This window comes from Festucalex cinctus, chromosome 20 (assembly GCF_051991245.1).
Source record: "Festucalex cinctus isolate MCC-2025b chromosome 20, RoL_Fcin_1.0, whole genome shotgun sequence".
Lineage (NCBI taxonomy): Eukaryota > Metazoa > Chordata > Actinopteri > Syngnathiformes > Syngnathidae > Festucalex > Festucalex cinctus.
This window is the reverse complement of record NC_135430.1, coordinates 14,995,266-15,130,321: the sequence shown is the minus strand read 5'-3', so window position 1 is coordinate 15,130,321 and position 135,056 is coordinate 14,995,266. Positions and strand designations below refer to the sequence as shown.

The 135,056-nt window shown below is 37.4% G+C and overlaps 2 protein-coding genes and 1 non-coding gene across 7 annotated transcripts; 1 reads left to right on the top strand and 2 right to left on the bottom strand.

Moving 5' to 3' along the window:
* Positions 1-25,622: 25,622 nt before the first annotated feature.
* On the bottom strand, positions 25,623-105,057 carry mmp16a (matrix metallopeptidase 16a (membrane-inserted)). 3 transcript variants are annotated; one of them, XM_077508736.1, is made up of 12 exons: positions 104,950-105,057; positions 93,952-94,044; positions 61,035-61,183; positions 60,564-60,578; positions 59,799-59,921; positions 54,248-54,552; positions 44,110-44,271; positions 39,636-39,853; positions 34,760-34,898; positions 31,983-32,133; positions 31,264-31,379; positions 25,623-26,468 (listed from the first exon to the last, which is right to left on the bottom strand). In XM_077508736.1, the coding sequence occupies exons 3-12, from the start codon at positions 61,136-61,138 to the stop codon at positions 26,134-26,136; spliced, it is 1,668 nt and encodes a 555-aa protein (XP_077364862.1). In that variant the 5' UTR covers positions 61,139-61,183; positions 93,952-94,044; positions 104,950-105,057; the 3' UTR covers positions 25,623-26,133. The 3 variants fall into 3 exon arrangements, with proteins under 3 accessions (XP_077364862.1, XP_077364860.1, XP_077364861.1); XM_077508734.1 differs by lacking the exons at positions 93,952-94,044; positions 104,950-105,057 and adding an exon at positions 73,155-73,722; XM_077508735.1 differs by lacking the exons at positions 60,564-60,578; positions 93,952-94,044; positions 104,950-105,057 and adding an exon at positions 73,155-73,722.
* Positions 105,058-115,443: 10,386 nt separating this feature from the next.
* On the bottom strand, positions 115,444-134,034 carry pomp (proteasome maturation protein). Of its 3 annotated transcripts, none has more exons than XM_077508737.1 (8): positions 134,017-134,034; positions 123,059-123,084; positions 122,779-122,878; positions 118,242-118,339; positions 118,105-118,165; positions 117,844-117,945; positions 117,632-117,753; positions 115,444-115,528 (listed from the first exon to the last, which is right to left on the bottom strand). In XM_077508737.1, exons 1-8 carry the CDS (start codon positions 134,017-134,019, stop codon positions 115,459-115,461), a joined length of 582 nt encoding a protein of 193 aa, XP_077364863.1. In that variant the 5' UTR covers positions 134,020-134,034; the 3' UTR covers positions 115,444-115,458. The 3 variants fall into 3 exon arrangements, with proteins under 3 accessions (XP_077364863.1, XP_077364865.1, XP_077364864.1); XM_077508738.1 differs by lacking the exon at positions 115,444-115,528 and adding an exon at positions 117,397-117,582 and having other exon boundaries at positions 117,660-117,753; XM_077508739.1 differs by lacking the exons at positions 122,779-122,878; positions 123,059-123,084; positions 134,017-134,034 and adding an exon at positions 118,624-118,716.
* On the top strand, positions 118,913-118,984 carry trnac-gca (transfer RNA cysteine (anticodon GCA)). The gene has a single exon. It is a non-coding gene; the product is annotated as a tRNA-Cys (tRNA).
* Positions 134,035-135,056: the final 1,022 nt, after the last annotated feature.

Here is a 135,056-nt window from a genome sequence, read left to right as displayed (position 1 = left end):
TTTTGTCAGGAAAAAAAGGCCTTACTATACAGCTGGTCCGTTTTTTTGTCAGAAAAAAAAGCCTTACTATACATGGTCGTTTTTTTTGTCGAAAAAAAAGCCTTACTATACATGGTCGTTTTTTTGTCGAAAAAAAAAGCCTTACTATACATGGTCGTTTTTTTTGTCGAAAAAAAAAGCCTTACTATACATGGTCGTTTTTTTGTCGAAAAAAAAAGCCCTTACTATACATGGTCGTTTTTTTTGTCGAAAAAAAAGCCTTACTATACATGGTCGTTTTTTTTGTCGGAAAAAAAAGCCTTACTATACATGGTCGTTTTTTTGTCGAAAAAAAAAGCCTTACTATACATGGTCGTTTTTTTTGTCGAAAAAAAAGCCTTACTATACATGGTCGTTTTTTTGTCGGAAAAAAAAAGCCTTACTATACATGGTCGTTTTTTTGTCGAAAAAAAAGCCTTACTATACATGGTCGTTTTTTTGTCGGAAAAAAAAGCCTTACTATACATGGTCGTTTTTTTGTCGAAAAAAAAAGCCTTACTATACATGGTCGTTTTTTTGTCGGAAAAAAAAAGCCTTACTATACATGGTCGTTTTTTTTGTCGAAAAAAAAAGCTTACTATACATGGTCGTTTTTTTGTCGGAAAAAAAGCCGTACTATACATGGTCGTTTTTTTGTCGGAAAAAAAAGCCTTACTATACATGGTCGTTTTTTTGTCGGAAAAAAAAGCCTTACTATACATGGTCGTTTTTTTGTCGGAAAAAAAGCCTTACTATACATGGTCGTTTTTTTGTCGGAAAAAAAAAGCCTTACTATACATGGTCGTTTTTTTTGTCGGAAAAAAAAGCCTTACTATACATGGTCGTTTTTTTGTCGGAAAAAAAAGCCTTACTATACATGGTCGTTTTTTTTGTCGGAAAAAAAAGCCTTACTATACATGGTCGTTTTTTGTCGGAAAAAAAAGCCTTACTATACATGGTCGTTTTTTTGTCAGAAAAAAAGCCTTACTATACATGGTCGTTTTTTTGTCGAAAAAAAAAGCCTTACTATACATGGTCGTTTTTTTGTCGGAAAAAAAAGCCTTACTATACATGGTCGTTTTTTTGTCGAAAAAAAAGCCTTACTATACATGGTCGTTTTTTTGTCGAAAAAAAAAGCCTTACTATACATGGTCGTTTTTTTGTCGGAAAAAAAAGCCCTTACTATACATGGTCGTTTTTTTGTCGAAAAAAAAGCCTTACTATACATGGTCGTTTTTTTTGTCGAAAAAAAAAGCCTTACTATACATGGTCGTTTTTTTGTCGGAAAAAAAAGCCTTACTATACATGGTCGTTTTTTTGTCGAAAAAAAAAGCCTTACTATACATGGTCGTTTTTTGTCGGAAAAAAAAAGCCTTACTATACATGGTCGTTTTTTTGTCGGAAAAAAAAGCCTTACTATACATGGTCGTTTTTTGTCGGAAAAAAAAGCCTTACTATACATGGTCGTTTTTTTGTCGGAAAAAAAAGCCTTACTATACATGGTCGTTTTTTTGTCGGAAAAAAAAGCCTTACTATACATGGTCGTTTTTTTGTCGGAAAAAAAAGCCTTACTATACATGGTCGTTTTTTTGTCGGAAAAAAAAGCCTTACTATACATGGTCGTTTTTTTGTCGGAAAAAAAAGCCTTACTATACATGGTCGTTTTTTTGTCGGAAAAAAAAGCCTTACTATACATGGTCGTTTTTTTGTCGGAAAAAAAAAGCCTTACTATACATGGTCGTTTTTTTTGTCGAAAAAAAAGCCTTACTATACATGGTCGTTTTTTTTGTCGGAAAAAAAAAGCCTTACTATACATGGTCGTTTTTTTGTCGGAAAAAAAAGCCTTACTATACATGGTCGTTTTTTTGTCGGAAAAAAAAGCCTTACTATACATGGTCGTTTTTTTTGTCGGAAAAAAAAGCCTTACTATACATGGTCGTTTTTTTTGTCGAAAAAAAAAGCCTTACTATACATGGTCGTTTTTTTGTCGGAAAAAAAAGCCTTACTATACATGGTCGTTTTTTTTGTCGAAAAAAAAAGCCGTACTATACATGGTCGTTTTTTTTGTCGGAAAAAAAAAGCCTGACTATACATGGTCGTTTTTATGTCGGAAAAAAAAGCCTTACTATACATGGTCGTTTTTTTGGCGGGAAAAAAAAGCCTTACAATACATGGTCGTTTTTTTGTCAGAAAAAAAGCCTTACTATACATGGTCGTTTTTTTGTCGAAAAAAAAAGCCTTACTATACATGGTCGTTTTTTTTGTCGAAAAAAAAGCCTTACTATACATGGTCGTTTTTTTTGTCGAAAAAAAAAAGCCGTACTATACATGGTCGTTTTTTTGTCGGAAAAAAAAGCCTTACTATACATGGTCGTTTTTTTGTCAGAAAAAAAGCCTTACTATACATGGTCGTTTTTTTGTCGAAAAAAAAAGCCTTACTATACATGGTCGTTTTTTTTTGTCGGAAAAAAAAGCCTTACTATACATGGTCGTTTTTTTTGTCGAAAAAAAAAAGCCGTACTATACATGGTCGTTTTTTTTTGTCGGAAAAAAAAGCCTTACTATACATGGTCGTTTTTTTGTCGGAAAAAAAAAGCCTTACTATACATGGTCGTTTTTTTTGTCGGAAAAAAAGCCTTACTATACATGGTCGTTTTTTTGTCGGAAAAAAAAGCCTTACTATACATGGTCGTTTTTTTGTCGGAAAAAAAAAGACTTACTATACATGGTCGTTTTTTTTGTCGGAAAAAAAAGCCTTACTATACATGGTCGTTTTTTTGTCGGAAAAAAAAGCCTTACTATACATGGTCGTTTTTTTGTCGGAAAAAAAAGCCTTACTATACATGGTCGTTTTTTTGTCGGAAAAAAAAAGCCTTACTATACATGGTCGTTTTTTTTGTCGGAAAAAAAAAAGCCTTACTATACATGGTCGTTTTTTTTGTCGGAAAAAAAAGCCTTACTATGCATGGTCCTTTTTTTGTCGGAAAAAAAAGCCTTACTATACATGGTCGTTTTTTTGTCGGAAAAAAAAGCCTTACTATACATGGTCGTTTTTTTGTCGGAAAAAAAGCTTACTATACATGGTCGTTTTTTTGTCGGAAAAAAAAGCCTTACTATACATGGTCGTTTTTTTGTCGGAAAAAAGGCCTTACTATACATGGTCGTTTTTTTGTCGGAAAAAAAAAGCCTTACTATACATGGTCGTTTTTTTTGTTGAAAAAACAAGCCTTACTATACATGGTCGTTTTTTTTGTCGGAAAAAAAAAGCCTTACTATACATGGTCGTTTTTTTGTCAGAAAAAAAGCCTTACTATACATGGTCGTTTTTTTGTCGAAAAAAAAGCCTTACTATACATGGTCGTTTTTTTGTCAGAAAAAAAAGCCTTACTATACATGGTCGTTTTTTTGTCGGAAAAAAAAAGCCTTACTATACATGGTCGTTTTTTTGTCAGAAAAAAAAGCCTTACTATACATGGTCGTTTTTTTTGTCGAAAAAAAAAGCCGTACTATACATGGTCGTTTTTTTGTCGGAAAAAAAAGCCTTACTATACATGGTCGTTTTTTTGTCGGAAAAAAAAGCCTTACTATACATGGTCGTTTTTTTTGTCAAAAAGCCTTACTATACATGGTCGTTTTTTTGTCGAAAAAAAAGCCTTATTATACATGGTCGTTTTTTTGTCGGAAAAAAAAAGCCCTTACTATACATGGTCGTTTTTTTGTCGGAAAAAAAAGCCTTACTATACATGGTCGTTTTTTTGTCAGAAAAAAAGCCTTACTATACATGGTCGTTTTTTTTGTCGAAAAAAAAAGCCTTACTATACATGGTCGTTTTTTTTGTCGGAAAAAAAAAGCCTTACTATACATGGTCGTTTTTTTGTCGAAAAAAAAGCCTTACTATACATGGTCGTTTTTTTTGTCGGAAAAAAAAGCCTTACTATACATGGTCGTTTTTTTGTCGAGAAAAAAAAGCCTTACTATACATGGTCGTTTTTTTGTCGGAAAAAAAAAGCCTTACTATACATGGTCGTTTTTTTGTCGGAAAAAAAAGCCTTACTATACATGGTCGTTTTTATTTGTCGGAAAAAAAAGGCCTTACTATACATGGTCGTTTTTTTTGTCGGAAAAAAAAGCCTTACTATACATGGTCGTTTTTTTGTCGGAAAAAAAAGCCTTACTATACATGGTCGTTTTTTTGTCGGAAAAAAAAGCCTTACTATACATTGTCGTTTTTTTTGTCGGAAAAAAAAGCCTTACTATACATGGTCGTTTTTTTGTTGGAAAAAAAGCCTTACTATACATGGTCGTTTTTTTGTCGGAAAAAAAAGCCTTACTATACATGGTCGTTTTTTTGTCGGAAAAAAAAGCCTTACTATACATGGTCGTTTTTTTGTCGGAAAAAAAAGCCTTACTATACATGGTCGTTTTTTTGTCGGAAAAAAAAGCCTTACTATACATGGTCGTTTTTTTGTCGGAAAAAAAAGCCTTACTATACATGGTCGTTTTTTTGTCGAAAAAAAAAGCCTTACTATACATGGTCGTTTTTTTTGTCGGAAAAAAAAGCCTTACTATACATGGTCGTTTTTTTTGTCGAAAAAAAAAGCCGTACTATACATGGTCGTTTTTTTTGTCGGAAAAAAAAGCCTTACTATACATGGTCGTTTTTTTGTCGGAAAAAAAAAAGCCTGACTATACATGGTCGTTTTTTTGTCGAAAAAAAAAGCCTTACTATACATGGTCGTTTTTTTTGTCGGAAAAAAAAGCCTTACTATACATGGTCGTTTTTTTGTCGAAAAAAAAAGCCGTACTATACATGGTCGTTTTTTTTGTCGGAAAAAAAAGCCTTACTATACATGGTCGTTTTTTTGTCGGAAAAAAAAGCCTGACTATACATGGTCGTTTTTATGTCGGAAAAAAAAGCCTTACTATACATGGTCGTTTTTTTGGCGGGAAAAAAAAGCCTTACAATACATGGTCGTTTTTTTTGTCGGAAAAAAAAGCCTTACTATACATGGTCGTTTTTTTGTCGGAAAAAAAAGCCTTACTATACATGGTCGTTTTTTTGTCGGAAAAAAAAGCCTTACTATACATGGTCGTTTTTTCGGTCGGAAAAAAAAGCCTTACAATACATGGTCGTTTTTTTGGCGGAAAAAAAAGCCTTACTATACATGGTCGTTTTTTTTGTCGGAAAAAAAAAGCCTTACTATATATACATGGTCGTTTTTTTGTCGAAAAAAAAAGCCGTACTATACATGGTCGTTTTTTTTGTCGGAAAAAAAAGCCTTACTATACATGGTCGTTTTTTTGTCGGAAAAAAAAGCCTTACTATACATGGTCGTTTTTTTGTCGGAAAAAAAAGCCTTACTATACATGGTCGTTTTTTTGTCGGAAAAAAAAGCCTTACTATACATGGTCGTTTTTTTTGTCAGAAAAAAAGCCTTACTATACATGGTCGTTTTTTTGTCGAAAAAAAAGCCTTATTATACATGGTCGTTTTTTTGTCGGAAAAAAAAGCCTTACTATACATGGTCGTTTTTTTGTCGGAAAAAAAAAGCCTTACTATACATGGTCGTTTTTTTGTCAGAAAAAAAGCCTTACTATACATGGTCGTTTTTTTGTCGAAAAAAAAAGCCTTACTATACATGGTCGTTTTTTTTGTCGGAAAAAAAAAGCCTTACTATACATGGTCGTTTTTTTGTCGGAAAAAAAAGCCTTACTATACATGGTCGTTTTTTTGTCGAAAAAAAAAGCCTTACTATACATGGTCGTTTTTTTTGTCGGAAAAAAAAGCCTTACTATACATGGTCGTTTTTTTGTCGGAAAAAAAAAGCCTGACTATACATGGTCGTTTTTATGTCGGAAAAAAAAGCCTTACTATACATGGTCGTTTTTTTGGCGGGAAAAAAAAGCCTTACAATACATGGTCGTTTTTTTGTCAGAAAAAAAGCCTTACTATACATGGTCGTTTTTTTGTCGAAAAAAAAGCCTTATTATACATGGTCGTTTTTTTGTCGGAAAAAAAAGCCTTACTATACATGGTCGTTTTTTTGTCGGAAAAAAAAGCCTTACTATACATGGTCGTTTTTTTGTCAGAAAAAAAGCCTTACTATACATGGTCGTTTTTTTGTCGAAAAAAAAAGCCTTACTATACATGGTCGTTTTTTTTGTCGGAAAAAAAAAGCCTTACTATACATGGTCGTTTTTTTGTCGAAAAAAAAAGCCGTACTATACATGGTCGTTTTTTTTGTCGGAAAAAAAAGCCTTACTATACATGGTCGTTTTTTTGTCGGAAAAAAAAGCCTTACTATACATGGTCGTTTTTTTGTCGGAAAAAAAAGCCTTACTATACATGGTCGTTTTTTTGTCGGAAAAAAAAGGCTTACTATACATGGTCGTTTTTTTGTCGGAAAAAAAAGGCTTACTATACATGGTCGTTTTTTTGTCGGAAAAAAAAGCCTTACTATACATGGTCGTTTTTTTGTCGGAAAAAAAAGCCTTACTATACATGGTCGTTTTTTTGTCGGAAAAAAAAGCCTTACTATACATTGTCGTTTTTTTGTCGGAAAAAAAAGCCTTACTATACATGGTCGTTTTTTTGTCGGAAAAAAAAGCCTTACTATACATGGTCGTTTTTTTGTCGGAAAAAAAAGCCTTACTATACATGGTCGTTTTTTTGTCGGAAAAAAAAGCCTTACTATACATGGTCGTTTTTTTGTCGGAAAAAAAAGCCTTACTATACATGGTCGTTTTTTTGTCGGAAAAAAAAGCCTTACTATACATGGTCGTTTTTTTGTCGGAAAAAAAAGCCTTACTATACATGGTCGTTTTTTTGTCGAAAAAAAAAGCCTTACTATACATGGTCGTTTTTTTTGTCGGAAAAAAAAGCCTTACTATACATGGTCGTTTTTTTGTCGAAAAAAAAACCCGTACTATACATGGTCGTTTTTTTTGTCGGAAAAAAAAGCCTTACTATACATGGTCGTTTTTTTGTCGGAAAAAAAAAAAGCCTGACTATACATGGTCGTTTTTATGTCGGAAAAAAAAGCCTTACTATACATGGTCGTTTTTTTGGCGGGAAAAAAAAGCCTTACAATACATGGTCGTTTTTTTGTCAGAAAAAAAGCCTTACTATACATGGTCGTTTTTTTGTCGAAAAAAAAAGCCTTACTATACATGGTCGTTTTTTTTGTCGGAAAAAAAAGCCTTACTATACATGGTCGTTTTTTTGTCGAAAAAAAAAGCCGTACTATACATGGTCGTTTTTTTTGTCGGAAAAAAAAGCCTTACTATACATGGTCGTTTTTTTGTCGGAAAAAAAAGCCTGACTATACATGGTCGTTTTTATGTCGGAAAAAAAAGCCTTACTATACATGGTCGTTTTTTTGGCGGGAAAAAAAAGCCTTACAATACATGGTCGTTTTTTTTGTCGGAAAAAAAAAGCCTTACTATACATGGTCGTTTTTTTGTCGGAAAAAAAAGCCTTACTATACATGGTCGTTTTTTTGTCGGAAAAAAAAGCCTTACTATACATGGTCGTTTTTTCGGTCGGAAAAAAAAGCCTTACAATACATGGTCGTTTTTTTGGCGGAAAAAAAAGCCTTACTATACATGGTCGTTTTTTTTGTCGGAAAAAAAAAGCCTTACTATATATACATGGTCGTTTTTTTGTCGAAAAAAAAAGCCGTACTATACATGGTCGTTTTTTTTGTCGGAAAAAAAAGCCTTACTATACATGGTCGTTTTTTTGTCGGCAAAAAAAGCCTTACTATACATGGTCGTTTTTTTGTCGGAAAAAAAAGCCTTACTATACATGGTCGTTTTTTTGTCGGAAAAAAAAGCCTTACTATACATGGTCGTTTTTTTTGTCAGAAAAAAAGCCTTACTATACATGGTCGTTTTTTTGTCGAAAAAAAAGCCTTATTATACATGGTCGTTTTTTTGTCGGAAAAAAAAGCCTTACTATACATGGTCGTTTTTTTGTCGGAAAAAAAAGCCTTACTATACATGGTCGTTTTTTTGTCAGAAAAAAAGCCTTACTATACATGGTCGTTTTTTTGTCGAAAAAAAAAGCCTTACTATACATGGTCGTTTTTTTTGTCGGAAAAAAAAAGCCTTACTATACATGGTCGTTTTTTTGTCGGAAAAAAAAGCCTTACTATACATGGTCGTTTTTTTGTCGAAAAAAAAAGCCTTACTATACATGGTCGTTTTTTTGTCGGAAAAAAAAGCCTTACTATACATGGTCGTTTTTTTGTCGGAAAAAAAAAGCCTGACTATACATGGTCGTTTTTATGTCGGAAAAAAAAGCCTTACTATACATGGTCGTTTTTTTGGCGGGAAAAAAAAGCCTTACAATACATGGTCGTTTTTTTGTCAGAAAAAAAGCCTTACTATACATGGTCGTTTTTTTGTCGAAAAAAAAAGCCTTACTATACATGGTCGTTTTTTTTGTCGGAAAAAAAAGCCTTACTATACATGGTCGTTTTTTTGTCGAAAAAAAAAGCCGTACTATACATGGTCGTTTTTTTTGTCGGAAAAAAAAGCCTTACTATACATGGTCGTTTTTTTGTCGGAAAAAAAAGCCTGACTATACATGGTCGTTTTTATGTCGGAAAAAAAAGCCTTACTATACATGGTCGTTTTTTTGGCGGGAAAAAAAAGCCTTACAATACATGGTCGTTTTTTTTGTCGGAAAAAAAAGCCTTACTATACATGGTCGTTTTTTTGTCGGAAAAAAAAGCCTTACTATACATGGTCGTTTTTTTGTCGGAAAAAAAAGCCTTACTATACATGGTCGTTTTTTCGGTCGGAAAAAAAAGCCTTACAATACATGGTCGTTTTTTTGGCGGAAAAAAAAGCCTTACTATACATGGTCGTTTGGTTTGACTCAGCCTGGGATCTAACCCACAACCTCAGTGTCTAGAGTGTAGACACTCTACCACTAGACCACGGGTCTGTTAGTCTGTTTACTGGAAAGAGGAGCAATGAGTTGAGTAATTATGACTAGGAATTAAAAAAAAAAAAAAAAAAAAAAAAAAAAAAAAATCCTTACTATACATGGTCGTTTTTATGTCGGAAAAAAAAGCCTTACTATACATGGTCGTTTTTATGTCTTAAAAAAAAGCCTTACTATACATGGTCGTTTTTATGTCGGAAAAAAAAGCCTTACTATACATGGTCGTTTTTTTGTCGGAAAAAAAAGCCTTACTATACATTGTCTTTTTTTTGTCGGAAAAAAAAGCCTTACTATACATGGTCGTTTTTTTGTCGGAAAAAAAAGCCTTACTAAAAATGGTCGTTTTTTTGTCGGAAAAAAAAGCCTTACTATACATGGTCGTTTTTTTGTCGGAAAAAAAAGGCTTACTATACATGGTCGTTTTTTTGTCGGAAAAAAAAGGCTTACTATACATGGTCGTTTTTTTGTCGGAAAAAAAAGCCTTACTATACATGGTCGTTTTTTTGTCGGAAAAAAAAGCCTTACTATACATGGTCGTTTTTTTGTCGGAAAAAAAAGCCTTACTATACATTGTCGTTTTTTTGTCGGAAAAAAAAGCCTTACTATACATGGTCGTTTTTTTGTCGGAAAAAAAAGCCTTACTATACATGGTCGTTTTTTTGTCGGAAAAAAAAGCCTTACTATACATGGTCGTTTTTTTGTCGGAAAAAAAAGCCTTACTATACATGGTCGTTTTTTTGTCGGAAAAAAAAGCCTTACTATACATGGTCGTTTTTTTGTCGGAAAAAAAAGCCTTACTATACATGGTCGTTTTTTTGTCGGAAAAAAAAGCCTTACTATACATGGTCGTTTTTTTGTCGAAAAAAAAAGCCTTACTATACATGGTCGTTTTTTTTGTCGGAAAAAAAAGCCTTACTATACATGGTCGTTTTTTTGTCGAAAAAAAAAGCCGTACTATACATGGTCGTTTTTTTTGTCGGAAAAAAAAGCCTTACTATACATGGTCGTTTTTTTGTCGGAAAAAAAAAGCCTGACTATACATGGTCGTTTTTATGTCGGAAAAAAAAGCCTTACTATACATGGTCGTTTTTTTGGCGGGAAAAAAAAGCCTTACAATACATGGTCGTTTTTTTGTCAGAAAAAAAGCCTTACTATACATGGTCGTTTTTTTGTCGAAAAAAAAAGCCTTACTATACATGGTCGTTTTTTTTGTCGGAAAAAAAAGCCTTACTATACATGGTCGTTTTTTTGTCGAAAAAAAAAGCCGTACTATACATGGTCGTTTTTTTGTCGGAAAAAAAAGCCTGACTATACATGGTCGTTTTTATGTCGGAAAAAAAAGCCTTACTATACATGGTCGTTTTTTTGGCGGGAAAAAAAAGCCTTACAATACATGGTAGTTTTTTTTGTCGGAAAAAAAAGCCTTACTATACATGGTCGTTTTTTTGTCGGAAAAAAAAGCCTTACTATACATGGTCGTTTTTTTGTCGGAAAAAAAAGCCTTACTATACATGGTCGTTTTTTCGGTCGGAAAAAAAAGCCTTACAATACATGGTCGTTTTTTTGGCGGAAAAAAAAGCCTTACTATACATGGTCGTTTGGTTTGACTCAGCCTGGGATCGAACCCACAACCTCAGTGTCTAGAGTGTAGACACTCTACCACTAGACCACGGGTCTGTTAGTCTGTTTACTGGAAAGAGGAGCAATGAGTTGAGTAATTATGACTAGGAATTAAAAAAAAAAAAAATAAAAAAAAAAAAAAAAAAAAGCCTTACTATACATGGTCGTTTTTATGTCTTAAAAAAAAGCCTTACTATACATGGTCGTTTTTATGTCGGAAAAAAAAGCCTTACTATACATGGTCGTTTTTTTGTCGGAAAAAAAAGCCTTACTATACATTGTCTTTTTTTTGTCGGAAAAAAAAGCCTTACTATACATGGTCGTTTTTTTGTCGGAAAAAAAAGCCTTACTAAAAATGGTCGTTTTTTTGTCGGAAAAAAAAGCCTTACTATACATGGTCGTTTTTTTGTCGGAAAAAAAAGCCTTACTATACATGGTCGTTTTTTTGTCGAAAAAAAAAGCCATACTTATTACTTTTTATTTTGGGGAAAAAAACGACCATGTATAGTAAGGCTTTTTTTTTTGGGGAAAAAAACGACCATGTATAGTAAGGCTTTTTTGGGGGGGGGGAAAAACGACCATGTATAGTAAGGCTTTTTTTTGGGAAAAAAACGACTATGTATAGTTATTTTTTTTTTGGGAAAAAAATGACCATGTATAGTAAGGCGTTTTATTTTGGGGAAAAAAACGACCATGTATAGTAAGGCTTTTTTTTGGGGGAAAAAAACGACCATGTATAGTAAGGCTTTTTTTGGGGGGGAAAAAACGACCACGTATAGTAAGGCGTTTTATTTTGGGGAAAAAAACGACCATGTATAGTAAGGCTTTTTTTTTTTTTTGAAAAAAAACGACCATGTATAGTAAGGCTTTTTTTGGGGGGAAAAAACGACCATGTATAGTAGGGCTTTTTTTTGGGGAAAAAAAACGACCATGTATAGTAAGGCTTTTTTGGGGGGGGGAAAAAAACGACCATGTATAGTAAGGCTTTTTTTTGGGAAAAAAACGACCATGTATAGTAAGGCTTTTTTTGGGGGGGGGGGAAAAACGACCATGTATAGTAAGGCTTTTTTTTTTTTGGAAAAAAACGACCATGTATAGTAAGACTTTTTTGGGGGGGGGGAAAACGACCATGTATAGTAAGGCTTTTTTTGGGGAAAAAAACGACCATGTATAGTAAGGCTTTTTTTTTTTTTTTGAACTTAACGACCATGTATAGTAAGGCTTTTTTTTGGGGAAAAAAAACGACCATGTATAGTAAGGCGTTTTATTTTTGGAAAAAAACGACCATGTATAGTAAGGCTTTTTTTGGGGGAAAAAAAACGACCATGTATAGTAAGGCTTTTTTTGGGGGGGAAAAAACGACCATGTATAGTAAGGCTTTTTTTTTGGAAAAAAACGACTATGTATAGTAAGGTGTTTTATTTTGGGAAAAAAAACGACCATGTATCGTAAGGCGTTTTTTTGGGGGGGAAAAAAAAACGACCATGTATAGTAAGGCGTTTTTATTTTTGGGGAAAAAAAACACCATGTATAGTAAGGCGTTTTATTAAAAAAAAAAAAAAAAAAAAACACTAAAAAAAACCCGACCATATATAGTAAGGTGTTTTATTTTTGTAAAAAAAAACGACCATGTATAGTAAGGCGTTTTATTTTTGTTAAAAAGCGACCATGTATAGTAAGGCGTTTTATTTTTGTTAAAAAAAACAAAAAAAAACGACCATGTATAGTAAGGCGTTTTATTAAAAAAAAAAAAAAAAAAAAAACACACACAAAAAAAAGCGACCATTTATAGTAAGGCCTTTTATTTTTGTAAAAAAACGACCATGTATAGTAAGGCGTTTTATTTTTGTAAAAAAACGACCATGTATAGTAAGGCGTTTCATTTTTGTTAAAAAAAAAAAAAAAAACACACAAAAAAAGCGACCATGTATAGTAAGGCGTTTTATTTTTGTAAAAAAACGACCATGTATAGTAAGGCGTTTTATTTTTGTTAAAAAAAAAAGAAACGACGATGTATAGTAAGACGTTTTATTAAAAAAAAAAAAAAAAACACAAAAAAAAGCGACCATGTATAGTAAGCGTTTTATTTTTGTAAAAAAACGACCATGTATAGTAAGGCGTTTTATTTTTGTTAAAAAAAAAACAAAACAAAAAAAAAAGAGACCATGTCTCGTAAGGCGTTTTATTTTTGTTAAAAAGCGACCATGTATAGTAAGGCATTTTATTTTTGTAAAAAAACGACCATGTATCGTAAAGGCCTTTTATTTTTGTTAAAAAAAAAACAAAAAAAAACGACCATGTAGAGTAAGGCGTTTCATTTTTGTAAAAAAACGACCAAAAAAAAAACAAACAAAAAAAACACATACACAAAAAAAACGACCATGTATAGTAAGGCGTTTTAATTTTTTATTTTTTTTATTTTTTTTAAACGACCATGTATAGTAAGGCGTTTTATTTAAAAAAATAAAAAAAAAACACACAAAAAAACGACCATGTATAGTAAGGCGTTTTATTTTTGTAAAAAAACGATCATGCATAGTAAGGCGTTTTATAAAAAAAAAAAAAAAAAACACAAAAAAAAGCGACCATGTATAGTAAGCGTTTTATTTTTGTAAAAAAACGACCATGTATAGTAAGGCGTTTTATTTTTGTTAAAAAAAAAACAAAAACAAAAAAAAAGAGACCATGTATAGTAAGGCGTTTTATTTTTGTTAAAAAGCGACCATGTATAGTAAGGCATTTTATTTTTGTAAAAAAACGACCATGTATCGTAAAGGCCTTTTATTTTTGTTAAAAAAAAAACAAAAAAAAACGACCATGTAGAGTAAGGCGTTTTATTTTTGTAAAAAAACGACCAAAAAAAAAAAAAAAAAAAAACACATACACAAAAAAACCGACCATGTATAGTAAGGCGTTTTAATTTTTATTTTTTTTATTTTTTTTAAACGACCATGTATAGTAAGGCGTTTTATTTAAAAAAAAAAAAAAAAAAAAAACACACAAAAAAACGACCATGTATAGTAAGGCGTTTTATTTTTGTAAAAAAACGATCATGCATAGTAAGGCGTTTTATTAAAAAAAAAAAAGACACACAAAAAACCCCCGACATATATATATATATATATATATATATATATATATATATATATATATATATATATATATATATATATATATATATATATATATATATATAGTATCTATATATATAGTATAGTAAGGCTTTTTAATTAAAAAAAAAAAAGAAAAACGACCATGTATAGTATGGTGTCTGTTTTTTTAAAAAAACGACCATGCATAGTCAGGCTTTTTAATTTTTTTCAACATCCATGTATAGTAAGGCTTTTTAAACAAATTTTTAAATGTCCATGTATAGTAAGGCTTTTTAATTTTATTTTAAAAATGACCATGTGTAGTAAGGCTTTTTTATTTTTTTTAAAAACGGCCATGTATAGTAAGGCTTTTTCTTAACTATTTTAAATGGCCATGTATAGTAAGGCTTTTAAAAAAAAAATTATTTTTTTTTAAACGGCCATGTATAGTGAGGCTTTTTATTTTATTTTTTTAAAATGACCATATATAGTAAAGTATTTTTGTTTTGTTTTTTAAAATGACCACGACCATGTATAGTCAGGCTTTTTCATTTCATTAAATGACCATGTATCGTAAAGATATATATATATATATATATATATATATTTTAACGACCATGTATAGTAAGGTTTTTATTATGTAAAAAAAAAAAAAAGACCATGTATAGTCAGACTTTTATTATGTTAATTGGAAAAAACTGACATATAGTACAGCTTTTAATAAGTTTATTTATTTATTTTTTCATAACCATGTAGAGTAAGGCTTTTTATTTTAATTTAAAAAAAATGACCATGTATAGTAAGTTGGGTTTTTTTTTAAATAAAAAAATTACCACGAATAACACTTTGTTTTCTATTAAAAACAAACAAACAAACAAACAAACAAAAAAAAAAACCCCAGTATATTAAGGCTTATTTTTCTATCTAAAAAATGACCACGTATCGTCAGGGTTTTTTTCTTTTTATCAAAAAATGACAATAGATATAGGCGGCACGTCCGCCTCCCAGTGCTGAGGACTCGGGTTCGAGTCCAGGCTCCGGCCTTCCTGGGTGGAGTTTGCATGTTCTCCCCGTGCCCGCGTGGGTCTTCTCCGGGTACTCCGGTCTCCTCCCACATTCCAAAGACATGCATGGCAGGTTAATTGGGCGCTCCGAATTGTCCCTCGGTGTGCTTGTGCGTATGGATGCTTGTTTGTCTCTGTGTGCCCTGCGATTGGCTGGCAACCAGTTCAAGGGTGTACCCCGCCTACTGCCCGAAGCCGGCTGGGATAGGCTGCAGCACCCCCGCGACCTTTGCAACTGAGAACAACACCAAGTTTGTGAATTATAATGTCAACCATTTTAGTCGTGTTTGTATAGAAATTATAACGTGTTACTGAAGTGTAAAATCGTCTTTATGATCCTTCTCTTTACAATTTTGTTTACCAAACACGACAAGCATGCTAACTGGAGTGTAATATCGCTCAGTAATTTTTATTCACTGTAGTCATGTAATGCATGCGGAAGGTAATAATTCTGTCATCCCTGTGATTCGAGGATGATTATTACCATGATTACAATTAAAATTGAGATGCCGTTTTAAGTCCACAGCAAATGAATGCAGATGAGTCTGTCAACTGGGAACGCGTGGCATTTATTGACAACTGCAAGCCGAAGAGCTAAACAATTGCACACGCATTACTTTCAAAAGAAGCATAAATGTATGTTTCATATTTGAACGGAGCTTTGGCCGGGTGTTTTTTAATCCAAATGTTTCAGCCTTCACTTCCTGAGAGGTTAGGGAATGAGATTCTGCTGTCGTGTATAATCCACTTCTATAATGACTTTCCTGGGGAAAAAAGGCGGGAGCCCACAGGGGCCTCGCTAAGTAACTGTCAGAATCACAGCGACTCACCGCTAACACCGCCACATCCTATAAATATAGACTGCCTGTTAAGGCCGCACGTTTGCACTGAACTTGTCCCAATTCCCACATTGTAGTGTGACTTCAGGTTCAATAAATGGCTGCTTTTGAATCTAACATCCGATGGGCCATTAATGGCTCACTGCTACCTGCTTTATAGTCTCTGAACCTTAATCGGATTCAGTAAAGCGTGTCAAGTAGCAAAGATGTCCATGTTTGCATCCAGCTGTAGGCAGACTTTTATAAATAGGGGGGGGGGGAGGGGGGTTCAAGGATACTTCATCCAAAGATGATGCCAAATTTGCTTTCATGAAAATTAATTTCAATCGGAGTCTCTAAATGTTCAAATATATTTAAGTACATATTAAGCACAGGGGAGATTTTTGCACATAATGTGCCGTTTATTAACAATGTACAAAAAAAATGTAAAATGTAAAAATGTACAAAAAATTGCAAAATTGTAAAATTTGTAAAATGTACCAAAAAATAATTCAGCACTGTTTAACCTGAATAAACTTGCACGCACACACGCAGATACTGTATTCATTCAATTACTCAATAAAAGTATAAGTACTTTTATCAACATAACATAATATGAACATAGTGCAAATTTCTTTTCATATTAATAGCTCTGTAATTTTAAACAATAAGTATCTTGCGAGTTTCTGCACATTTTAAAATTGTAAAATACAACTTGACACCAAATCCCACACATATCGGCAGTATCATTTAATTTATTACTGCTAAATTGTGTTATAGTGACTCCTTTTAATGACGTCGGACGCTTTTATTTTGTTAAGTTCTCGGATGCGCCATGATGCAGCTGAGGCCGCTCTACTGTTACAGCGAATACATCGACGCTTTCGCTTTCACCCTGATGAGATATTGTCAACGTCCGCCATTGACTGTAGGGCAGATTGAGGAATTTTCTTTTTCAAAGAGCGTTCATTTTCCATCGACACCTCGATTGTGTAGTAGAACTGCACCAGATAATACGTTCCGTTATATCGCAGCAATACTGCAAAAAAAGAGCCATGTTCAGGCGATTCAGGCCACTGACCACACATCCTGTGAAAAGACTTGTGGCTATTCACTCCGTTGCCCTTACAGTTGCTCTCTTTATGATCGCACAGAAGACGCTCTTTGCTTTACAAGGCCACGGTTTGTAAAAAGCCATTTACATCAAGCTGACGACTTCACTGAGCCTTCACTTGCTCTCACAGTCGATCGTCTCGCCCCGCTGTCATCCGTTTGAAACCCCTCCACCCCCACTTCCTGTCATTTACATATTCCACTGAGACGCAAACCTGTCAGCATCTGTTGTTGACAGTGACGTGTTTTGGTTGGAGAGTAGCACTGCCGTGAGAAACGACTAGAAATTGGACGTGTTTTGCTGTCTATATAAACTGTCTGGGAAATGTGTGTGTTCGCCGGATTATTACTCACTGTTCTCTGTGCATCTCCGCAGCTCAAGGGGGCTCGGCGCATCGTGATTCTCGATGCATTCTCGTTGTTTTTCGTTTTGTCAAGTTATGTGAATAAATAGTTAAAACCTTATTTGTGTCCGCGCTTTGGGATCCAAACCTCTCAGCAGACAATAGTAAATGAGCTGAAAATTCCATATCTATCTAACAAAAGAAAGCTGTAATAATTAATATCGGGCCGTCAACCTATAAGGTGGCGCCAAAGTAGGCAGCCAGTATACATATTTACAGAGCTAAAACATTTTATTACGAAATTATGACTGAAACCAGGGGAAGTGCAAAATCTTGAGAAAATTAAAAAAATATATTATTATTAATGTATTTATTTAATTTAATTATAATTTTATTTTAAATTTACAATTAAACACAAGAGTCATAAATTGCCTACCCAAAAATAATAACATAGTTACATTTAGACAAACAAATTAATGAGACAGCAATACGCAACTGAACAAGAAACGAGTGGCTGGAGGGAGCTGATTGGTTGACAATTGGAAGGAATTAACTTCGTGTTGTACTTAACTCATTCACTCCCAGCCATTTTCACAGAAGCAATCCCGTTCGCTCCCGGCTGTTTTACTGGATTTACTGGTTTTGACTGATTTTGCAAGGCCCACAGAATATTGTGTTTTATGGCTATAAAAGCATGGAACCTATGAAAAGAAAGATTAAAGTCTCTTCTTTCATCAAGAAAAAAAAGTATGTTTCTATCTGTTTCCGTTTTGCAGCAATTAGCATGAGAAGAGAGCTAAGTTTCATCAGTTGTCACAAATCTATTCAAAATTGTAAGTAATTGAGCTTTTTTTCAACATGGCCCTGGTTGTTCTCCTTTGCTCTGCTGCCACCTGCTGGCCGTTTGTGTTATAACTAAAATTTCTGCAACCGTTCTTTGCAGTTGAGAGGCTGAATCAAAGCCTTCTGTATGCTCTAGTCTAGCATAATTTTTTTTATTTTTAAACGTATAAATACGTCTTTGGGACACTTAGAACATTAAAAAAACGTATTTACACGTTATTGGGAGCAAATGAGTTCAACGTAAATTTTGTTTTTAACAGTCAAACAACAAAAAAATACCATATGCATATTGTGCAGTTTGAGTTTGCAACTGTTGAGGAATGATAACATTCAAGTGGCATTTAAAAGTGATGCATATTTGTAAGTGTACATTAGCATTCAGCTTGAGAATTTTTTTAAACGTGAAGTCATTAAAATGAAGATGACAATAAAAGAAATAGCTAGAAGCTAAAAGAAGCTTAGAAAGTATATGTTTAAAATAATACTCGGCGGGGTATCCGTCCATACCGCAAGTGATTCTGTAGCTGTTATTCTGAGGATACAGATGTCTCTTCAAAAATAATATTACAATCCTCTAGCTGCTGTTGCTGTGTACAATTGCTCAGAGGAGAAAATTGTCACCTTGACTATAAGAGCAAACTAAAGTCCAGTATAGATCGACAACAAAGCAGCCATAGAATTGCTTGAATTGCACACTTCCTGAGTGTGAGCTCCTCCTGCTCAAAGAAAATCATCAGCATGGGGGAAGGAAGAAAAAAAAAAAAGTAGATAGTCTGGCCTGTGTTGATATAGCAGATTTGTTGCTGAGGTCCTTCAACACACAAAAAAAAAAGTCTGGTTCACAACATGAACAAAAAAAAATGGTGTCCTATGTCTCCTGCTGATAAAGCGCTATCACTGGAACAGGAAGCTGTGAAATAGGCCAGGCAAAAATAAACATTTTTTTTTTTTTTTTTTGCTCTTCTGATGTTCTCCCACTAGAAGATGTACATTTGTGAATTATTTACACATATTTAATCCATTTCATGACTACATTTGTGAACTGAGGACATGTTGAAACAAATGTTAGAGAGCGTTTGGGACTTGTTTGTGAGAGTGACTGAAAAAAATTGCAATATAGCAAAGCTAGAAGCTATCATTTCGTTACTGAAGTCAAGCAAATGTGCAAAATGGCAAATCAGTTTAATTGTTCCGATCAAGTAGTGACTTCCATTCAATCAGAAAAGGCATTGTGATTTAAAAGCAGAGAGGGATTTAAATGAAAGCGCATGCAGGCACTTATCTTAGTTGGAGAAAGATTCAAATCCAGCCAAGTAAGAGATTCAAGCATATCTAAGCAAAAGATCTCAAATTTCCTCTCATAAATGGTCACCAACAGCATTCTCGTTTGCTGTATTTTTCCAAATAATGTGTCACGAAAAGGAAGGTGTTCTACACAGTACCAATCGCTGATGTGATTAATGGAGCTAATTTTACCTGGACTCATTATTTTCTTGTCTCCATCTTCTCCTTTATCCTGTCCAAGATGGACGTGAGCGTGGAGTTAGTGGAACATGGACGCCGTGTTTGTTTACTTTGCCAATGAGAAGCTCACACAGACGCAGAGGACAGACCAAGTAACACCAAAGTGACCTGAACTGCGATGTGAAAGACCGCACTAGATACTGGTCTACAAATATTTCAATTTTATAGCTAGTTCGCAGGGTTATTATAGTTTTGGAATTTTCATTTTAGTTCGTTTTTATTTCGTTTTGAGTTTTGTTTTTTAAATTGAGTTAGTTTTAATTAGTTTTCAGGGTTAGTTTGATTAGTTTTAGTTATTTTTAATAAATGCTTAGTTTTAGTATTAGTTTTATTTATTTATGTATTTATTTAAAATATATTACTTGTGCGCAATACTTAAAAAAAAAAAAACACCATAGGAGCGATGTCATCTGCAGGTGCTTTGTTATTGGCTGCTGCTAGATGACATCACTTCTGTGTGACACACTTTCAGACGTCCTTATTCTGGCGGTTAAAATTATCAAAATTAATCTACCGTACTTAAAATCACATTTAAAATCATCTCCAAATGCTCATGCATTAAATTATTTACCAAAGACTAAAATGAAGGACATTTTTTGCTGTAATTATAGTTATAGTTAGTTTTGTAAACATAAAATCTAGTTTCAGTTAGTTTTTGTTTTTTAAAAAGCATTTTCGTTTTTATTACGTTAACATAATTGTGTGGGTTTTTTTTTTTCAGTTTTAGTTTTTTTTGTTAGTTTTAGTTAACTATATTGATAGATAGTTTCATGTTTTTTGTTGTTGTTTTTTTTAAAACAAATATTAAGACCAATTAAAAAATCAGAATCATTGTTCTTGGCAAACAGTGCGTCGCCACGTCGCCAAATCAAAAGCTATGCATTTACTTTTTATCTTGAACATCTTTACAAACACCCCCAATTTTAAGACAATCAATTTGAAAGGTACCTTTTGCCGCTTATCACGAAAAGTGAAAAACTCCGAAGCCCAGACTCCCTGCCACGAATGTTTAGGTTCATTTAGGAGATCCCTTCGGAATTCACCACCAGTTCAAGCCGTGACTCTGAGGAGCCCAACGGAAAATGGATGGATGGACACAGACGAGTGGAAACTAAACCTGCACAGAATGCACAAAAGTTAGGCAAGTGAAGCACGCATTTGAAAACTTATAGTAGCACATTCACACCTACAGAAAACACAACATGAGGTTCAGCAGAGGTCAGCATAAGTTCAGAATTACCACCCAACTTCTCAGTTGTCCTTCACCTTGAACTCCAACATGTAGAACCCTCAGGAGGGATGTTTGTCTCAGTACAACCCTGACAAAATATGAACTTTTGACCATTTCAAGAAAAAGAAAGAAAAAAAAAAAAAGAAAAAAAAGGCCCACTGGGGCGCTTAGGATAATTTTGCGGCGGAGCCAGTCAGTCAGCTGCATTCTGTTCTCACCATTAACCGCTGAGCCACCACATTTTTACACTTCCCAAAGAGTGTGGTATTTACCTTTGTGGGGAGCCACCCAGTATTTCAACCTTGAGCTTGCCACAAAAAGCGAGATCGAAAGGTGAGATCGACACGCTACTTGAGTTTATTTGACCCAACTTATTTGTACAAGTATTTTGTACAGAAAGTTGGGTCAAATTGACCCAAGTAGTGGGGTTGGTACAGTTTTGACCCTCCCAAAAAATAACTTTTTTTTTTGTGCTAAATGGAACAACTCCTAAAAGTTGCCCTTTTGACCCAGGCAGAATTATTTTTGAGCAACCCAGAAGTTGGGTCAAATTCTCCTAAGCAGCGGATCGGTCTTGTTTTGATCTACCCCACCCCCCAAAAAATAAATAAATACATAAAAAAAAAAAAAAAAAAAAAAAAAGAGAGTGAACAAATGAAATGTGCTAAATTTAAAACCTGAAATGTTGGATCGGTCACTTTTTGACCATTTTTTATTGGGTTATTTTTGACCCAACTGTTTTTAGCTTAGCTTTTAGCTAGTGTTGGCACAGGTTAGCGTTAGCTAACAGTGAAATCAGCATTAGCTTCGATACTCTAATAATATTTTTTTGTAATAATGTTATTCACGCCCCTGTTAACTGTTTTAAATTATGAAAGAAAGTGTTTTAAATCAATCCTCAGCACTGTTTTTTAGGGGGTTAAGCTACAACATAAAAACCTTAATGATCTATTATGTCTAAAAAACTAAACACCTGATAGTGTGAAGGTTATGCATTTAAGTTGACGTCATTAAATTGCTTCAAGAAGTAGTAACAGAATTGTGGTGATATTCGCGGAGGATTTTAGAGCTGAGCATTTCAATTTCATTCATCCTCACTCACACTAAAATAAATCATTATACCTCCAACTCCGTCATCGTGATTGGAGATTGTCAAAACATGTTTGCCAGGAGCTCGCACGCTTTGAAGAACTTTTTAATTGAATTCATTTGGGTCTGTTCTGCATTAAACCGCTGTTACTTTCTGTCGCGTTTCATCAGTGCCAGACCGCTCATGGCGTGAACAAAAGGACACATAACAGCTCTGCTGGAGACAGCTGGAGAAATGAAAAGGAGAAAGCTTTCAGTCAAAACATGGCAGGAAAGGCTAAACAAAGTGTCAGCAATTGGAGAAATCGAAAAAGAAAATGTAATACTGTTTGTGCAGAAATACTTTCAACAAAAGCTAAATGTGTCTGGAATGCACCATACGCGCTTGGTATGTTTTGATACGCACTGACGTGTTAGTGGAAGCAGATTTTAAACCGTGGTTGAAAAACCATTTAGCAATGAATTGGAAACACATTTGCTAGCATGTCCGATTCTCACAGCTCATTGTACAAAACTATTAGAAGTGGGTTGGTGGTGTAGAGCCTTCTTTTGTTTGTTCACTAATTCTCATTTGACATGGAAAGCGCAGTGTTTTGTTCTTCCGTCTTTTCAAAGGTGCTTTATGGCTGCTCATTCAAACCCAAAAAGTGCAAACACGTTTTTTAATACTGGCTTTGATGCAGCTTCTGACATGAAGAGGTGGCTTAAAGCAACGGTAGTCGTTACAAAAAAAAAAAAAAACAGCCAACAGAGTATAAGAGATCATGTTGCAACAAGCTCTTTTTGCCAGCATTTTCACCAGGAATGTTAGTATTGATGAAACTTAGCTATATTCTAATACTAATTGCTGCAAAACTTGAACAGCTACATGAAAAAAAAAGACCCTCATTTTCTTTTGGTAGGTTCTTTGTTTTTATAGCAATAGGACACTATCGGCTGTCACCAGCCCAAACGTAAACAAAATAAAACAAGAAAACATGCTACTCACGTTTGGAGCTGTGCAGCTGTGGGGAAATTTTTTTTAAAAAAAGACAAGTTTAGACAATGCAAAAGAATCATGTAAAAACAAACAAATAACAAAACAGAAGCATTTTTAGAAAGTGACCTGACAGCGTGATATATGATGTAGCTCCTGACAAAGCGTACGTAAACAACCACTCATCTGTGTTGTGCATTTTCTCCTTTTCTTCTTCCAGGCCACGACGACAACTTGACCTCAGCTCACCTTCAACCAGACTCTCGCAGGTGCTGCACTGAGTGCCGCTAATAACCACCACCAGAATAAATGGTCCTTAACCTAAGAGGGGGCATTAAGCAGGACATCGGAAGGGCTTAGGTTAAATGAAAATGTATTCCTTCACTTTCTGTTGTAATCACTCAATTTCTAAGCCAATGGCAGCAGCGGGAAGGAGGGCAGGAGAAGGAGGAGGTCGGACCAAAATAGCACCATCGAATAACATGCTTGCTTGGCCAAAGTGAGTCAGCGCAAGCAGCTGGTCTCGGTCTGGTGTTGTGCCTTACATGCAAATCGAAATGCAACACAACAGGATACACAGAATGATACACAGGAAATGATCTCATAGTGTCTTAACATGGATGAACAAACTAATTGATTGACTGATTGATTGATAATGTGTAACTTTTACTCTAATATGAAATTCTTAGTCCATAAAATATCTTGACTTTAAATCTCCTCTTAATGTACATACAATACTCCAAAGTGTGATAAAAACACCAAGAGAACACATTTTATCTACTGTATATAAATACAACACTGTGCTGATTTTTTTTTTTTTAATCAACTATTGAAAAAAAATATAACAGCACATGCTTGAGCTCTTTGCCATCTTGTTTCACTGCTGGCTAGGATTGCAAACGTTTCCATAGAAATTAACTCATTGGCTCCCAAAAACATAAAAATAGGTTCCATTTTAAATGTTTTGTGTCCCAAAGACGTAGTTATACGTTTTTTGTTTGTTTTTTGTTTTTTTAATGCTAGAACATACAGAAAGCTTTGATGCAGCCTCTCAACTGCAGAAAATGGGTGAAGCAATGGTAGTAATTAGAAAACGGCCGGCAGGTGGCAGCAGAGTATAAGAGATCAACCAGGGCCATGTTGCAAACAAGCTGATTTCCCCACAGTTCTAAACAGATTTGTGAATAATGATGAAACTTAGCTATATTCTAATGCTAATTGCTGCAAAACGGAAACAGATACAAATATATCCATCCATCCATTTTCTTGACCGCTTATTCCTCACAAGGGTCGCGGGGGCTGCTGGCGCCTATCTCAGCTGGCTCTGGGCAGTAGGCGGGGGACACCCTGGACTGGTTGCCAGCCAATCGCAGGGCACACAGAGACGAACAACCATCCACACTCACACGCACACCTAGGGACAATTCGGAGCGCCCAATTAACCTGCCATGCATGTCTTTGGAATGTGGGAGGAGCAGATACAAATATATCTTTTTTTTTTTTTTTTTTTTACTGATCAAAGAGGAGAGACTAATCTTTATTTTGATAGGTTCTATGTTTTATAGCAAAAGAACACAATATTCTGTGGGCCTTATAAAAGCAGTCAAAATCCAATTGCTTCAGTAAAAATAGCTGGGAGTGAATGAGTTAAATATATGAAATACATATGTTCGGATACATTTGTGAGTACGTTCAAATAAAATGGCAATTGCATTTGAACGTGCTCGCCAGTCAAAAATGTTTACTCCACATTGTCAGTTCCGCACTGACGTAGTATTGAACATCCCTAGCTATAAATATTCAAATGGAAAACAGCGCATATCTCGTCTGTTAGTGATACATTTATACATACCATTAAAAAAACAAACAGCATCAAGGCAGCTTTTAATCATGAATTGATCAATTTATTCATTCTGTCAGGACATTTTTCTTTATCGTCCCGAAGTCTTACACTAAACAAAAGAAGTGTGAGATGTTCCATTTGCTTCAACCAGAAAAGAAAAGACCGCGATGATGAAAATAGACATTCAGAGAGGACATTAAAAAGTTGATAAGACCAACTGGATAGATTGCCCAATATTTTCCCAAATGTACCTTTTGATCCTATTGGATGTCGGGCTGAGATTTACCTGTACCTGTAGGGCAATTTAAAAAAAGGTAAAAAAAAAAAAAAAGAAAAAGAAAAAGGCCTCGTCGCTTTTAAGGAAAAGAAATCCACGTTGAGCAGATGTGTTGTTGTAAAAGCTTGCATGCATGTTGACACAGGCACTGATCTTGACTTTTCAGGTCCTCTGACAGAAAGAAGACAGCATTCTGGGATGTGTGAGATCTCGCAAAAAAAATACAATAAAAAAGGCAGTAGACTGGATTTCTTTAAAAAAACAAAAAAAACAAAAAACAACACAAAAGACATTTGGATGTACACTCAATAAAACAAATAAAGATGTTCAAGTTACCAGAAATCTGCCGTGAAATGATAAAACAGCAACAAATATAAAACACAAAATAGTGGCTTTGCTCCAGGAACCTCCGACATATAATAACATTACTCTGAATACAAGCATACTCGATTGTCCAGAAGAGCTCAGCAAGCCAGTGCTGAGCAATCTGGCTCGTGTATTAAAAACCAGAAATACCAAATCACAGGAAGCTTTGAAAGCTGCTTCTCATACAAATAAAACAAACAAAGAGCAGTATAGAAAAAACAAAACAACACAACAGTACAGTCAAACCAATCACAAGAAATCTTAAGTATAATTAAGGCGAGTTAAAATATTGCAGAATGTTTTGGCCCCTGTGTCTCAAACAGACTGCCACAACAGTCACAGCTCCCACTCTTAACCACTGCATGGATTCAGAGGACGGATCAAATGATGACAGAATGACATTTGAAAAAAATAAAAAAAATAAAAAAATAATAATAATAAAGATACGTGATCCTCTTTGGAGAGATTTTATTTGGTTTAGTTTGGTCTCTTCCTCAGGAACATTTTAAAGGGAACCTCTTTAAAAATCAAAACGAAATTGGAGAAGTAAAACATAAACAATGATTATCTTTTAGAGTGGGGGCCACTTTTTTTTTTTTTTTTTTGTTCTAAAACCTGATATGACAGATGACCATGACTTGTGGGCAGAATGAGTCCCGCTGAAAGTCCTCCCCCTGATTCTGATTAAGAGCAGTCCGGCAAAAGAGATACAAAAAAAAAAACGGACCTCAAGTTGTTGTTGTATTTTTTTCTCCCCCGAACTGTCTGAAGGTCATATTAGGGAAAACATTCCCCTCAAGTGTCCCCTTGTTAGTGAAAAAGGCTGATTCAGCAATCATCTTGTCCCGAGGTCACGCCTTGAGTGTTAAGGGGCCATTTCGATCGCCCCGACAAAAGAGGGCGTGGCTTCAAACGTCCACGCCATCCTTCAAGTGATAGAGTTCCGCCATCCCCTTCACGTTTCAAACCCATTCCTGCATGGAGCGTTTGCAGTAAAGTATGTGGCGCGGCGTACCTTTCCTCTTGAACTGCACCACGGTATAGACCAGCACCAGCAGGCAGAGCGCCAGCACGCACGGGATGACAATGGCCACCGCCTTCACCGTGTTGGCCTCGTTGTCCAGTTCGATGACCACGTCCGTATTGCCGTCGCCGCCGGGCGGGCGCCCCGGCTCCGGCGGCATCAAGTCGCAACCCATGAAGTCCTTGAGGATGGAGCGCGGGTAGCCCGGCTCCACTCGGAGGAACTGGTTGCTGAACTTCCAGTACTCCTTCCCCTTGTAGAAGTAGGTGAAACCTGAGAGCGTCGCAAAACACAGTAGCCACAAGTGTTAAGCTAGCGACCATGTGTTACCAAATGTCAGCCCATTTGTAGCGTTCACAATCATTCACCACTCAGTGCGATATCAGCACCCATTGACCTCTCGCAAGGGCAATGTACAATTCTATACGACGGAATAAGGGCCTATATGACAAAATAAGAGCGTCTAATACAGGACTCTACCTACTGCATAGCAACTGACAACTTAATCATAGTGAACATAGTAACTACAAAGCAGCAACAGACTAGTGACTAGACAGTGACAGTGAATAGATAAAATACATCATCATCATAAGGGACATAGCAACTACAAATATCACAAGCGGACATAGTAATTGCATAGCACTGACATCATCAACATAAGGGATATCGTAATTGCATAGCAACTACAAAATAAGAGTGACTAGATAAAATACAAACAAACATCATCAAAAGAGACATAGCAAATGCATAGCAACTACAATATCACAAGGGGCACAGTGACAGCATAGCAACTGACATCATAAGTACACAGTAACTACATAGCAACAACAAAATAAGAGTGACTAGACAAAATACAAATACATCATCAATGTAAGGGTATAGCAACTACAAATATCACAAGGGACATAGAAAATGCATAGCAACTGACAACGTAATCATAAGAGATATAGTAGCAAGTAGGGGTGTGAATTGCCTAGTACCTGATGATTCGATTCGTATCACGATCCACAGGTCACGATTCGATTCGATACCGATTAATCCCGATACGAATTTATAAGTCGATTGTTGCGATTTTTTTTCATTTAAATTTAGAAAAATACTAATCAGTAAGCTTGTAGAGTGTAAGATTTATATGAAAATGTATTATTTATTTATCTGAAATTTCAGTCTTATAGAGGTTGTAATCTGTTTCATGTTTGAACAGCATTACAATAAAATATTAAGGCTTAATGTTCCGTTCATATAACATTCTTCCATGCTCAAGGTGTGAATCCTAACCCGAAGTCAGACGTTTTGTTGAATATTTTTCCATTAAAAATGGAAGTTTAAAAATCGATTCACACACACAAAATAAAATAAAAAATAAAAAAAGGCAATGATGATAAGACGTTGAATCGGTAAGACTACCGAATGAACAATTCTGAGCTCTTAAAAAAAAATAAAATTAAAAATCGATTGAATCGATTCGAGAATCGTGCGATGTAGTATCGCGATATAGTGCCGAATCGATTTTTTTTAACACCCCTAGTAGCAAGTGTATGCAAAGATAGTGAGTTGATTTCTCATCATGGTTCGTTCAAGGATGCAAACGTTCGGTAACAGTTTCAATGTAAAACTGCCGGCAAACATTTGCGACTTTGAATGAACCCTTACAAGAAATAATATTTGCTACCTTCACAAGGTTCTCCCCCTCGGTGGGATACGGGCTCAAGCATTGCTAAAACATGCTAAATGTCGCAAATGAGTCATGACAGAGGCAACCCGCTGGTTTTTCCATCAACATTCGTCAGAAAATTTGACCAGTTGGCGACGGGGAACCTGAAAATCTACACTTCCCACAGAAGGGCCTGTGCTGAGGTTTTATAGGACCTCAAGACTTTGAGGCAGCGTGCTAAGCAATCCGTCACCACGTTGTCTCAGATGAAACCAGAACGTTACTTAACAACTTGCTGCTATTATTGTGTGTTCTAAGTATAAATATCAAATAACACCTACGAGTAGATACAGCTGAGAGTAAATAAGCACAGAGCACAAAATGTTCCAGCTCCCTAAATGTTGACTCGTGCATCTGACTTTTTTAAGGCAACTAGCAAATTTGTCCTGTACTGTTGGCTCTCTAAAAATATTGAAGAAATGTGTGGATATATTCGACCTATATTAAGATTATCTGCCATTGTATTTACACAGGCACACTGCTTAAATAATGAAACAATTTAGTGATATAGTGAACTGTGCGTGACTTTGAGCCACTGTGCACGTTGTTAGGCAGCGAAAATGTCCCTGGAGATTAATTAAAAATAAAGCTCATTACAAAAAAAAAAAAAGCCCAAAGCTAATATCACACCAAAGCACAATAAATGTCATTCAAAAACAAGCTGCTCTGGTGTTTCTCAAACTCTTTTTTTTTTTTTTCCTTTGGAGAATGAGCGTGCAATTGTCTTGGTGTCACGCAAACAAGAAAGTCACAACGAGTCAGTGTTGATCTTTGATTCCAACCCCCCGGAGGAAGAATTCACTTGGAAACACTTGTCCCTCTGCGGGATTACTTGTGAAGACAGCAATGCAAATGCTGAGCGAGGATGAAATGAAAACATTGCATTTCTGTGCACAATGCACAAATATTCACTACAACTCACATTCGAATATGAATGAAATTGATTTAATGATATCAAGTTTGGTTTATACCGGCAAAGAATTTTCGATACATGATACACATTTTTTAATTGCCACAATGTCCTGGAAAATATATGCAATGTAAAACTGGGCATGTGACAGCTTGCTTTGCTATTTATTATTCATGCCTGCTGTTATCTGGGAAAATGAGGACTGAAATACTCTAAATGTAAATAGAGCGAACGAGATTGGACTCGGGATTTCTTCAAAATGATGGACAGGTGTAACCGATTGTCACACGGAAGGTAAAAAAAATAATGTGCTCCTAAGTGGAAATTTGCTTGTTAATAATGGTAGATCAATTCTTTTTGAGTTTTTATGAAAGGAAAGAAGGAGCCAAATGAACGTTATCTTCCATAGACGTCTCAAGGAAATTAGGAGGTTGAGACGTGTCCTCCCATTTCCCCAAAATATTTCTACCTCTTCCAACCTCGCTCCTCTAGTGATATGAGATGGGGAAAAAAATTATTTGACGGATGACGGATTTCTGTTGCTGTTTGTAAACGCCACAATTAAAACCGACGCTCAAGGAAACCGAGGTCAGCAGCCAACCAGGAACGAGCGTGAAAACAGTCCACCAATCAAGAGCGTAAACATTGCAGCGTGACGACGTCGTCGTTTTGGGTGCACGTCACTCGACGTGTGCGCTTTGCACATACGAGTTACATCACGGGCGCGTTCCGTTCACAATAGAAGTCGCATTTGTTTTTGGAATGTGAACGAGTACAAGTGTTGTCACTATAGAATATTTTTAGAATTGATTAATCAGATTTATTTTAATTTAGCATTATTGTGTATAAAAAACATTTTTCCTCCTGATTACTGCTTATGAACCAGTGATTGACGTTTATGTCGTACTTTGTATTCATATAGGAATTTAAAAAAAAGGGAGGGGGGGGGGGGGATTGATATACTAGGTCGGTCATTGGTTTCCAAAGTTAAAAGAGAATTTTGCAAATGTTTTATTTTTGATTGAACACAGAAGATAATCAGTCTTCTTTCATGGAGGACTACAAAAATTAGTGAACAATTACTGTTGATATGCTGAAATAAGAGGAATTGGACAATGTTAAATTAAAAAATGGCTCAAAACAATGACTCGATTAGTAAAAAAATCTGACGATTAATTTAATAACCAATTAATCGATTAATTTTGACAGCTCTAACGAGTACATAAAAAGATCCAAATTGGGCATCACGCCCTGCAGTGAAAAACGTAGCCTTAGGGGGCGGCCATCTTGCCACTTGCAATGACATCACAATTACTCAGAGCTCAGGTCATGACCAATCACGGCTCACCTGTTTTCTGAGTTTGCTCGTGTGACGAACACATGCTGTCCGTGATTGGTCGTTACCTGAGCCCCGAGCAACTGTGATGTCATCTTTAGTCGACAGTAAGTGGCAAAATGGCTGCCTCCTGAGATGGAGAAAAATGGTTGGACTTTGCTGCTTAATTCATATTCCACAAACAAAATACTAATCAGAATACCATGTTTAGAATAGTGGGGCTACATAGAACATATTGTAATGACAATTTTTAACTTTAAATATTAAAAGGGAGTGTGATGAGAGGTGAAACAGGAGGTGCCACTGTGCCAGGATTACATATTGCTCCAGGGCAACCTGATATGAAACCTGCGCTCGCACTCATATGTACACAGACACACGCACCGCCGCATACCCAACGACGCCACTTTATCTGGGTCGATCTCACACGCACGTGATTCCACGCCAACCTGTATCTTGCTTCAAAAAGTGTTCATGCATGTGATGAATGTGGGGACCAATCAGCCGCGCCGCCTACCCTTCACGCTCACGCTCCTCCTGGCCTCCACGGCAGAAATATTGCGCTATGTATCTGGCTGCCGACCCACAGGACAGATGGCCTGAGCATTCAGCACCACCTGCCCTGCTTTTTCCGACCAAGGTGGTGCCAAATCCGGGCACGAGCCCACCTGGCGGGATAAGCGCAACGAGGGAAGATTTTCCCGTCCGCAAACAATCGAGCGGCTCGACAGGTGAACGCTTTGACAGTTATGCAAAGCATCCCTGCGCTTGATTCAGGCCATCGGGCTAAAACTGGAAGATCCCAGCGGTGATCCCGTTCCTAATGCGCCAACTGAGCAAGGTGGTCTAGATAAACCAAATTCATTTGGGAAAAAAAAGATTGAGTAGAATGACCTATTTTCATATTCTATTAACAATCAACTTTTGCTTTGCATGCTATTATTATGCTTGGACACGTAAAAAAAAACAAGTGGGGCAGATTTCAAATCAATGCTACCCTAATTGACCTCCTGCAGAGTCAACCGGTGACCAGCTGAAATCAATACAAGCGGGCACATGAGCAACACAGCTGTTGCCAAATTACAGTATCAGGAAGGACAAATCATACCGTTGGCTTTATCGACAAAGGCCCCCTGTGGCGATTCAGGCACACCTCTCCACACGGTGATGGGTTTGGGATAGCCGGGGTCCATGGTTCGCATTTCCTCGTTGTAGCGCCAGTACCTGAAAGTGAGCAAATGGGAAAACACTATAATTATGAAAAGTTCCTTTTGGACGAAACTAAATGTATTACATTTATTTTAAATTAAAACAAAAAGGTGCAAATGTAAAAAAAATAAACAACTACTCAAAATTAGTATAGTATTAATAATCTTTTTTTTTTCCCTCCCAATTATGCTGATTATGTAATTGTGGAGTGTAATAATTGAAATTGTAATTGAAATTAATGGCACAGCCCGAGCTTAAATCATTCACGTACTCATAGATTAGGGATGTAACAATAAAGGCAATATCGTGATATCTAGAAACTAGAGCTGTCAAACGATTAATTTTTTTAATCAGATTAATCACATCTTATAATTTTGATTAATCATGATTAATCACTTAATTAAATGTGAATTCCCTGAACCCTTTCGAACCCAGGGCCAGCAGATACAATACAGCACAGGCCCTAGAATTGAACCCTGTGGAACACCTTATGTTCCATTATAGGCTACATATGAATTCATATTGCACATATCTGCTATCAACATCTGCTGAACCCGTTAAGAACCACTGGACTAAGGTGTGGAGTCACAATTGAACATCTCCTTTATCCGTTGTTACCTGTCCCCTTTAAAGAAGTAGGTCTTCGCCACATCTTCCCACCACACGGCCGTCTCTATGCTCTGAGCCGGCATGCCGTGGCCATACTGGGTGATGTCCTTAGGGTATCCGGGCTGCAACACCGTGTCCTTAAACACCCAGAATTGCTTTCCTGCAAAAGAAAAAAAAAAAAAAGAAGAAGAAATGGTGAGAAGGAAGGACAAGAAACTGTGTGTTAACATCCAGGTGCAACACGCAAAGGTGGGCAAATTTACAAGGACGGCGAGCACAAGCTTTGGCGTAAATGCCAAGCGGTAAACCTGTTGTGCTGTGCATTCGATGTTTCCTTCAATTAAAGTAGGACACACAAAGTGACAAGTTCTTCCTGTCCTTGCTTTGAGATACTATGGGAATTGCACGTAGCAACGGCTAGAGGGAATAAAAACAAGCAGCCAAAATGTGTTGAGTTTAAAAATGATACCATGAATGACGACTGTGAAAAGTTCTTTTTTTTTTTTTTGCCGTGGGCACTCAAATATGTCGCTGATAGACATTGTTAAAACAAAGTAATAAGAGAAATCAACCTCATTTCATTAGTTTGGTCAACTTTTTTACAATTTGCTCATGCAAGTTCTAAAAATGTTTTCAACAACAAACTACTAAGGTACGTTTTAAATTATGGTCACATTTTCAATTAAAAAAATAAAACTTTATAACGCAGCATCTGTCCATTTATATTGCACAGAAAACATTTGGCCAGCAAAATGCGCTTCTATTTAAATGCTACATATATTAAATGTTCTGTTCCACTTCCTTGGTTTCTTCTGTAGTGAACTACACGATTTCCTGTGGAGTAATTAGGTGAAACCGCACACTTTTAACAGCGTGACCCCAGGAAGTGCTTTTCTGAGTCACTTTCGGAGGTGGTGGGCTGAACAGGAGGAAGTGGGGGTGGTTGGAGTGCATCAGGGAAAACTGTATACAAGAATGGGCTGACTGGTAACAGTGGGGGGTGGAATTAACACAATATATGAAATATTTTGTATCTTTATATCTTACATGAAAATCAGTTCTTTTTTTTTTGCAATTCAATTTGACTCAGATTCATTTTGTGGATGAAATATTTCAGGAAACAACATTCACAACAAAGATTTTCACATCGTTGTATACATACAAATTTATGTAAGCATTTTAGAATCATTTGTGACCATCTGAAGAGATTTTTTAGTAGACTGCGTTATTAACTCTTTTACTGCCACACATTATCAAAAAATCTGTCATGTGTCATTGTAATGCCATACATCGGCAGCCCATTGAAAAGAGACAATGCTGCCACCTGCTGGCCAAAGTTAGTTGGTGTTGATTCCACAACCCAATGACCAGGCAGCACTGCACTTATACATTGCACTTAACATTGATAAAAATAAAACAAAACAAAAACGAAAAAAAACAAAAAACAAAAAAACGTAGATGACTTCATTTAACATTTATGGCGGCATACATCGTGGTTTTACTAATCGACAATCGTTATTAGACGTTTTTGGCGGTCAAAGAGCTAATTGCAATAAAATCATAGCCATAGTGATTATAACCCCTAAAAGAGTCAATGAATGAGTGTTATTTGCTACCCGCGGTGGCCTTATTTTGGAGAGGAAATTCATTTGACCCACTCAATCCATGTCACACTTCCTCTGGCCCTGACACACATTAAAAAAAACAAAAAAAAAAACACCACACCCTGGGATTAGATCCACTACCTACCCCCAAACACATAAAAATGAATTTTTAAGAGACGTCCAAGTGTTTTTCTGTATACAAAGTCCCATTCAAAAGCATTACAAGGTATCAGCAGTTGAAAGCTAAATGTAAACAATGATTTAGTTTAATCTCAGAATGACAAACCTATTCGTCAATTCATTTTTTTTTTTAAATAGAAAATGTGTATACAAAATGACTTAGAGGAGAACATGACCTCTACATGTAGTGCCTCCCTACTGTATTTATTTTGTCAATGTGAGGAATCACAGTGTTGTATTTTGCTTTCTGGTCAACTTCTGAACGAGGACAGCCAAAAGTAGGACTCATGGGAAATCAGCTGTGTATTCCAAGTGAATAGAGACCATGCACTGGTATAAATGTAGCAATTCTGTTGTTAGCCAGCCTGGGAAGATAGCAGGGTGGAGAAAAGGCACACAAGCTTTTGGCGCACACTGCCCAAGTCGTGTGCGTTTCCAGGAATTGTTGGGTTTTGAAAATAGAAATGGGGTTGAGTGAAGATTTGTAGCCCGCTTTCATCGCCTACCTAAGCTTCGGCCTCATACATATTGATACATACAACAACAATATAACTGCCGTGCCGTCATTTCCAAGACTATATTAATTTGAGCTAGAGTTCAAGATTTAAAGAGAGACATTAATACCGCGAGCACTAAGCTCAGTATCAACATTATTAAAAGTCAAAGCTTGAGGATTACGTTGGATTTTCCAACCAAGTGAGCAAAACATTACTTTAATCTTTTCAGATTTACAGTGAAATAAGATCAAGGGAGTTCCCTCCGTGATAACAAAGAGTAAAGATGAATACAATACTAAAGACAGGAGTCTGTTGTTTTTTAAGAGACGCCATACACAGCCTAAAATAAAACATCTCACATAAGTTATTTAACGTTTGTGGTTGCATTAAAAGTCAAGTGGGCAACATTGGACCAAGATGTAAACAAGACACACAGAGTGGAGACAAAAATAATGGTGGTAGTAAAAAACAAACAAACAAAAAAAACAACAAAAAACAGTCTTACCTTTGAAGAAAACAAATTTGCCCTCACTGTTTTCATAGACGGCATCGATTTTTGGTGGCAGGCCCCTCCAGAAAACACTGATGAGCATGGGGTACCCAGGCATGACTGCATTATCTCTTACTCGCCAAAACCAGTGGTCCTAAAAGACAAAATGGCATTTTTAACGCATGATTACAATTTGGGGATTTGTATGCTGATTACAACAAAATTGGCATGCTGATTCCAAAATTGCAAGATTTTTTTTTTCTAGCAAGTTAAGTTAGTTTGCCCTCTAGATAAGAACAATTCCACTGATTAACCATAGTAAGACTGAAGTAAGACAAGCCGATTATGATTGCGATCAATTACAGCTACGTGGAAGCTTGTTGTGCAGTCATAATTGAGGCGTGTAACCTCGTAACCATGTGCATACTGTTACAAGTTCTATTTTGTTTCATGCTGTTCTTTTTTTTAGTTCTCAAAGCCTGCAATTATTTATTTACATACATACACATTTATTTCATGTTTATTTATTTATTTATTCTAAAGAAAACTGGGATCCTATAGCTTAAAAACTTGACGTGATGGAGAAAAACAGATCAATTTTGGATTTCGCATCCCCCCAAAAATAGTGAAAAACAGCTGTCAGACCTAACTCAATAAAAAAAATGTGTCCCGCAGTGTTATTATTATTATTAAGTTATTATTAAGTTATATCAGCCAAGGTTATGTTAATTTTATTTGTGTGGAACCTAATTCCCCTGCCCCCTCCATTTTTTCCCCAATAAATAAAGTCGATTTTTGGTAAAGGTTTTGTATTTTTTATTTTTTATTTTTGCAGTATATGAACCTGCCAAATTTTATGAGATTAGATTGAAATGTGCTCCATCCAAACATTGAGTCATTGATTTTACATGTGAAAACATTTAGCTCCCCAAGGTCTTGTACAGTATTTCTCTCTATCTAATTATTATGCCTCAAGCATCATTTTAACAAATTACTCCAAGGAGCCAGCTTGGTATGACCTCACATAAAATTTTGATAGAAGAACTCACAATCCATAAAATACATTAGGTTTCACTTCTTCAGAATGAAAATATTCAGAACAGTTTTAGCAGAATCTGTCCCAGGCACAGCACTAATGGGTGAAAAATAATTTACAAAATGTGAAACTGTACATTTTAGGCCAAATTGTTCCACCTGGATCATCACATCAATTCAGAGATTTCCTGGTTAGCCCATCTGTTGCAAAGCAAACAGAAGTTGAAGATTGTATGGGACGGGTGGGTGGTCACGTGCACGTTTGGAATCTCAGATTTCCGTTTGGAATGGAAGGTGTGTCTTTTTGATGAGGGATGAAATTTGACGCCAACATGAGAGTCGGGGGAGACCCAGCTGTGAAAGCCATTTGGACTCGCTCAAGAAGTCCCACCCTTTGGCAGAAAAACACTCCATCACATCTTCTCAACACATTATACATTCAGGACAAAAAGAGATTTGGAGTTGATGTGGAGCAGGATGCAAGCACACAAACACACACATACAATGAAGGCTACATCAATAGCTGATTAAACAAAGTGTCTCTGCTACTCTTTTTTTTTTTTTTTCTCTCGCCATCTAATCCAATTGTTTCCCTGGAACTCTGCACTCTGCTGGACACTTCTCCCCTTTCTTTGCTTTTAACCTTGTTCTCTCTCCCTAACCTTCTCAATTCCTTCTCTGATCCTTTGCCTCACTCACTTTAAACCCACAGCCTCCATAGATGGACACCGCTTCCCAATTTCTTTCGTATAAGGAACAGAAAAGTCATTGGAAACAGATTTAACTCTGAAATCTGACCTTTCTGAATCCGCTTGACTTAATAAAAGAGAAAAAGTGCTTTTCTCCACCCCAACATCCAATACTCCCGCTAGGAAAAGAAAGCTCAGTCAAGAAAGCTTACAAAGCATTTCATCAGCAGATTGGTAATTGTAGAAATATCAGTTCCCCAAAGATTGAAGTAAGAGTATACTGTACTGTATTTGGGCGTGATTGTCTTATATATAAATAATATACGACTCGATCCCAATACAGCTAAGATAGACTACTGTATTTCCTACCAACCTGAAATTCCTTCCTTTTAAATTTTAAACCTGTTTGCACATAATTTCCCTATTTCCTAGTGCAGGGGTCAGCAAAAAAAGTAATTTTATTTATTTATTTATTTTTTAGGCAATTCTGGTAATTTTCTGGCTTTCTTCTTTTGTTTTTGGGCATTTTATCATTGCTTTTTGAAAAAAAAATTCTGCCTTTTTAAAAACTTAAATTCCCTGACACATTTGGCAATTTCATGTAGGGCTGTGCAATTACCAGTAATTGAAATTTAATTACAATTTCAATTATTACTATACACAATTACAAAATCGGCATAATTGTAAACAGAAATATAAGATTATTACGTAATATTAATTTTGAGTTTTTTTAAATTTCTACATTTGCAACTTTTTTTTAAATTTTAAAATGAATTTAAAATTAATGAATCTTATTTATAATTACAGTGTTTTAAACAAATGTATTCATCTTAATTTTTTTTACATGTTTAATTATACATTTTCTTGTTTTGTACCAAAAAACAAATGATTGTCCGAATGGTGCTTTCAATTATTACTAAATTAATGATGATGAATATTTCAAGGCCCTAATTTCATGGACATTTTATTGTAATTTTCTGATATTTTTTTTTTGTGGACATTTTAAGGTAATTTATTAAAACTTTTTCATATACTTTTCATCTCACTTTTTATAACGATTCGAAAAAATTTGAACTGACATTTTTCGAATGTTTAATTATTCCTTTCTTTATTTTATCATGAATTCATTTAAAGAATGTTTTATCTAAAAAATACAAATAAATATATTCAAAAACAATTGTCTACTATTTTTTTTTAGTGCTCTACAGGGACGCATAGGAGAGGGACTAAAGAGGCTCCAAATCCGCAGGATGCAGACCCCTGGCCAAGTAACTAGAACTGCACTGAATGCGTACACTGGATATTGCAGCTTCAAGTGCGCTTCTGGTGACAATTTCAAGGAACAGTCACCATGCAATGATAGCCAGAGAAAATGGTAGCTTTGACATTTTGGAGATGTAGTTCAGCATTAACTGGTGACACTGAACCGCTTGGCGGTACGCCACCATCTGTGAACCTTACATGACCCTCTGCTACCCAAGCAGAAAAATGATCAACTGTAAAACAGCCACTATAATGACTCCTCATCTTGCTCTGTAGTTTAACTAGTTTATAAAACAGGCTGTTGCCAGCATCAATACTGAGAACAAAGTGCAACATATTATTATAGAGAAATGTGTTTTCTGCTTTTTTTACGCACTTAGTAGGGAGATGTGGCTACTGCAAATTCACTCATATGTAATAAGGTGTAAGCAATTTTCTCCAAGGACTAAATCGTGCAGGGATTTAATGGAATTAAGGGAATGTATAAATGGTAATAAATGGTTGGATATTAATTCCTTCCTCAGTTTGTAATCTTGCACTACACCAAAAACAATTGAGACAATCAAATCAAGCAGTTGCCCTCGGAGGAATAAAGGGTGAGAAAGTACAGACACTCGGCAAAGAGACGCAACTAATGTCTGAAGATGATCATTTGGAGAATGCTGAATACATATACTGTAGGTCACTGACATTGTTATGCAGTTACATCAACAATATACTGTAGGTTTAAAAACTGATTTATTATCTTTGGCTATAAAAATGCACTGAGTGAGAAGGAAGATGGAAAACAAAGTCTTCTCTTCCTCTTACCTCCACAAGACTCTTATTTAACCAATTAATACTATTTATAACCGCCCCCTACAAAACAGTCACACATAAAGCATGAGAGGCACTCTTTATCCTCTGTGTGCGCAACACAAGGCTGCGTTGTGTGTTGCCCCAAGGTTTTTCTGTGTTCCTTGCTGCTTGGTGCTGTGGTCTTGAGCTCACAAGCTTCGACCAAGGATAAAGCTGCATTAAGGGACACGTGTGGTTTTCTCTTGTGCTGGGGAAAGAGCCACGCTGCTTTGTGAGAGAAACTACAACTGTTGTAGCATGTATAGTGGTTCTTTTGACAGTGAAAAAAAAAACACTATTTGTTTTCCATTTTGTCAAGTGTTTTGTCAGCTGGCCCAGTGTAACTTGAAAATTAGTGATAGACCAATGTTTTGTTTTGTTTTTCAAGGCAGATACCGATACGATTATTAGTACAGTACTGAGTGAGACTGATAACTGATATTTCAAGCAGATATTCATTTGCAGTAAAAGAGAAAATATTAGCATTTTGACAAATAGCACTAATAATCGGCACAGCCGATATTTGGTCTATCTCTACTGAAAATATCATTTTGTTTGGCATAGTTGTCAAATAGTACATATTTTTAGTGGCCAAAATTATCAAACAAACAAAATAACACAAAAAAAGATACCAAAAAGCATTTTTCGGACATTAACATGACACAAAGTGCTGCTTTGGCTTTTTTTGTGACTGCTAAGGCTTTTTGAAAGCGCTATATAAATGAAGATGACTTGACTTGACTCATATCTTTGAACATCTAACTATTTATGGGTTCGAGACAGACATGACATTTTGGATTTCTTAATCTTGTAGGTCATCCTAACCACAGGCCTGATCAAAGCACAGCGTAGACTTTTAATACCCTGTAGTTAAGACTAGACCTGAAATACGACTAAAAGTCTAAAACAAAACTTCTGTACAAATAACTTGTCATGTGTTACTGTGAAATTGTCTCAGGAATGTTAAGGCCATGCTCCTTTTTTCATGATAGTACTTAGAGGGCTCTATTTGAAAAGAAAAGCGGTAAGTTAGCTTACAGTACTACACTATCCCAGTTTTTGGTTACCTTAAAGACAAACATCTCTCTCCTTAGTATTGCCAAGGTGTTGAAACTTCCATCGCAGATGTTGGGTTTCGAATTGGGATGGGATGGTCTATCACCGGGGGGCAGCCTTGGAGGCCTGGTCTGTCGGTCTGGTTTACGTGGATCTGACGGAGGATGGGAGCGAGCAGGGGGCACCGTTGGCAAAGGCTTGGTGGGCTGTGGGAGCTTGTCAGGCGGCCCTGGAGAAAATATAGTCAAATTATCAGGATTTGCATTTTGTTTTCAATCACAATGCTCCAGTATAACTACACATCAGCCTAAATATTAATCTTACTTTGTTCGAGATACTGAATTCCACCAGTTTCTGATGCATAACGACCGAAACTTTCTTTATTGAAAAATAAAACCTTTTTTTTCCCAAATTAAAGATGTAGGTTTACTGGTTAGCAAAATGAACAACAGGGAGAGTAGCCTTTTCATCAAATCTGGCTCTCGTCACCTTGAATTCAGAAAGCCTTGTGTTCTTTTATTCTCCATCTCCATGCAGCTTAAAGAAGTGTTCGTTTCGTTTAGCTCGATAGTTAGTTGTGCAGGACTAGAATTGTTCAACTTGGCATTGCAAATCATGCAGTTAGGACACCGACTCACATCACTCAACTATGCAAAGAATACAGCAGAGGCCCCAGACTTGAACCCTGTGGAACACCATAAGGTACAGTTGTACGTGTGAATTCATATTGCAGGTATTCATTCGACCACTTTCTTTTTTTTTTGCTCAACATAGTATGAAGGGATAACAATAAATAATGATATGGCCAAGCGGGGTGTATCATCACAAATCATTTGAGTCAAGTGTCTTGACACACACCAAATCCCTGAAGTTTGGTGTACCCAGGTTAAGAAACACTGGCCTAAATTGATCTTTGATTTCAACTAAGATAGGCCTATATCAGAAAATAATTATAATAGGGGAAAAAAAGTATCTACCACTACTTCTACTAATACTAAATTTTTAACCTTAAAAAAAAAAAAAAAAAAGACACCGGAAAACTGTAAACTGTAAAATAAACAGTGTATACATTTCTCTCAAAATTTGCCTTGGCCTTGGCATCCCTTAATATTCATGAATAACATGAGAGCAGACTGAAGAACATAAATCCGGAGAGTACAAAGAGAGCAGGAGAAAGGAGGACCATGAGTGGGTTGCGAGTATAAATAATTGAACATATGATGGTGCAAAGATAACATTCCCTGTGAATGTGGAAAAGAGGATATGACGTTGACTGGGTTCAAAAGATGTAGGAATATGTAATATTAATATGGAAGATGCAAATGTGACACAAAATGTCCCACCTTCAAACCATATAACAAGTAACCATGAGTAATTGCCTATAAAGTTACTGTAAAAAAAAGATCTAATGATTATTAGTGGAACGAATGAAAAGAAGATTAAGGAAAGAGCAATTGTTTAAGGGAAGCAGGCAATCTACAGAGAACAGACGGAAGACATACTACACATCAAACTAATTGAATGACAGGCCAATCAGAGGATTAAGAGGAGGGCAGACATCTTCCGGTCCACAAAACTGATCGTCTGCTTTTACATGAGAGGGATTCCTTTCACTGACTGAATTAAATCCTGTGAAATACATCCCAGATTAGAGGAGGCAAAGCGCTCTGCAGTTATGTAAGCATGAGGGGAGATCACAGTCAGCTGGACACTCAAAGGCATAAACTGGCAACATCACGATGCCATGATGAGCTCAAATCTGCATAAAGCTAAATACTACACAGAATTTTTGCTCCACTTTATAATTGTACGAAGGTGGAATACACCAGAAAGCTAATACCACTGGTGTGATGATTAACACAGTTATGTGCACTCCTAGGCAACTGTTTTGTTTTGTTTTTTCCCCCCCGAACCAAAAACATTATCAGCCCGAGCTTAGTTTTAGGAGCGGATGCCAAAAGGCAAGACTGGAGGTGTATTTGCTTGTGATCAAGATAAGACAGAACTGTTTAGTGAGAATAACAAATGAATATAAGTCGCTCATGGCAGTCAAACAAAAATAAACAGAAACCTTATTAGCGTAGAAGGAGCCTAAAGGACTCGTTTTGCAAATTAAATCAGACGTGACTCCAAGACGTGTTAGACACAACTTATTTGCCTTGGCTATAACATAAATATGGTCACTGGCAGGTTCAGGAGAGCGCTGATATTTTTTCAACAAGGTGTTTGTACTGCTCAATTGGTAGGTAGAAAGGTGAAATGAATGCCGAGCCAGAGGCCACGATGTGTAATCTCAATGCGACAAAAGTGCTTAAGCCTTAATTACTCTTGGTATTAACATGTAGTGTGGTCTGCGTCTCGATGTTAGCTGACTAATGGCATCAGCTTCATAGGTTCTCACATGCCAATCGGACATTAACCTATTTTATCTTAGCTGTCAATTGTTGGGTTAGCTTCAAAATAAACCTTTAAATGGATGTCTTGAATGTTCACGGGAAGTTCACGTGCCTTCTGCCTCTCGTGCCAATTTAACTGTGAAGCAACTATGAAGCAGTTTTCACCTTGTAGTTTGAAAGCCTGTTAATTCCATACCATACGAGAGAAAAGTTATCGTCAATAGTAATTGTAGTAACATTTGCAAGGGGAAAGTGAAGTGACTTAACATGCTTGTGTGCATTTTTCAGCGCTGAATGCGGTCATGCAGCGCAGAGTGCATTTACATCGGGCTGAGAGCCAATCACAAAGCAAGAGTGGTCGCAACTGTCTTAATGATAGAATGCCATTTCATTTTTATGGTCTTCATGAAGTAAGCATGGCATGGCTTGTTGATTCAAGTCACTTAAATTTTTAAAGGGGAAGTCAACCTTAAACATTTCTTGACAATAATATGATACATGTGTGATCTCACTAGTTTAAACACGACATTCTGATTAATTTTACATTTGCGGAATATGAGTTATAAAGCAAAATACACCCGTTTGTATCCATCTCAGGGGGCAGCCATTTTGCCACTTGCTGTCGACTTAAGATGACATCACAGTTGCTCAGGACTCAGGCAACGACCAATCGCAACTCAACTGTTAAAAAAAAAACTAAAACTGCTGGCTTTTGCTGATTAACTCATATTACACTAACACAATATTAACCAAAATCCCATATTTAGACTTCTTGTTAATATATATTTTTTGGGGTTGACTTCTCCTTTAAAGTTCAATACAATGCAGGGTGCAACATGGGGACCAATCAATATCAATTTTTCGATATAGTTATGATATAGTTTTCTGTGTAGCAAATTATGACATCATCTGTGTACAACATAGATGGTTTGGGTACATGAAGGAACTGATGATTTTTACTGATGCTAGAAGGGCAATAATTGGCCGATTAATCAGTCGCGTTTCAATCATAACCAGGCTCTGCAAAAAAGACAGACTCTTGCCCACCTCAATCTTAAAATTTTGAGCCAATTCTGATTCCATCCCCCCCATTACTCATTTTCTATACTGCTTCTCATCATTAGAGTCTGAGTTGAGCCGAAGCCTAATACAAATAACTTTAAATGAGGGCAATGTACAACCTGGACTGTTTGCCAGCCAATCGCAGCCAAATGTGATTCCAGTAACCCCAATTCAATTTCACAAAAGGCAATTTTGCACAATTCTCTCCGTTTTCCTTCCACCTCACTCACCAATTTTCATACCCACACATTAATCTTCTCCCATCTCACCATGCATCACTACATTTGTCTGACCAATTTTCCTACTCACTCAACTTCCCATTGATTTAAACTCTGAAGGTCCCACCACTGACCTTATTTAGATTCAACTTTGAGCATTACCACGTGAAAAAAAGGGAAAGAGGCCAATTGCTGGGGGAACAGAGACAGATACCGTGAGAGGAGCTGCTGCCACTTGTCCTGCCCTTCAACTCTGAGTACAAGAGAGAGGTGGAGGGAGAGGAGTAAAACACAAGAGGGATGAGGAGAGATTTGATCCCTTGCCCAGGTCTGTCACTCCCAAAGGTACGTACCCTAGTCATGTAAACAGATGGCAGGGCTTTGTGGCTGTGTGTGTGAGAGAAAGAGAATGTGTGCAGCCATTCGTGTGACAGCGCGCTGTCATCTCGATGGAGTGTAACTGGTTTACAGTCTCAACAGCTATGAGGGACAATTCTGTTACTTCCCACCAAGTTGTGTCACAACTCGGATGAGAAAGTGAGCATATGAAGACAAAAACAGTAAAAATGTGCCATCTAAGAGTTTCTCCAAGTATAAATCACCTGTCAATAAATTGAGGACAAATTAGATCTTCTGAGAAAAAAACAATTGAAGAGCATCTCGAAAATATATGATCATACAAAACTTAAGACTGTGGTCAGCTTTTATGAAGGTTCCTATAAGTTTTATGTCACTATTTGATGCTGCCACCCTAAGGTTACACCAGCTTTAAGAGAGGACAAAGTACTGCTATAAAGACCTAGCCTCACCATAAATCTTCTGGATGCCCAGCAGATCATCCATAGGCAGTTTGAAGTTCTCAGTGTCCATGTATTGGTAGAAAGGAGCCATGATTGCTGTGGGGTCATTGGAGTGTTCCAACCCAAGAGCGTGGCCGAGCTCGTGGACCGCCACCAGGAACAAATCGTTCCCTAAAAGTTGGATGGAGAATAGAGGGACAGTGATATCAGTCATTGTGGGATTCAGAAGGTTTAAGTCACTTTTGTTTTTTTTAATAACATGCCAACATCCTGACAGTAAAATTCATAATCAGGGATTTCCCTGACTATTAAAACAAAGAATTGTGTAATAAAAAGAAACAATGCGATCCTAAGATGGTAAATTGACTGCTTTTTATATAGAGCTTTTATCTACTCCACATGGTGTCCAAAGCGCTTTACAATGCCTCACATTCACGTACACATTCACACATCAGTGGTCGCTTGCTCCCATGCAGGGCACTGCATTGGGATTCAGTGTCTTACGCAGGACATTTTGACATGGTCACCAGTGGTGAAGCACGAACCCCCAACCTCACGGTTGGGAGACGACCACTCTACCACTGAGCCATGCCGCCCCTCCTTGATTCGTGGATCTTGGTTGATCCAAAATGAAGTGAATGTGGCTGTACAAACATGGACAATTTATAAATGTCTGCACCTAATTGAGGGGATTGCGTAGCAAGCTACAGTACACAGACAGAGCAGAGCACGCTACACAGAAACAAGAGCCGTCCGCGCATACGTTGTAATTAGTGTGCAGTTGCGGTTAACCAAAGCGGTTCTGAACTTTTGACTTAGGAACACTCTGTGGTCGACAGCCAACCCCCAGTTGAATTCATTCTGGATTTAACAGCCCCTCTCAATGACGCTAAATCCCTTTAATTTACATCACATAGACCAAAACGTTTCTCAGATGTGAGCATGGATTCATTTTCATTGTCAAGAAACTTATGAGTATTAAATTGGATATGGACAGTTGTGTAAAGCTGTAAAGCACTTTCGAAAATAACGTAATACTCAACTTCAAAAGAGAACAGTGCTTTGTAATTACAATTTGCAACCAGGGAGGTCAAAAAAATCCCAAATATTATGTCATATTTCATTAAAAAGGCTTGGCATTGTTTCAAAGAAAGTCATGGCTTTTAAAAGTTGAGATTATGTTGTGAAATTGAGGGAAAATTTATGCAAGCTTGTAAGACTGAACAAGTGTCTAGGGATTAGGTTTAAAGCAAATAAAGAGAGACGGGGGAGCGAAAAGGAGATAAAGAGAAAAAAAAGAAATGGCTCAGTGATTCTAGAATCAGCTATATGAGAAACATCACACCGCTTTGCAGCCAAAAACAATTGTTAAGGCCATTTCACAGGATACTCAATGTTTTTATCTGAATGTGACACACGAGACATGCATTTAGAATACTTTAAGTCACTACTAGTCTGTAACTCATACAATATTTTTAGCTGTAAACTAAAAAAGAAACAAATCTAAGCTTGTAACTGTCCTGGGAAATTTTAGATTTCTTATAACGTTTTTCAATGTGTTGCTAGACAATCAATAGCAGAAGAGATGACAGGAGAGCAAGTCCACTATTTCCACAAGCAGAATGAAGGACAACACAAGCAACTGATTTAGTCTGTTTATACCACTGTTTTATTCCTCCTACTTTGATAACTACAAGATGAATTGTAAAATTGCATATTTCTCCACCCTCAACTCTTCGGCCTCCTGGGGCATTTCAGGTTAGTGGTGTCACTTTATTTTAGTTGCTAACATAAGTCATGCTGTGTAAGACAGGGATGTCCCGCTGGCTGTGGGCTCCATAAACAAAGCCAAGGCGACTTGGTTACAGCCTCGCGAATGGTAAGGATACGAGACAGGTGTGAGATGGACAAAGGGAAAGAAGATGGTGTGCAAAGTCAAAAGAAAAGGTGAAAGAAACAAGGTGAGAAGAAAAAAAAACATCAAGGGACAAAAGCAGTGAATAGGAAAAATACGTGTGAAGTGAATCTCGTCTATTCATGGTTTGTTATTTACAAATTCACCAATTCAAGGCTAAACGGCTATTAAAAAGCTCAAGCATCTGTGAAATACCTATTTTAAAAACGTTTATAGTTACTCTGCAGTGGACTACCGCCATTCGTCATTGGTCCAGTACCCAAATAGTAAGACATCAAGACAATACAGCCGATCACCGATTTTGCATAAAATGCTAAATATTGCCCAATCCCGATCCAGCTGATTAGATAAACGTAAAGTCTAATATAAATGAAGATTCAAGTTAAGCTGGATAGTAGAAGCAGATAAAAATATAAACACCAGCAAACTTTTCAGTTTATCTTCAGTTATGTCTTAATTTTAAAAGATGGAAGTAATGGATAATATTACATATACGTTTGACCTCCCTCTCTTTCTTTTTACCCATACCCATGACCCTCCTGTAATTGACCACAAATGCAACAAAAAAAGGAAAGAAAAAATAGGGAATAGGATTAGTAGCTGGCCTTTGATAGCAAATAATGACCGAAGTATATTTTCAAGTTTAAAAAAAAAAAGAAAAAAAGTCTAACTAGACCACACAACACAAAAGGGGAGTTAACGGGTTGATTGATGACCAGGCGAAGCTTTCTGTCTTCTCTCAGTCAAGTAAACATGGGTTGTGATTAGAAACCAGAGTCCTTTACTTGCTCTTTCTCCATAATTTACAAGAAGCACCCTATACATGCCACTGCTGCAACATCCCATCCGCTGGCTGGGGGCACATGTGACGTGGGAATACGAGCATCTGACATAAACACGCACAAGATAAACACTCACAGGCCCACAAATCAGATATGGGGCCCCTGATGATGCGGTCTGTCCAAGTGTAATAATTTAGATTGTCAGCCTGTAATCCTCTGTTAACTAAGCTCCACTTTTGATGTGGGCTACAACCAAGATCTTATAGGCCTCATCGATTATATATAAGATTCCCTTTCATGTTGTCACGTAACTAAAATTGTTTGAGGGAATCATATTTTCCCCAATGTGAACAAAATGTTAAGTCTACTGAACACAAAGCCCAAAGTCATTACAATACTTTTCTGTGTGGCCTAAATTGCTTCCCAGTGTTACGCTTCAACAATTCCCCTAAGAGACTTCACCCTTGACAATTTGCCTCTAGAACTGGCCTTGGAAACTTGTGCCACACAACACCAAAGGGGGGTAATTGCATTCCCGTGTTGTTTTCTGTCTCCAAGTGTGCTGAAAACATTTTTAAAAGTTGTTCCTCACGCAAGAGTGAAACTACACAATGCTTATTGGCAGAAACAAACACTTAGTAGGATCCCAAATAGAGTGTGCTAAATTTGTGTCAACAGATTGTGTGCGATGTTGGCAACAGGCGTAAAAGCAAAAGGAAAAATAGTAACACACACACACACACACACAAAAAAAAGCCTTTTAGAAAACGTTCCACAGGATATTGGAAGTTATCAATAGATATACTCGGTCAAGGAGGAGTTCCACAAAAAATGGATAGGGCTTCCTTGAGCCAGTTATCAGTAATCAAAAATAATCTTAAGGAAGCTGGAGATATGTGACGCTGCTTTAGGAGATGACAAAAAGCTTACAAGCTTGCTGTAAAGTGAGAAATTTGCAATGCTTACTAATGTTTGAGTCTTTATAGTGCCACAAAAAACACGAGTGACTATCTGAGGTGGAGGCTTTTTTTCAGTGTACTCTTTTATCATACAGAAACAAGTTATCTCTCCACTTTACTTGAGCGGTATTTGTATCAGCAAAGCATATTTTTCAGCTGTGTCAGACCACATTTTCACTCCGATAATGTATTAGCCAGAAAATACAACGGGGAATGTCATTGAACGGACTCTGCACTTGTTAATGAACTTTTGTTAAGAACCCAACTCCAACATAGCAACATACCATGTGAACTCTGCTGAGGAGTAATTATCTATTTACAGAAACTGCAACTGGGTACAATTCAGACTTTGGAATATTGCCAAAGATTCGAATATCAGCAGCTCCTGTGGACTTGAGGTAAATAAACCGGCACCGAGAATATAATTAATGCTGCCAAGGAAAGGACATCCTTTATTCTTGTCATGTTTATCTCAGCGCAGCACCTGTGAGCAAGACAGGGGATTGGTGTACATTTTTATTGTGATCATTTATCATTAATAATACATTTCCAAGCATGGGTGTTTGCACGTGGGCTTTCACAAATACACACAAAACAAGTGCCCTTGAAAACCCCGAACCATAATATTGCTCTTGAAAACTCAGTTTACGCCCGGGGAAGTGAATGAAAAGACAGATGCTCTGCATATAATTTTCAATTAAGATGCTGGTGTCATAAACTGAAAAATGATCATGCTGCTAAAGGCATAAAGAAAATATTTTTTGAATGCTTAACACTAAAATATAATTGAAATAAACAAATTAATAATACATAATGGTGTGCTTGAACCTTAATTGTCGATTTTAGTAAACCACTCTTAATATATAATAGCAATGATGCAAAGGGCAGGAAAAATAAATCTATTTTCACCAATTAGTTATATATCCATCAATAATTATGTCCTTCGAAAATGGAAGTTGTGTTGATGATTACATGCCAACCGCCAACATAGCATAAAATATATGTTCGCTAAGAATTATGGGTATAATCTTATAAGGGCATATGACTGACTAGTGGGAGGGAACGCCTCCTCAGGTGCGCTCTTCAAATGTGTGCGTGTGTGCGCACATGCGTGGGCGGAAGCGAGCCCCACCACCCATGTGGAAGTTGATGCTGCTGTCAGTAGGTGGCTGTCTATTTCTAGTGGCAGCCTGGTGGGCACAAACACGTGGTAACGTCTCTGCTTGCTTTCGTTACACATTGTTTTCCTTCTAAGTGTGTGAATGCAAAGCTAAAGCTCGTGCTCTTCATCAAAGTGACAACCATAATAGGATAAGACTGTATAACCTACAGAGATAATTTCACACACAATAAAAAAAAAAACAATAAAATCTTTATCTACTGTGGTATTTGCAGGTGCTTGTTCCAATTGCATAATAAATTAACATCATGCTAAAGACTTTAAAAAGCCCCTTTTCACACTTTAAGGCATACGTTGATGGTTTACTCGTGAACAGCTTAAAGAAGTGTTCCTTTACTTTTGCTAGATAGTTAGTGCTGGACTAGTATTGTGCAACTTGGCATTAAAAAAAAAAATCACAAGTGTGGATGCCAAGTCCCATCCTTCAAATCAGCTACATTTATAGAGCACGTAAAAACAACTGATGCTGTTTTCTTAAGATGGAACCCAAGGGCAGTAGATAAAATGAAAACAGCAGTGGCCCCAAAACTGAACACTGTGGAACACCATACGTTCCATTATATAAGTTATTTGCTTTTTTGCTCGACATAGTATGAAGGGATTAAAATAAGAAAGGCGTCACATGATGCACCCTCACAACAGTCACAAGTCAAGTACTGAGAGCACCAAATTCCCCGTAGTCAATGATGGCCAAGCGGGGCGTGTCATCTCGAATCTTATGACTCGGGTGTGTGTCTTGACCTCCAGCAAAACCTTGAAACTAAATGACTTATCGAACCCAGGTTGGTGATGGTTCGATCAAACCCAGGTTAAGAACCACTGAGCTAATAAATACTGATGCAGTTTGGGGAATTTTGGAATAACCAGACATTGGCGGCCATGACATTACTCTACTGCTCATTTTACGCAGTTAACTACGTCAGCAAATTTGGCAATGGATATTCTCAGGATTCAAAGATTACGCTAAATGGCTGCTTCTGCTGAAACAGAAATCCTTGAAATCGCCCCATTATTATTTTCCGAAGAGATAGGAAGAAGCATCTGGCTCGTGGAGATAAAGGGGACAAAGATAAAGACAGAAGAACATTGCATGAGGAAGAACTGAGAGTAGGGCAGTGTATGCTCATACACTGTCCTGTTGTTACGCATCAAAACAATACACAAAATTGGGCTGTTGTAAAATCACTGTAAAAAAAAAAAAAAAAAAAAAAAAAAAGTACTTTGAAAAAATTCACTTTTTAAACAATATTTACAAACATTTTAACGATTTTTGTTTTGTTTTGTTTATTAACTGGGGCTCGGACCAGCGTCAATCTGATAATTAATGCTTAGCACCTCAATACAGCCACTCGTTTCCCAATCATGAAATTACTGAAAAATATTTTCAACCTTATCAAAAACAACAGATTCGTAAAACGTATGTTCATGTTTTTCTAACCTCAAAATTCATACTTGGGGCAAGTTGATGGAAATACTGTACTGAAGGGCAAGAATGTCTTATTTCCTGTGTTCACCTAAGTAATATGAGGTGCAGCGCTATGCTTTTTTTTTTTTTTTCTTCCCGAAATTGCTGGAGGTCATTGAGCACATACTGGGAGTTATGAGTCACTCTTGAGTGAGTCTGATTAGCTGTGCATCCACTGTATCTGCTGTCATCATATTTAGTGGTTGATTTTCCCCATTGGTGTTGAGATAGACTGCTCTTGTCAAAAAAAAAAAAAACACACACACAAAAAAACATTTTGTACGACAAAGTCAAAATAGCATTTGATTTTAGTTTTCACCTTTTCGCCCAGTAACCCTAGCAGACGCCACAAAAAAAGCAGGCACAAAAAAAGTGACCTGAATACAGTCCAAAAATGAGTCAGACATGGATGAAGTACGAGCCACATCTGGCCTGTCCACAGTCCAGTACAAAAGTCCAGTCCAAAGTCTTTATGAAATAAAACGTAAAATGTGGCATGGTTTTACATTGAAAGTTTTGTTTATATTTGGATGTGCGTATGTTTGCGATAGAAGCTAGCAAATATGATCGACCTCAAAGCTACTCTTTTCCCAAAAAGCGATTCATAAAATGTCCTTATTACAATCATTTTGTAACGTGGATGGGAGAGAATGATCTGCCTTGATAATGATTTGGGACTAACCAGGAACGGCAAATATGAGTGAACAGTTGGTATCAGCACTCATTAAAATGATTGTAAAACTGAAAAAAGTAACATCGAACGCAATATATCTGTATGTCGTATGGTTGGAACTTGTTCCACTGCCATGGTCCATCAAATCGTATTTCACATTCGTAGCAACTGCTACAAGACTGTTAGCTTCCATTTATGAAATATTTTCCATCTACAGATGAATCACAGCTTTTCACCCATCGTCTTTAAAGCCAGATTATTTAGAGAAAGTAGTGCAGCTGTAGGTGTTTCCATAATCACTACTCTGTTTTGGCACACAGGGATGTCCTACTCTCAATGTTGATGCAGGCTCATCATCATACATCCCCTTACTCTCTCTGGTGCTAACATTTTCTCTCAATGTGTTATCCAGGATAAATAATACCAGTGAGTATTTCTGTAAAATATAAAAGGCAAATGACACTTCACTCTAAAACTCCTAAAATGCCATTGACTAATCTTAATAGGAAGCACAGTCTCTTGTGTGTTACGCAAAAAACTTCCTCACTGGATGTTACGTTTGAGTAATCCGTTTGCATGTCTTTGCATGTGTTGCTGGGTAAAGGTTAGAACAAAACATCACGCGTGAATGTTGAAGATGGAAAAGCTCTGTGTGTACTTAAGTCGCATGCATGCATGTGTTTATCTCTCAGAAGACCAAGGATTAATTCTCTAGTGTTCACTGGTGGCCTCATCATCCAAAACAATAACAACAGTAACATCCACAGTCTACTGGTGCCAACAAGCACAGCGCCAATTGGTCCTTCTCCTCAACGGTGCAAGGGATTAGGCATGACAGACTGGACAGGAACTCACCAGTGGTGATGATTTTACAAAACGACAAATGAGGGAAAAAAAAAAAAAAGCAGCTCGCTGGTCCAACTGGTACCTACTACTTCAGGAAAGCAGAGGGATGTAGTTTGCGGCATAACAGCTATTAGCTGCTCCACCACGATTGCTTTGAAACTTGGCCTCCATTAACTGACCTGAGCCTGCAGATCTCACAGCTCAACTGGGTTAGGACCCGAATCATTCAATGATTTATAGACCAAGAGCAGAATTTTGAAATCTATTCTACAGCTGACTGTGAGCCAGTTTAAAGCCTTTAGGAAAGGAGCAATATGATGCTATGATCTCCTTGTTCTGGTCACAACCCGAGCTGCAGCATTCCGAATAAGCCGCAGCTGTTTGATGCTCTTTTAAGGGAGTCAAGTCAGAAGACCGCTACAATAATCAAGTCTAGTGGAGATAAAAGCATGGATAAGCTTCTCTTGGTCTGCTTGGAGCATGCAACCCTTCAGTCTGGATGTTTTTCAGCTGGTTTTAGTCATTTTAGTAAGGACTATGCTCAAAACAATCAGAGCCACCTTTAAATTTAGTAAATTCCTGGCTTATTCCAATACATTCCTGATGATTCCTATAAATGCTTGTTAATTCCCTTACAATGTTATCAACACTAATAGTAGTACACTGAGAACCTTAACTGAGGTCAAAAATGTCCAACTGCCTCGAAATCCGTCAATATGCTGCCAAAGAAACAAAAAAAATGTGCACGTATAATACAAAGTCCCCAATATAGTTGGGAATTCTGGTTAAAAGCTCTAAACGTGGAATGATGCTCATCTCAACACTAAATATGAACAAAAACATCATTGAAATATAAGCAGTCCCTACCATGGCAAGAAGTGAAGATGAGCCAGTGTGCATGTTCATATTCGACAAGGAAGCCAGAAGCAAAGTGTGTAATCAGTCAGCATGCATTACGTGATGTCTTTCAAAGTGTGAGTGTGGACTGCAGAAGGGCTGTGTTAAAATTGCACTGAAGTAGAGAGGGAGAGTGTACTGTATGTGCAGCCTCATGTTTAGTTGAAGACAATGAATCACAGCCTTCAATGACAGATGCTTCCCCTTCCCCCAAGGCATTAGCAACATTTACGGAGAGTGTATGTGTGTTTATTTTTTTAACCAGCACCTGTGTTTAATGTATGTTTTCATTGAATGAGTGGCTCATAAGAGCAAAGAGTAGAATTACTTCAGGTTGTTGTTGTCTCCAATTGTGATACTCAACCTGAGGGATGGATTTCAGCATCAAACTACAAACTCTTGAAATATAGCCATTGACAACATGTTATCGAAGCATGGAAGGTCACTCAAGTCCTGTTCCAGATTGAAACTTCCTCGCCTCTTCCTTCACATTCTGCTCAACTCTAATATTTTCTTTACGTCTTGCGTAGGAGCTTCCTCAGCCGCTCCCTCACAGCATATCTCTTTTGTGAGCTCGCTAATATTTGTCTTGAGAAACTGTGGCATTCTCCTGTTATCCTTCCTTCCTTTTTCCACACTTACCCCTGATGCCTTTTCTTCAAGACTTTTTTTTTTTTCTTTTTAAATCTAATTTGTCTTCCGCGCTCTATGGCTCAGTAGTCTGTGTCATTGTTTTGACTCATGACTCAGTAACCAGAATGATAATTCCGCCTTGAGTTCTCTCTGTGGGCCACAGGGAAGACTTGCTCCTTTTGATTTAATGAGAAATTCAGTGCTGCAAGCACCTCTCTGTTAGAGACTCGAAATTAATTTAGCTTGATCTTACAATACCAGTTCATCTACACTTGACATATATTAAGAAAGTAGGGCTGTCAAAAACAAATCTTATTAATTATTTTGTCGACTACTTGAATAATTGAATTTTACCTGGGAATCAAATTGTGATTTTTTTTATAATGACTGTCAAGAATAAAGCGTTAACTCTGGAGATTAATTTAAATACTTTAAAGTGTAAAAAAAAAAAAAAAAAGAAATTAACTCAGTTAACTTCCTGTTACGGTCTATAACCTGCAGCCAAACTTAGCTTCTGAAAGGACTATGTAGTTTTACTTTACGTTTTACTTGACGCTTGTTGGAGAAATCATAATGCTAAATATAGTTTATATTTGATGATGTTACATTAATTCCAAGATTTTACTCGAGTAAATATATCTGTTACAAGCTTTGAGGAAAAACATAGAAGCAGAAGTAGAAAATGTGATAAATTGCGATTGGAAAAAATAATTTCGAAAAAATTATCATTCAACAGCACTAAAATAAATGTATAACACAGTGGTTTGTAACCTTGTTGGAGGTACTGAACCCCTTACCATCATGGTTGGGGTTGCCCAGCGTCCATGGCTCATCCGAGTCAAAGTGTGTATCTCCTCCAATTCCTGGCCCTGGGAAGTAGGCGTGGGCTAGGAAGCCACCTTCACCGTCGAAAGGTGAGCTGTCCCCATGGAAACCTGAGGCGAAGATGATTGTGATGTCCACATCTTTCTTGGTTCGCTCCAGTTCGCTGTATGGCACAGCTTCGAAGCGCAGCGGTGTCACGTTTTGCCAAACGTCGAAGGCTCGCCGGATGGCGTCGTGGGTCTCCTCGGCACCAACTTTGGGTGTCACGTTCTTTATGCTGCACAGATGCAACACATAAACATATAACATATCGTTGCTCTGAATTGGCAAACGTTTTAGTAAAACTGGCAAAGTTCGACCCTCAGCTGACAATTTCATAAATTTAACGTAAAATAACTGATTGATGTACACAGAGTGGCCACACTGCAGCAATACAAAGTAAAAAACAAGTTTCTGTCATTTATGCTGATCGAGGCTTACTTACACAGAAGTATATACATGGTGCGATTTGTGAGCGAGGGCAGCTGAGTCCACTCTGCCAGCGCTCATATGTTGCAGGTGGGGAGAGGATTGGACAATTTTCTACCTCGCAAATCTACTTTCTAATTAAGGCTTATCAACAGCCGACTGCCTTCTGAAAGCCCAAGTCTGGTTAGTCACGGAAGGAAAACCTCTCTCTGATGATTTCTACGCTCTGAAAATATTTGTCATGGTCTTAAAATTTGGTTTCACTCTGGTTTAGTTGCCAACAGCTTAAGAGAAGATATGTCTGCCTGCTGTTGTAGCTGAACAGGACTCATGAATCGATTTTTATTTTTAAATGACATTTTAAAAGTCCTGGTATAGGCAGAGATAACCGAAGAGCGGTGAAAAGCAGTAAATGTTTTAATTGTGAAATCAGCTAAGCTTCCTACAAACAAACATCAATCCAATTTTCATACTCAGACTATGATTAGAATCAATCAATCAATCAATCAACTTTATTTATATAGCACCTTTCATACATTTAAAATGCAACTCAAAGTGCTGGACATCCATAATGCAATAAAATAAAAGAAAGAAAAAGCCCCCCCATCCCCATGATCGTACCCACAGACACACCCAAAACCCAACAAACACATGAAAACCACAACATGGCGGGGCACAGATGTACCCTGTAAGGAAAGGCACCCAGGAGGAGTTCATCCACAGTGAGATGGATGAAGACCAAGCATCCCTCTCACTGTGGAGGCTCCCCCATGAGAAAACACTGGAGCTAAAAATTTTATAACTACCAAATAAAAACATTTAAACACTAAAAGAAAACGGTTAAACACGATAGAAAAAATAAATAAATAAAAACAAAGCTACAAGACAATATAGATTAAAAGTTAAATAAATAAAAGGGGATAAAAAAGTAAAAATAATAATAAGTAAAATAAAATAAAATAAAATAAAAATAAAAAAGGTCAATCAAATGCCAAACTAAAAAAGTAAGTCTTAAGCCTCCTCTTAAAAACATAAATATTCTCTGCAGACCTGATGCTCTCTGGCATGCCATTCCATAGGTGAGGACCATAGTGGCTAAAGGCAGCTTCACCATGTGTCTTGGTCCTCACCTTTGGAATAGTTAAAAGGCCGCTGCCAGAAGACCTCAGAGGCCGCGAGGGGTAATAGGGTAAAAGCAAGTCAGATAAATAAGATGGGCCAAGACCGTTAAGACATTTAAAAACTAATAAAAGCACCTTAAAATCAATCCTGAAACGCACGGGGAGCCAATGCAGCGATTTTAAAACTGGTGTAATGTGCTCCCGCCCTCCGGTCCCCGTCAGCACACGTGCAGCTGAGTTCTGAAGGAGCTGTAGGACTGAAATATTCTTTTTGGGAAGACCAGAGAGCAGGGAATTACAATAATCTAAACGACAAGAAATAAAAGCATGCATCAGCACCTCCGTGTTGGCCTGTGAGAGAAACGGGCGGACTCTGGCAATATTCTTAAGATGGTAAAAACCGATCTTGGCTACATTTTTAATATGAGGATTAAAAGTTAGCTCAGAGTCAAAAAGGACGCCCAAATTCTTTACACATTGCGTGGGTTTAAAATCTTGTAGTTTAGGTAAAAGTTTCTCTCTCTGACCTTCAGGACCGATGACTAAAACCTCTGTTTTGTCCTGGTTGAGCTGCAGGAAATTTTCTGCCATCCATGACTTAATATCTAAAATACAATTTAACTCATTCACTGCCAGTCATTATAGAAAATTTTTACATTTCCAATACTCACGTGATATTATATTCAATAATTATATATAAACCGAATCTACCAAATAACAGAATAGACTCCCTACTTTTTGTCCCGTCCCGTTCTTTTATAATTGACAGCAGAAAAATGTAGGTTTGCCAAAATACAGCCATTTCTCCCATGGACTCTGAAACTGTGTTTATTTCCTATAAAATGGGGCAATGATGTCATCAACCGGTGGTTGGGCATCAGTAAAGTTGTTTCCAAGTTTGATATTTACAGTGGAGCATGCTCAGATTCGCCCCCATTTAGCACCGCTCTAAAAAATACAATTGACAAGTATACTTGTCAAAGGCAGTGAATGAGTTAAAAGGGTATCAATAGCAATGTTTGCAAGCCATATCCAATGACAGTTTATTTATACTAAGATTTTATTTATTTATTTATTTTTAAGTACTATTAGTACGAATGACAACGTAATCAGGCAAAAAAATATGTAGAAACTGGATTTCAACATTAAAGCTGACTGGGTTATGGTGCATGGTGTGTTAATTCCTTGAAATCACACACCACTTAAGTCATCATCTTGTTTTTGTGATGACATTCCAAATCATCCTTAACTATAATACATAAACAAAATCACTTATCAAGATATGCTTGATAAGAATACAATTATACTAAATGCTGGTTATTGTATGAGAGTGAGATGGCGGAGAAAACAATTTCTGCTTTATTGGCACCATTTCAGGAAGCATCACAGCGGTGCTGATTAAAAGAATCATGACATGATTAATAACGGAAGAATTTTGCCAATAATGTAACAATATTAATTCGCCACTTACATTAAAATAATAAAAAAAAAAAAAGGCTCAACAAGTATTCTGCAAGAATATATGGAGTATTGGTATTAAAAGAAACACCAGTGGACTGAAAACCGTTGTAACATAATTAAGATAAAAGCTGGCTCAGCTGATTCCAAAACCACATGTGTATCCCATTTCAAAGAAAAAGGTTAAGAGACAAGAGTTAAGCCATTTCTAAAACACAAGCAGCTGCAAATTGGCAAATGAAAGAATTCAACCCCTTCCAAGGCTATATCAAATATTTAACTCCATGTTGTGAGGTGATAATTACTCTGGATGCATCTCATGCGCTATAATAGTACTTGCATGCAGGGAAAACAGTAGGGATGCCAAAGCTAATTAGGGCCTCCCAACAGCACATACTGTATGCGGCTACGTAGAAATGAGCACACACTGGGCAGCCAAGCATTAATTATGGCTTTTCAAATCCCAGCTTTGTTTTTTAATGATTATTTAACGAGTTTGAAAGCGAAAGATGGATATTTTAAGGGGGTGACATGATCGTGACCAAAGTTGGAATCAAACCCACAGCGCAGCAGATTGAGACAGCTGGAAACACATTAAAGATTCAGTTGAAACGTGTCTTTCCATTTTGGGGTGTAATTTAACTAAATAAGTAGTAATAAAAAAATATTGATCAACTGTGTTTATTCAGTGGTTTTGCATATAAATTGGGTCTTTTATGGTTGGAACTCTGTAATGTTACCCATTTTTTTTCTGCTCCAATAAAACAATTAAAGGAATGGCTCTCAATTTTTAGATCCCCATTAAGTGTTTGTTTTAGCATTTCACCTTGTAAAGGTTCAGCAAAATTGATCTAAAATGAATACACATACAAGGCATACATATATACAAATACATATACACATATATACATACTGTGTACGTATATACATTGGCACATAATATCGGCATCTCTCCACAAAAGGTGATTCGATACGGTTTTCAATACGTGGGGTGCGAAATGATTCAAAGACGGTTCAAGTGGAAAATGGAACGATTCGATTCAGTTCGACTCAGTGGGTTTACGATTCGATTCAATATGGTACGGCTCGACCTTTTTGTTGTCTTTTTATTTTATTTTATTTTTTTTTAACATGCATTTGAATGAACTTGTCAGTACTATAAAAGTGCTATTTTCTTCTAAGATATATCTCTTCAATAAAAGTCGATTTGATTGGTGGAACAACTTGATTCGGTTTGGTTTGATGCACTTGCATCTTTTATGATTTTCCGGTTCAAACCGTTTTTTGTTACACACTAGTTAAAGTCCATTTGACAAAGAACTGCCACTCAATAAGTCACAATAATAGAAATGGAAGAACACAAATGCTCCTTTTCACAAAACTTGTCTCGTGATAAGCAGCCAAATATGAAGATGTAGTTGTCATTATTGTGTCATCTTTGTTTTGATGATTTATTGATAGACTAGGTTATGTGGATGCCATTTTGTAACTTTACGTGGTGAGGTAACTGGTCTGTCGTCTGTACTGCTCGCTGGTAAAGCGTTTCCCACTGTTAAAGGTAGAAGAAGAAATGGAATTCACCGCATCCTCTACTTCCATTGCAGCAGTTTGACAGCTCGAGGCAAAGCTGACTAAGCCAAGCACACAGCCATATAGAGCCCTTACGAATATGTGCACAAGAGCAAATACACTCTCAAAATCCTTCGATCCCATTACATAACCATAATCTATCCCCAACTTTTCACTGGGGGTTCCTCCTCTTTTTGCAGCTCATCTCTTTCTGCTGCTGATTACCTTTACTCCCTCCTTCCCTTTCATTTTCACATATCTACTCTCAGTTTACTGAGCCTGACCATTTGCCTGATCTGTGATGCTGTGGTATGGCTTCACGAAAGCTATTCACACCAGACATCCCAGCAATCTTGTTGAACTGAAACCATTCTCTTAAGAGGAATGGTCCAAAATGTATCCCAGTCGTAATGGACATCTGCTCTGCAATGACAGGCAATGTTTGATTGAAGGTATTGCAGCCAAATGATGCACAAATGTAAGAAATTTCAAAGGGTTCACACGCTTTTTTTTTCCTCCCATCGTGGCAGGAGCCTGAGCGGTTCTGCCATGAATGATATACGGTCCAAAAACAGCTGCATGTCTAATTTAATAGTCGCCACGCATTTATCCTCAAAGTAGACCAAGGAGAAAAGAAAAAAAAAACTACTAAGGATTGTCCCATAAAACATAAAGTCAGAGAGCAAGCCAGATTACAGATCGAAGCGATTTTACAAATTGTGGGCTAGTAGCACCAAACTAAATCTCAGCTTAAAGCAACATTGAACTTATGATGACCCTTCATTTTGTTCAGCTTCCTTATTGTTACAAAAGTTCACATATTATCCGCTACAATCAGATGTCCTTTTGAGCTACAGGCAATAATGTGGAAGGGAATTTTTGTATGGACAGATGTCAGAGCACTCACCTGTATGTGATATGTTTGTGTTGCCACTTTTGTCCCGTTAGGGCGTACCGCCGTTTCCTGACGCTGAATTTTGATACACCTGCTATCTGGTCAGGAACCCCACATCTGGGCTTCTTCATCCATCTGCAGGAGACAATAGAGGAACGCTGTTAGTAATGAAATTTTTGACTCTCCCCACAGAAAGTGTTTTGCTGGTAAGAGGTATTGGGACGTTCTCCCGTCACGTGTTTGACATTCGCACAATTCTGTTATTCTGAAAAGCTTCAAGCTTGGGCAATAATTGAGACATTATAAATAATAGGATATTACAAACATATGTGACGTCACACACGTGATGCAGCCCATTTACCTCGGTCACTTCCTGAGAAGGGAAGTGGGGGGGGGGACAAAAAGCTAAATTTGACTAGGAGTTACCATAGCAGACAGTTGCTCAATGTCCCATAGATGATGCATGTCTTATAAGAACAAACTAGCTACAGTATCTATCTACAACTCTCAATTTTGCCTCTTTAAGCTGAATTAATCTACAATCAGTAAAAAAAAAAGGGCAGAATTCTAAATGATTAACTAGCAAATTATTATATGAGTAAAATGTAATTGTATTATTTATGTGTAAACCAGTTGCGAATGCTCAGACATTACGTAGAGAATGTGTGAATACAAACACGAAAAAAAGCTTTTGAGGGCTAAACACATGCACGTCTCTCTCAACTCACACACTTCCCCAGCATGCGTTACACATATTCCATTCAAAGGGCACCTCACCTTAGTGTGTTACTGCTGCACAGAGAGAAGCAATGGGAAAATAGAAAAACAGGCACACTGTTAGCTGATCACATTTCACCCTGTTTCAGTCCATTGGTTAGATAGCAGTCGCTCGGCTGGCGGACACATTACCACGTTACAGTTCAGTGGCCAAATTGAGCTCATTGCCATTTGTAGCACGGATGGCATTTCAGCGTTGCTGGGGACAAATGTCAGCCAGCGCCGTTTTAGTTACGTGCAGGTAAAAAGTCATCCTACAAAGTGTCAAGGATCGATGACAACTTTCAAAAGGAAGATGTATTCACTGAACAACCATCACTTTGATTTCTACCAATACACATGACATTCGGAAATTTAGCAGAAACTTTCTGGAAATTTTGCAGAAATTCTCCACCCTTTGCAAACCTGAACACAATCTGTTCGTGTTTTTGGAGGGACTTTTGAGGTATTTTCTTAACATATGGAACTCACTCTATGGTGGTGCTGTCCAGAGTTCCTGTGACATTGAGGCCGTAGCGGCGCTGCATGGCAGCGATAGCAGACTGCATGACTCGGGCAGAACGTAGCACTGACATTCTGGGGTCTGCAGGAGGGAGGTAGCCATACCTTTGGAGCCATGTCTATGAAAAAATAAAACACACACATTAGAGAGGGAGACGTAACACATCATAGTCTGGTTAAGCCAGGGTTTTTAAACTCAGAGGCTAATCGAGGTTAATAGCTTGTTTATTGAGGAAAAGGCTTATTCACTCCTGTGAAGAGGGTAAAATTAAATAATTGTTATCATGCTTGTACAGCAACAACAGAATGCCTTGAACAAGCTAATAAATATCTTTGCTTTATGTCAATCTGGTAGAAATATGTGCATTGAAAATTTGAAATCAATGATTTGAAGAAGTTGGTTTGCTTTCTTATCATTTGGTAATGCATTTCAAATAAACAGTGGCTTGACTCCGGTAACTGTTTACTGTGGGCCTGGGCCATAGCCTCAAAACAGGTCTAATAAATTGTTCAGGAACAGTTATGAATAAATAAATATTGAATTTACATCCCACATTCTATTGGTAAGATGAGAAAACAACAGATCAGTTGGCTCTTTTACATACCATGTTGATAATAAAAGGGAAGGCGGCAGGGAAGGAAAAAAAATAAAAAATCAAATCTATGTCAGATTTACAGAGCAAAATGCAATCTTTTATCGTGTTGTTTGGCTTGTCAGGAAAAGAAATTGCCATAATAGAGCTCTCAGTGTCCCTATAAAATCCTGCCAAAGGGAATCACTGCTCAGATCTTGGGAGGAAGGGGGTCGGTTGGGCTTTCCCACGAAAGAGCTTTAGGGATTTGGCTAGTCCCAGACACTCTGTATTCCTCATCATCAAAACTGTAAACAGAACAGCCGACGTCTGCATTTTGTGACACAAATGAAACCCTCCAATAAAAAAGAACCAATATATTGTACGTATTTGAAGTGTGTAGACATGGAAATATAAACATGTCGCCTGAGATTCAGCCTAATAAACTGTCTGGCAGCAAATTTCCCTCAATTAGCCTCCATGCTGCAGAGCTCATCAGTCCTATTCTATATTAGAATAGGATTCAGTTATTTAGCATGTACTACATACAATGACGTTTTTTAACTCTTTGACCACCAAAAACGTTTAATAACAATCAGTAAAATCACGATGTATGCCGCCATAAACGTTAAATGACGTCAAATAAGTTTTGTATTTTTTATTTTTTTTCTCAGTGCCAATAGGAGGAGCTTATCGCATGTAACTTTGGGCAAAAGATGGTCAATATGCCAGTCACACATAGCATAGTAAGGTAAATGTACGTTGGTGAGGGGAACGCTATTGATTGTAGGAATGTGTATTACTCCATAGTCAATGGATTAATATAAACTGACCTTAAAATTGTAAGATTAAAATTTAATGCACTGTACAGCAGTTGACATATTTTTTCCCATTCTAGTAAAACACTGCAAGCTTGAGGAAAATTTGATGAACCAATGTAAATATTGGCTTCCATTTTGTTATACTTTAAAATAAACCACTTAGAAATGTTAAGCCTACACAAAAATAAATTCACTGACAAAATGTATTTATTGTTAACTTCATCCCAATTCTGACTAAAAACAAAACATGACTGCTTTGGTTGTCTGCCAGTGTTTTAATAGTAGCCCAACTTTCGTTAATAATCGAGCGTGGTCCAAGGTTGCCTTGCTTATTCCCTTTATCACAATCTGTCTCCTTCATTAGTTTGTTCAGTTCATTCCTTAATCATTTCCCCTGTCGTAGATCTTTCATCGATTCACTCTCTGTGCTGATTTGAGGATCCCTGAAAGAAGTCGGCCACCGCTCGACAGCTTCCTAATTTAGTGAAATGGAAATTCCTCTGCGCTCTATCTATAGAAATTGTAAGAGATGGGATTAAGTCACACATGTGCAAGTCTTAAGTCTCAAGTTATAACCTCCAAATACCAAACAAGTCCAAATAGGCATTTTGTCTAGGACAAGTCAGATCAAATCAAGTCATATGAAAAGGCAAGTCTCACGTTCAGTCAAATTATTCATGCAGTCTTACTTGCAGTTCAGAAAGTCAGAAAACATATATTATAAGGTCAAATAAGGACATAATTGGCCAATTTATAACTTGTATGCATCTATAACACTTTTCAAGGCAATGTACTCCATAAACACCACCTTTAACCTGAATGTCAATCAAAACTTATATTCAAGTCAAACCAACATAAAAAAAAAACCCAGCAAGACTACATTTGTCTAATTGCAGAATATCTCAACAAGCAATTTATTGCATGTGCAAAGTATGATATGTTACGTGGGAAGGTTGCTAACATTCAATTTTCTGGCCGTCACATATGAATGAGAAACTTATCAGTCAAGCTAATTTTAGCTAACGCAGTAGGCTTGCAGCACAGCAAGCGGCGAAAGTATGACTCATCTGTTCTGAGTTCATAACAAAGCCTAATGAGTGACAGGTTGGGGATAATTTCGTTTTATCTATCATGACAGTGTGAAGTCGCCACTATAAATAAGAGAAAACGTGATAATTACACATAAGCCAATGTGTTATCACGAGCAGAAGCAGCATTGCAAGGGTCGAGAAATGTTAGTCCAACCACATTATACAAGACATTTGCTAATATAACAATTTGTTAAATTGGCATTTAGACATAAACAATCAATTAAATACAATTTTGCATTTTTATTTTTGGGAGGAGGGAATCCTATTTTTAATATTTTGAACTTCTACTTTCAGTGCTCGTTTTGTATCGAGTAGTGTAATGCTGTTGGGCCAGAGCAAAGGTAATCATGGATGGAGCAACCTTCCCTTGTAAGTCTTCGAGTGCTGTCACTATCGAAGATTTTTAGAATCCATTAATCTATCGATTATTCAATTGATTAATTGACTAATTTGGATTAATTTAAATTATGCATTAAAGTGTTTTATGAAAGCATTTTTCCCCTGATTACTGTTTATAAACCAGTGATTGGTGGTTATTTCGTACTTCATATTCGTATAAGTGATTTATAAAAAGGGGGATTGATGTTCGATTATTGTTTTCCAAAGTAAAAACAAATGTTTGCAAAAATAAAATTTGATTCAACACAGAAGACAATCAGTCTTCTTTTAGAAAGAACTAGAGAAACCAGTGAACAATTACTGTTGGTATGTTGAAATCAGAGGAATTCAAATTAAAAAATGCCTCCAAACGATTACCTAATTATTAAAACATATGCCGACAAATTTGATAATCGATTAATTTTGACAGCTCTAACGTCTTCCATTTTTCCCCTATTCCACAAAATTATTTGAATTCTGACGTTACGACCAATTACCCATACAGAACCACAACTCTTAAATTTTGATGAAGACCATGATTTAAACACAGCAAATCCTCATGACTCTAATACAGTACTTCTCTTTGCAGTCATGAGGTTGGAATTTTCTACACTTAAAAAGCGAGTGATAAAGCATAGCTTAATTGCATCAGTGCCTATTTCTGGAGTTTCCACACTTGATTTCACTGTGCCCGAGAAGCAGAATTCAGTCTGGATTTGTGAAGAGTTCAGCCTCGCCTCCATGTATTTTCGGACAGTTTTTCATTCTCTGTTACACAATCATGGTGGAAAAAAAGCTTGTGGTTTTAAAAAGAACAATATATTGCATTTATACAGTAAACACAACCATCGCATCACTAAAGAAAAACTGTATAAGATTAAACGTCAAAAACAAAATCTGCCTTTATACTGGCATCTTGCTTTATGCTGGAAAAACACCGAGACTTCAAATAGCAGGGAAACATTCAAGTTGAAAAGAAGGGCAGATTACTGTACTGACAGACGCTCAGATCCTATGTCCCTTCCAGGAGTTTGACAAAGGGACTGAGCTGATGTGAACCCCAGACCAAACTCTCCCTTCTCAAACTCAGACCACACATGACAAGCAGAGGGTGGCCTAATTAAGACGATGGGTGCCATCAAAAGGCCAGCGTGTAAGGCGACGGAATTACTCCATTATGGATGAGGTGTATGTCAGGAAGCCCAGCTGGCATAGCAACACATTCGGAGCATGTGGCGACTGTTGATGTTGCCACTTCAGCTGACGTGAGTCTGGTCCCTCAGGTCACGGGGACAGCAAGTGATGTTTTGCTTCAGCTCACAAGTGCGTGTGAGTTAAGGACATGACAGCTGAACTTAACTGAAAAGATGACGGGATTAAAGTGACTTTGAAATTGTAAGGAAAAAAAAAAAGAAGAAGAAGAATGACAAGCCTCCCCAGAAGGTTAGGAATTCACTTGTTGTGTTGGGTGGGAAAGTAGTCCCTTTGCATGTAAAATGTAGATCAGGCTTTATATTCACTGACGTCTTGTAGCTAGCTGGTTTTTGTTGCTAGGTAAAACAGATCATTACAAAACTGCCCATAGAACCGTGCAAACTGAAATATTTAAACGCCTGACATTTATGTCATCACACATCTATATGAACAACTATGCAAGTCAAAAATGTCAAACCAAAAATTCCTGCAAGTCAAACTAAAGTCATGTCAAGTATCTATTTATTTAAAATAGTTTATAGCATTTCCAATGTGATATTGATACACATTGAATATGACATTGAATGGCTGAATTGTCCAACAGATGACTAAAGATGTCGCATGACTTCTGTACAATGTAAATAGAGCAGAACCTTAAATTTTGAATAACTTGCAACTGAGAATTCCAGTTCAGGGAAAAGCAGGAAGAAAACAATGTATAGAAAGTCGAGATGGGCAATTAATCAAACCTTTTTTTCCCAGCTTCCATTGTTCAAAGACTGTGCCAGCTGATGTTCCAAGATGACTACCAACATGGCTGCAACCAGGAACTAGTTTACAAAAGCACTGTCAATATAGCCAAGTTAGCAATTTGGCTGCTATATTTAACATATTTTCTGGTTGCGCTAGCTCTTCCAAAAATGTCACTTAATTTCTAGTAAGAAACAACATTGTTAAAAAATAATAAAAACTTAAGTTGGCATGTTCATATACAATTACATTAAATTTCACCAAATTCGACTAATAATAATCATAATAATACAGTGTTTGTACAGAAAGGTGTGTAGGTCCTGATCACCCATTTAAGACCTCTTATCGAAAGGATGACCTCAAACTCAACATTCACAAAAATGGGTTCTTAGTCCAGGTGAGCCACTGGAACATAACCCAGGCCCACTAGCAAAGCCTGCCAGATCTGACCACTCTAAATTATTCATCACACCAACAACCACTGATGAGTGTGCCAGGGTTGTCAAGGAAACCACAGCCTTCCTGCCCACACCAGTGACCGCAAACCCACACGTAAACACACAATCTAACTGCTCTATTCCACTTGAAATCCCTTTTCAAGAGTGAGCAGGACTTTAAACAAAACAAGCTGAAATTTGTGATGTGATACATTGTGGGTGTTGCAAAATTTAAAACAGCACATATTCACCTTGCACTGACCCAAGGCTCAAAACAAGTTGCTGCGCATTGGAGTTTGCCAGACAAAATTTGCCTTTTGTGCCTCATCAAAATACGTTGTAGCAAAACTGAGACTCAATCGCCGAGAAAACTGCCAGAAGAAGAAGAAGAAGCAGAAGAAGAAGAATCGCCAAGATGGTCCCAAAAAGCTTCGCTGGGCTCGCGTCATCTACTGCTGTTAGTTGGAGGTTGAGGTTGGAGGCTCTGTGCTAGTTAGCAACTTGCTTGGGCTGGTTACTACTATGTCTAAACACGTTATGGAGTTGCTCCCAAGTCGGTGGCAATGATGCCTCTGTGCCGGCAAATAAGTTACATTTGTTGACGACAAGTATCGTTCTCAAAAAGGGATAATGAGAAAAGACAAAGAACTCACGCTAAGTGCTAAGCTAACCTAAGATTGGCACAGCTTGCGTATTGAACACCAACATTTTAGTGCCCGAGTAATTAAGTACACTTTTTACAGATGTCTGGTTGGAACCACATTCAAACAGAGAAGATCCAACTTTGAACAGCAACATAGCTGGCAAATTATTAAGTGTTTGACTAGAAAAATCATACTTGCTAAACATAACCGGAACCGGAAATAAATTAATAAAACCCTTGCTTAAGGTCCCTGGCATTAGCCTACAGAAAAATGGCGACACTAATAATTAAGTTGCTACTCAAATGAAGTCATTCATTCACAAAACTGCTTTGAAAAGAAAAAAATATATATTTTCTGAGCCTTGTGAGCCAATACACATGCTCCCAAGGACATACGCGCACACACAGTACGTAATGCATGCCATGCTTACCTCAGTGGCCCCATTAGTACAAAATGTCACAAAAATGTCACCCACAAATGTCACAGTCTGATCCGACATACTGATCAGTAGTTGGTGCCTTTTCGGAGGGAGGATATTCTTTTGGGGCTTTCTTCAGGATTTGAACTAAATTAAACTATGACGGCTATTTTTGAGACCCCTGCAAAAAGCAAGTCTGGGGTATGCAGTTTTTATACACCCCAAAATTGTGGCACTCGGGACATGCAAGCAAACATTTAGCGTAATTGGCATCTTTGCATGTGAGACACCATGGTGGCATCGTCTCATGTTTCGGGTGTGTGACACGCTAAATATTTTGCTGCTCAGTAAACTGTGACCAAAGGATGAGTGTCAAACTCTGTTCACTCGGAAGATAGGACAGAAACACAACATGAACAACTACTGCAGGAGAGCTGCTCTCTCTGTGTGCCAAACTGATGCTATGAATCATTAAGGTCAACACAGGTGTTGTATATGACTCTAGGTGAGACATATGTGGCCAACAGACTGACACAGACACCCATGGTGGCTACGAAATCTGCTCTCTTACACAAGCCAAATGACAGACAGCTCCGACAAAAACATGTAGGTCAGAAATGCCTTGAAATCAGTTGAGACCTAAATCTGACATCCAAAAAGAAATAAAACGCAATTGCTACGACTATTTTACAACAGTTTAAGATTGTCTTTGATTACAGTACACTGAAGATGAATGAAAGCCCAGCAACAAATAGAAAGTACTGCCTAGCTTAGAGGAGGGAATGAAGACGCACAAACAAGTTGAAATTCATTATTCACATGCCAGATTAGAGCAAGAGTAAACCTACCGACTGATAACATGAACTGAAACAAGAACTGGACTCTAACATTACCCGAATCGTGACAAGAGCTTGGAATGGTGATAGAAGATTGTTCTCAAGTAAATTTAGAAGGATGTCCAAAAAAAAGCAATATAAAATGAAATTATAGTGTAAAACTGATGTATTATTGTATATTGGATAGGGCTGGGTCTAAAATATCGATATTGAATCGACATTTCTTTTCATAGCCCAATATCGATTCATAAAACCATGAATTGATACTTTTAATAGTTTTTTTTTACCCCGCAAATTAATGTCCCAAGCAGGGCCCGACCGATTAATCGGCCACGGATTATAATCGGACGATTATTGGCCTTCAAACATTGACCAAAACAATCGGCCAATTGAGCTAAATGGCTGATTATTTTCCACTTTAAATGTTATCAAAGAAAACCGAAGATTCCGACACTATGAAAGTTCTCTGAATGCACCATTTTGCATTCGTAGCATTAGCAACTAGCACGTGTGTAGCGTATGTTATTCTGTTGTCACAAAGCGTTCTTTAAGCTGTTTCTTTAATGACACAGCAGTTGGAGTTAACTGTAAAACTAAATACACAATGTTAAGAATTACATCCACTGTACAAAAAATGCTACGTTTTTAAAACATCGCTAGCGTAGCGCAAACAGGAAGTTAGCAAATGTTAAAGGGAAGTTAGCATCGACTTCGCGGAGTGTTTTTCCTTCAAATAACCAATCGAATCGGGCCCTTCTGAATCGAATCGAATCGATTTTGGAAATCTGAATCGATACCCAGCCCTAATATTGGGATTTGTTTGATGAAATAATGTCTTTATGGAATGTTACACTAGTTGGTTTTGCTCGTGATCATCTCCGGTCTGGTTTTTAAAACACATTTTAAAAGCCATTTGTGACATCTTAGGAGGCAAAAATAGAAAAAAAAATAAAATAAAGTGACAAAACAAGCACACAGCACTTTATTTTCGAAAATGTGCCTTTTGTCACACTGCTTATTATAAACAAGGTCCAATGATGAGGTTGTGACTCATCATTTGTTTTGGTTGTTTTTATGTTTTCTAGATGTTTTGCCACTTTTCAAACCAGTTATCATTGCGTAGTGTGTCTTCTTCCATCCATTTTAAAATGCTGCCAAATAAACATCACCTCCTCTACATCAAACGTGGTTTAATGAAGTCATTTCATCCATCTGAGAACGGATGTGTTAACATATGGTAGTGCAGGGAGCACGATTGGCTACATGGCACAATGTCTGTGACAATGTAATGTTGCTATCTCTCTGGTGGTTACGCTGGTGTGGATCTAAACATGGAGTGTGATACAGTGTAAGACTGCACCTGGTGAGTCTCTGGAAAACACTGACAGTGAAATACAAAGTGACATTTACAAATCATTCTGTACATGATTAATATTGTGTGGAATTAAATCAGACATTTGTCTTGTCCATGTTTACATATTCACTTATGCAATCAACTAAAATTGATTAGTCCTTTATACTTCTATTTATGAGCAACAATAAACATGAGACAAACTTTAAGGAGCCATTCACAATAACAAAAACATCTACTGCTTAAAAATTAATTGTTACCTGATATTTTGGAATTGTATTTTTATTTCTCCTGGATATTTGTTTTCTACATAAAATAATTTATAAATATAGAGAAAAGATGGGGGAAATTTGCCATCAAAATCATGTCATTTTTATTTATTTTTTTTATAATTTAATTTTTTTAAATAACATTGTCCATATTCCACAGCACTATTCTACCATATTTACCATTCACCTGCCTTCTGTATTCAAAGGGACATTTTATTTTATTGTCACAGTGCAATGAAAACTCGTGAAACGTGTGCACAAAGCTGCTTTCTGACATTCTGAAGGATGACGAATGTTTAAAATGTTCAATATTTGAAAGCACTCATGAAGTGATGTTACTTGGCATGTTGATTGATGTAGCAAACGGGCGCGGGCTGTCAAACTTGTGTTACGATCTAACTATCTGAATATTAACTTGCAACGTGCAACAATGCCAAAACTACAGTATTTCACACAACTAAAAACATTTCTACATGACATCAACACTTGAGTAATTAACTGTGATTTTGTAGATCTGTTATTGTACTCAACATCAGTTTGCTTTTTTTAAACATCATTTTTTTGGTCAAATGTATACCCCCTAGACACTAGTATCAATCTCTAGGAAGACTTAATGGTAAGGTGTCCTTGAAGATATTCTCTCATCTCTACACTGAGATTTTTTTTTTTTCTTTAAAAAAATCTATTTGGATTCGAACATTAATTATAATTCACAAGGAGATAAAAGAAAAGAATATGTGTGACCAAGCCAATTTAATAACTTTATTCTCAGGGACTGTTTGAAGAAAAGCCGAGGAGCTTTCAGATGTATTGAGGAGTGAGCATGGAAGAGCAGATCTATCGTGCTGGAGTGATGTGTAACACGCATTAATGACTATTTTATCAAGCAGTAACAGGCTGTACCTTCTGCCCAAATCCAAATTAAAGGAGGAAAGAAAAGAGGCATATTGCTGGAGAACAAAGGCAAAGCAGCCAATTTTACCATCACATTAAATCCAGAAAGTCAGCCAAGCGGAACAGTAACTCTTTTGAACGGACCAGAAATTATTGAGCAAGTTCAGCTCAAAGCTTCCACATCAAACCATATTTGTTATTTTGAGGGAATAACATTCTACCCACCCATGAATACCTGCCTGGAGGTAGCGCATGGTTAGTAAAGACACACGCAGGCAAATTCCACACTGAGCACTTTCCAGAATCCATCGCAGTCAGTCATCCTTATTGTGGCTGTAAAACGCCTTCTGATTGCGGCAATGCATTCCTCAATGGGGCTTTTTGGTTGAGACAAGTGAGGGGCAAAGCCCTTCCTGAACATTAGTAGGTTTGGCGCAAAATCAAATCCAATATTTCTCACATTCTATTGAGCCAAATTTTCATTTTTAACACGAAGTGCCTGATTTACTAAATGCTTGTGCACAATAAACAGGCACAAACTTGATTGGGCACACAACCAGATGTGGAAGCTGATCTGCTTTTTATGTTGCATGTTTCTGTACTGACACAGACAATACTGGGAGGAGTAGATGAAAAACATTAATTTAGTGCACACAATGTGACTTATCAAACCGGAGATGGATTGGCGTCTGAAAGCCAGGTGTAAAATTAAAAATTACGGCGACCTAGTCAATTCGTTCTGAATGAGCTAAACACTGACTTGAGGACAATCACAAGAAGGCGTCATGCCATATCAAGTTCAACAAAAATCCTTTCAACTCTGCATCTCCTCATTTCAGGACACTATGCCAATTGGTACTGGCCTTTCACAAACAATCAGCTGGGATAGGCATCAGTCCCAATTTCCTTAAATAACTCATTCAACAACAGCATCTCTTCTGGTTGCAGCCGAGGTAAACGCCATTTTGCCTCAACTAACTACAAAATCAATCAATGAATAGAAAAATCGATAGCACAAATATGATCAGAAATCAATAGTCACTTTCATTTTACGTTGATTAAATCACACTGCATCTTTGTCTTGAATAATTAGTGTTGTCTCAGAGAAGAAACCTTCCTTCCTTATTTTGCATCGTTAGCATTTAACTTGATAACCTGCAGCATCTGGAGTAAATCTAACGTCTGCCTCTCAGCAGAGGAGACGGTGGCATGCCAACCTTGCAAATCACGCGGACGTGTTGACTTGAATGAGCGTCAGTGGATATGCCAAAATGTCCGCGTGAAGGCATGTCCATGAAGCCAAGGCTGATTTGTAAATAGACTAATGGATCTATTTAAGACGCTAGCTACTCCAAGGAGGAAATTAGTATTGGCTCCAAATCACTAGTATAGGGGAACTACTGAAAAATAAAACAATTAAAATGCTGATTCAGCATTAATGTTTATAGGCACATGGAGCAGGGAAGTGCTTTACAACCCATTAAAATCGCACATCGAATTAACAGTTTGGCAGTAGACTAAGCTAAGTGGTGTTTCTCTTGTGTGGTCATGACACTTTATTAATATAGTATTGTGCATCAAAAATATTATTGTTATATTCATGTTAGGTTATATACAGTTATGCACTCACATTACACTTTCCATATGACCACTTCTTGTCCTTATGACGGTCATGGGTGAACATTTTCACAGCTGATTTTGGGTGTTGTCATCTATTGACAATTTAGAATATCCAGTTAACCTGCATGTGTTGGGATTAGCTGGAGTACTCAAGAAAATCCATGCAAGATCTGAACCCAGAACTGAGAAGCAGACATATAAATCACTAGTACACTACGTGCTCCCAACACTTGTCAGGTTGCAAATATTGGATTTTTTTTTTTCCCTCCCAGATTTGAAATAGTGGACAGGGAGGCAACAGTCTTGAGACATCAATGGAAGATGATAGCACTTAGTAAGTATACAATTATGTTGCTCCGATGTCGTCACTGCTGCTCAAAATCCCAAGTAAGAATTATTTGACTGGCATGACAATTATTAAGAAAAACATTTCTCATTCTTCACACGGATTTCTGACTTTCATATCAATTTCTAGCACGAATAATCACATTATGCGGGACAAGTGAATAAAAATAAATACTTTATTGTCTTATTCTCAGAACAGCTCATAATTTAGGACTGGGTAACAGTAAAATCATTTTTGGTCTAGAATAAATGTCAATTATTCAGCTCAGAAGTGGAAAACAGGATGATCTACCACACAAAGAGCTCACTGTTGAAATGAAACTAACACAATGAAGCGTGTGTTCAATACACGTGAAAGCAGACAAAAGTTGCTGATTTGGGCCATGTGGGGAATCAAGGCGATGTTACTATCATTATTATTAATACTGAGCGGCTTTATTGACATCAGGTGATGTCCCGCTGCTTCTTACCTCCACGCTGAACGGCTGCTCCTCTCCGTTCACGGCACATAAAATCCACAGCAACAACTGAAGGCATATCGTCCCCATACAGCAGCTACCGAGACATCGCCTGCTGCGCACCGCCGATAAAACCATAGTGAGCGCCGCTGCTTGTCGCTTATTGTCTCGGCTCAAGTTTGACTCGCAGTCGGTACAAACAACCCGGAGGCGGGGGTCATAAATCCTCAGACGGCGAGCAGCAACATTGTTGATGTATCGGGAAGGGAAGCTGGAGGAGAAGCAGCGACTTCGGTCAACAGTCCACACGGCGTTCTCGGATGGAGGTTCCCTTAAATTAACCTGGGGGGGGTGACGATAAGCTGTTAACGACTGCCAGCCGCCTCCCGGTGCCGCCGTCCCCGGGTCATTCCTCCGGCGTCTCGGCTGTTGTTCCGAGCCTCCAGACCCTTTTCTGCCTGGCGCGGCATAGCTGCTCGTTTTCAATTGCGCTTCCCACCCGGTGCGCATGCGCGTCTGCAGCAGACATAATGAGCGCCCCCAATCCAAATTGTGTGACACGTCCAAAAAAAAAAAAAAAAAAAAAAAAACACTCCTGACAGCGAGCGTGTCACGCGCAACTTGCTGTGTTCGCTGAGACATTTGTGAGTATTTTACCTCCCTTACCCAACACCTTGTTTTAACTCACGCCCACACCCTATACTAGTCTTTGTTGATTAGTTTTTGGCGCATGTTCTATTTTAGCAGTTTTCCCCAAAATCACATAACATAACAGGAAGAGTCTGTTTAAAACCAAAAACGTGAATTATTTAGGATTTACATATATTTATATTAAGCAATTAAAAAAAATGAGCATTTTCAAAATTGTCTATTTGTGTGGGTTATGCACTCCTGTATTTTGATTCTTGCCACTTTCATTTAGATCCCCTTATTGGCCACTAGAGGGCCATGAGTGGCTCCTTTTAATTCAAGCAACTCACAAGACTTTCACCACCCCATAAAAACATGATGGGATTAGCAGTAGCGGTTCTAAACCAGTTTTATTGAGGGAGCCCATCTTCTGCTACCAGATTATCTCAACAAAACCAAGCAATCCCACAACAATTGATTATTATAATAAGTATTATTTACATACTAAATTGCTGGTCTGTTGTATACTCCTCTCCATTTTTTCATCTGTAGTTCAAGATAAATACTTTTTAGACAATACATATGATGAAGATCCTAAGAGTGAGATACAAGTAGAGTGCAAGTCACGGACAGATAATATACAGGAAAGGTACTGTACAGTATTTACTTATACGAACACTGGACTGACCTGAATGCTGAGCCAAGTGCATAAGTTCGGTCTTTTGCATTGGTGCTAAAATCTTAATTATAATACTGTCTAATCTTTGTTTAGAGTAGGGTGTACATGGGGCAAACTGACTCCTGTTGTCTCCCAAGAGAACCTGCACTGGATATTAGATGTATTATTTAATGTTAAAGTGACATTTTATAGTCTTGCCTTTTAAAAGGAAAGCAATATTCACATCAAGGCTCTTTTCATAGAATTAAGTGTTCAGTTCACTTGCAAGTAAAAGTAGAAACTATGACCTCTGGTAAAGCGTACAGACTATTGCACTACACAGTGAAGCAACGGTGTTAATGTTTTACGTGTACCTTTATTTGCTCTTATGTGATCCTTTATAAGTTAGTTGGCTGACTTGGATTTTCTCTTTCTAACTTCCTCTCAGTCCCAAACTGCCTCACATCCACTCCTTCTCCTTAACGATTTCCTCTCACACTCAATAATCCTCAATACCCTTTTGGAAAGGTTCTGGCCCGTTCCAACTGGTCCACCCACCAGCACGGAGCCTTGCCAAGATTCTCAAAGCCTCTCCAAACACGACTCTGTCTCATAACTGCTGCATCTGCTCCTGGTCAGACCTTCTGGATCTCCTGGCAGCATAAAAAACAAAGTCTTCCGTCTGTCTTCCGTTTGGTTCTTCACACAGAGGAATACAAAAAAAAAAAAAAAGTCGGAGGGGAACAGGAAGAGAGGCTAATGATCCATATTGGAGCTGTTTATAAACACCTCTCCAACTGGTGTGTATTTTTCTATATCAACCCTAATCAAAATTTTGTTCCTCGTGTTTCTGTATGTTTGGAATATCATCAAGCCATATTCTCATTACAAAACCTTAACATTGAAAATAACTGTTTAATTCAGGCAATGATTTTCTGTACTTGCCTTAGTTTAGTGTTTTTGTTTTTTTTCTTTACTTGGGTAATTTGTGAAATTTCAGCAGGATTACACTGAAACCACAAAGGCCACATGAATATAACTCACTATTAATATTCCATTGCATCCTATCATCGAAACAAACCGAATTCAACAATACAGGATCTAAATAGTCTCTCAGAGGTGAATGATACAGGAAGTCAACACATATGGCTCGCTGCTCATCACTGAAGTGATTGTAATCCCTCTCAAGACCTATTTTGCACAAGGCGGACTGCTGCTCTATTAAACGGAACCATGCATGACGCCAGCGTCCCTGTCATGCGACTGCGGTGGCGTTTGTTTAAAGAAATGAGCAATTTAGGTGTAAAAATAACTTTATGACCGTCGCCATCACTGCCAACAGACCATTCTGCCAGGAAAATTACGTTTTTCATTTGCCTAATTTGTCTGATCACAGCGCCTGGTTTCGACGTTTTAACAGCTTCCACTCTTCTTCTACTTTCCACAATATTTTAGTGTTTGTGAGAATGGTTGTGGCAAGGCCTTTTCTGTAGTTTCTTCCAAAGGTGTTTGATAGGGGTCAGGGCCTTCACATTTCTCCATATCAAACTCATCCAAGAATGCCTTTATGGACCTTGGGGTGCAATCATGCTGAACCAGAAAAGGCTTTTCTAAAGTTAATCCTTAATGTTTTGTCAAGAAGCTGAAGCATTATCGTGATGACAGCTGATGAGAGAAGTAGGATGTCTGTGTCGGCATGAAAGTCAACTTACTGAAATAAGAGTGCACTTCATATGCGTATACTGGCATCACAACCGAGTGCAATGACTTTAAATCTCATCATGATGGCCTTAAATCTCATCATGAGATCTTTAAATCACAACTCCAAATCTTGTCATAGCATCTTTAAATCTCGTCCCAATAGCTTTAAATCTCATTGTGAAAGCTTTAAATCTCGTTGTGACGGCTTTAAATCTCGTCGTGATGCTTTGCGTCTCGTCGCGATGTATTTAAATCTCATCGTAATGTCTTTAAATCTCGTAACTTCAAATCTCGTCATAGCGTCTTTAAATCTCCTCGCGATAGCTTTAAATCTCATTGTGAAAGCTTTAAATCTCATCATGGTGGCCTTAAATCTTCTGATTGCTTTAAATTTCATCATGATGTCTTTGCATCTCATTGTGATGTCTTCAAATCTCGCTGTAGGATCTTAAATCTTGCCGTGATGGCTTCATCTCGCCATGACAACTTCAAATCTTGTCGCAACGTCTTTAAATCTCGTCACGGCTTTAAATCTCATCATGACGGCTTTAAATCTTGTCGTGACAGTTTTAAATCTCATCGTGGTGGCTTTACACATTCTTGCGACGGCTTGAAAAATCATCATGACGTCTTTCATTCCCCTCATGACATCTTTAAATGTTGTCTTTCTTTTTTTTTGCTAGGTGACCCTAAAATCTGGACATTATTAGTGATCTTTCAAGTTGAATATGAGATACGGAGGAGGGAAACGATGCTATTACGTAAGAGACTCTGACCTGCATGTCGCCATTCGTTTTCTATGGAACCTTTCCTCATGGGGTGTAGCAGGTGATCTTTAGCCTATTAAAGCTGACTTTGTACGAGAGACGAGGTACGCTCTGGACTGGTCACCAGTCACTCTTGCTTGGTGTGCACAAAAAAATGGCAATTTACATCCAAAATTAACAACGAGAGGGGCTATATAGTAAATATTTAGGTATCCCAAATAAGGTAAAAATATGCTGTGTGGAAATTAGAAGAAAAGAAAATGATTTATGAAGTTGACATAATAGCTGCCACATAAAAGAGACTAGAAACACTTTTATTACCAAATAATTGTCTGCAATTCAGGCCTTTGGAGGTTCGATGATGGCAATTGGGGTCGAGAAACAACCACAACTCTGCACAAAAATGTTTCCGAGCAGACCTAAAACCTCTGATCTCTGCAAGTGAACTCGGCAGCAAAATTGGGAATTAGGTCGTTTGGCACTGTTGGCGAACTCTCTCACTTCTCAGTCTGACTCAGTGCGGCCAACAGTTTGTTTGTTAAACTTGTGCTTGTGGGGGGTAGGGGGGGCAGAACTGATGCCATAACAGAGCTAATGAGCTCAATTGGACAAACGAGGTGGGGATGTGCAGCGCCAAGGCAATGTTCCATCCCTAACAATATTGTCCATGCTGTAATTGTATTCACTGGTTTGAATGTTAACGTTCAGTAGTGAGTTGGGTTTTTTTGTTTTTGTTTTTATACATAATCCTTACTGTAAAATTCAAATAGTTATATTTGTGCAGTCAGCTACTTTAGTTATCATCATTAAAATGCCTAAAAAGCATAGCATTGAGGTATGAGCTCGAACAGACTTAACATTATAATCCTCAGATTGGAGGATTTATTTATGTACTGACAGAGGAAAAATAAGCGATGATGCAACCGAATGCAATCTCCGCAAAAGGATTCAGCACTCACCCAAACATACTGTACGTCCCCCTCGTGACAGTTGACAGTTTGTCTTGTGAGTCAGGGTCAAAGCAGCAGGTGATGTCAGTTGCTGTCACATGCGTGTGTCTGAGTTGCCTTGCAGTCATTAAAGCAAACTATTTCGACATGAAACACTATATCATTACAAAAGAACCTCTGAAGTCAAAGGTCCTTGCAATCGTACAGTTTGACCGATATTTTGATTAATGACCATCCACAGCTTTACAGTATGTTCTAGGGGTGTCAAAATTGTGTGCTTTCTGAGTTAATTTAAAGTTACTTAAACACCACACATTTTTTTTTAAATGTGCGAAAGCCTGCGCTGGGGGGAATTCCAGTTGCAGTCACATCAGACAGTCCACGTCGAAATTTAGCAGTGATAAATTGAATAATAATGCACATATTTGTGGAGACTGGGGTCAAGCTGTATTTTAGTATTTTAAAAATGTGCAGAATCTCACAAGTTCCTTCATGTGAAAGATTAGATAGCTTTTAATATGAAAAGAAAAATGCACTCTTACAAATGCAATTATGCCATCTAGTGGCAGAAAAATGACCTCAACACAAATCAATATCACCCTTCTTTTTTTACAGTACAGTAAATCTGCGATTAACTCAGTTGCTCCCAAAAACGTATACATATGTTCTATTTTAACTGTTATAAGTGTCCCAAAGACGTATTTATACATTTGTATGTTTGTTTGTTTTTTATGCTAGAGCATACAGAAGGCTTTGATGCAGCCTCTCAACTGCAAGGAACAGTTAAAGAAATTGTGGTTGTTACACAAACGGCCAGCAGATGGCAGCAGAGTAAAAGAGATCAACCAGGACCGTGTTGAAAAAAAGCTCAATTAATCACAACAAAAAATTAGCTATATTCTAATGGTAATTTCTGCAAAACGGAAACAAATAGAAATATACTCTTTTTTTTCCTGATGAAAGAAGAGACTCTAAACTTTCTTTTGGTCGGCTCCATGTTTTTATACAATATTCTGTGGGCCTTGCAAAATCAGTCAAAATCCAGTAAAACAGCCGTGAGTGAAGGGGATTTCTTCTGTGAAATGGCTGGGAGTGAATGAGTTAATTGTGAGTTAACTAAGTCATGCAATATAATTACGATAAAAAATTGTATTGCCTGACACCCCTAGTATATACATCTCAACAGCTATAAAAAAAAAAAAAAAAAAAAAAAAAAAAAAAAAAAAAAAAAAAAAACATCATCCAATGCCTGTAGACAGATTAGTTTCGGTGTTCAATCTTTTCAATTCAAATGTTGACTAACCAACAGCTGTGTTACGCCAGTCCCTTCGAAACAAAAATAAAACTCAAACTCAACTCAATAACCTGACATAGCATGGAAAAGTACAGCTTTAAAGTGTTCCTGCGTGACACGGGTTATCCGCCCAGAGCCAAGAACCAATTTGGTGCACAGAGGAGCCGGCTGTGTGAATGGCTTGCGGGAGCTATAATCAATCATAATTGCTCAGAGTCGGGCGATAAGTGAATTGCTCATCTTTCTGCGGTGGCATTCCCATCACAGCTAAACTTGCAGCACTAAGCTTCTATTCTGCAGCATGTTGAGGTGGACAAGAAGTGAACCGTGGCGGACGATCCATCACGGAGGATTTAGATACAACATTACAAAGAAGATCATATATCATATATCGCACATAACCTGACGTTTGCGTTGAATAATAGGTCAGATCCAACTCCTAATTCCTCCACCACACACATACATTGACATTTAAGACGAGGGGGTCTGATATTGTTCGACCCTCACTGGTAAATTATTAATCGGTTGACAATCATTACTCTCCCCGTGTGTGCATGACATTCTGTTCTTTTTCACCACAACACCTCCAAACTGTTGACACTAATTATAAATAACACATGGCTGGAAGTCATGCGTACTCATATTTGTTTTCCTGTTTTGCCCCAAATTCAGGGTATCAATGTCAATTGTTGTACAAAAATGCAAATTTGGAGCTGTTTATAAAAAGGCAGATTTAAAAACACCATAAAACTAAATTTTAACGATGTTTTATAAGGTCACCATTAAGAATAATGCAATTTTATTTATGAATGCCTTTCTAAGTACTCAATGTCCCTGTACTAACAATGAGAAGATAAACAAAAAACAATGATGGTAACACTAATGTTTTTTGTTGCGTTAGTTCTGACAGATGTTTTTAAACTCCTGTTTGGGTGCAGAATCCAAAACTGATCTCAGATTTCTCAGTCACATCAAGTTTTTGAGCTGTACGATACCTTTTTTTTTTTTAAAGAATGTGAAATAATGTACATGTAAAAAACCCTAAAACACTAAGATGGAATAGTTACAAGCTTAAAAACCCCCCCAGCATAAAACGAAATAGAACTTACAAGTTACAACATATGCTCATGGTTACAAGGTTAAAATCTAGTTTAGTTAGTCGAGTTAAAATCGTAATTGCTACTATGCTAGCTTTCTGTTTGCACAGACTGCTAGTTTGACATATTTAATTACATTTTAAATGGTTATCAGAATCTTCAATCAACATAGCCCGGGTCAAATTGACCTATTTCAATTAAAATTAGCAGTTTTTCGCAAGGAAGCTTTTTATCAACAGACAATTAAAATTGCTAATTTTGATACATTTGCATTGAGAAATTAATCATTAGCTATAATTCATTATCAGGACGCTTTTAGAATATCAAACAGACCTGTCATGGCCTGGGTCGTATGCGAATGACCTGTTATGTGTCTGTTTACGAGACGTGATGTTCGTGCCGTCAACCTTTAATCCTTTAGGTGATGTCGGGACCTATGTGATGTCGTTCTTTAGTCCTTTACGATTCACTGTCTGTGGGTGCCGTCTGTGAGTTGTGTGTAGTTTGCCAGATTATTGTCCACCTGTCCTGTGTACAGCATCTCTGAGTTTCTGCCTCTCGATGTGAATAAATAGAGAAAATCTTATTTGTGTCTGCATTTGGGATCCAAACCTCTCAGTACACAACAAGACAAAGTTGTCAAAGTTAAAGAACTACAAATACTAATATTTCATGATGGCTCTTGTTAAAAAAAATGGTTCATTTTGAAATATTTGCAACGAAAATGGCTAATAATGTTTATTGGGATGTTTTATCATTCAATATAGCCTGGCTCAAATTGACACTGGACCACTATTGCTGTTCATGAAATACTATTGTTATTGCTACATGTATGTGTGTAAAAATAAATATATGAGGTCAGTACGTGGGTCGACATCAATCAAGCCCACCAATAATATAGATAGACAGGCAGATAATAAACTTCGTAAGCGCTGTATAACCAACAGCACACACGCGTTGTGGATTGGATGATTACTGTTGAGTGCAGGTGGGAAAGCAATCCTTTATCGGCGTATTTGGGTCGTATTGAGTGCACAGTGCACGTCGGCAATATCCTTCGAAGGATGATGAGCCGGCCCCCTGATGAACAGCTCTCAGCCTATCAAAAATGCCAGCGGAAGCGCCGCTGTTGGCATTCCGCACGACAAATAAATCTATCAAGTGAAGAAGAAGATGTATTCATTTGAAAGGTCAGTCCTGTCTCCAGCAGACAGCTGAAGATATTTGCAAAATGTCATTATCTATAAATTGAATATTTGGAAGCTGCAGGTTGTCCAGACAGTGAAGAAATAAACATATGAGGTGTGTCAGAAAGATTCCAAACCCTCAACGTAAATAATTAGTTTTCTCCTTTAATGTTGGCAAGATGATCAACCAACAAGTCTACAAAGTATACGGTATATTTTCTAACACAAATATTACATTACAGCCAGATAAACCTGGCGGGGGGCCCGGCGTTTGCACTGCTTTTATGTTTGGATATGAAGAGAAAAGAATGAGAAGCAAATATATTGTAAGTATAATCAGATGGAGATCAGGCAGTTGTTTTGATGTTCATTATCTGGTTTTTGGTTTGTCTGAGTGCGGGAATGACATTCGCAGCAGCAATTTCATATCCATGTGTGTATTCGGCTCACCCCATGGACTTGAGGCACACTGTGTTCATTATCGCCATTAATCCCCATTATAGAAACCAAACAGTAATATCTGCCTGGAACAATTCTTAATTGCTCCCATTCTGTTTTGTCATGAATCTAATGACGGCGCGCCGCCATTGTGGGGGGGGGCGTGTGTTGCCGAGCCAAACAGCTGTTAAAATCAGCATGCTATCCTGCGCACCGCTATGGTTAATATTAACCATTCGGCCCAGTATGAGATTGCTACACATGGGAGTTGAAAACGGTGATGGTGCAATCACAGCAAGAGGAGTCATCAAAGGCTTAATCACCACCCAGGCAGCTCATCTGCTCCATTTGGACTGACAGGTGCGGTAGCGCTATCTGATTGGGTCATTTACGTGTAGTCTGCATGGCTTATTGTGAGGCGAAGACAGCTGCGGGCTGGATGTTCCGAGGGTGAATGGGCGCAATCACGATGCAGGAACCTCTGCAACATGGCTGCCGTTGCCAGCGTGAGCTACTTCGAAAGCGTTTATTCGATATCCTTCGTGTCCATCTTACATGTTTTTCTATTACTATAGGCAATAATAAATTCTTACTAATAACATCCAAATATATAGTTGTCCGATTAGTAGCCCTATGCCAAAGTTGTTCTTCTGGTGTGCAGAAATTTATGGAAGGCCATTCTTACCAGCAAATAAAATAAATAAATAAATATTTTATTTTTTTAAGAAGCCTGTTTCCACCGTTAGAGTTTTTAAAATAGGTTTTATTTCATTTATATATATATATATATATATATATATATATATTCACCAGAGTGCTATTTACAAATTCCCAAGAATCACAAATGCAACACCGTAAAGTAAGTGACGCGTCTTTTGCAGTTCCCCGCCTGTCAATGTACTTCAACAACTAAGAAAGTGTTTGTTGACGCTTGAGATTGTCGCTGCATCCTCCTTGAAATTATGTCTAGACTCCCTCGACGCGACAATCCTGCAATGTTGTTTCTTTGTAGAGAACGCGGACAAACGAAAAACGAACTACTTCCCGACAAAAGACTTTCAGGTTCAGTTTGTCATCACTTGATCCAACTCTTGTTTTTCTTGTTGCGGTATTACATTGGCATACTTGGCTGCGTGTCACTTTCTGTGTCTGTTGTTTTCTCCGAGTGGGATCATTTGGACCTCTGCCTTCAGTGTTATTCACGCACAGAAATGGGACACAGCTCTCCCACTGCAATCTGTATCTGTTGCACAGCTGACACTGGGGAGGGACCGTGGTCACATCTTGAGTCCAACTCATAATTGGCGTCCAGATGGATTTGTTGAGGGCTAAAGGAAGCTTAAGCTGTGAAGCTCAGTTCTTTGTTTTTTGTTTTGGTAGCGAAAGCTTCTGCAGGGCAAAAAGAGAAACAAATTGCGAGGATCCAATCTTGAACCAGAAGTGTTGACATCATCCAAATTATGCGTCTCATTTGTTTAGACGCGCAAGTATGTCATGTCCACAGCAATCTATGGGTTCGAACATATTTGGTCCAATACAAAAGAGTATTAAAAATTATTTCTAGTTATAAGTTAAGAGCTCGTTACTCCAATTAGATTGTTTGAAAAATAATTTATTAAATTAAAACTAAATAAGTGCCTAATTAGTGTAATTTGGAACATTTTTAGAATTGATTAATCTATGGATTATTCAATTGATTAATCGACTAATCAGATTCAATTTAATTTTGCATTAAAGTTTGTTACAAAACATTTTTTTTTCCCTGATTACTGTTTATTAAGGAGTTATTGGTGATTATTTCATACTTCGTATTCGTATAGTTGACAATTAATTTGATAATTGATTACGTGTCGATTAATCCATTAATTTTGACACTCTAGTTTGAACAAATATTTAATACACGTAATATGTGAAGTTAAAAACTATTAAAGACAAAATACATTTATTATGCCATACTAAGGATTATCACAATTTTAATCCATCCATTTTCTTGACCGCTTACTCCTCACAAGGGTCGCGGGGGTGCTGGAGCCTATCCCAGCTGGCTTCGGGCAGGAGGCGGGGTACGCCCTGAACTGGTTGCCAGCCAATTGCAGCACAATTTTAACTCATTTGCTCCCAAAAACGTATAAATACGTTCTATTTTAAATATATTATGTGTCCCAAAGATATATTTATACTTTTTTTTTTTTTTTTTTTTTTTTTTTTTTTAATGCTGGAACATACAGAAGGCTTTGATGCAGCCTTATTACACAAACTGCCAGTAGGTGGCAGCAGAGCAAAGGATATCAACCAGGGCCATGTTGAAAAAAAAAAAGCTCAATTACAATTCTAAATAGATTTGTGAATAATGATGAAACTTAGCTATATTCTAATGCTAATTGCTGCAAAACGGAAATAGATAGAAATTTTATTTTTTTTTCCTGCTTGAAGAAGAGACTTTAATCTTTCTTTTGGATGATTCCATGTTTTTGTAGCAATACAACAATATGCTGTGGGCCTTGCAAAATCAGTCAAAATGCAGTAAAACAACCGGGAGTGAAGGGGGCTGCTTCTGTGAAAATGGCTGGAAGTGAATGAGTTAGTAATAACTTTAATTTTATATACCCGTGTACATTTATTTGTATCTTACACCAATGTGGTACACCGTTTGTTTTGATAAGTCGCAATTCATTGTGATTCTTTCATTGTATCACCTCCAAGCGTTAATACGATGACTCAACATGCTTGCCAAACACATTTTAAATTTGCAATGCTGAATTTATCAAGTGTGACTGCATTTGGTATTTAGAACAGGAATGTGAATCACTAGGAATTTGGGTCAGTTTGTGAGGACATGTCTATAGGAACTGTAATGTTTTTATATCTTTAAAATTGCTTGAAATTGTCAATTTTCTGTTCTTCTATTCTACCAATTTCTCATTTGTAGTTCCTGGTCGTACCAATAGTTTTCTTTCTTGTGAAAGTCTGCAATTTTCACCCTGCATGTGAAAACAACGCTAAAAAGGCATGTCTCCTCCAATGAAGGCATCTGGCTCAGGAAATCAATGCTCTCAGGTGTGAGGAGGGCACTCACTGCATAGATTGAATACTGTTCATCATATCTAAAATGACTAAAACAGATGTGAGAGAAGGAATCCTGTGGGGAGGAACTGAGCTGCTTGAATTGAATTGAGTCTCAAAACATTTTCTGCCTCGTTGCAGTCTGTAATGGCTGCAGTTGCAATCCCAATTTCGACACACACTCAAATAAAAAAAATAAAAAATAAAAAAACAAGCCGAACATTTGAAATCACTGAAATGATGGATGTAAAAAATAGACTGGAACTGGCTGTTACCCATTTACAGCTCATCGAGTGCCAAGTTGTGTCTATGTTTTGACGTTAGCATTATTTCAGAACGTATACACATCTATGCATAAATGCACTTTTAAAAATCCTGTAATAATAACCAATAAATAGATCCAAAACGGCCTTAGGAGGACATAATTTGAAAGTTTGATGCATATTGATATGATAATTTTGTATATGATGATTTGTGCGAAATAAAAAAAGAAAAATCCTTCATCCAAGTGAAATAATAGCTCAGGGGAAAATTTTAATAGCATACTTGGACGGGAAGTGTCAGAAAAGGAGCAGCAGCTCATGCAAAATGCTCACTTCACCAAGAAGGAAATTTGGGAAGCCATTCATTATTGCCCTCTGGCAAAGCACCTGGCTTCGACGTGTTCCCATTGAAATTTCAACTAGGGGGGGGAAGAAAAAAGAAAAAGTACTGAGTGTGAATTATGTCCTATTTTAATGCCTGTAATCAGCAGTCATCTGGAGGACAATGAACGAAACTGAAGTCATCCAAGTGTATAATTCAAAAACTTTAAATAACTAAGCTTGCCTTTCAATGTTGAACCTATAAAAGGTCAAACTTGAAATGTGTTAAATGTAATGTGAAACCCATCCATCCATCCATTTTCTTGACCGCTTATTCCTCACAAGGGTCGCGGGGGCTGCTGGCGCCTATCTCAGCTGGCTCTGGGAAGTAGGCGGGGGACACCCTGGACTGGTTGCCAACCAATCGCAGTAATGTGAAACTGTGACAGTTATTTCTGTTAACTTGAGTAACAAGTTAATAATAATAATAATAATAATAATAATAATAAACTCATTCTCTCAAAGCCTTTTTCACTGAAGCAACCCCCTTCGCTCCCGGCTGTTTTACTGGATTTTGCAAGGCCCACAGATTATTGTGTTCTATTGCTATAAAAACATGGAACCTACCAAAAGGAAGATTTTAGTCTCTTCTTTTCATCAGGAAGAAAAGGTATATTTTTATCTGTTTCTGTTTTGCAGCAATTAGCATTGGAATTTAGCTAACTTTCATCATTATTCACAAATCTGTTTAAAACGGTGGGAAAACGAGCATTTTGCAACATGGCCCTGCTTGATCTCTTATACTCTGCTGCCACCTGTTGGCCGTTTTTGTAATAATTACCATTTCTTCAAGAATTCCCGTCAGTTCAGAGGCTGCATCAAAGCCTTATCTGTATGCTCTAGCATAAAAAATAATAATAATAATAAAAACTATAAATACTTTGGGAGCATGCGGTAATATTTAAAATAGAACGTATTTATACGTTTTTGGCAGCAAATGAGTTAAGATGATGATTATGATGATGATGATGAACTGTTGCATCGCCCACAATATGAATTAATTCAAACAGAAACTGGGAAATAAACCATTTTTCACTGCAGGTAAGAAAGTATGTCTCTTTTAAATATATGCAAATACTTCAATAGTCAAAAATAATAAACTACAAATGTATATCTGTACATATTTTTCCCTGCACTCTGCCATGATATGTACACACCCTAGATCTAGGCGTTTTTTTATTCTCTTTAAAGTAAACTTTGGAAAGCAGTCTATATTTGATTTGCTGTCTACAAAATCCCACTTGATATACTTTTTGAAGCTCCTGGAGGACAAGTGTCAAAGAAATGACCTTTATTGCTTATCTTGTCTGTCTTAAATTCAGCACATGAACTATACGCCCCAGAGTGAGCCAGATAACCTGAGGGAGATGGCGAGTTTTTGAAAGAGCAGAAAGATTTAAGAAATGTCTGTGAGCCATCCAACCATAAACCCTGACTATTGGTGGGGGGATAGCTTTAGTTGGGCTTTGTGCAAAAATGCAAGTTTTACATTAAAATTTATCAACCAATAAACTACTCGCCCGCAGCCACAACATTATAAAAAATACTGACAGCTGAAAGTCTTCAAAAGTTCAGACAAATATGAGCGGGATCATAAAACAACAGGTTGCGGTTCAATTATTTTAGTTCCCCCTTTGGGCTTGTGATACAAACACAAATTATGAAACCACCACAATATAAACAAAAACAAAGCCTCCTGTAGTTTGTATCATTCTAACAGGCAGGAGACTTCGAAGCTGGAAGGGAAAAGCTGCCTAATCATCAATACAAGCTTAACACAATGGTGCTTCCGTATTAATGTCCATTTTAAAGGGGTAAATAGAGGCATAAACACTGTGATATAGAATTTAAGCCATTGCCTTAAGTTACTACTTTTATGTCTACACTCTGAGAAATCTTTAAACAAGCTTGGATACACTTCGGGGGTGCTGTTATCAAGCTGAGACTCTATTCTTGAAATTGTCAGAATGAGTCCATCTTGCGCTACTCCCCTTGCCCTGCAGTACTGTATATTTTCCACCGGGGTCACCGTGCTCTTATAGGAGAAAGTAATTGAGTATAGACTTTGATTCGCCAAGCGTGGACCTCGCTGGAAATGCTACTGTGTGTCTCAGAGGGAGGTCAGGTGAGACTTTTTGGATCAATTCACCCTAAGGACTCAGCACAAAGTTCCACCCATTCCTCCATTGGGCCTGTCATATTGATGGTGCAAACTATGGACCTTACGATCTTGTGGTCCAGCAGGTGGGCTGGACTGCGACAGATCAAGTTGCGATATGAGACATGCTGAGCAAAAGCAAGGTGATACTAAAATGATTCAAACGTAGGCTTATCAAAGGAAGCTTTGGTTTCCAAGAAGGGTCACGATTTTTAACAGTGGCTCCAAAATCGAAGTTAAAAATTTCAGCTGTAAGAATGTCCCTGACCAGGATTTGATACCAACTCAACCATGTATTGGTTTTTGCTGGTTATTTTGTAACGCGGAAGTAAAACGCTCGGTTCAGTAAAACCCCGCCTCTCCCCGTGTAATTGCCACGCCCCCGGCGAGCCGACTGCAGTTTGTTGTTGGAGCTCTGCGTTTGAGTACTCCTTTGAATGGCTACGCAACTTGACGCAAGCAAATTCTTCAATAAGCATTTGAAACAAAACGGCTCCTTGTCGCAAGAAATCATGGAGGAGTGAGAAAAAGAAATGAAACAAACCTGAGCTGGTCTTGAACCAGGGACTTGCTGTTTACAGAGCAATCACACTAACCACTATACTATTCATTCAATTAGGTTCAGAAGTGCAAACGTTTTACTTGTAATTTACACAAGCGTCAGCCAGAACCTTTGGGATTTTAAGACAGCCAATTGTCATTGCACTTTGGCATTGCAAATGTGAAGGCTAATTGATTGCTTTGAATTCATTTGGACAGAATGTTTACTGATGAAGGCTACTTTTGTCACTATCCATTGGAAGTCTCGGGCACGGGCGACTAGAGGAAAAGAGGAATAGAGGAAAACACCACTTCGGTCATGAGGAATGAGCATTTTAACACGGCTAAAAGCTCCAAAAAGTTGATTTTTCATTTTGCTGTAACACTCCCTTTAATAGTGGTTCCAAAAATGAGTTTAAAAATTGTTATTTAAATTTAAAACTCTTTCTTTGAATAAATCAGGGGTTCAAAGTAAGGTTTCGAAGGGGAGTTTATTAACAGTTGTTCTAAATAAATAAAAAATAATAATAAAAATAAATAAATAATTTATCTGTCAGTATGTGTGACCTTGGGTCTTAATGCAGTCAGGTTTTAAAACTAATGTTCCATCGAAGCAGGGTCCCGATTTTTAACAGTTGTCACGAAAATGATCAATTCAGCCGTCCGAATGTTTTACCTCAGCTTTTAAAGCAGTCAGGGTTTCAAAATAAGGTTTCAAAGAAAGTGTAATGAGGGATGTTAAAGCCGTTGATATTTTTGATCATTGCAAAGCAAATTGTTTATATCATAAAACTGAGCCATAGTGCTCTGTTGGCAAAATCAGGGCTTTCACTTTCCTCCTATTGATCCTGTTGTCATAAATACAATGAGAACGCTTTGTTCACCCTCTCTCATCATAATTAGCCTTGTTGTATTATAGCCCTTCAATCACTACCACATTCTTCAACTGATCAATGACAGACTCATCAAGCAACAGTCCAACTGACCCATCAAAAAACATTTGTCACTCGTGGTGCTCATCCTCGCTTATAAGCGCAGACACACGAGGTTAATCGTGACATGGAAGGGCATTGCTACCTTCCAACCGCTTTACTATGAAGTGAGTGATTGGCTCAATGAGACTCTGAAGAGTGTAATCTATTTCGTGGTTCTTTGAGGTTGTGGACAAGAGGACATGTCAGCGATATTAACCTATAGATCTGTTTAAAAGTAACTTGGTAGTATTATACACTGCAACCTAGCAACAACCATTTGCAGGGACAACCTTGAAGCACATGAAGTGTTGTGTGTACGTCTTAACCATTGGCAGCAATTTCTATGATTTTGGTTATTTCTGAGCTATTTATATTTTGTTTGTGTTTAATCTACCCTTAACAGATTCTTATTAGAAACAACTGCACTATCCAATCCAAGCATGTACGGAAGGTCCAGTTTGCCTAAAAAGAAAGTACAGTTCATCTCGATGATCTCAACTTAATGAATGAATATGTGTGAGTGTTATTCAACTCAGCCATTTGGTGAAAATAAATAAAGAAATAAGTGACTAACTAAAAACATCCTGCCTCTCTTTTCCTCAGCAGCTTGAACATGTTCTCTCCAGATTCTTGTTTTATCCATCTGGTGCTGCAGTCTGCACCCAAATGGCTAGTGAGCTTGCACTGTGATCACTGATGAATCTCCGCAGAGCAAACTCAAAGAATGAATCCAATGCCAGAGAAGTGGGTGGTGAAGTAGACCTGTCTTCCTCTGAGAACTTCATCCATAAGTCTGAAGACATGAGTCATTCACTTAAAGTTTTTTTTTATTTTTTTTTTTACCGTTTTCAGATCATAACTGTTACTATTATAATTTGCCTTTTTTGTATGTTTCAATCCTCTTGTCAAGTATTCAACCTAGAAGTAATAATAATAATTTTTATTATTATTATTATTATCCATCCATCTTTTTGACCGCTTATTCCTCACAAGGGTCACGGGGGATGCTGGAGCCTACCTCAGCTGGCTTTGGGCAGTAGGCGGGGTACAGCCAATCGCAGGGCGCACAGAAACGAACAACCATCCACACTCACAAGCACACCTCGGGACAATTCGGAGTGCCCGATTAACCTGCCATGCATGTCTTTGGAATGTGGGAGGAGACCGGAGTACCCGGAGAAAACCCACGCAGGCACAGGGAGAACATGCAAACTCCACCCAGGAAGGCGGAGCCTGGACTCGAACCCGAGTCCTCAGAACTGAGAGGCAGACGTGATAACCAGTCGACCACCGTGCCTTATTATCATTATTATTATTAGTATTATTATTATTAGTATTATTATTATTAAAAGTGGTTTCTTCAATTTCTTCAAATGGCTATATTGCAATAATAATAATAATAATTAGTATTATTAGTATTAGTATTAGTATTATTATTATTATTATTATTATTATTATCATTTATTTATTTTTATATCCATTTGAATAAACAACTTTTTTTCTTCCTATTCAGTGTCTTGGGAGCCTGTCATTAAAAATGAATCTGACTGAAGCAAATCATTTGATAGTATCTTTTACCTGCCAGAAGGTCTGCAAAACATTTCTGCCCACTCCGGCCAAAAAACCGCCCCAATTTGAATGAGCGTTAAAATCACAAGAGAGCAGCAGTCTTTCGAGTCAGCAGTATTTCTTTTTCGATGACTGATCCGATGAAATAAAAACATGTTTCTCAGCTTGACAAGGCCTCTTTGAGCAGGTGTTTCAGCTTAAAAGCTCCAGACATGAACAGTCACAATGATGTTTAATATAGATGCTGCTCTAATGGTAGTTCCTTTTTTCTTTTCAAAGCTGGAAGCAATTTCCGCAAAGCATTTGCCAGGTCTTTTTCTCTTCAAAATATCTGATCCAATCCTGTATTTTAGACATTTTCAACACAACCGCACCCGATTGAACACGTATACCTGTCTCACACATAAAGGTTCAACTTTGTCTGCTAGCCTTTGTTTTTTCATTTTCGTTTTTAAATATTAAAAATATTGCATTGCGTTTTACGTGATATTGACGATTAAACATGAGAACGGATCACAATGACCCATGGGCAATGTTAAGAAAAAACACAGCAGGAGGGCTACCAAGCTATTTTAGTCATACTTGAATACAGTCAACAGTTGTTACCGAAGGAATCATAGTGATAGATTTATATGTGACCAATAAAGATTCAGCGCCAAATGCAGCTTCCAGACGTTAGCATATTCCACGTAGAACTTGCCCTGCACTGCTGACTGAATGGCTGTATTGATAAAGTGTGTGCGCCTGCGTGAGCAGCTGCATGTGTGAGAGATATTCTGGTCTCTTGGAATGTGTTGAACAAGAAAATGGGTCGCATTGATGGAATTGAAATGGGAATTCAGATCCTTTGCTAACATTTAAAAGCCTCCATGTTCTCTGGCTCCCTGACAGTGCTCTCGCTCTGTATTAAAAAATATTCTCGTGACATTTAACACTGGAGGCTTGTACTATCTGAGGAAAAAGTTACAGTGAAACCTTTTAGAAAACGAGCACTAGTAACCTCACATAATCGGGCATTTGACCAACAACTTAATTCATTATTACAAGCCCGATACTATTATCATCACCATAAGCAACATCCCGTCATGCTTGCTTAAATTAAAGTGTGATTGTTATCCAATTAACAAAACTCGAAACTGTTTTTCCACACTATTTGACCTTTACTTAGAGCCAATCCAAACAAACCAATCCTCCGACCCTTGTGACCCTAAGGGGCTCGACTTGTAGGGGTGCACTCTGTCACTCTTGTATTCCCTTTTATCATTACTGCTTTTGTCCTCTGGCCTTGTCCCATAGATTTTACAACTTGGTAAAAAAAAAAATATATAATAATAATAAGAATAATAATAATAATAATATGTCCAACCATTTGTCAGCCATACATTACTCACCGTCACCACGTAAAAATACAATAATAAAAAAAAAACGAGATTCAAAAAATAAAATTAAATATAAAAATAAATGTGGAAATAAAAAAAATTTTAAATGGAGAGCTCCAGCAATGGATGAGTCGGTCGACTATCTTGTCTTTTGATTTTTTTAATTATATTTTCTTATATCCATTTTTATTCATTCATTCATTCATTCATTCATTTTTAATTTTGGCAGTTTTTGACCTTCTATCAGGCAAAACACCTAAAATTTAAATCCACAAGTTAACGAGGGAGTTTGCAGTTTTAATATTGCTAGCAAGATTTGAAAGTAGCCTCGCTTCACTTCTCCCTCCTCCTCGAGACCCAGACCAAAGCCGCCCCCTCACTTACATGCACGTTTGTTTACTAGTCCTATGATCAATTGTTAAAAAAAAAACGAAAACTGGGTTTCTAGTGGTATACATTCCTCTATAGTTTTCAGTCAAAGTCAAGTCAAGTCTATTTGTATAGCCCTTAATCACAGAAGTCTCAAAGGACTTCACACTGAAGCAAGCTTGAAAGGAATACAAATACAGTATTGCTCTCTTACAAGATGGGCCCTGTTTGTATTCAAATACAAGGCTGTGAATGTGCACACAAAAAATAGCTCTAAAGTACTCAATAATAGCTCTCATCCATTATTTTCTCCCTTTGACTTTTTCTGAAATAACACTAACTTGCTTGCTGTACTTAAGTCTCAATGACTATTTCACACTGAATCCTGTAAGACAATTTGTGCAATGTCCGACTGGTTAAATTGAAACGGTTTTTCAAGTAAGCTGAAAAGTGATCCTCAGTCAGCACAGAGGTAGTGGGGGATTGAAGCTTTCCTTATTTCGCTGATTAAATCTTTAATGTTTTCCAGGCAGTCGATTCCTGCGTTTCCTCTTCTAATGTTCTCTGCATTTTCCTTTTAAGTTCACCTCCAGGGCATTGGCAAGCGATTCCCCTTGCTCAGATGCTGATCGGCAGTGTACAATGCGCATTCTCCTCTGTAAGATGTATTTAGGGCTTATTTCCGTCAGAGACTGCATCGCTTTAAATCACACTGCGGTCTGCTTAGAAGCTTTCTCGACTGTCTTTATTGTAGAAGCTGAACAGCAAAGCCAGGAACAGACAGAGCTGCATTTTTATTAGCTCCATTATTCTAATTGCCTTTAACCTTGAATCAATATTTACAGCATCGACAACACAAAGGGATTGAAGATCCAAGCATTCGCCTCATATTTGAGGTCCGAGTCAGATTGCAAAATGTTTTCGTCACAATGAAACAATCATTTTCTCAGCCATATTGCGCATTGTTTGCTAAATGGAAAAAAAACTACGAGGGCAGCACATAAAAAGGTCACAAGAAGGAGGATATTAGAATTTTTAAGAAGGAGGAAAAAAATGTTTGTGAAGGAGGAGAAATCAAGTCCCTGGAGTGCATGAAAGGCCAACAGCCCACGCTGTGATTCCATCTGGCCTTTTTGCACAGCGTGTTTGTGTTTGCGTGTGTTTGGAGCGAGCGAAAGGTTGCCAAAGTGTGACATGACCCCATACATGTGTTAGCGTACGTAAGCACCAGAATGCTTACAGTATGTGTGCTTTGTGTTGCCAGAATGAGCCTGCTAGCTTGTGTTAGCGTGCAAGCTCGTGCATTCAGGTGTGTGTGTGTTTTTTCCAGCGTGACAGTGTGGTGCGAGGATGAAGGTGTGTGGCATCCCATGAGTGTGACATCGCCTGACCTGTATCCATGGAGGCAAGTAGGTCAGTGGGGATGCATCTGTGATACTGGCAAGAAGGCATGCAGGAGAGACGTTCAGTGCCCAAAGATGTACCTAAACAAACAAACAAACAAAAAAAAGATTAATTTAACATTGAATAAGCTAATATCTACAAAACAAGGTGTCCACACACAAATGAACACTGGAAAAAATCAAATAACCCAGGAAGCCCTCCCTCAAGACTCAGTTCAGAGCTGAAGTCTAAGGGAAGTTTATTACATGTCGATAAAAATGTCAGAGCGAAGCGCAGGACTTCTTAATAGAGGAGCAACAAATCTCACAGCAGACCTCCATGAAAAACATTTGTCAAACGGAGGCAGACTTTATGTTTGTATATTCTCATTTACCTGGATTAGATTCTATTTCATAAAAAAAATACTGTAGTCTGAATCAGAGCACAGTATTGTGTTTCGCTATTTTAGCTTGCTTGCTAGCTATTTTAATTAACGTGAGAAACAAACAACCCAAATACTGTATGAATATGGATTTATGGGATATGTATCGTATGTAAATGAGCTGACTTAATGCTCATATTTTCTTGTTCATACTGTTTTTCAATTAGCTCATTACTGTATTTATGTTGATGGATAAAAACATGGGATCTAAGTGCATATCTATTTATTTTTTTGTTCCTCTCCAGGAAGAAGAAAATATTTCATAATCCAAAACTCTCTGCCGTGACTATAAATAGTATAATTTGTCTAGAAAATTGTTGTAAATAAGTTTTGCAGAGGAGCTAATACTCCTTTTGTACTCTCTGACAATGAGAGCACCACTGCCACCTACTGTAGTGGATGTGCAATTGCAATGTATTTGAGTGTGGGAAACAAAACATTTCTTTGTATTTTTGTATCTTCGTGTTCACATTCACTTATTCAAACTATGAAAACGACAGTATCAATTGGGGAATTCATATAGCAAAGCCTAAGCACTGTTTACGTTTGTGAATAAATGGGCTTTTATTGAACTAAGGCATGTCAAAAATGGGCAAAAATGATGATTGCTGATCCTAAATTTAAGCTGATGTCAATTAATGTCTTGTTTTGCTGAAAACATAAGGATAATTTCTGTGATATTGTTTTTCTCAGTCAGATCCTTGTTTACCTCCTTGTTTTGTTTAATTAAATCCCTTTTTGACTGCAACTCTGCCTCCTTGCCCTGTTTCCCTGCACCTGGGTCCTCTACCCTCCATACCCTAACAATTTTTTTTTATTATTATTATTTTTAACTGCTTTCACAGATGCCGGACATGTAAACAACTAGATCAATGAACTATAATAGAAACAATTTTACAATTAATACAGAGCAGTGAGCAACAGTCCATTGTGTGCCATGAATGTGTATAAAGAAAATCTTAATCAGTCATTCGATTTCCTGAAGTAATTTTGCATCTCAATCTTTTCTAGGCAACTTAAAAAAAAAAAAAAAAAACTACTCCTTCAATGTCTTATTTAGTACATATAGCACATCCAGAAACTCACCTAAACCAGGCAACTCATGTTTACAGTAAGTTGCCAACAATTACATCATAACTTATTTCATTGTGCTTTGCCCTATTGGCCTAATTCACTATTACACAATGCTGGAATTCTTCCCTCTTTAACTGCTAAATATAACTATGAAAAGAATGCATGCCATGCATAATAATGCATAGCTTTTCAATAAGTAATGAAGCAGCAGCAACCGCACAGAACGCTTGCCTCCACTCTCCATGAACAACACAACACCAGTGTTGTCCTTAAAAATTTCTTGACCCATTTAAGATGCTGTTGCAGTAGTGGAATTATTTTTATTGAGCTACATTTTTCACAGGTATGTTCTCAGTGGGTTATCAATGATGATAAAAGTAAAGTGGAAGGGTTAATTCACATCAATAAAATCTTTGAAAAAGAACTGCAGATTCAGTGCGGTGATTTGAACTGCCTAACCAGATGCTGCTGCATATATTTTTTGCTTTGTGGAAGCAGACGGCGTGGCCATTTTCGGGGCTGCAGTAAAGAACGTCAGCCCCTCGCAGCTATTCATTATCGTAAGTGTGTCTGCAGTAGAAGTGAGCAGGCAGTGGCGCGACGCACGGGAGGAAAAGGATTGCTGAAACAAGCTTTCCAAAAGGAGGGAGATCTCCAAGGACACTTTTTAATTCATGAGAGGATGCAATGTGCCGGACTAAGAAGGCTGACACGACGAGGCTGTTTTTGAGTTGTAGTTGTAGAACGTATCTGATTAGAACTTCACATTTACTCATCTGTCATTAAACATTATCAAAGGTTGTGAAAGGTGCCCTATACTGTTTGTAGTGATGTGTTTTTTTTTTAACTTTAGCTGGAGTTGCAACTTTAAGTTAATGAGACAGAGCATTGACAGCCTGGAGTACGTGCAGACTGATGAGAGAATTAAAAGTCTAAATCCAGGTTTAGCAAGTGTCTACTCCGGAAGTTTTGTAATGATTTGGTAAATCAAATTATCAACCCTGAAACACCTTCTAATGCTTGAACAAATTTATCTCCGTCACTAAAGTCTCTGTATGTCAGTTTTAATCAGGCTTCTTCCTCTTGTGGTGTCCCCCAGGGCTCCCTCTTTAGCCCCATTTACTTACTTTGTGGTGCATTTGTGTTTAATCAGTTTAATAAGATTGGTACAGCAGGGAAAGAACGTGAAGAAATGTCACAGGCTAGTTGATACCACATTTGTGTACTAAGTGCCGCCTTTATGTTGGCTGTCCCTAATGGGTGTGCTTTCTTTAAGCTGAATTAGTTTAATATGAACTGAACACTCGGGAAAGAACAATGCAACGTTTTTGTATGGTATGGCTCAGGATTTCTGATTAAACCTCACTTAGGTTGTTGTTTCATAAACTTCTATTTTATGTTGAATTATTTCAATAATAATGATTAGAAAATAGCAATAGAATGTCAACAAACTTTACAATATTAATATCACAGTTACTGCGAAAACAACAATCTCAGGCAACAACCAATCACAGCTCACCTGTTTTTTTTTTAAGCTGAGCTGTGATTGTTTTTTTTACCAGAGATCTGAGCAACTGTGATGTCATTAACGCTCACTCAAATAAAACGGCAGGGTTTTGCTGCTTAACTCTTGTTCCACTAACAAAATAGTAACCAGAATACCGCATTTAGACTAGTGGAGCTGCATAGAACATATTATTGTTTGGGGGGGCTTTGACTTAACCTAATGAGATGATTTCGCATTGGTCCATTGTCGTTAAAGTCATGTTGTAAGACTGTCTGAGTAGGAAAACTCAGAAAGAAAGTCAAGAAACTTCCCGAGAGTTGACGCCACGTGTGCCTTGAGAGCAGCCTGACACTGCATCTTCCCCATTCCGCCTCACACCACTCACTTTGCAGATGAGGTTGGCAGGGGTAGATCAGCTCTATAGTTCGGGCTAATTTATATCCTCTGCAGAGGTGGGTGCATTAGGAAGATCAGCCTCGTCCACAACTGCCACACTGCAAACAATCTGCCATGACTAAACAAAAAGCGGGGCGCACAACCATAAACGTAGACGAATGGTTTGTCAGCTTGCACAATCAGATAAGGCATAATTCGATTTAACTGGCACAACTTAAGCTGCAGTCTGGAAGATTTACATAGTTTTATTTGATCGTGTTTTGTACTCAGGAATGCATCAAAGTCATTAGTCTGTCTTGAGTGTATACTTCACTGAAATAAAGTATGTATTGATTTGATTTAAAAGTATATTGTCATCCAAGACCTTGTTGCTTCAGTTCAGTCATGTGCAACAAGGACTGTGCTTGAGTTGTACATCCATCCTTACTTGCACTCTACTTCTCTCCTCCCTTCAGCTTTCTTGCTTTAACCGTTACACATTGTTTATAACAAAAACGGAATTGGTATGGGAATTGTGCACATTATGTATTGACTTCCATTTTTAAGATCTTATATGGAGCAACAAATGTTTTTGGTTAACATTAGGGATGTCATGATATTCAAACATCACAATACGATATCACGATATGAAGGTCACAATATGATAATTATTGCGATATTGTGGGGAGCTTGATGATATTAGAAAAAAAGGTCACAATATTGTTAAAAAAGGGCTCACACAAAAAAACAACACAATATTGTGCTTCTAATGCACACACACATTGAGCATCTTATGTTCTCCTTCATCTGACCATTAGGGTGGATTTTAATCATAGAAGGGCCAAAACATGCCTTGTGAAAATTAAACTGCACTAAAAAACTAGCCACAAGAGGGTGCTAAAACTGCACATATGGATCAACCTGACTTTTTTAACAGTTGTGCTGCTTTTTTAGTATTGCGATATCACGATATTGCCGTTGTCGTTACATCCTTAGTTAACATGCCACAGGAACGCTACTTCTACTCCATTACACTGAGCTTAATTGCACTCTCTACTTTTGATTACATCCTAGACGTACTTACTCGCACCAAGTTTGGGATAAATGCAACCAACAACCAGGAGCAAACTCACAATGAATTATTCATAAATGGAAAATGAACAAGTCACTATACGAAACCCTAACATATTTAGAGTACAACAAAATGAAAGACAAGTAAGAAAAGAGATGTTCGCTTCTTGAGGTCATCATTTCATAAAAATTCTTGTGTCAGTTGGTGAAAATTGTCCTATTTCAGTCATATTGGCATTTCTCTCCCTCATAATCGACATGACAAGCCGAGATTCAGCTCATACTTAAACTTAGGAATATCTTGCAATCAAATCCAAAACAATGCAACACCGCCATCTACTGGTGTCGGTTTGTCAGTAAAGTTATGTAGAAGCTTGAATTTCACAGATGAGCTGCGAGGCACTCTTTTCCATGCCCATCTGTTGAAAAACATAATTGACGTAAATAACCGTCAGTGGCAGTCCATGGCAGTGAGTCACTTACAAATTGCTCAAAAATAAAACAGGTTTAGCAAAATGTGTCAACTTAAACTAAGATAATCAAGGAATGACAACAACAAAAGATTATTTCATTTGAAAGACCTGCACTGTCTTTGATCCAGCTAGTACCTGCAAATAATGAATGTTATTCACCAGTTAGCCAGAACTTGAGTACATTTTTCAATAGGTATTTGCTCTTTCTCACAAACTATTTTTTAAGTACTAGTACTCTTTAATGAGTACACCTTTGTCTACTCTAACCACCTCTGGTCACCGTGATCAGTACGTATTTATTTATTTTACAGACACCCTACAATTTTGCACTGAAAGCATTTTATTTCCTTAGGGTTGGTGATATTTGCACAATGTTCAGATAATGCAGCGATGAATGATTCATATTCAGTTTTCGTCTCTCACTACGCGGGAATGTCTCCTTGTCAGTTGCAATCCCGACATCTAAATAGTGGAGGGCAGATGCATAGCCCACAGGAAACAGGCCCGTCTTCGCCTCGAGCATTGACCTCCTCCGATGACAACCATATGCTTCTAAATTAAATATGCATGTCTGCGGAGAGTATGACATGTAATGTTGAGCGTTCTCAAACAACAAGAGTCAAAGTGGAGAGGACTTCTTTTCCTGTTTAGTGGGAAATCGCTATTTCCCACTATACCAGTATTTCATTGCACAGTAGACCAAGAGTAAAAAAAATGCATGTTTTAATGAAAATAAAAATTAACATAAATTGATACATATTGAAACATTTACATAGAAAAGATAGACCCTGGCTTTGCGTGAGCGCCTGCTCTAGGAGTTGCACATTCCACTGTGCAGTTCCACAAGATCCTATTTGGAGAAACTTTCCATGAATAGGGTAAATTGTTGACCACGTTGTAGCAGCGTGACAGCCATAAAGTTTCTGTAAATGCCGTTGATCAGCAGGTGGGCACAGAAGAACTTTTTGTCAGGTGCCAATTTTACAACGCTGCTCCAGTGTCAATTGGCGAGCCACGGGCAAGGGAATGATGTGATTTACAAAAACTGCAAAGCATTAAACTGTCAAATGCTGATGGTCTCATGGCTCTCTCAATGATACCTGAAAGGAAACAGAAAAAAGAAAGTGTATAGTGATTTTTGAGACACTGTATTATCAGCATAGTGAGTGCAAAGAGTCACATTTAATCAAACTTAATTATGAATGTAACACCAATATACACGCCATGAACATATGACAGTTTCATTTTATGTTGGCATAAAATTTAGCAAGCCTGTGGGTGACCTGAATTTGTTCTATATTTAGGTTTGCAAAAAAAATATGGCCTCATACTCACTTTCCCTTTTAAAAAAATAAATAAAAAATAAAAAATAAAAAATAAAAGATTTGTATGTTAATTGGTTAAATTTAATGATGGGCTTTATACATCTATACATTATATATACATTTTAAGGCAGTTAAACTCCATAAATTCATTACATTTTAAAGTGTTTAGTTGTATAAATATTAGATTAGTGTGGTCTCTGTATCCACATCCGAAAACAACACAAATAGGACGTTTCTGTAGAAGAAAGATGGGTTTGGTGTCGGTTTTGCCAGCGCACAATATAGATAAAAAAAATATACATAGTATTTTGAATGTTTTTTATTGCTAGGGGTATATTATCATATGGTGACTATTCTGTGCAATCCACCTTGCAAATCTCAGCTTGCAGAGCTTTTCTGATAGTGAAATGGGTTATTAACTCCAAGGTCAACAGGCACATAAATGTAGTGCAATTATCCAATAGAAACTCTTGATATTGCTACCAGCACATCTTTGTGCATCCCGTCACTGTCCAGCCGCAACGACATTTGGCAACGAGTTCCCAGGCAACGGTTACAGTACATAATAGACAAGTTAGTGGATGGGACTAATTGGAAACTTAAAGGTCAATTGAGTCACAGCATTTCCAAACACCTCTTGTTGACATGTTTTTCCGGCATATTAAACCTACGACTGATGAAGGAAAATTGTAATTTTTGTGAAGCCACACTCTTTGTATCACAATACATTACCTGAGAGTCGCGAAAATCCGCGTATGCATATGAAGAGTTATAGATGCTGATGTTAGTTAATAACGTTACGTTGATAGCATGACTTATTCATGGGACAAAAAAAAAAGTTATGTTTTACCGTTTTGATGTTGTGATTTTTTTTTTAAATGTATAATGAACCAAAAATTGAGAAGAGGTGATCAACTTACCTGACGACCTGGTAGGAATGACGACTTTGGCGATGGTTTTCCAGGCCGAGCGATCCAAACAGGAAATCACCATGTTGTATAGTTGCTCGGAAGACGGTGTAAAAAAACTCCTTCTGACTCTACGGTCTCCGATTAACCAGTTTTGTTGCACCATGATGTAAGAATTAAATTGGAGGCATAAGATGAGACCAGTGAGGAATGATTTTACAAAAAAAAATTACAAACTTGACCTCAAACTGCCAAATAATTGTTCAGGATATATATATATATATATATATATATATATATATATATATATATATATATATTTATTTTTAGAAACATCCAAATTATCAGACCTTTGCTGATTTTGATCGGAAGGGTTCGGTTCTTTGGAAACTTTCATTTGATAACACGTGTTTAGGGCTGCACAAAAAAGCAATATAAACACTTTGAAGCACAAAAATCATTCACAACATAGATGAAAAGTGGAAAGAACAAAAGCAAAATAATTTGTTCTATCGAGATGCGCCCAATTGTTTGTGCGTGTGTGTGTCTGTGTGCCAGAACTGTGCGAGTCCTTGTGAGACAGAATCGAGTTGAAGGTGATCCGGCTGGCAAATATCAAAGCGACGCTGCAATGAGTTTGACCTTTCGGCACATCAACCTTGCTCAAATATCAAAACACTCGCGCTTACCGGGGTGACACAAGGACTCCGGCGCCGCTCATTTACCTTAATAAGATGCATTAAATCTGGCACACGTGGAATCACACTGACCTCACACTTTGTCAAGGTACATGCAAACTTACATCGTGTGAAGGAAAAACGCACGATTCCCTTGACAGTGTCGGCCTCATTGTGGTCTGTGCATTTACTACTCTAGATTGGTATTTTGGTTTGCAATTATCTCAATGGAAAATACTTAAAACGTCCCTTCAATGTAGCAAACTCTTAATGTACTCATTATATCTATCCATCCATTTTCTGAACCGCTTACTCCTCACAAGGGTCGTGCGGGGTGCTGGAGCTTATCACTGTACTCATATAAAGAATTTATTTCCACATTTATTTTTAAATTTATTTGTATTTATTTATTTATTTATTTATTTATTTATTTATTTATTTATTTATTTATATTTTTCATTTTTTTATTTCCATGTATATTATTTTTTGTATTTTATATCCCTATTTATTTTATTTATTTATTTATTTATTATTGGAGCATCTTTGGTGCTCCAACTTAGTTAAAAAACAAGGGCTGACCTCACATGTTGTCAAGGTACATGCAAACTTACATTGTGTGAAGGAAAAACGCATTGTTCCATTGAAAGCATCGGCCTCATTGTGATCTGAGCATTTATTATTCTAGATTGCTATTTTGCGTTGCAATTACCTCGATGAAAAATACTTAAAAGGTCCCTTCAACGTAGCGAAGTCTTAACAGCATTAGGCACTAAGGATGTAACGATAACGGCAATATCGTAATATCGTGATATTAAAACTGCCACAATATACTGTTGTTGTCATGTCACGATATTAAAAGCAGCACATCTATTAAAAAAGTTGGGTTGATTTTAATTTGTGCAGTTCTAGCACCCTCTACTGGCTACTTTTTTAGTGCAGTTTAATTTTCACAACACATGTTTTGGCCCTTCTATGTTTAAAATCCACACTAATGGTCAGATGAAGGGGAACGTAATTTGCTTGTGAACGGAGTCGATGTGTAGGAACTGAATGTGTGCTTGCATTAGAAAGTGCCTCAATATATATATTATATTTATGTTTTGAATAATTTTATATTTTTCATTGCTTTTTATATCTACTGTATATATTTTTTTCCATTTTTATTTTTTTTTAATTAACAGCATAACCAAGAAAAAAAAAACGGGGGGGCGGGGGGCAGCGTGAATAGGGACTGAAAATACTTCCTCTCTCTCTCTCTCCTCAATAAAAGCCCTTTATTCTTTGCTCCATCTTGAGCGAATCCTGTTCCGGTTGGCAGGATGTCATTTGGAGTAATTGTCAGCTGACTCACCACTCCAAGAGCGGAGGAGGAGGCTGGTGAGTCATCTAAAAGGTCAGCTCAACTGGACTTTCAAGCGACAAAAGCATATGCCATTGAAGAAGTTCATTTCAACATGAAAACGCATACTGTATGAAAATGGCTGGCGGCTTCAACGCTGTGATGGTGAATTGTGATGTACGGCGCCGCACTTGGTTTGATTGATGATAAGGAGCTTTGTGAATCGTTAATTCAGCTGTAATTAATATTGATTAGATTACTGTAGCTGGTAATAATACATGCTTATCTGCAGGGGATAATATGGCTTGCATAAACAACCCCGCAGCCAAATTAGGATAGCAATAAAACAGCAATAACCTAATGATCAGCATGGGATACTGATAGCTTTGTTTACAAGAAGAAAAAAAAAATCACAATTAAAAGAGACAGTTCCTTGCTTTTGACATGGCGCCCCATTAGGTATGTATTTAAATTATGTTATTTGTTTTGAGCAAGTGCTTGTTCTCTGATGCGGTTGACTTCCGTTCAGTTTCCAACAAATCTTCGAAACATCTGAGCAACATAATGTTTTTAATAAATCCCCCCGGACACTTAAAGCTGCTTTGCTACCATACGGTCTGTCTGTTGTGTTAATCAGCAGCAGCACATCGCTGACGATTTTTTATTTTTATTTTTTTTAATAGTCTTTGCCTTCACTAATTCTTTCTTAATGCCCAACTCGGCCCTGTGAACTTTTAGTATGATGAAGGGGAATGCAAAGTTTTTGGGAAAGCAATCTATTATTTTAGTGATATGCCCATCATGGTTTATATTTCCATCTGCTATCAGCTCACAGCAGCCTAAACGAACAAATTTGAGGAGCATGCTATGAAAAGTGTTTATATTTCGCTCCATACCGAATCAGTGGCCGCTCGAATTGACTAGCGAATTGACGGTTTCAGATTCAGGTCAGTCATATTCTGTCATAGCATATTGTCGCGTCTTTTGTCACAGAGGAATGGGGGTGGGGGGTACAGGATTTTCAATTACTTTTTTTTTTATTTTATTTTTTACAATGAATTATTATACAGTATCGTGAGTGTGTAAAAAAACAAATAAAAAAAAGAGTAATATTTAACTTTAAAAAAAAAAACAAGTACAGTTTTCTTTCAGTTAGAAATTCTAAGTAAATTTTACAGAGAGTTTCTAGTACATCCATCCATCCATCCATTTTCTTGACCGCTTACTCCTCACAAGGGTCGTGGGGGGTGCTGGAGCCTATCCCAGCTGGCTCTGGGCAGTAGGCGGGGTACACCCTGGACTGGTCGCCAGCCAATCGCAGGGCACACAGAAACGAACAACCATCCACACTCACAAGCACACCTAGGGACAAAAAATGGTCTGTGTCCAAGCATATTAAATATGATTATTTCATGTATGTACGGTTTGTTGTATACTGATCGTTGCAAAGCTGCACCGTAATGCACACTGCGGTTTCGCCCAGCCCACAATGTTTCAGCCTCCATTAGCTGGCAAATCCCGAGACAGTCAGCATGCAGGTCAATGAGGTCACAATCCAAGATGTAATGGAAGCATCACATGATCGTCACACAGAGTGAAGTCATTCTGCGTTAGATGCTTATTTAGGATAGAGTTTGGCTTGTGAATCGTTCAACGCAACTCCCCTCACTATCTACTGACATGCGGTGCCAGAACTAATTTCAATCAAGTGATGCTCTGTAAACGAAACCTCTCATTAGCCGCACTCAGTCTGACAAATGTTGAGTACTGATATGAGCAAACGCTACCCGCGAGTGCTGTTCTAATTAAATTCACCTTTATTCCTCTTAGCAGTAGCTGTTGACATGATGTGTATGCTCTCCATCCACCACCTTCCCTCAAGACACATCAACTAATGGCCACGTCTCGGTAGCTGCGTGTAGCATTCCTGGAAACACACGCAACCAATCACATTTACCATCTGGGTGATGTAACGAGAGCCGAGTGGTGTTCTGATGTTAAAGTCATAAGCGAATGAGCCAGTGAAAATTAATGTACTTGGATTTTTGCACCTAGATCAGGGGTAGGCAAGCCGCTTGTACTCATTCATCCTTCTGCGGTGGCTCTCTGAATGTAAATAATTAATATTTCAATTCAATTCCATTTCAATTTGTTTTTAGTTTGTTTTTAGTTTGTTTTGTTTGTAAATGTGAAGATTACGGTGATCTTAAAATCCATATACGGGTACATGGATTTTTTTTTTATTTGCTTTTAGAGCTGTTAAAATTTTTAAACTAATCGTTTGGAGCCATTTTTTATTTGAAATTGTCCAAATTCTCTGATTTCAGTATATCAACTAGGGGTGTTAAAAAAAAATCGATTCGGCGATATATCGCGATACTACATCGCGCGATTCTCGAATCGATTCAATAATCGGCAGAATCGATTTTTTTTTTTTTTTTAGGATTCACACCTTGAGCATGGAAGAATGTTATATGAACGGCACATTAAGCCTTAATATTTTTATTTTAATGCTGTTCAAACATGAAACAGATTACAACCTCTATAAGACTGAAATTTAAGATAAATAAATAATACATTTTCATATAAATCTTACACTCTACAAGCTTACTGATAGTATTTTCTAAATTTGAATGGAAAAAAATCGCAACAATCGACTTATAAATTCGTATCGGGATTAATCGGTATCGAATCGAATCGTGACCTGTGAATCGTGATACGAATCGAATCGTCAGGTACTAGGCAATTCACACCCCTAATATCAACAGTAATTTCACTTATTTCTGTTAGTCCTTCATGAAAGAAGACTGATTATACTATGTGTTCAATCAAAATAAGACATTTGCAGACATCAGCTTTTACTTTGGGAAACGATGACTGAACCGGTAACATACTACTACATCACACCTCCCTTTTTTTTTTTTTTTTTTTTTTTTTTTTTTAAATCACCACACGAATATGAAGTACGAACACCAATTCACTAATAGTCATCAGGGATATATTCTGTGAGAGTATGCGGATGCGCTTATCTAATGAAAGTATGGCTAAAATAGACTGAGTGGTCACTGCGCCTAATCTTTCAACTCCATCTCAGTTGCCCGGGAAAAGAATACCACCATAGAAACAAACAGCAATACAAGTAGAAAAGTTGTAGGGGCTAAGACCACAAATGAACACTCCAAGAAGGCAAAATACTCAACTGCTATTAGATTATCCTGCAAGTCCAAAATCCTTGTCCGCACTAACAATTTATTCATTTTGATGTTTAGTTTTTTTTTTATTCAAAATTTTACCAATTTCCCTGAGCTGTGGTATTTAGCAGAGTAAGGACTTCAATCAAATCAAGATCTTTGGGAAAGATTAAGAGGATCACTTTAGGCTGTGTGGGTTGATGTGTGCTGGTTGATCTCTGAATAGCCTGTGGTGAATCTCCAATTTGTGTCTTTAAGACAAGCACAATTCACCTGGAAAGTCTAAATGTCGGGGACAAAAACTAATTTTTGTTTCTTTGTTGTAGTCCTCTATCATCCTTCAAGCTATGTGGCAACACACTTGGCAAATACTTAATTAGTAGGTACATGTGTACAACCTAATGAAATCCGATACAAGACCATAAGATCTGTGCCAAGGTTATTTGTCACCTAAAAAAAATCAATAAGGGAACCAGTACAAACTCCGTTTGTTTTTTTGTTTTTTAGCCAGATTAAAGTTTTAGGATAAAGTTTTGCCACTGAATTATTGACTGCATTTGACTAATATGTGGTAAACTCATGTACTTTTCCTCTCTTGAAATTTGTTAGTTTAACATATTTTAACCACATGCAACCAATCTCGATTTTTAAATTCAACTGATTAAAAGTCCTTTGAACATTGGTTGCACATAATTCAAATGTGTTCAACTAGTATTTTTGAGGAGGGGAGAGGAACATGAGATTAGTTTACTACATTTTAAACACATGTAACCGAAAATTAAGTATTTTTATGAGTTTCCATTTTCATTGAAATTGCTGCCAAAAGCAAAATTTATGAGTTTTGAGTGCACAGACTTATATGAATAAACAGATGAAAATTAAAAAAAACATATTCTTAGCAATGAAATGAAATGAAATGAAATATAGCACTTCTCCCATTCTTTGGTACAACCTTATGCCATACGCCGCGGTATTTTCGCCATAGAAAATAATGTGAATACACAGCAGACTCAATGTATGGCAACATAAATTGGCTGCTAATGGATTCACGGCATTGTTAGACCATTCATATATAAGTCCATGTTTGAGAAGCTGCGCCTCAATCCACTCTATTTTTCCTTCAACTTATTCAATATATTCTTTAAATACTTTATATTAATTTGCTAAAAACTTTGGCTTGTACATAAACATTAGATATTACAGACATCTCCCAGCTCATTCAATTATACAGGTATACCAAAATATCGAACTTGTTCGCATTCTATCTGTGGAAAAAGTTGCTATGCAAAAGATCTGTTTATCCTTTTGTGGGCGTGCAAATGACAAATTACAGCCACAGCCTCAAGGAGACTGGACGCCCAAGATGACAAGTCCCCAAAAAACCTCCCCGTGTCCTCACTTCTCCAATTTACACTTCAGTCATGATGGTTAGCGCCCACATCGATCAACATGGGGACTGTCTCATCTGCAAAACAAACACAGCCGGAAGGCTTACTGTACATTTTAGAGGAGCCACTGCAGTAAGTCAGAGCAGATGAAAATAAGAACTTTAAACCCACAGGCGACTCCCACACACAGCAGGAATGATTTTATTTCTCTTTTACCCTCTCTGTCGTTCGATAGATATTACTCCAGTGCTTCATGAATTTATTTCATGTGTCAGACTCTGCCATCTAAGTAAATGAGTGGGGCTCAGGCGCTACTTTAAACCATTGAGTTTGACAGCTATAGCTTCCTAGCTAGCTAGCTAGCTAGCTAGGTACCCAGATAGCAAACTTAAAGCGCTACTTTAAACCATTGAGTTTGACAGCTATAGCTATAGCTAGGTACCCAGATAGCAAACTTAAAGCGCTATTTTAAACCATTGAGTTTGACAGCTATAGCTTCCTAGCTAGCTAGCTAGGTACCCAGATAGCAAACTTAAAGCGCTACTTTAAACCATTGAGTTTGACAGCTATAGCTTCCTAGCTAGCTAGCTAGGTACCCAGATAGCAAACTTAAAGCGCTACTTTAAACCATTGAGTTTGACAGCTATAGCTTCCTAGCTAGCTAGCTAGGTACCCAGATAGCAAACTTAAAGCGCTATTTTAAACCATTGAGTTTGACAGCTATAGGATGCTAGATAGCTAACTGGCTAGCTAACTGGCTAGCTAACTGGCTAGCTAACTGGATAGATGGAAAGATGGATAGATGGATAGATAGATAGATAGATAGATTTGCCACTGCTGCTTGATATCATTCACATCCTTGCGCATAATCAAGATGAGATGCATTTTAAATTATCAAATTGCTGTCAGATTTGCTTCGTGTGCTCACTGTCAGTTTGTCAAGATGTCATCCACTCAGCCTCCAAAACTTTAATTCAAACCCACGCAAAACAACACAGTCATGCGCAAATACATACAGTAAGAACACCCACAGAGCATTTTCTTTTGCTTCGTTCCTCCCAACCTCAAACACCCATCTTCTGCTCTTTATTGGAAACTCTGACTTCTCCTAGTGATTGTGTCAAGTAACATCCTGTTGAATCCTTCCGTCGCTGCTTTAACTTTTTTTTTAATGCCACCATAAAGCCACCATGACTATATAGTAAGGGTGTCACGATTTCGATTTTTTATCGAAATCGATCGAAATTACGTCACGATTTCGAGCATCGAAATAGAAGAGAGGACACACGATTCGATGCCCCCCCCGCGCCCGCCGCCACCGCCGCCACCGCCACCTCCCAGGAAAGCAAATGAGACGCAGCCATTCAGCTACTAGCTAACGGCACTTGTTAGCTGACTTCTGCAGTCATGATGGCAAGCGCGGACAGACACAGCAATGGTGCTTCAAGCCGCTCCCGCTTCTCTCGTCACCAGTTTGGAAACATTTTGCGTTCCCGGTGAGTTATGTCGACAACGTTCACGTTGTCGATAAAAAGACCACAGTTGCAAGATATGCTATGTGCGCGTACTGTACTCGGCCACGGTGTTACGCCCGGCTCGTCAAGGGGAAGGGAAGTAACACAATAACAGAAAATATAGAGTAGATAAACACGGGTCGACTTTAACATCTGAGTAGTTTTAATTGAAATTTCAGGCAGGGGTTTGACAAGGGAGTGAAAGTGGAAGGTGAACAAATAATAACCGCATTTGACAGAACTGACAGAACGGAGGAGAAACAATAACCAATAGGGGTATAATACACGGATACACAATAGCGTCGCGCTGGCACAGTCGTCCAATCGGAGTGTCGCGCTGGCACAGTCGTCCAATCGGAGTGTCGCGCTGGCACAGTCCTCCAATCAGAGTGTCGCGCTGGCGCATTCAAACTGAAGTACCATTATACGGGCACCAGCCGACACAAACACACACATACATACTAGGGGAGCGGAGCCGGCGGCGGGCCCGAGCCGCCAGCCTATAACAACGGGAAACACGACAAACATGACGGGACATTTACGCAGGCATCACAAAGATTTAGATTTATCAAATTCAACTAGAAGTGGGAAAACAACGGTCCAACCAACTATTTCATCCTCATTTACAGTGAAACTTCCACACACTTCAGCTCGCGCGAAACGCCAGATCCATAGGTCTATTTATAGCAGCAGACCTGCAGCCTTGGAAAACGCTGGATTCAAACATTTAATTAGTGTACTTGAACCACGCTACAGTATGCCCAGCAACTGTAAATGTTGGGATATAGTTTGTTCAGGCTGTATTTGTTCCATGACTTTGGATACAATATATTTTTTGTTGTTGTTGCACATTGCACATTATTTTAAGAGGAACGCACAGCACACTGTTGTAACCAAAAACAGTCAATAGATGGCAGGCACCCACTGTGACTTTTTGTTTTTGTTTTTTTATTTTTTATTTTACACTTCAGTAAGAACAAGACGGTTAACTTTATATTGTAAATAAATTCTTTGAATTTGATCATTCCTGCCTAATGTCAATTATCATATATTACATAAATTTACACAAAAATAATATGGAAATTGCATCACCTATATGTAGCCGATCTTTTGAAATAAGATTTACTGTACAATGAATAGAACCAATGATCATAGACTAGCCTTAGCCTACAGAAGCATATGCCTCTGTGTTATAAAGTGGGGGAGCGAAAAAAAAAAAAAAAAAAAAAAATCGAAAAAAAAATCGAATCGTGACCCCAAAATCGAAATTTAAATCGAATCGTGGAGTTGGTGAATCGTGACACCCCTACTATATAGCTTTAAAAATAATAATAATAATAATATAGGCCAGAGGGTGAGATGAAAAAGAAGCAGGTTTTGTCTGAAGCAGGGCAAAGGACGGTGTTTACATCAACAGGCACTGAATTTTTCATTACGTACTAAGAAGTAAAAGAGATTTAAGAGGATATTTAGTAAAAAATAAATACATGAGAAAAAAAGTCATTGTTTTAAAATGACTATTTCAAGGTATAAAAAATATATATATATATATATATATATATATATATATATATATATACTGTAATTTAATCACTGCATACACAATGTATACTCGGGTTACTGCTGACATTGACAATGGTATTGATTATTCTGATCAAGTTCTTTCGAAATCTCCTGTTAGGCCTGCTCATTCTTTTGGATGAAATGTTGCAAGGCCAAGAAATTCTCAAACCCAATTTGTGGATGATTTTTGAACTAAGCTCTCTTGCTTATGTAATGTCCAGTATGATGACATGAACAATGCCAGTTTCAAGTCAAAGGGGTATTTTAACTGAAACCAACTTTGGAGTTTCCACTGGAATTGCGCCAAACTTGATCACACACTTAAATTATACGCAAAAGAGCCTAATGAAAGGCCATTCGCGGCATTGCAGTCTCCAGCCAGACCAGTGGGCAAGGCAGCATTGCATTATGGGTCGATGGACAGATGAGTGACGCTCTTAGGACCACAAATGGAAAAAGAGCTGTAGTTTGCTTGCAGATGTTTGATGTTTCCTCTTTTTTTTTTTCCTCTGCACAGCGACAATCCTGACTTTTAACCAGGTTTTCTTCAGCAGATATTCCATCTTTTCCTCTCTAATAAGAAACAATCACTTAAGAGACTAGACTAAGTGCAATTTTTGAAGAAATTTGAAGCTGAATGCTAAGATTTTGAAAGCATGTGGAATGCTTTTAAAGTCAATTGAGAGATAAATTATGAAATTATAACCTCCTGGTTACTGGGCAATGGACTGTACCAACTGTGCCACCGAGCAGTATCAGACACCTGGAAATGATGATAAGTTATATTTATGGAAGTGGGCGGGAAAAGTGATACTTAGAAAAGAGTTAACTGACTGTCCCATTGAAAATGAATGGGGAAAAGTTGAAATTAAACGTTAAATTGTGCAAATACTGTAAGTAATGTGGAATCAGACGATATATATACCCCGGGAGGTGTGAATTTTTGAAGCAAGTTGACATTTGAACAATGTAAATTGGAAGTATTACGTGGGAGTTGTTACACGGCAAAAAAGTGTGGAGAATAAAAATCACAATAACATATGTGGGAATGCTTCAGCATTCACAATAAGACAGAATGTGATAAAGTGGTTAAATGTAATTATTGTTGTTGAGCAACAGTGGATATAAAAAGTTGCTCAAATGCCAGGTTTGTGTTTTATTTCTTAGATAAATCATTTCAAAACACGATGTGACCTTTAACCTGTACTCACTGAACTCAGCTGAAAAAGAGGGGAAGTAAAAATAAACATAAACCGGGCATACCACTTGGCCGGGCAAAACAACAGTAACACCCTATGGTTTCCCACCCCCAACACCTAAAGATGAAGAGGGCTTTTGGATTATAGGTGAAAGGTCTTCAACAAATAAGAACAAGTCCAGTTGCCTCGATTCAAACTTTGTGGATGCCCTGGATGACTGAGAAAGTACAGACTTAAAGAAGCGGTGTTCTAAAATAAAGGTGAGAAAAAGCTATCCCACTGTAGACCTGAATGGAAAAAACAAACACTACATATTCCCACTGCATCCTGAACGCCCCTGAACAGATCGATATTGACACAACATCCTGTTGCTGCCTTGAGGTCTGCCTTTTCTCAAGGCGATTCATTTTTGGCAATAATCAAATTAGCCCACTTTCGTCCATTATTCCACCCACGTATGCACAAACATGCTCGATTTGTTTCCAGCTCAGATCAAGTTGGCCTTTACTGAAACTCAAAACTATTGATATGGTTGATAGGTTAATATTATTTGTATGTAGGTCACTGGAAATCAAGTAGTGTTTCTTATTATGGTTTGAACATAATTAAATTTAAAAAAATGTATTTGTACAAATAACAGCTTCCTCCAACTCTCTCCAGTTAAGTAAATAAACAGCCGTGGCCCACAGCACACAAACAAAGCAAAAATAACAACTCTGAGGTATGTGACAATGTAGAAGTCACATCAATTTCAATACAGTGTGACAAATCGTCATCCAAACTGTGACTCTCCCCTGTGAGAAACAACACCGACAATTCGCAGGAAGTTCATCTAAGGACAGAGGATGAGGATGAGGTCGTGCTCGACGTCAACGGAACTGTCAGCTGAGACGTTTGCCTGAGCTCAACTTTATGTGGCAGCATTGTGTCAATTACCATTTCTCAACCTTTGCATACATACAGTATGTGATTTTTTTTTTTTTAAACCTTCCACAGCCATGCTAGACTTTTTTTTTTTTTAAACATAATGTGTTTGTTTAAATGACAGACCATCAGAGAATTTATCTTGAGTATTTTTTTTTAAATAAATCAAAAACAAATCTAAGAGCATCTCATTATATTGTGCAGGCTTGAATTTGTAAGTGGTATTTACTCGTGTTAAATATTCCAATGTTGTTGTTTTTTTTTTTAATTTACATCTAGGCAAAGAATAGTATGAGCCAACTAACTATATAAACACTGAACTCAACAGCAGTATTTCATTCCATATTGTGGGAGTGTTTACACATAAGTACTCACTCAGCACTTATTCTGCTATATCTGCTAACACACACGCTATACATATTGTAGTGTGTTTGGTTTCACGCCACATTTCTTTCTTTTGCTGCATACTCTAGAAGACGCATAAATTCGAGTTATAACTCTATGAGGAAAGCATAAACATCACATTTAATCTAATTTAAAGGGATACTTCACTTATTTAGCCCATTATACCAATAAAAAGTTCATATTTTGCCTATAATTAATTTGATACTTTGATTATTTTTCACGTACAGTTAGTACCTTTAAAAACACATGACCAAATCTAGAAAACAGGTAACCAATTACAGCTCAGCTTGTGAATGTCACATGACCAAACCTATAAAAAAAGGTGAGCTGTGATTGGTTACCTGAGCCCTTGTGATGTCATTTTCAGTCGACAGCAAGTTGCAAAATGTATTTTTAAAGGTACTAATTGTACATGAAAAATAATGAAAATATCAAATTTATTACAGGCAAAATATTAATTTTTGACTGCAAAAAATGGCTAAATAAGTAAAGTATCTCTTTAACATTCTTTTTTTTTTTTTTTTGGTCTAGTGAGGAATTGAGGATAGGGATCTCTCAAAAAATAAATAAAATAAAAATAAAAATTGAAAAATTATTTTATTTTTGTGTTTTACATTTTTTTAGATAAAATATTCTTTGAATTTTAACAATTTATATTTAAAAAAAAAAAAGAGCAATTGTCAAAAGTCAAAATTCTTGGATGCTGCATATTTTTGTGTTATGGCGCAGCTCTAATTAGCTCTTGGGTCCTCAATAACACGAGTCTAACATTAACACACTGCTTCAGTCATCACAATGTTCAAATGTTTTGTGGCTCCAGACAGATTTTTTTGTTATTTATTTGGTCTAAAATGGCTCTTTTGACAGGAAAGGTTGCTGACCCCTGGGATAGGCATGCATATGTCACTGAAAAAAAACCTGATAATTAAAGTTCTTAGCAGTAATTAGTTATGCTGAAAATTTGGATTTGATGGCATTTTCCCCTCTCAGTCGACGAAAGACGAAAACGAAAGACCGGGAGGCAGGTGATGACATTTTGTTAATCTACGAGATGATGCCTACGTCCGTTTAGTGGCAGATGGCGAGTGGAAACAAAAGCAAAATGCCAGGAGGGTGTTTGGCATTTGACGATAGAGTGGGCGGGGGGGACTTTCTTTTACAAGGTATGTGTGGGAAGCTGCGTTAAATTGCGTAATATAAAGAAAAGCAACAGACATGGTTTGAATCACAGCATCAGTGAATGTACGCTTAAACAAATTGGGAGGTTTGTTATTGTCGTCTCAGATCATTGTTCTTAGCCATTATTGAGTGTTGAGTTCAGTACAATGTACAGGCACAAAAAAAAAAAAGCATAGGTATAAACAAAATTAGCAACCGAAGTAAATCTTTATTTTTGAGCTTAGCTGCACTGTAAGGGAAATAAATGTATTGATTCGCTGTTACGAATGACAAAGTGAAATCATTAGGCTCAATCCAATGAATTGCATGTGAGTTGGCTGATCATTAGCGTTAATTAAGACTAATCCCACTCTCAGCCAGTTGAAGTGGATCTGTGGCCATGGCAACCCACTCCCAAATGGTGAGCGCCGATGAGGCCTGCTGCTGCCTCTTCACTCCCTGCAGCAGTCATTGTGATTTGTGGAGCAATTACCACGCGGCAAGAGGAAAAAAAAAAAAAAAAAAGGAGCACTCGTGACAAACAAGTCAGTGTCCTGTCCAATGTGCCAAATTCTCCCGGTGTCACCCAGAGCACCACAGGGACGGTAAGGAGCCGAGTGCAAATTAAACCATATATACAGTAGATCTGACTCATTAATTTTACATTGTAGTAAGATGGAAGGAGGTGAGGCTGAAGAGGATTAATTATCAAACTCAGAAGTGTAAAAATCTTCTTTACAAGCTTAAATTCTGCCAATTTAAACTATACTCTTTTGTGTCATTGCAACGTGGGGTCTCACTTGTCATAAATATTTTCTCTCTCTCTCTAACGTTACTCAGGTCTTCATGTGTGGGCCTTGCATGTTGTCCTTGGGCTTACAAGGGTAACCCCTTACAAAAACATCAATATTGATACAGTATCTTATCCTTAGAAATGCTTACCTGTCTGACTTCAGGCCCACTCTGTGAAATTATGAACAGTTCATTGTCTCTGGAGGCCCAACTGGCTGGTGACTAATCCAGGATGTAGTGTGCAATTGTCCTCAATGACCCTGAAAGGGATTAACGGTATAGAGAAATGTATGTTGAGATGGAAAGTTGTTTCACAAACTCGTTAACATGTTTTGTTCAAGAATTATACATTAAAGCATATTTTGAACATGCATTACATCCTCACATTATTTGTGTTTTCTTTCCTCCGTGACTGGATAGATACAACTTTTGTTTACTTCGGACCTGTTCATTGCGCGGTATCAAAATGAGTGTGGGCTAGTAATCAAGCATGGCTCAATGGTGTCACCTGGCGGATATTGTTGTAAACAACATATATGACGTGATGCAAATAGGTCAGCTCGCTTGACGACAACTACAGAAAAATAAAAACAGGAGGACTATTTTAAAATCAGAGAAAGTGTCCTCGCTTTAAAAAAAAATCACTTATCCTTTTTCAATAACAAGGTTGCAATGAGTGGGGAAAATTAACACGGCTTTGTTTCGTTCTCGTTGTTTTCCGGATATCCGGCAAGCTTCTCACCACCATTATGACGCGTTTACCCAGAATTCCCAGTAACTAATTCCCCACATATACTATACTTTATTTCACTTAAAATAAGGTATTGTAATTAAAACTAATGAATATTGATATGATTTTGAATGTATATTATAACATGTGGTGTTTTTTTTCCTCAAAGGTTTATTTTACTGACACCAGTACTTAAATACGTAGTCATCTACTAACATTTATATACATTGAAACTAAAAAGCACTTGTGGTTGGTCCGATGGCAGTGAGATTTCAATTGATTGCTACAGTGAGTTTCAGAACCTCTACGTTTCTTCTCTCCCCTCCCTCATCGCCGGCTTAGACTAACCTTTTGGTGGGAAATAGTTTCTCTTGCCCCTCCATTAAAAGTACATCTCATGACGGTTTCGTACCATACATTTAGATTACATTTAAATTTCTTATAATTCATCCTCAGTGCTGCTATATATATTTCTTATGTTATTTTCTCGCTGTCCCCTTTCTATTGAAACGTGTACGTGTGAATTATTACTATCAGGAGTGGCGCTAACCCGACGCTGGAGGGCGCTATAGCCCCGTCAGAAACCTGTTTAGTCCGCGTTTAGGACCTCCAGCATTTTATTTGACGTTCTAATTTACAAATTCTTTTCTCAGGTCCCCTATAGCCCCGGGAGAGAAAAATTACCCATTAAATTTGACACGTTCAAACAACCAATTGAGCTTTATTTATCTATGTCCCTTAATTGTGAACTACCATAATGTGCTGTGCTTTCATGAATGAACAAGGATGTCAGCCAAACTACTTTTCATCATGTGGAAGAAACATATAGAAATCCTTAATCCCACATGGGTTTATATTTTCTAAAATGAATAAATTTACAATCTATACATACAAAATGTGAAAAGAATGGCCCTTTTAACAATCCTGATCTGCATTATTAGTCTTGCATACTACATATTTACCTAATTAAAAAAAAAAAAAAAAAAAAAAGCCAAAATAAAATTCATTATTATTCATTATACAGTATAAGTATGATTTTAGTCTTCAAATAACAAATAACCTAACATAAGATGTGTTATGGTAAATGGACTGCTTTTTATGTAGTGCTTTACTCACACCATATGGTACCCAAAGTGCTTTTCAATGCCTCACATTCACACACCAGTGGTGGGCTTTAAGAATAGTTACCCATATAATTTGTCCTTAAATGTGTACCTGACCCAAAACTGTAAATTGTTATTTTCCTACATGAGTATTTTCAGACAGGTTGATTAATTCAACAAGGAATTTCAGACATTAGCCCATGATTAACTTACACAAACTGAAAACAAAAAGTGTTGATTCATATGCCCTTAAACACATTCTTCCCCAAAATTAAATCAAAACAATAATAGGACGAGCATTTTTAGTGACATTTATTGTAACTGTCAAATTGTTTGGAATAATACAAAAACTATACCGGCTACTTCAGTTTCAACCGATTAAACAAACACACAATAACACCAATCTGTCATCTCTAAAACAACCCCAGCTTGCATTCCACCATCATGTGCGGCTCACCCATTATTTCACTCTGTGTTGGGTCTGAAAATAAAAAGTATGGCTGGTTAGCAACAAAAATGACAATTCTGACCTCGAAAATGAGTCTGTGTGCACATCACCATTGAGGATGTCCTCAAAGCCGATGGATTCATCAGTGCCTCGGAGTATATCCAGCGCTAGATTGGAGCTCTGCAAGAACGGCAGACGCTGGATCTGGAGCAAGGAAGCGGAATCAAAAGGAAACAATGGAAATAAGACATATGAAGCTGCACAGGTGTCAAGGTACAAAGAATATCTCATTACCCGTCTCGCTGCCCTATACTCCATCTGCAACTTGAGTGGGGCATGAAGACCTTGGATGTTTCTCAGGGTAGAGAAATTCATCTTGTCCTGGTTCAGCTGGAACTATTCACCACATCAATAGAAAAGACTTACTTTCAAAGGGAATGTAATCAAGGTACAGCTCAATTGTACCAATTCTTTTGACACAAAAAAAAAAGCACCAAAAGCATGAAAAATGATCTTTCATATACTAGCATGTACTTGTAATTTAAATCTACTTACATTTTTTTCTGACAGCTCCAATGGGTGGGTAGGAATGATCTCACTCTTAACGTTGTTGAAGCTAAACAGTAGACGACAAACTATACATAAGCACGTATTACAGTATGCGATTTCTAATTACTTGCTCAGTAACTCACCCATAGCGCAGTGTATCATGAACGCCGTAAGCCCCCGGTGGACATAAACCAGCCACTGGTACGCTGTCCTTCAGCTGAGAGTGGATACCTCGAGTATTCTGATATTCATGACATACATTTGTTAGCATTTTTACGCGGCAGAATTAAACACGAAATTATAAAACGAGCGACCAAGATTAAAGAAAGCAACCCGCATGTTAAACGCTAGCTAACGAGCACTAGCTAAAGTGACTAATCATATTCACAGACACAAAAAAATGGACGGCAGCGTTAGGGGCTACAAAAAAATTACCAACAAATCATTATTATATAACTACAAGATAGCATTAGATTAAAAAAAAATTACTTCATATTTACAACAACAAAAAGAGAATAATCGTACCATTGTGACTCGACGACTTACACTTTCAATTCAGTCGACAGAAATGTGTCGCTTTGTCAAAACGTCATATCCGGTCACTTATAATGACGTCACATGTTATGCTTCAATCGTTTTTCTAATGTTTATCGAATATTTTAGCTCCAGACTGCGATTTATTTTCAATCGTTGAAGATTATTTTATATTTTATTCTAAAAGCATACTGGATAGCAATAATATACATTGACAAGGCATACTAATAATGTGTAGCAATAATATATATTGACAAGGCATACTAACGGGAATGTGGAAGGGGGTATAGCTCAGTGGTAGAGCATTTGACTGCAGATCAAGAGGTCCCCGGTTCAAATCCGGGTGCCCCCTCATGTGAAATACTTTTTATGCAAACGGGACGATAATTACAACACGTGTCTATTTAGTTGCGTGATGACTAAAATACAATACTGTTTGATTGAAATAAGTACAGTAGAATTAAGAAAATCTTAATAATGGTGGGGGAAAAGGTCACCAAAGTCACAACGGAGCGCCGACATGAATCAACGAGCCCTTATGCACATTTTATCGTATGATGTAGTTCATAATATATACAGCACATTACTACTGTGCTGAATATCGTACAGTACATGTACCGTAGCCTGTCATTTCGAAAGGACAACAGTAGAGGGCAGCATAAAGCTATGAGAAAAAACAAACCCTCAACTTAAAAAAATGTTTTTAATTAGGTAACAAGGAAGTCACAATCAGATAATTGAATAATGAAGTTGTTTTTTTTTTTTTTTTAAATAGTATTTTGACTATAATCGAAGTGAAGTATTTTCCAGCCATGCATCCTTCTAAGGTCCACCTGACCTTAAATGACCAGACAATAAATTTACACTGTTCATGTTGCATTGTTACAGACTGTATGCACACGCATTAACGCTGGCCGTGTCATCTTGGTATGTTTCATAATAACAAGAGTGACACACAACAGAAGATCCAGTCACGCATGGACACACTCACAAACAATTTCCACTGCAATTTACTTTCAGCTCATTGGGCCAAAAAGTGGCAAGTTAATTCATTATTAAAATCCAAAATGGAGGTGGCAGGGTATTCACAGACCTGAAGCTATGAGCTGCCTGAGGAAATCAGGTCAGCAGAGTCACTGACCTCTTTTGAATGTCTTCTTAACATGCCACTGCTTTATCACCGTGGTCTCTTATGTGTGGACCTGCACTGCATCATACCGAAAGGTGTTTATCATTTTACCCCTCACCAAACAGCTGATGCAGCGCATTTCGACACCGCTGCACAACATGGCCACTATAAAATGAGTACCTTTATGACACTGTCCATTAAAACTGCAGGTTCCATTATTGTGTATGCGTGTGCAAGCTCATGGCGTATTTTAGAGTAACATGCAGCACTTTTCTGCCAATCTTCTTTTCCCTCATGTGATGTGATGATTAGAGTGGCCTGAGTCCAGGCTGAAGCTTTGAATTACAGCCAGCGGCATCCATTATGTCATCACCTAGGTCTGCAAGTCACATTTGAAAGGGGTGGGAAATTAAATGGATTCAGTAAAATTTGCACATGTAAAGAACGAGTCTTTTATTAGCGATAGCCATTTTGCACCATTATACATCGTGAATATATTTGCAACTGCTCTCAATGCAGTACCACCATACGGGCACATGACAGCAGCAAGTGACCAAGGAAAGGAAGGCAACACTCTCTTTATGATGACAAGCACGTTCTGATAGCATTTCATCAATTTAATTACACGGCCATTTAAGAGTCAGTAAGGTGGTCAGGTGCTGTCTGTACTGCTCCGTGTATTTGCCCTCTACTGCGATGTAGCATTTTAACATACTCCAGACCTAATTGGCTAACAAAGGGACGCCTAAAGGGGGATAGAAATGCGCATCAACAAATGTTAAATGTTAAGAAACAAATACAATTGTGACATTTGGTGACTGCCCGGTAACCACTGTTAAGCTGTTAGCAGTTTTGCTATGTGTTGTGTGCACTCAACTACGTTTGGCAAACAGAACTTGTAGAAATATTTTATTGTTTTGTTAAACACTGACTCAGAGAGCTTATCAGTAACATTCAATTTTAGAAATGTCAAGAGGTTTTGGGTTATTCTGCTGACTGAGGAAGTGGCTGTGACAATCCATGTATTCTGTACATAAATAAATACCACAGCAGTATGCTTCTATATTATTTAATATTGATGGCAATACTGAGAGTCGATGATTTTACACCGTCAAAGGGCCTTCAGAAGTCATTGCTAAGGCATGTGAAAATGTTTTTGACCACCAGGAAGGGTCACCGTGTGACATTTAAGGAGGTCTGTTTTTTTTGTTTTTTGTGTCACTGTTGTCTTTTCGTGAACTTAAGCCACAAAGCTGTGGGGGACGAGTGCAGCTTTATCCACAGGAAACAGTGTACAACAACAATATTGGATAATGTTTTTTTTTTTTTAAACAATGTTAATTATTGTACTTGTGGAGACCGGCTTAAAAATTTAAATTAACTGTAACATTAAATTGAACTCAGCTGACTTTTGGAAAGAGGTGTGCTTTGCCCTTGATGGATTGGAAAATGAATTACAATCACCCCCTGTATTATGTATTGTATATATGGATCTAATCACAGCATGCATGATTAAATCAAGTCGCTCATAATAATCACAGCCAGGTTGTTGTCTGATCATGTCTCCATGTTCACATCAGGAGCCCAGTGAGATCGTTAGCAATCAGAAGGAGCTTTAGTTTTGAATTTCAACAATGAGATGGAGATTATACCAGATATTTATAGACAGACAGATATTCCCCACACATACAGAGAAAAGAAGAGTCTTTTAGTTCATTATTCTAATTCGTTTAAACAGTCACTTGCCTGGATTCCAGGCCTCATTAGATAAAGCCTTCCTGTTCTCCACCAGGATGTAATTGAACGTAAACAAATATCCGGCAGTAAACACCGCAGCCTCGTTACCGCTCCTTTCACAAACAGATCATTTCCTTCTTTACTTGGTTTAATTAAGCTATTTTAAAATGTGTAACTTAATCTAGCTATATATATATATATATATATATATATATATATATATATATATATGTATATATAAGGCTTTACCAGTTAGACAGATCAATACATGGGAATACAGTAGAACTTCAGAAGTTTAAACATCTTTTTTTGAAGATGAAGAAGTTGATTTTTCAACTAGAAATCCTGGCCGAGCTTTCGTGATGAAACGTAGGACATTCTGTTCTGCATCAAAGTTATGGAAGCCCATAAGTGTCTAAATTCGATAAATAAAAACGCCATTTTGAAATAACTATCCTTTTGATTAGTCAATTATGTAATATGGCCATTAAATTGTAAAATGAGGTGTTAGTATTATTATGAAAAGTGTTATACTATTCTTTAATATTTCATAATGATTATTTTAACATCATCATAATGACATTTACTTTATTTTCAAGGTTTTACAAGATAAGAAAACTTTTTTGTTTTTACTAAGTCAGTTTTTATTCAGCTGTAAAACGCCATTATGTATAATAGAAGACCATTGTGGAAAAGGACATTATGAAATAAAAACAAAAAAAAGAAAAAAGAAAAAAAGAAGATAAAACCTTGAAAAATAAATTAAATGTCATTACTTTCAAAAAGTATGACATTGTTAAAGTAATCATTACGAAATAGTTAATCAAAATAAAATATTTGTTACATATTAAAGATTAGTATGAACACTTTTCATAATAATACTAACACCCCATTGTACAATTTAAGGCCCCTATCACATAATGGTCTGTTACTTATCAAAAGGATAGTTATTTCAAAATGGCGTTTTTATTTCTTGAATTTTGACACTTTTGGGCTTCCATACAAAGAGGTTTGTAGGGGCAGGATCAAAATCGCTAATTGCAGTGGAACACAGAAAACATTTGTTCTAAAGTTACTCAAAATGTGCAAAATGTGCTTAAGTATCGAAAGTAAAAGTAATTTTAAGAGAGTATTTTAAATGCTGATTGTTTTCATTCTTAATTTAGTTTTAGTTCACTTCGTTGATGTGTTGGCTAATGAGCAAAGTTAGCTAGCATCCGTTAGCCTAAACAACAAGATCATTTGACTTCACTGGTTTAATGTAAGTAAATAAAAGATACCTTGATGTGCTTCTCTGCGATTGGCTGGCAACCAGTCCAGGGTGTCCCCCGCCAACTGCCCAGAGCCAGCTGAGATAGGCGCCCGGTACCCCCCGCGACCCTTGTGAGGAATAAGCAGTCAAGAAAATGGATGGATGGATGGATGGATGGATGATGTGCTTCTTCTGAGTTTTTGAATGCCAATATTGATATATGTATTTGTCAAATAGCTTATCTGAAAATAATATATTGCATCACCACCACTGAATTTAACATTGTAGTCGTTATGGTAGACACTCACCTGCTGCTGGATATGTTGTGTGAAATCTAAATAAAAAAGTAAAACACAGACAGATACATGAAAATTGTACTTTACAGCAATGCAGTGTTTGTTACATTGCAAGACTGTTCAGAAGAACTGTTATAACTTCGCCAATGTAAAAGATAAATAAAACGTGCCAAAAATGGATTATGAATCCTCCAAGGACATAATTACAAAATTCAAGCATTCAACGCAGTCCATCCATCACTGTGAGTTTATCAGCTAGCTCTTTGCTGTGCACAGTCACGTGTTGATTTGTGAATGTTGTGCGTTTTGAGAGCAGGTGCTTCCTAGCTTTTGTTGTATTTCTGCATGGACCACCAACTTCAGCCAAATGACTTCACAATTTCAGATATCAGTAGCACGCATACGCGCTTGCGTTCAACACACGTCCATTATTTTTAGCTGCCTGATTCATGGCTTCCTTCATTGTTCTAGATTAACACTCTTGCTCAAAGCTGGGGAAGCTTGAAGATTTAAATAGTAGAAGTAGTCAGTGTGTCACTTCTGGAACCAGTGGTCTGAAAAGTAGCTGCAAAAAAAGGTTTTCTGAATCTCTTTTTAAAGGGATATTTTACTGATTTAGCCATTTTTGGCAGTCAAACAATATTTTGCCTATAATAAATTTGATATTTTCATTATTTTTCTTGTACAATTAGTACCTTTAAAAACACATTTTGCAACTTGCTGTCGACTGAAAATGACATCACAAAGGCTCAAGTAACCAATCACAGCTCAGCTTGTGAATGTCACATGACCAAACCTAGAAAACAGGTGAGCTGTGATTGGTTACCTGAGCCCTTGTGATGTCATTTTCAGTTGACAGCAAGTTGCAAAATGTGTTTTTAAAAGGGACTATTTGTATGTGAAAAATAATTAAAGTATCAAATTAATTATGGACAAAATATTAACTTTTTATTGCTATAATCGGCTAAATAAGTGAAGTATCCTTTTAAGTATCTGGAACTCAGCTACTGTGTGAATAATGTTTTCATGTTTAGAATGCATAATTAATGCACATAATGGGGGGGGGCACTAAATTTCAGAATTGCAGATTTGTTTATCTGTTTGTTTGTTTTTAAATGTTTAAACATGGCATTCAGATTCATATTGAATTTGTGGACTATAAATTACGCAGCAAAATCCACGTTTTGATCTCTCCCAGGGGGCGGCCATTTTGCTACGTGCTGTCGCCGGAACATGACATCAAAGTTGCTCAGAACTCAGGTAACGACCAATCACGGTTCACCTGTTTTCTGAGTTTGGACACGTGACATTTGCAAGCTGAGGCGTGATTGGGTCATTACTTGAGTCCTAGGCAACCGTGATGTCATTTTCAGCCGACAGCAAGTGTCAAAATGGCTGCCGCTAGACATGGATAAAAACAGGTGGATTTTGCTATCTGAAGCGTTTCAACCTCTAAACCTTTCATTGAAATATGGGGCTATAAGTGGGAGATTTCCTTTATATAACATAACCTTTAAAAAAAAAAAAAAAAAAAAAAAACACACATTAAAAAATCCATATTGTATAATTATACTTTCATCAACATGATAGCAGATAATTTCCTGCCATGTCATGTACGATACAGATCATACATATTTTAGAACCAAATACTTCCCACCATAAATATTCATGAATCACGGCTACATTAGTACGCTGGAAAGAAATTGACATTCAGAATCAATTATGAAGTATATTTTGGTTGAATTCAACATTTTTAGCCCACTTTTTTAATGTGATGTCCACTAATGCCAAACATAGTTCAGCAGTTTTGCTCTTTGGGGCTTTTTATACGCTGACGTGCATGCATGCGTGCGTGGCTCTCATTGCACATAAACTGCTGATATAGCCAAGCCCGCGTTGTGCAAAGGAACGGCATTAGAATATCTATCATACATACGATACTATAATCTCAAAACTGTCACACAACAATGCAGCTGTAGAATAAAGGAGGGCAAAGAAGGATTATATCATTGTAGGTTAATGGATGGAGACCACCACACATTGTGTTATTGCAAGCCACTAATCTGCCTGAATCATATAATATGTCAGCCGTTATGCAGTTTAGGCTTAGGAAAAACAGGTGAGGACTCCCAAATGCAATTTCTGGGAAGTGCTAATATATTTCCCTGAAATGCAAACAGCTGGGTTGTTGTATTCTTGGAATTATTTAAATGAGGCGAGTCTCTGCTCTCTAGCATTTAATTTAAATGCACAAAAAGAGCCATTTTATTTCATTTGAACACTTTATCATTGTTGGAATTTTGGGATGCTGGGTAAAAAAACAAAAAAACAAAAAAACAAAAAAACAAAAAAAACATTTTTGCTCTTTACAAGATAAAATGTGACATTAATTTCAACAGATCATGTCCTGTCACTTTTCTGAACAGTGTTTCCTCTTGCAGACAAGAAATAGTATTTTACAGTGTTTATTACAGTAATACTGTACATAAAATAATGACATATTTGCGTATGTACTTTCATTAACAAAGCATTAAAAATGCAAGAGATTGAAATCTTGCCTCAACCCTTGATGGATTCTCTTGCCAATTAACTGATCAAAATACACAAAAAAAGATGCAAACATATTCTGGCGTAAGCGCAGTGTGACAAATACACAATGACCTGTTATATAATTTTGATGCATTGAATTAAGTAAGAGGCATGATTAATGTCATCACTTCAGTAATAAGCTTTGGGGACAAATTTTGTGATATTTTTATTTTTTACCTTCCTCCTTGTCATTTACTATAGGTTTAATACAAGGTGGATCGTCTTTTTTTTTTTTTTTTTTTTTTTTTTAATGGCACTTCAAGGTTGTTATTGTCTTCAACAGCAGATATGAGTCCCTGTGGGAGATTTGACAGTCAGGCTGATACAATTAATTAAAGTGCTCGAAAGTGGTTAGAGGCTGCTTTTTCGTCATAAGACGTGATTAAAATCCACCCGCACCACAATGGATGACACTTTTCTAGGTCATTTCTGTTAATTGGCCTTCGATAGGCTGTTGCAATCAATGGCTGTTACGATAAAAATACATACATTACATGTTACTTTTGAGCTTGGTGGAGCATTGAAGTGATGGCTGGATTAATTAAAGGACCTCAGATAGATCACTTTGAATAAAAATCATATTCAAAACTAGGGATGTTCGATACCACTTTTTTTCAGACCGATACCGATACTCAGACCCTCAGTACTCACCGATACAAACTGCCGATACCAGTAGTACATTTGACAAACCAAAAAATATATATATAAAAAACACTAAAAGATATTTTTAAACAAATATATTCCTTTAATTTTGACAAGTCTTCAATAGTCTTAACGCTCAAAATAAAACACAAAAATGCTCTTTTAGTTTAAGATTCACAATTTTGAAGTATTTCCAAACCGGTGAAGTTTTGGTGAAAAACTGCTGCAAGCTAGCGCTAGTTACAGGCAAGGAGGACTCACTTAACGTCTTCCCCCCTCTGTCATCGGTCGTTTGTACTCGTCTGCGTCACGAGTACTCGAGTACTTGAAAAAAGGCTGGTATCGGCCCGATACCGATACCTGGTATCGGTACTCGCCCATCCCTATTCAAAACACTGCAGTAGGAATTAGACTAAATAAAGACTGAGGGCAAAAGGAATCGTATGATAACTTGCCAAGATGCAACAGCATGTAGTACACCATCACCATGATGTTGGTTGGCTGTGCTATAATGCCACATTTTAACCTTTCTTTAATTATACAGTCAGTCGCCATAACCTGAAGTATGAAGTACATCAAGTCATGCCTTTTCTCTAAGTCCTTCTCTGATGGAGGGCAAAATATATCAATAATACTGCCGAAAGAACTATCAGGAGAAAATGTTATTTGAAATATTTCATTGAAAAGGGCAATGCATAACATTTCTTTCCTTAGTTGACATTTCTACACAACACAACATATTCAAATTCCATATTGAGTGCCTGTTTAATTGAATGCGATATTTCATTGTTGATTTTATTCCACTGTTCCCTTCCGACTTGCCTATTAAGAATGTCATTTCAGCTACCTACAGTCTTTTTTTTTTCCCCTCACGAGTGTGAAAAAAAAAAGAAAAAAAGAGAGGCCTCTATAGTTCACAACACTGCACACACATCTACTTGACGTGTCTAATAGAGAAGTGGCCACTGTTATTCATTCGGAACAAATGAGATTTGAATAAGTAAGAAAAACCACAACTCATGTAGGTGGAAACGTATTGTGCCAGTTTATTGGTAATTGTTTGACATTTGATGTTCATTTCAGATTGTTTGGATGTAACTGCAGATAACAGCAGACTCACAAAATGGTACAATGTCGGTAATCATCATCATCATCATAAGAATACAGTAATAATAAGAATCATTACCATCATAACAATAATAATAAGAATCATCATCATATCATCATCATCATCATAACTAGTGTTGTTCCAATACCGATACTGGTATTGGCAGAGATGCCGATACTGCATTAAAACAGTGGTATCGGTATCGGTGAGTAGTCACAAGTAACATATGCCGATACCATTAATTCCAACACAAATCAACATCATCATCATCATCATCATCACCATCACGACGAACCACAACAATAATCGTAAATCATCATCATCATCAGAACAATACAGTAATAACAATCATCAGATCATCATAACAATAATCAGAATCATCATCATCATAACAATAATCATCATCATTACATCGTCATTTTCATTATCATCACAACACTAATAATAATAATAATAATAATAATAATAATAATAATAACTCTGAATAGGAGACAAAAGTAATCTCCATGGTTTTAAGAGATATATAATTGATACTGTATACTTTCTCTCAAAATGTTGGATTTACATCTTGAGTTGTTGTCTACCAGAAGTGTCTATAGAGTACACAATTACAAGTTCCAACATTATAGTGTTTTGACTTTGTATTATGCAGTATACACTAAGGGTGTCACGATTTCGATTTTTTATCGAAATCGATCGAAATTACGTCACGATTTCGAGCATCGAAATAGAAGAGAGGACACACGATTCGATGCCCCCCCACCCCGCGCCCGCCGCCACCGCCGCCACCGCCGCCACCGCCACCTCCCAGGAAAGCAAATGAGACGCAGCCATTCAGCTACTAGCTAACGGCACTTGTTAGCTGACTTCTCCTGCAGTCATGATGGCAAGCGCGGACAGACACAGCAATGGTGCTTCAAGCCGCTCCCGCTTCTCTCGTCACCAGTTTGGAAACATTTTGCGTTCCCGGTGAGTTATGTCGACAACGTTCACGTTGTCGATAAAAAGACCACAGTTGCAAGATATGCTATGTGCGCGTACTGTACTCGGCCACGGTGTTACGCCCGGCTCGTCAAGGGGAAGGGAAGTAACACAATAACAGAAAATATAGAGTAGATAAACACGGGTCGACTTTAACATCTGAGTAGTTTTAATTGAAATTTCAGGCAGGGGTTTGACAAGGGAGTGAAAGTGGAAGGTGAACAAATAATAACCGCATTTGACAGAACTGACAGAACGGAGGAGAAACAACAGTAACCAATAGGGGTATAATACACGGATACACAATAGCGTCGCGCTGGCACAGTCGTCCAATCGGAGTGTCGCGCTGGCACAGTCGTCCAATCGGAGTGTCGCGCTGGCACAGTCCTCCAATCAGAGTGTCGCGCTGGCGCATTCAAACTGAATGGCCCGAGCCGCCAGCCGTAACAACGGGAAACACGACAAACATGACGGGACATTTACGCAGGCATCACAAAGATTTAGATTTATCAAATTCAACTAGAAGTGGGAAAACAACGGTCCAACCAACTATTTCATCCTCATTTACAGTGAAACTTCCACACACTTCAGCTCGCGCGAAACGCCAGATCCATAGGTCTATTTATAGCAGCAGACCTGCAGCCTTGGAAAACGCTGGATTCAAACATTTAATTAGTGTACTTGAACCACGCTACAGTATGCCCAGCAACTGTAAATGTTGGGATATAGTTTGTTCAGGCTGTATTTGTTCCATGACTTTGGATACAATATATTTTTTGTTGTTGTTGCACATTGCACATTATTTTAAGAGGAACGCACAGCACACTGTTGTAACCAAAAACAGTCAATAGATGGCAGGCACCCACTGTGACTTTTTGTTTTTGTTTTTTTATTTTTTATTTTACACTTCAGTAAGAACAAGACGGTTAACTTTATATTGTAAATAAATTCTTTGAATTTGATCATTCCTGCCTAATGTCAATTATCATATATTACATAAATTTACACAAAAATAATATGGAAATTGCATCACCTATATGTAGCCGATCTTTTGAAATAAGATTTACTGTACAATGAATAGAACCAATGATCATAGACTAGCCTTAGCCTACAGAAGCATATGCCTCTGTGTTATAAAGTGGGGGAGCGGAAAAAAAAAAAAAAAAAAATCGAAAAAAAAATCGAATCGTGACCCCAAAATCGAAATTTAAATCGAATCGTGGAGTTGGCGAATCGTGACACCCCTAGTATACACGTATTACTCGACTTGCCTTACCTAATGAAGTGCCCATTAAGTATGCCGCATGTGGGCCATTTTGTCTAACGCACACAATTCAGTCCGACATGTTGGCTTGTTGTGCAGGGGTCATTTGAACCCAGCAGGTAGACTTTGGCTCATTATTCCACATCCTGACACGCACACACTCACACGTACTCACACACTTCAACACAATGCTTCAACAGCAGGAGTAGCCTCTGCCAGCATAAACTGTCTCATTACTGTACTTTCCCATCACCACACGTTTGACCAGCAATGAATAAGAAAGGTCACGCCCTCAAGAAGGCCACCAGTTGTTATGCACGAGTCAGTGGGTTGGGACCTCCATGTGCAAAAAGCACATGGGAACTGTGACTGTACACAACCAAAAGAAGCCATTCAAGCATGATGGGCTTTCAAATAACGAAAGGCTTGTTTGTGACTTGCGCTGGAGAGACGTTTGAGTTTTTGCAGGGCAGCGCACGAATAAAACTGTTTACATTCAGACAAAAGATATGGTTAGATTTTATCCATATTTGAAGAGAGGTCACGGCAAGATTAAGGTTTGGGATTTAATTTTGTGTCCACCTGTTCGTGAACATCCAAGGAAGCGTGTTTACAAATGTGAAAATATTTTCATTATCGGCCTCACTGCTCTTTCATTCCTTGAATAGTTTTGTGTTTGTATGAGACACTTCAAAAGGCTTCCGTAAAACCTTGGAGACAAGCGTACTGTATTCAAGGTAACACAGAATCGGTCTAATTCACTGTCTTATGACTGAATACTGCAATATGCTGACCTGCATACATGTAACAATTTGCATTTATAAGCCTGCAGCATTACTGTTTGTCCATTTATCATTGCTAGGTAATGATTGATGTCTTTCATAAGAACATTTGTCCTGGGGGAGAACGCTAAGTTGGTCAAAAAAATATATATTCTCAAGTCAGAAGCAGAAGTTTGATTGGAACTACTTTCCCCAGCACTGTGAAATTGATCTTTTTTCTTCTTTTTCTTATGATGACAAGCACAATTTTTATGTTTTGTGTGCCTACCTTGGTGGCTGAGTCAGTCATATCTAAAACTTCAGCCATCTGCCACAACACAATCTAATGACGTGTGATTAATTATGAGATATGATCAAACAAAACAAAGTACGTGTGTTACTTACTTACTTATTGTGATTGCAGTTTATTCCCAACTACATCATATTGACAGTTGATGTCCGTTCACACTGCAGGTGTCAAACTCATTATTTTATGTGGCCCTCGAAGGCAAAGAAAATTGCACTGATTTCATGTTTCATGCGAGGGGGCAGAAAATAAAACTTCTATATTGTAAGCATTTGTTATTTAAAATAAATTGTGACATTATTATAATGAATTAATTATTATAAATATTGATTTTAAAATACATGGAATAAACATATTTTTACTGCTTCTGACTTGAAAATTATATATTTTTGCTAGGTAGTTAATAAAGCTGGACTAGAATTGCTCAACTTGGCAATGTAAATTATGTAGTTAGGACGATGACTCCCATCAACTCAGCTCGAGTCTATATTTATAGAGCACTTTAAAACAACCACGGCTGTTTTGCTAAGACGGGAACCCAGGGGCAGCAGATACCAATGAAAACACTAGGGGCCCCGGAATTGAACCCTGTGGAACACAATACATTCCATTATACATGTACATTCGTATTGCACATATTCATCCGACTACTTTCTCTTTTTTTCGATATAGTTAGTATGACGGGACTACAATAACTAAACATGACATCCTGGTTTACACCATGCTACTTTTGAAAGCTGAAAATATAAAAGTAAACAAACTCAGGGCACAAGTATCTTGAATTAACATAATTTCACCTAAAAATAGGTGATCATCCTACATTATATACTGTATGTCAACTTGTAAAGTAAATAGGAACCTGAACTACTTGCTTCCAACCAGCGTCCTGTTTCCCACAAAATGCACCAGTGTTTTGTAAAACAACAGTATGGTGAGTAAGACATTATGCTTAGTTAAGTTCCTGCCTTTGTGTCCGTATGTTCTTTAATTGTGCAGGCGAAACGGTCTCGTTTCAGAGAGCAAGTTAGGTCAAGTGTGGGTTGACTGACCCAAGGAAAAGGCAAGGTAAATAGCTTTTATAGCCTCCGCCACAACACAGCGGACTAAAATGAGTCTTTGGGTTGTTTTGTTATCCCTTTCCTAGACTGTAAGATCATTTAATGGCCTCTCATTGTTAATGTGGGTGAATAATGTGATTGTGATTTTCCAGTCTTCACAAAGATGCACCTTTGGACCTAGAATTGGATTTACTGGCTCTGCAGGCGACCCACAGTGAATACCAACTACCTACCAATGGCAATGAGATTTAAAAAAAAAAAAAAAAAAAAAAAAAAAAAAACATCTTTTCTTTCTGGCCCAAGCTTTGCCTTAAACAACACAGTCTTCCAAGTGACAACACACAAGGGCCCCCAACTGACAGGACTTTAATTTGCAGTAGCGAGACATTACACAGTACATTTGGTCTGCTAGAGGTCAGTGATCTGATGGAATTTGTTGATTGAGTATGGTACACGTTTTTGTTCAACTTTCCCAAGTTTTCCTCATTAGTGTCGCAGAGACAAAACATACAGAACATCATCAGTGCATATTGAAACACATATTTAATTGCTTAACTCCAAACAAACATATCAGCAAGTCAAGCAAAAACTGCACTTAAATAAGATGATCATATCTATGCCTTAATTGTGAGAACGTGGAGCGAAACAGCATAATCAACATTTCTAAATAGATTTCATCTCAAGAAGTGGAGCTTTGATCAAACACCTGATTTTGTATTTATCAATTATACAAGCAATGCAATGGAAATTTAGCACAACATGTTTGCTACATGTGATCGTGTGTATTACGTGTGTATTACTGTATAATTGCCACACATGCGTCTATCCATCCAACCGTCCAACAAGTTGACGTCAATAAGCGATCCTAACAAAATAGGATGATTATGGATGGTACATGATATTTGTAAAAGGTCACGCAGCAGTTGAATTGTGATGATTATTGATTCAAAACAAATTGATCCAACCATAATTCTGAAACAAGATTCATAGTTTGGGCAGGGGTTAAAAATCACTTATATAAGCATCACTTTTAATGCCTAACAAGTTTATGCTAACTACTTGTATATTTTTTATGCCAGTTGACTATTCCTCTTGAGTGAAGTTAGAATGAAACGCAAAAGCAAATCTAATGGATGGATTATTTTCCGAGTTGTACCCTTTCAATCGATATAATGTTAACCACTTATTAATATATGTTCGGCATGGACTAACGTAATTCATTTCCGTTTGTAGTTCAGTTTCGCAACTAGACTTTCTCTCTGGAATCCAAACATGTCTTAATTTGCCTGCTATTATGTTGTTCAGTGTTGGATGTTCTCCACGTTAACGCAGTTCCAGACAGATATCTGTGAAATGTGGATTTGATCACTCCAAAGACTTCAGTTCGGTGTTAAACGCGCTAGCCGTGTCAGTGCTAGGTTAGCGTAGCAATTAGCATGACTTCTCCATCTTTCCTCATCATCTCATAGTCTGAACAATACTTTTTAGATATGTGGCTTATTCGCCGCCAACTCAGGAGCAAGTTTGCAATGTGTTTAGCTACACTAGTAGCCAGTGAAGATTTGTTACTAGCTAGCTGGCGCAAGTGGGAAAGTCTCCACAGTTAAAAAAAACTTCAAACTCTGTGATTCTCAGATTTGTTTTTTCAATGTGTTTTAATGAGGCGCGAAATCCAAATTTTGACCTGCAAACTGCAAAGTCACCCGCTTAGTGGGCAATTTTGAGTTTTTCATTAGTCTAATAGGCACGATTGTGTGAAATTGAATTTACACGAGCACAGGGAAACCTGCAATATAGTCATTAGCATGTGATTATGTGTTATTTTGGGATCTCTTTCCAGTGAAGTCTCTTTCATTTCTATAACAGACTCGTCGTTCTCCCATTCCGTAGAACAAAACTTAGTGGTGGTATTTTGAGCGTGATGCAATAATTGTGCACGTTGATTGGAAGGTCATGAGCGCTGATCTTCCTTCCTTTTGTCCCCCATGGGGTCCGACCGCAGCCAATGCAGTTAATTTCGTTAATGTGGTCGTAGCACTATTCAATATATCCTGCACTATAATGCAGGAAACGAGTTGGATTGTCATGCAGGACACAATGTGTGAAAACTTCGGACATTTTAATTCCATTTGACTGTGTGGGGATCTGCATTACTAAAAATGCTTTCAGTGTCACACAAACATTTGGCCACACATTTGGGAATGAATACATATCTGCATAATATAACCTAATAATGAATGAAGTGATTTGAAGCTTGTACCATTTCCTTACGCACGTATTGAGTTGAGGTCCAATCATAGACGACCTGAGTCACAAGACAGCACAGAGCGGTCAAATAAGGCTGGAAAGTGAACAGAAACAAGACAAAACCAACACAATCAGCTGAAACTAATGTAAAGAGAAAAAAACAAATGTCTTTGAATACAGTAAAAGTATTGTTTCGGTGTCAAGGAACTATGTTGGAATTAGCTGAGGGTCTCTATTTTGACCAAAGTAGTAATTTGCTGCCATCTTGTGGCAGCTATTTGCAATAATAATTGGCAAATTAAAGTGGTTCCCCATTGTTGCTGTTATTATGCCAAAAACAACAATCCAAATGGATTTTTGTAGCTCCTTTTGGGAGATATTGGGGCGGGTCATGACATGACATGACATGACACGACAAGCTAAGTGAATTTTAAGAAAGGACAAAAATAAGCAACAGGAGAGTAAAAGGGACATATGAATCACAAAAAAAAAAAAAATATGCGAGGAGTAAGTCATTTTTTCTTGACATTCACCATGTTTAGGGTCGTTTGCACGAAGGCACCAGATGTGCTTGTGCCGATGACCTCATTTCCTTCTCTCTGGTGCTTATCGTTGCTCGGTTACAAAATCCTCCTCAAAAACTCCCATGCAGGTTAAATTTTGGTAGCGATGGATGTCTTTTGGCATAAGCTCACAAAATTCCGATTGGTACACGTCTTGCGACCTACATCCACTACATTTTCAAATCTCTGTATAGGAGGAGATGGGAAAGCCGAGATATAAATTTTGGACCTCACCTCTTGATTTGACAGGTCAGTGAGGCAGAAGTGACACTGATGTGGTTTTTCAGATGTGATACTATTTTTAACTTTAAGTGCTGCCTGTCCTATTGAGAGAACTGTTGGAGTGACTGTGCCTCGCCACATCCAGCGCTGATTTTTGAAATGATTTGCATGACTAAAGGGGGAAAAAGAAGCTCTATCACATCATTGAAAATATTTTTCGGTTACTTGGTGTAATTTTTTTTTAATTAAGATTCTTCCTTTTAAAAAA

What these genes read in the sequence shown, in the direction of transcription:
- mmp16a (XM_077508734.1), bottom strand. Translation starts at nt 73,652, where the DNA reads ATGCGCACCGGGTGGGAAGCGCAATTGAAAACGAGCAGCTATGCCGCG. An exon ending in GGGCAACCCCAACCATGATG is followed by an intron (nt 44,272 to 54,247) that starts GTAAGGGGTTCA and finishes TCCAACTTTTAG; the next exon opens with GGAACGATTTGTTCCTGGTG. An exon ending in GAGAGATGTTTGTCTTTAAG is followed by an intron (nt 34,899 to 39,635) that starts GTAACCAAAAAC and finishes TTTGTCTTTTAG; the next exon opens with GACCACTGGTTTTGGCGAGT.
- pomp (XM_077508737.1), bottom strand. An exon ending in CATGATACACTGCGCTATGG is followed by an intron (nt 118,166 to 118,241) that starts GTGAGTTACTGA and finishes TCTACTGTTTAG; the next exon opens with CTTCAACAACGTTAAGAGTG. An exon ending in CACACAGACTCATTTTCGAG is followed by an intron (nt 115,529 to 117,631) that starts GTCAGAATTGTC and finishes AATCCCTTTCAG; the next exon opens with GGTCATTGAGGACAATTGCA.